The following is a 126,713-nucleotide window of genomic DNA, read 5'->3' as shown; positions in this document are numbered from 1 at the left end:
GTGTTGCTCCGGAGGGTGTTCTGATTAGCGTCAGTTTTTGTAAGTGAAGGTGCTGTTTTTATCTGGCGTAGTTGATTGTTTTATAAATCTTGGTGTCTAAGGAAATGGCACTGTTTGCGGTTTTTCATTAGAGATAATATGCATGTATATATAATGAAATGAGACAGGCTGGTTCTGGAGCTTTTTGCTTAATGTATGCTAATGTTGAATGAAGCTTTAAAAGCCAGTTTGGATAGAATTTTAAGAATAGGGTACACGTCCTTTTAATTAAACCATTTGTCAGAAATCATGTTTTGTCAATTCAAAGAAAGTATTCTACGTCACTGTATTTTTAAAGGCAGGAATTATTTTTATATTAAGTTAAAAATTAAGTCTGAAAGCTTAAAATAATGAGGCGTAAATCATTGGGTAATTAATGTATTTATGCATTTATTCATTCTGTAAACAATTGACTGTATGAAGTGCACTAAACCTGCCAATCAGGGAACCGGCTGGGAAGGAACTGTCTAATCAAGGAAATGTACTAAGTAGATCGTGCATATGGAATTCACCGCACAAATTAGAGGCACCATGCAGTTGTGGTAAAGAGTGAAGCCAGGCTGTCTGCTTACAAATCCTAGCTCTGCCTTTTACTATGGGATCACAGGCAAATTCTCACTGCTTCAGTCTCTTCATAAAGTAAAATTTGACTAACAGTAGTATCTGTTTCATAAAGTTGTTCCTTCAGTAAATAATTAGAGCCTAGAATGTGCTAGGCAGTGGTCTAGGCACTAGATTCAGTGAATAACGTAAAAATCCTATTGTCATAGAACAAAAATCCTACCATTACCTTCTGATAGGGGAAAGAAAAACAAATAACAAGCACAGTAAAGAAAGCGAGATGGAGAAAAAAGAGAATTATTCTTCTAGAGTTATGGTTAAAAGGAAGGGAAATGGGAGGTCAGGATAGAGAAAACAACATTGGAGGAAATATCAGTACTACAAGGAGTTGAAAAAGAGACCTGTGCTCTCCAAGGGGAAAGATTTCTAGATAGAATAGCAAGGGCAAAGGCCTTGAAATGGGAGCCTGAGAATGTGTGTGAGGAACAGCAAGGACACCACTATGGCTGGAGTAGAGAGCAAGTGTGAGAGTAGTAGAGATGAAATCATGTCAAGTTATTATAAAATGAGTTAACCAACGAAAAATTTAGAACAGTTGCCTGGCATAGTTATGTTCTCAGCAAGTATTAGTTACATCTTAGTTCCTTGGCAAATACAGTGATAGCAGTTTGGCAGTGTCAGATTTTTCACTAATAATGACAAACGTATCATGATTATCCCCATTTTGACCTGAGGGAAAGGGTCAAAGCTGTTTGCTGTTAAGTGCCATCTTTCTTCGAAATCTTGCATTTTAACTTGAGCAGTCACAAATTTTTCATCTGTTCCGTATTTATTTTAATGTAAAATAAGGTCTTTCTCAAAAAATCTTCACCAAAAATTGATGTAAATTTAGTAGGATATACCACTTGTGGTAGCTGTGAGAAGTATCTTTTGTCGGAGATACTTGCGTATCCTAATATGAGAAACAGAGCCATGTTTTAAGACACAAAAAGATGGGAAAGGAGGAGAAGGAGACGAAGCTGGGTCCAAATGACTCAAGGCTTTATTAACCTTGAGCTTGGACTCCATCCTGAATTCAGTGGTGATCTCTGGTTTTAAACTGGGGCCTAATCTAGTTAGGCTTGTGTTTTAGATTGATTACCCTGGTAGCTAGACAGGCTATGATTCTGAGGAGGATAAGACCAGAAGTAGGGAGAATATTTAATATACTGGAATCTTTCCAAAGGATAGCTGAGATAATTGAAGTGGAGAGCAAAAAGATGACAAGTTTGAGAAATATATATGAAGTGAAATAGGCAGGACTTAGTGACTGACTTCAAATGTGAAGAGTGAGGAGAGGGATGAAACTAGAAGGGATTCCAAGTTTCTAGGTTGGGTGATAGAGAAGATATAGAAACTGCTGAGGTAGTCAATATTAAGTATTCAGGTTGTATTTTATGTTCAATGAAATTTAGTATAGCTTATCATATAGTCTTGTACCATTTTCGTTAAATTTATTCCTGGGTATTATATAATTTTTGTTACTGTGAGTGGGTTCTCTTTTTCTCCTATAAATTTTTTATTTGTTATTGCTACTGTTAAAAGAGAAACTGACTTTTGGTATATCTTTTATCCAGCCTACTGACTAAAATTCCTCATTGATTCAGTTTTGCTTCCTCTCTTAGATTTTCTAGCTATATATCATCTGCAAATAATAATTTCATCCCTTCCAATATTTGTTCTTATACTTTATTTCATTAGTGTAATCTTTAAAGTATGGAATAATCATAATGATATTGAACATCGTAGTCTTATTACTTAATTGAATGGGAATGACCAGTATTTTAACACTTAGTATAATTTGTGCTATTGGCGTGAGATAAATATTCTTTAAAATGTTTTGGCGATTGCCCTTTATACCAGTTTTATTTAAAGATTTGCTGAAATGTCTGCTAAAAAAATTATTAAATGTTTATATATCTTATTTTTCCCTTTAAAATGATAATGCAGTGGATTATATTGATTTTATTTTTAGGATAATAATAGCTAACACATATTGAGCATTTGCCATGTGCCAAGCACTGTTCTAAGAACTTAACTGTTTAATCTTTATAGTGTCAGATGGAAAAAACTGAGAGCGAGGTGAAGTAAATTACCCAAGGTCACACAAGAAGTAGTAGCAAACCTTATATTTGCTATGCTTCAGATATTTTATTCAGGATTTTATATTTATGTTTGGGAGAATTTAAAATAAATTTTCTTTATTCACTCTTCTGGAATTTGGATTGTATGTTACTTTTGAAAAACGAATTGGAAATTTTCCATCCTTTTTTCTATGCTGTAGAATAATGAGAATCAAATAGAATCATTTGATCCTTGTAGATTATGTACAACTGGCCTATAAAATCAAGCTTGATAGCTTATTTAGTGGTAGATCTTTAGAAAATATTTGAATTTGTAATATGGTTATTGATCTGATGATTTTTTCTATCTTCTTGTGTTAGCTTTGGAAATAAAAATTTTTAGCATACCAACTATTTCTCTAAATTTGAAAATTTATTGATGTAAAGTTACATCAGTATACAATAATTCTCTTAATCTCTTCTTTGTAGATTTGAATTTCCATTTTCATTATAATATTATCTGTTTTCTTAGTGGGGCTTTCCAGGGGTTTGTCTATTTTATTCAGCTTTTCAAGAAGCAATTTTGGTTTTATTAATTTTTTTTTTTCTTCAGAATCACTAATTTTACTTTTATCTTGAAAAATTTCATCCATATAAATATATTTTTCTTTTATTTGTTCCTTTTATAATTTTTTAAAAGTTGAAAACTTAGTATATTTCCATACTATATTTTTTTATTAAAGATTATTCATGCCAGAAAAATTTAAAAAGACAGTAGCTAAAGTGAGCATCTGCATTGTAGTTAAAAAAAGTTTAATTATTTTAATCATTCTGGTAAATATTTTTTAAATGCTAATATTCATTTATCAAATATTCACTGAATGCTAGTTATTTTTCAAAGGTCTTAGAGTCTGTTGGGAAAGTAGCAAACCAGAATAAGTGCTTTTCAAGAGAAATAGAATGCTGTAGGAACACATAATATTTTCTTAAGGCAAAATATTAAGTATCCAATTCCTTCATCAAGGAGTGGCATGAAATCCCTCTTCTTTGTACATTTGTATTCCTGTCTGCTCTTTGTATTTGATGTAGGTATTTTTCCTAATTTATAGTTCAGGAAACACATTTAAGGGAGTTAAGCAAAATTTGCTTAGGAGCTTACAACTCAAGGGCTGGGAAGCTCCTTTATTTCTTCTGGGAAAACTTTAAAAGAGCATATCTTCAATGCTGAATAGTAAAATGGAATTTTTTAATGTCTCATTACCAGGTTTTAAGTCATATTAGATAAATCATACTGTATGATTCATGAACTGTATGTATCATGAACTGTATGTGTCATGAACTGTGTTTTTGATGAATGTGCAGAGTTTGTAGAATACTGAATATTGTACTAAGGGAATTGTATCAGAGGTGTGAACACAGAGCTGACTGTTAATTCATTTACCCACCATATATTTAATGCTAGCTTTCTATGTTCTGGGGGTACAGCAGTGAATCAAATAGACAAAAAATGTCTACCCAAGTAGATCTTTTATTTTAATGGGAGATATAGCAAAAAAAAAAAAGAGATATAAGTAAAATATATTAACGTTAGTAATAAGTGCAGTATAGGAAAAAACAGGGAAGGGGGATAGGAAATATCAGAGTCAGGATGGAGAACTGCAATTTTAGTTAGGGTGGAGTATTGATCAGTATTTGCTGCATAACAAATCACCTCAAAACTCAGTGGTTAAAACCATGAACATTTATTTCTTGGTCTGTGGGTTGAGTGCAGTTAGTCTGATCAAGGCATGACTTGGCTGGGTAGCTCTGCTTTAGCTGTTTTGTGGGGTAGGGGAGATATCTTGAGCTCAATTTCAGTTATGACAGGGTGTCTACTAGACATCTGGGAGCTATTGATTGGGCTGTTGAGTATATTATTTGTAGTTAAGGGAGAGGTCAAGGCCAGAGATAAAAGTTTAAAGCCTGGAGACTAAAGGATATAGGGTGAGTAGGATAGAAAAGACTGAACCCCAAAGTACTTAAGTATTTAGAGGTTGGAGAGATGTGAAGAACCAATAAAAAACACTGAGAAGTAGTTGCCGGAGGACAGGCGACCTATCTTGACCCCACGGTTGTCTGTAGGGATCCATTTTAGCTGCAGTATCTGGGCTGCTTTGACTTCTAAAAGAAGACTCTAGGTCAACAAAGAAGGAAGTCTTAATCTACATACAGGTTCACTCTACTTCTGCCTTCAGAGGCCTTGAACTATGCAGAAGGATGGGTGGCTTCATTCTTTAAATTAATATTGCTTGCTTAAAGTACGCCAGGTACTAGGCACTGGGGATGTAGCAGGGGATTTAGAAAAAGAAAAAAATTTTCCTGACTCTGGGAATTCCATGCTAGTGAGGGCATGAGGCCAAATCTAAAACTAAGAGCTTATTCAATAGGCATAAACAGCAGAACAGAAATTCCATTGGCCCAGGTTCCAAAGATTCAAGGCAAAGAAATAAGTGGTAGAAAATTGGCAGAGGTCTAGGCATGGGGTCATTTGGATACTGTGTCCCCACTATGGTTAAAACAATTCAAATATGTACTAATATTAAGTTGAGTTTACCCTTTATACAGAGCCAGGAAACAGTCTGCACAGTTAATGTCAACTCTGAATTTTCAGAAATGTTAACCTTCATCACAAAGCCAGAAAACCTAAATAAACCAAAATTATTCTCCCTTTGTAATTATTCTTCTTCCTGTTTTCTCTCCCAACTATCAAGTATTATGATTAAGCTAATTTGCCAAACCATGAAATTAACTTTCTTACTTTTCAGACAGTTCATGATTTTTTAATGTACATTTCACAGACTTCAACTCTAGATTAAGAATACTAGGTTTGGATAATTTGGGTAAATGTTTTATCCCGCATTTTCACATCTAATTTCGTATCCCCAAATCAGAAGTTTTCCTTTTAAAAAAGAAAGGTACTATCCATTGTTTCTGAATCTAATTTTACAGATAAGTAAAGATGAAAATGACATGCTTTTATTTTAAGTTAAGGTATGGTAATCATTTTTAATTATAACTAGTATTTGTTGAAAGCCTCCTTTGTGCAGAGCAGGGCCCTTTGCATATCTCATTTAAAAATTTCTAGTCTTTTAGGAAATAGATATTATCAAGTTCATGAAATGGGTATATATCTGTTTCCTGAATTAAAATGTGAAGTCATTTTCTGAGACAGGGCTGTCCAAAGTAGATTATGCACACCTGAGATTTGTGAAACTGACTGTTAGGGTGTGGGAACAAATATTAGAACTTTACTTTTTGCTTTTTTTTTTTTTGCGGTACACCGGCCCCTCACTGCTGTGGCCTCTCCCGTTGCGGAGCATAGGCTCCGGACGCGCAGGCTCAGCGGCCATGGCTCACGGGCCCAGCCGCTCCGCGGCATGTCGGATCTTCCCAGACCCGGGCACGAATGCGTGTCCCCTATACCGGCAGGCGGACTCTAAACCACTGTGCCACCAGGGAAGCCCCTTTTTGCTTATTTTAATCTCATTCTTTTTTATTTTATATTATAGTAGTACCTACAATAGCATGAATAGCATAAATGAATTGCTATTCATATATTTTCAGTGTATTCATATATCTTCAGAATTTACTGCTTTAGAAGTATGTGATCAAAAAAATTGGGGACTTCTCCAAAATCTTTAACCTTGACAGAGAATCAAGTTGGATTTGGGTAGGGTCATTGGTGGGAGAGTCAAGTACATATTGTATTCTCCATTCCATTCTTGATTATCATCTCCACGTGTCATGTCTTTACATTCTGTCTTGTTTCCTTTTTTTCCCATTATTGTCTAACAACTGTTATGACAACATAATATTTTTAAATTGCTGAAAATATTCCGCTTTTGGAGAATTTGCTTAGGGGTAACATATGGTCCTTCTAACAGTCCAAGCTACATTTTTGAACAGCATGGTTTTGGCAGTGCTATCTGTAAATAACCTGAAACTGATGGGTAGTTTAATAGTTGGAACTTTTTTTCGGGTAAATTCTAACCTGTGCATATTTTTGTAGGTACAATACATTCCATATATTTTTAACAAATTAATGTATATATTCTGTAGGTTTGCTTGTGTAAGTCCAGGAATAGTGACTGAATAGATCTGAAGAGAATCAAATACCTGCTTCAGACAAGATGCTAATTTTGGCAAGGATGTTGCCTATATTGGCAGATTTATAAATATGGGGCATTGGGTATGCATTGCAAGTTTCTTGCTTCCTGGTATAAACTGCCAGATAATGCTAACAATGATCTTTGCTAAATAGCAAGAGCTGAGATGGACAGTGAGTACCCTGATATTTTGGGGCAGAAAATATGTTTGGTTTCTGATAACTTTTGCAAAGATTTTCCAACCATTGTCTCTCAGTCCTGGAGTTTGCTTAAGCAAACTATGTATTTTTTCCTTGTGGGAAAATAGTGTTTTGGCCTCCCTTGCCTAGGTATGTTCATTTTGAGGCCTTGCCAAGAACCTAAACAAATACAAAATGGAAGAAATTAATGGAAAATTAGAAAATGAAATAATCAGTATATTTCGCCTATTCTTCACACAGCTGATAAACTAATGGTACAACCTCAACCTGTTATTCTTTGAGTTTAACCTGATGGCCCTAGCCCTTCTTGTTTACCTGCATCTATCTAACATGTGAGAAATAGACTTTGAGAGTGCTAGAGCCATAGAACACCTGCTTTACTCCTTTCAAAGCCATCGAGAATGGCTGTTGCTGCTTGGCTAGCAGATATAGTCAGATCAGTAATGGTTAAAAGTTTGGTTTTAAGGAACTCCCATCAAAATGTCTTGAGTTATTCCTAGAAAATGTCCTCTTCATATTTTTTTCAGCCTTGAACTGGTTACTGTACTTCTCATATGTAGCTAAAACATCTCACATCTCAACTTTAAGGAGTGTTTTGGAATTCTTTTGGTAAAATCTAGCAGAAGCGATAACTAGCATTATCAGGGTTTTCTTTATTAACAGACCCATGAACTTCTGGAGTACATTTAATTCAGTGCTGAAATAGTAAATTCAGCTTTTAAAATAGATTTTAAAATTTTACCAAGTTGCATGTTCAAGATTGTTTATTGCAACTTTGTTTATCATAGCAAAAAAAAGCAAACCCACAAACACACACAAACTGGATATGATGTATTTATCAATTGTGGTCTGGTAAAATGATAAATTTTTAACAACGGCATATTATGCAGTTTAAAGAATATGGCAGATGAATATGTGCTGATGTGAAAAATGCAAAGTGCTGAACATATGCAAACTAAGCTGCCATTTGTACCATATGGGATATATTTGAAAAAATTTTTTGTCCCAATTCTTAAAGTCTCATTATTACCATTCCTTTTTATACAATAGCTTTTCTCTAAGGTAGAGAATTGTAAGAAAAGTGAACTAATTTTGCCACAAATTTAAACAAAATTAAATCAAGATGATGATAGCAACACTTACCTAGTCCTTACTATGTGCCAGGTACTGTTCAATTACATGTTTTAAACATTTACTCTTCACAACAACCCTGTGAAGCATGGATAATCTTTATCCACATTTTTCAGATGAGGAAACTGAGATGTTAATTCCACACAAGGTTGCATGGCAAGTATGTGTCTTAGCTGACTTACATACCCTTGCAGACTGGCTCCAATGTCTCTGTGCTCTTAACTACCAATTCTATGCATCCTCTCAACTTACTTTTGACATTGATGGAAACTAAATGAGATACTTTGTCATTTTTCTTTCTTGTAGACAAATGATTTGTTGTGTTTATGTAATACATGATACCTAATAACAGGATGGTCCTATTTTTATTGCTGAAAACAATCTGTTATATGTTCTTTTAATTAACCTTTCATTTTAACTAGTTCATTTAGTTAGGTAGTTCTTAACAGTGGAGAATTTTGTGCCCTAGAGGACATTTGGCAGCATTTGGAGACATTTTTGCTTGTCACAGTGGGGCTGAGAGATGGGAGATAGTTGCTACTGTCATCTACTGGATAGCTAGGGATGTTGCTAAACATCCTAAAAATGCATAGGATAACTTTGCATAACCAAGATTTATCCAGCCCAAATGTCAATAGTGCCAAGAAACCCTGATTTATTTGGCATAAGGAAAGTTCTCAATAATTGGACTCCTGTCCTGAAAAATACCAAGTATATTATTTTGTTTTCAAGCTAGTAGCACTGAGAAAAGCAAACTTTATTTTTACTGTTTTTTACACTGATACTTTTCACTTTTCCCACCTGGCATTGTGTGATATGTAAGTGCCAGAGCTGACAAGAGTAGCAAATTCATGGGACCATGGAACATCACCCACACATTGAAATGTAATCTTGTTGGCCAATTAGAGCCTCTAACTTGGTCAGGTGACTTAAGATGATCATTTGAGTGGATTTAAAGGCAATGTACTTATATAATATACAGTTTAGGGAGGTGACAGGAGTGCTACAAGGTAAATGTTTAAATGAATGATTGAAAAATTGTAAACAAGAGCTGTGCCTACTTTGATGTGAATATGAACAGCTTTAAAAGTAGGGAAAGAAAAGCCTTTACAATTTAAAAAAAGCTTGTTATAATTTCATTAGGTAAGAGGAAAAGTGGTAACTGGAAGCTCAGAGGGAGCAGTAAGAAAGGTATTTTACTGTTTCAAGAAATGGATGGCAGTACCTTATTTTTCAACCAGTAAAACAGCCTGCAGATAAAATCATTTTGGTTGGTGGATAAAGGTGTGCTGTAAATTGACACTGAACTTTAACTTGCCCTGTGATCAACCAGCCAGAACCTGAATAGTTCCTGCGGAAGAGCTGTTTCTCAATTCCAGGAAGGCAGAGTAAATGTTAAGTTTCCTGCTGACAGGGAAAGTCTATTGAAATGAATACACCAGGGGAAACTGGATTCACCATTTCTCCCATGTTAACACTGATTTTAAAGGTTTCCTTCAGCCTCTTCTAGAATGGTAAGGGCTTCAGATTATTTCAGAAATACAGTGGTAACGATTCAGGCTGGCTGCTTCCTTTCTGTTGCTAGGCACTTACACCTTCATTCCCAGCAGAGGCTGTAAAGTGCTACTGCTGCCGCTGTTGCCGGTAGGGCTTGCCACACATATCAGCTCAGCTTCTGGGAAATGATGGGATTGATGATCCTCCTCTGGAAGACTTCATCACAGAGATTCACATCAGGTTGTATTTTAAAGCAGGCTGAAAAAGAAAGCCATTAGCCTTTCTTAACTCTTAATTCGGATCCAAATAGCTTCTGATTTATTGATTAATTAATTTTATATCCTTTTCTTTTTCAAGCTGAACACTGAATAGCTTAGTATAGGCCTTCCATCCTCTCTGCCTTGTTGCCAGAGGATTTTCCTCCTTTCTCTTCGGCCTCATTGTGATCTGTGCAAACAGCTACTAAATGAAGGAGAGCTTATTAGAAGGGGAATTATCCATGTCTGAGCTTTTAAATTCTCAAAATGAGAGGATTGTTTTGTCTGGAAAAGGCACACGTTTGTATGCTCTGGCTATGAAATAATGCCTGTTACTTTTTATTAAAATAACCAGGGAGGTTAAGGAAACCATAAAAGAAAAAGTTTGATCACAATCCTACAATTATCAAAGCTATGCCCTTTTCTATACAGCTTTATTATTTAGTGTGAAAGAATAACAAGGTTTGTCCAACCTCTCTCTGCTTCATTATGGGCTCTAGGTTGTATATTTCAACAGTATTTGAATAGAGAATGCAAATTTTAATAGGCATATGACTTTGTATACTGAGTTTTTAAAATAAGACTAAAAGTACAAAATAATGTACAGAACTAGATTCTGAATAGGTGAATTATATTCATACTGACAGCAAGAAGTGTTTTATTAGGGATGAGCAAGAAACTAAGAGGTGTTAGAAAGCTCCATTTTAAATGAGGGAATTTAGTGTGGGTCTGTGTGTGTGAATCTTTGCACTTGTGTTTTGATTAAGAAGTATCAGCTAACATTGAATTGTTGGAGAATTACCCTTGTTTCTCCAACCTTTCTGTGTAACTGAGAGCTGATGTGAGTCAAATACAGAAAATAGCTAGTATCATGATTAGGAATACTTGTTTTTCAAATGATCCCCTCAGAACTTCTTTTAGCCCTTAACACCAGGAACTGAGTTGTCCCCTCCCCATAAGTTTGTTAATGATAGGATACTCAACCCTAAAGGCTTAGGATGGTTCAGGTCCTACAGTTCTTTCTTCCCCTCTGTGTGTTTTTGGCTTTTTCTGACTTTTTGGGAGACTCGGCCTCATTTAAAACAATGTTCCTTTGAGTAAATACAATCTGAATTCTTAACAGGTGACTTACAAATGATCTTGTGGAATATAGTTTCTTGATTTAAGAATTACCTCTGCTGAATTGCCTTTTAGTAATGGGCCTCCAAAAGCTCTATCAATCTAATTTATGGGTGTATATTAATATGCTGTTAGAGAAACTGGCTACCCAGTTATTGAAATAAATAAGCAGTCTAGAGGCAACAAATGAGAAACTTTATCCAGTCTTGTGCTTGGCAGCAAGGCACTCTAGGTCTGTTTTATTTATGCTATTGCTGCCACTTTCTTTTCTTTTTTCTCATCATTTCTTTCTTTGCCCCAGAGCACCAAGCAATAGTTTTACCTACTTTCACTCTAACACTTCCTGGGCTTATGTACAGTGGGATCAGAAAGGGAAGTCAGTCTAACAGAGGGCAATGGAGTTTAGAGGCTTGAACTCTCAGCAAAAGAGATCAAATGGAACTAATTTTAGAAGAATTGGTCTTGGGGTAGTTAAATAGATAGCAATATAAATAAATAGATATGCTAATAATACACTATTCCTCTTTGTTTTCATTTATTTTGCCTCAGTATTTTTTTTTTCTTTCAGGAAATATCCACAACATCCATTGATATCTGAACTAGAAAATATGCAAGAGTTCTTTACATCCCACCTCTCTTATTAATGGAGATGGATAGATAATCATACAATTTTTGGAAAAAGTAGCTAAATGTTATTTTTAGACTAAAAGAAAATAAAACGATGAGTGCTATCAAGATTGTGTTAAAGAGAAACTTCTTATACCTCTGGGAAATACATTATTACAAACCATTTGGGAAGCCATTTAGCAATATGCACCTAGAGGCCTAAAATATTTGTGTCTTTTGACCTAGGAATTCTATTTCTGATAATTTACTGTAAGGAATTAATCATAAATATAGAAAAGCCTTCATAGGCAGTGTAGTTTATCACAATACTAATTTATAATGAAAAAAATGGGAAACAATCTTAATGTCCAACTGTAAGGAAATGGGCAAGGAAACCCTAGTCAACCAATTGTGATGTAGCCATTGAGAATGTTTACTAGGAGTATAAAATAACATGAAAGATGCTTTTGATATAGTGTTCAGTGGTGAAAAATGTAATGTTGAGTATTCCCTATTCGATATGATTACAAATTGGTAAGATATATCTATGCTTGGAAAATATTAAGTATATTAAAATATAGGTAGTGATTTATGTTTGGATGATGAAACTGTGATTTTTGTTTTATAGCAGTTTCAAAATTTTCTTTAATGATTATGTACTATTTAGATAGTGGGAAGAAAGAATGAAATCCTTCTACCTTCCCACTAAAAGTATTACTTTCCTTACAGCTTTAAACAGCAGTCGTAAAAGTCAGTCTGCAAGCTTTGGAGTAAGACTTGCAAGAGAATATTGTGCAGCATGGATTCTCTACCAGAAGAACTTTTTGTGAGGTAAGGGATGGGTTGACAAAAAACCAACTGCAGTTGTTGCATTTTGAAGACACGACATTGGTCTTTTTCACATAACTTTGGGAAGCTAGTTTGAATGAGATACCCTTATGTTTCAAGACAATGTAGCAATTCTGATTAGTGGGGGATGTAAACTGGGTAAAATCTAATTTTAGAAAATTTCTCTAAGGACCACACCCTGGTACATAGCTAAGAATTGAAAGATGTACCATAGTTTGCCACACCTGGGCCATTCTCAACAAAGTAATGTTTTATTTATCATTTAACAAGCACTTACATAGACTTACCAACATTAACTTATATAAACTTCATAACAGCTCAGTGAGGTGGATACTATTATTATTCCCATTTTATAGAAGGTAACTTAAGCGTAACATAGAAGACTACTGAGTGGTTCAACTGGGCGTAGGCTAAATGTCAATCTGTCCCCTCAAATTAGGGAAAGTTCAGCCTGCTTGTACCTCTCCCATATAATACTAAAGAGCAGGTTAGTATTGAAGATCTCCTTGCCACCTTTCACTGTCTCATATAATAAGCAATGTGTTGTTTTACAAGTATTTACTTACCTCCATTGTACTTAGGGAATAAAGACTAAGACAAAATGTGTGTACTGAGAGAGAATTATAATATAGTAGGAAGATATATAAAAAGTTATTTTATCTTTAGGCAAAATGCATGCCTAAGTGTTATAGTAGAAATGCTGTGGCTATATATAGAAAGGAACAATAATTATTGAGTGGGGTTCAGTGGGTTTCCACAAGGTGACATTCGAACTGAACTTTAAAGGATAAAGGTGGCTTTTGATGGGTGTAGAAACAGAGCAGATGGGAGGTCATTTGGCTGAGGAAACAGCAAGAAAAAGTATTTAAGATAAATTCTTGGGGAGCATTTTGACTCCTGGTAAGGAGTTTAGCTTTATTTTGTACAGAGCCATTGACATTTGAAGAAGAGAAATGAAATTTTACACTGTATTTTGGGAAGACTACCTCTGTTGATAGTGGGAAGGATGACAAGATATGACAATTGTAATAGCTCAGGAAGTAGTTAATGAAGGCTTGTATGATAGGAATAGTAAATAGTAAGAGAGGAAGGATTTACAGAACTAGAATCAACAGAATTCTTTGACTACTTAAATGTGAGAAAAGGGGCAAAAGAGTAGTAGAGTTGGTTTGAAAGTTTCTAATGACCAGAAGGAAATATGTAACATTAGCTAATATGAGGATCACAAAAGGAGACAGGTTTAATGTGTGTTGAGAAAGTAAGAGAGGACAGATAATGAGTTCAGCTTTGGACATGAGCCAGATTGAGGTGTCGCTAAGATATTCTTATGGAGATTGTCGAGTAGGTGGAAGGAAATGTGTAGCTGTAGCATCAAAGAATGATTAAGTCTGCAGAAATAGATTTGTGAATCATTAGAATGGGGCGCTATTTGAGTTCATGGAAGTTTGCTCATTTATTTGTTTTTATATTTATTCATTCAATAACTATTTGAGTGCCTACTTTATGTCAAATATTGGGCTAGAGACTTGAAGGTAAGGCAGTTCAATAAGAAGGACCTGAATCCTATCTAGGAATGTTTACTCATGGGCATAAATGAGATTAATTTAAGTAGAAAATGTACTAAGAAAAAAGAGGGCTAAAAATGGAACATTACTGTATACTATATATATTCAATATTTCAGGTATATTGTTATACCAAAATTTCAGCTTCTCCCAGCAGCAGAATAAAGTACACAGGTGGTAAAAGTAGCAGAATAGCAAAAGAAAAATACTAGTCTTGCACTTAGTTTTAGCTTTGCTGCTTTCTAGTGTATGACCTCTCTGGGCATTAATTTACCCATCTACAAAATAAAGTAGCCTGCCATATATGACCACTGATGTACCTTCCTGTTCTAATACATGGGGAGCATGGTTTGATAGTGTTAATGTAAGCAGTTCTATATTAAATATTATTAAAATAATAGATGAATAAGGTGAATGAAAGGAAGAGAGATAGCCAGTGGTACAAACTGAGAAGTGGACAGCTGAAGGGGCTAGGAGAAGAACCAATAGCAGCGAAGGATGTGGAGGTTTTCAAGGAGGGGTGGAGTATATGATGGATAATGTTAAGTAATGCAGAAAAGCTAGGTAGATTGAAGAGCTAAGACAAAGCTATTGTAGTAGCAGATACGATTTCATTAGCAACTTTTACTAGAGCAATTTCAGTGTTGGGGAGGCAGTACAGATGAATTAAGTTTTCATATCAAAATTTGTTATGGAACCTATGGAAAATATAGAAGCTCACGTTCCACACGTTTGATTAAGAAGCTCTGAAGTAGAGTTTGGACATCTGGATATTTCCAAAGCTTCACAGGTGATTTTAATATGCATCTGGGACTGAGAACTACTGGGTTAAGGAGTGAATTATCATGAAATGGAGTTAGCAAGTAGAGTATCCATTTTGAGTACCATTTGTACTCTTAAATATGGAGAAGCTTCAGAATACTGCTGCAGTATTTTTCATTCCTTGATAACACAGTTCCTTGTGTTCCTTTTTGTAGTGGGGCTTAGAAGTGTAGGAAAAAACAGTTAACAGGTTTCTCTTTACCATGACATTTTAAAGAGCACTGAGACTCATACTGTGAAATATTGTTTGTTTGAAACTTTCACTGTGTGGACAATACTGCATTGTTTATGTCTCAGTTTCCCCTGACAAAATCAGCACATAGTAAATGATAAATGATTGTCTGTCAAATGAGTACATAAATATGAAGTAAAATAGGATAATATTTACAAAGTACAATTCTGAATAAGTCAATCAATTGACATAAGTTTCTCACATCAGTTTATCTCTGCTAGTGTATAGGATTAAGAAAATTATATAAATCATATATGACCCTATGTTATGGTTCTTCTATTATGAATCCTGTGTCATGGTGCTGTATATAGGCAAAAGCAATTTTATAAATGAATTTTTCAATATAGTAAATAATACTGCATATGTTCACATTTCAAGCCCATGTCAAAAGCAAAACTTGTTATTCCTTTTTATAAAAATAGTTAATAATTTCTAAATATGATATTCTGCCTCAATTTAAAAAGCCATTTTGAAAAACTGAGCAATTGCAATGCCAGGAAACTGAAAAAAAAAAAGATCTCTGTAAGATAGATCCTTTCCAGACCTCAATTATTTTCATAAACACACACACACACACACACACACACACACACACACGTACACACACAAATCAAAACATCAACCTTTGCAACCTTTTTTTTCTTTACATTGAGAAACAGTGCTATAAAGTTATTTTTTCCCATTATTTTGGTCTATTGTGTGTTTGTTAAAGATGAAAAATTTTTTACATCAGCTTTGTATTCTCTCTGCCACTATCCAGTAAGGACATGGCATAATTTCTTTTCTTTAACTTGAGTTCCTAAAGAGATATGGCATCTACCACTATTACCAGTCTTTGGTACATATTATTTACACTTCTGAAACTTTCGGGCAAAAACTCGCATGTCAGATTCTTTACTATTACAGTTTAATTGTGTTCTTTGTAAGGAGATGCTCTGAATATAATGCTTTTTCATTTAAAATAGGGATCTTCCTGTGGAGGAGCAGGCTAAGGAGGAAACCAAGAATAAGGTAGAAAAATCAACGGATCAACTGGTAAGACACAATGTAGTCAGTTAACTAATGCCTTATGAGAATAGAATGCTAAATCTAATCAATTTAATTATCTGCTAAAAATTTTCCTACCTTAGTGGTCATCACTAAATCTTTCTTTGATAATTGATATTTGTGTCTCAAAGTTATCATTCTAAACACCAATCCTAACTGTTGGTTAAAATTAGTAGATAATTGAATTGACTTGCCCAGAAATCATTCTAAACACCAATCCTAACTGTTGGTTAAAATTAGTAGATAATTGAATTGACTTGCCCAGAAATCATTCTAAACACCAATTCTAACTGTTGGTTAAAATTAGTAGATAATTGAATTGACTTGCCCAGAAACATCCCACAATCAATTGTAAGAAATCTCTTATTTGTCTTTTGAAAGCAAAATTCAAACAAAGTGAACACTATACACATAGAAATAAAACATACACAGAGAATTTTATTTAGTAAGACATTTCATTGAGTTCTTTCTGAAGTTAATTCTCTTCTTGTTTTTATCATCTTTACTGTCAGAACCTTCAGTTCTAAATGAATAACTGAATTATACACTAATATAAAGCTTTTATTGCCAGTGACAATATACTTTATGGTAGATTAAAAAATACAGAGGGCTTCCCTGGTGGCGCAGTGGTTGAGAGTCCACCTGCCATTGCAGGGGACACGGGTTCGTGCCCTGGTCTGGGAGGATCCCACATGCCGCGGAGCGGCTGGACGCATGAGCCATGGCCGCTGAGCCTGCGCGTCCGGACGGGAGAGGCCGCAGCAGTGAGAGGCCTGCGTACCGAAAAAAAAAAATGCAGACACATGTTTGTGAATATCACATGTATTTATGTTTGGTGAAGGATGGATGAGAGGTATTTGTTAGGTTCTTGTTAGTGTAATTTTTACTTTCCACATAGTTTTATATAATGATTGATGTCCATTTGTTAATAAAGGTTATCCAGTAACTTAGGAGGAGAAAAATATATAAACGTAAAATAACCATAGTATTCACCTGCATGAGGTTATCACTGTAAAAAATTTTGCAGATGAAATACAATATGTTCAATATGTATACTTGGACCAGGGGATTGGATCCAGAAAAGCCATTTCTAGATACAGATTTCGGAATACAGAGGGAAAGGGGGTGGAAACTTTAACGTTAATTTGGCTTAGATGCTAAATCTATTTTGCAAAAATGGATTGAGCATCAAATATTTTGACAACTAACTTAAAAATTAAAATTGTATTTATAATAAGATTATTTAACAAACATGAAGCTTATAGTAGTTCCTGTTGAAAAAATTTTATTCATGCCATAATCTTACTTGTGTATCAATTTGGTAATTAGTGTTAGATGATTCTGCAATGACTTTTGATTACAGAATTGACCTTTAGTTTGAAATATATGAACTATTGACAATGGTCATTCTTTTTTTTTTTAACATCTTTATTGGAGTATAATTACTTTACTATGGTGTGTTAGTTTCTGCTATATAACAAAGTGAATCAGCTATACATATACATATATCCCCATATCTCTTCCCTTTTGTGTCTCCCTCCCATCCTCCCTATCCCACCCCTCTCAGAAAGCACCAAGCTGATCTCCCTGTGCTATGCAGCTGCTTCCCACTAGCTATCTATTTTACGTTTGGTAGTGTATATGTGTCCATGTCACTCTCTCACTTTGTCACAGCTTACCCTTCCCCCTCCCTGTGTCCTCAAGTCCATTCTCTACGTCTGCATCTTTATACCTGTCCTGCCCCTAAGGCCTTCAGAACCTTTTTTTTTTCTTTTAGATTCCATATATATGTGTTAGCATACGGTATTTGTTTTTTTCTTTCTGACTTACTTCACTCTGTATGACAGTCTCTAGGTCCATCCACCTCACTACAAATAACTCAGTTTCATTTATTTTTATGGCTGAGTAATATTCCATTGTATGTATGTTCCACATCTTCTTTATCCATTCATCTGTTGATGGACACTTAGGTTGTTTCCATGTCCTGGCTATTGTAAGTAGAGCTACAATGAACATTTTGGTACATGACTCTTTTTGTATTATGGTTTTCTCAGGGTATATACCCAGTAGTGGGATTGCTGGGTTGTATGGTAGTTCTATTTTTAGTTTTCTAAGGAAACTCCATACTGTTCTCCATAGTGGCTGTATCAATTTATATTCCCACCAACAGTGCGACAATGGTCATTCTTTATAAAGGTTTGTTTGGTTATTTTTTAGAAGCTTTTTTTTTTTAACTTTTTGAAAAATTTCAAACCTACAGAAAAGTTGCAAAACTACTACAATGAACACTTATATACTCTTTACTGAGATTTAGCAAACTGTTAACATTTCCTACATTTTTGGATGTAAATATAATGAAGTACCTTAAAATGTAAGATGTGTTTGTAGGCTGTTGTTGGGAATGAAGGAATCTCAATTTAAGACTCAAAACCAGAAGTGGAGAGGAGGAGGAAGAGGAAGAGTAGTAGTCCTGCTGTGGACGTTATTGGTTCCTAGTTACTTTCCTGGGTAGTTCCAGGTCTGTTAGAAACCAGGCAGTCACAGTTACCACACACCAGTGACTATTTTGCGTTTTCAGTGACTCTACATGGCCTCCGCAGTAATAACCTGTCTGTTCTCATATACAGAGGTCAGTGGCTACATATTCATATTCCCAAAGTTTCAGCAGGGTGTAAGGACTGTGGTATCTTGTTAAGGTTTGAAGGAAGGCCATCATCCATCTGTTCCAGGATCTTTATTCATTTCTATTGCCCATTCGTTCCTCACAATTAATGTTAATAGAAAATCCAGCAAGACTTGACTATATAGCTATCAGTTAACCATTAAATACAGCTTTATTAAGTCTGTAGGATCAGTTCCTGAAGTCCCAAGATTATTACTATTTATTCGGCTCTGATTGAATTGAGATTATATGTAGAATCATTATATTATACTAATTTATTTATAATTTAAAGTATTATAACTATTCATTTTCAAATTGCTGTGTTTAGTAGCTGAAACATTAGTCACGTAACATAAAAAGCACTGTTGGATATAGTTTTCATATTATTTTGTAGAATAATCTATTTAATATTTTAAACTTAGCATTTTTTATGCCTTAAATGGACCAATTCAGTACATGTTGTGTTTTTCTCAAGGGCAACCATTTTTTAAGGCTTCACTCACATTTAAGCCTAAAATCATTCATGTTTCCCATACCACCACCATAAAAAAAAGACATAATTATTCCCATCTTAGAATCTATGCTTTGTTTATAACTTTTAAATTCATGTATGATGGCCTTCCTTAGATTAAACCTTCTTGAGTTTTAGTCTTAAACTTTCAGCTATGTTGTAAGTTCCTTGAGAGCAGAGAGAATGTCTTATTCTTATTGTAGTCTGTCAGAGTGATCTACATATAGCATGTAAAGGAACTTTTTTTAAAAAAATACTTTAGCTGGTTTTAATATTAGAGTAAATTAGAACATAAATAATTGTGTAAATTTTTAATAATGTCTTCTAGGACAAACAGGAAAAGAACATACCTACTGATCTTGTCCCTGTTAACCTGCTATTAGAAGTGAAGAAGTTATTGAATGCAATTAATACTCTACCAAAAGGTGTGGTTCCTCACATCAAGAAGTTCTTACAAGAAGATTTTTCCTTCCAAACTATGCAGGTAAGATCATAATTTGATATTTGGAGCAGAAGTATAGGTCTGTGTATATGATACACTGTGTTCCTTTACTCTCACACTACTGCCATACTCACAGCACTTCTGACACTAGATGTGTGGGTTTAGTCCCACAACAGTCAATTTTCCAGCGTTACCTGGGTGTCCTACAAATCAATTCAATTCTGACACTGTCTACCTGGAGTTAGCATCTGACTCCACAAGTTAAGGGCCCAATCCAAGACTGCTCCCACTTCAGATGCCAATCACCAGTACTAGGTTGCCCCAGTACTTCTGACTGACTGGCTATACATTGGGGTTCCCATGACCCCTCATGAGTGCAGTAATTTGCCAGAACAACTCACGGAACTCAGGGAAACACGTTGACCAGTTTATTACATGATAAATGATATGATTGATAAAGGATACAGCTGAACAATCACAGGAAGATATACATAGGGCAAGGAAGGGTCTCAAGTGCAGGAGCTTCTCTTCTTTTGGAGTTGGGGTACACCACTCTCCTGGCATGTGCATGTGCAAACTGGAAGTTTTCCAAAGCCCATACTTTTAGAATTTTTATGGAGATTTCATCATGTAAGCATGATTAATTATTAATTCAGTTTCCAGCCTCTCTTCCCTCTTTGGGGTATGGTGCTGAAATTTCCAAGCTTCTAATCATGGCTTGGTCTTTCTGGTGACCAAGCCTCCATCCAGAAGCCCACTGAGAGTCACCTCACTAGAACAAAAGACACTCCTATCATCCAGGAAATTCCAAGGGTTTTAGGAGCTCTGTGTCTGGAACCAGAGTCAAAGACCAAATATTGGCAGGAACTGGGGACAGATCAATATATGTATTTCCTATTATTTTACAATGACTCTTTTCTTTTCTTTTCTTTTCTTTTCTTTTCTTTCTTTCATTCTTTCTTTCTTTTTTCCCTCCCTCCCTCCTTTCCTTCCTTCTTTTTCCTTCCTTTTCCTTCCTTCCTTCCTTCCTTCCTTTTTTCCTTTCTTTCCTTTCTTTCCTTTCTTTCTTTACCATAACGTGCCACTAAGGTCTTGACATCTCCATCTTATATCTTGTGAAGGGCTTTGGTTTCAGCTTTGACTCTAGACTTTTATTAATTAAATAAAGCTTATGCTAGCCTTTCAAGGATAATGATAGGAATGTGGGTTAGTAGCTTATAAGCTGTTGACTATAAGGTCTAGTGTTTATTCTAATAACTCACAACATGCCACTCTGGGAGAGGAAACTGCTTTCAGTTTTCCTAATTTGTAAAATACTGACAGATTTTTCAAAAATGTAAAATATAAAGAAAAATAATAAGACCTGGATTTTTTAATGAGATAAATATTTTAGAGAATATATTGTCAATTTGCATCTTAGAAATAGTTTTTCTAGATAATAAGTTGTGAAACTTTCAACACAAGATGGGTATCAGTTTGTAAATTAATGGAGTTTCCCAAAGTTAAAGAAAATGATCTTCTTTTTGTGACAATTAATTGGGGAGCGGAGACAGAACACCATAGGTGTCCTAAAAAGGCCACATTTACCTTTTCTGTGAAAGAATATATCATTAATTATTTCCATGAAACAAATTAATACTATTATAATTAAAAATATAAAAAACTCTAAAAATATCCAAAGACTTTATATACAGCTATAATCTTAAGTGAGGTAATTTACCACAAGTATGAATTCTGGTTTGAAATTGATGGAATAATGCCACTATTTCCCTCTTATCTTTTGGAAATCACCCAGAAACCACAATAAGAAATAGAAACCAGTAGCCTTTATATATATAAACAATACCAGTTAGAAGGTAAAAATGAAAGAAAAATATTTTTAATAGTAACAGAAAAGATAAAATACCTAGGAAAACACTTAAGAAATATACAAGATATAAACTAGTGTTTCTCACAGTTTTTCCTAAGCCACTTACGTGAGCCTATCTGACCCTCATACTAGTCCTAAAGAATCAAAATCTCTGGGGGGAGGTCTGGGAATGTGCATTTTAGTAAGTACCCCCACACACTGATTTTTTTACACTAAGTTTAGAAATCAATACTTTATATTAAACAATAAATAAAAATTTCTAAAACTCTATTAAAGGTAAGATACGAAGACCAGAATGGGAAGCAATACATGTAGGAAGACACAATGTGATAGAGAAGTCAATTTTCCTGAAATTAAAATTTACAAATATCATATAATTCCAATAAAAATAACAAAAGGTTTTTTTTGTTGTTTCTTTTTGTTTGTTTGTTTTTGTTTTTGTTACTAAAAGCTAGTTCTAAAGGGAAATTAAGGGAAGAATAGCCAGGAAAATTACGAAAGAGAAGTGTGGGAGAGAAGGGCTGGGAATTTGCCCACTTTGATATTAAAACTTACTATGGGGACTTCCCTGGTGGAGCAGTGGTTAAGAATCCACCTGCCAATGCAGGGGACACAGGTTTGAGCCCTGGTCTGGGAAGATCCCACATGCTGCGGAGCAGCTAAGCCTGTGCACCACAACTACTGAGCCTGTGCTCTAGAGCCCATAAGCCATGACTACTGAGCCCGCATGCTGCAACTACTGAAGCCTGCATGCCTAGAGCCCATGCTCCTCAACAAGAGAAGCCACCGCAATGAGAAGCCCATGAACCGCAACGAAGAGTAGCCCCCGCTCACCACAACTAGAGAAAGCCCTTGCGCAGCAACGAAGACCCAACGCAGCCAAAAATAAATAAATAAATGAATTTTTAAAAAAACTTACTATGAAGCTCTAATAATTAAGAGATTGTGTTACTTGCTCTTGGCTCTACAGACAAGTGTAGAAAATACAAGAGAAATTCCAGTAGTAGACCCAAATACATTCAGAAATGTTATGTGTAATAAAAGTTGGTAATACTAAAGGGGAAGTGGACCAATCAGCAATCCCAGTGGAAGATTTTAACATAGCTCTCTTAATAAGTAATAGAACTTGAACACAAAATTAGTAGAGCTGTAGCAAACTTGATGTAATTGACTTATATATGTGTAACAGTGACAAAATGTATATTCTTTTTAAATGCATATAACATTTACAAAAATTGACCATATACTAGTTCACAAAGCAAATCTCATCAAACTTCAAAACATCAGAACATGCAGAGCATGTTCTCTAACAACTGTACAATTAATTTAGAAATTAGTTACAGATAGATAAACTAGAAAACCATTGTTCCTAAGTTAAGATATATACGTCTAATCTAGTTAAACCAGAGATCAAAGAAGAAAGCACACTGGACATTAGATAAATTTTGGAACTGAATGAAAAACATACATCAGAATTTGTGTTATTAGATAAAAGTTGTGTTGCAAGGATTATTTATAGCTTGAAATGCATATAATAGAAAAAGAAGCAAGGTTGACCGTCAGTCATCTAAACATAAAATTCAAGAGGCTTAGGAAAGAACAGCAAATTAAAAAACAGGCGAAAAAAGAATAAAGATAGCTAAAACTAATGAAATAGAATAAAACAAACTAGAAAAGGTCAGTTAAACCAAAACTTGATTTTTTGAAAAGACCAATAAAATTGATAAATGCCTGGTAAGAATGTTCAAAAAAAAAGAAGGCAAAAAGAACCAAAATCATGAATGAACGTAAAAACATCAGTACAAATTCCATAGTTATCTATTTTGTCTGAAGGGGATTAAGAGATGCAGACCTACAGCTATGAGATAAATAAGTCAAGGGGATATAATATATACCTAGGGAACATAGTCAATAATATTATAAAAAGTTCATATAATGATGGATGTTAACTGGTTTTATTGCAGCGATCATTTCATGATGATGTCATAAGAAAAATGTCAAATCACTATGTTGTATACCTTGAAATATGTTAATTATAACTCAATAAAATTATTTTTAAATTCCATAGTCATCTAAAGGATAATACAGAATTCTGCTACTTGCAGTGGCTGCCTGGGTTGGTTTAGAGCAACCTTCTTTTGAGAAGAACTAGGAAAATAGGACAAAATCTTGCTTATTTGTGCTTTTCTTGCAGATCACTTAATTCAACTAGGGACTGAGATGACTCCAAGCTTTACTTCTGTTCTGTGAAGAAGAGTCTATTTGTGGTTTACCCTTTGTAGCAGATACTGTCAGTGCCCTGCCCATACCCCTTGGCCCCTTGAACTCTATCATTTCAGTATACTCTGGACAGTTTCCAGTTTTCATATATACATCTCTATACTTCAGGCCTTTCTTTTTTTTTTTTTTTTTTCTGGAACTGCAGAAGGCTGTAATTCTCATGGCAGTTTAGAGATCCTAAGGAATTAATACTCCCCCCTTACCTCAGAAAGCACTCAGTCAATAAACCTTGGGAATTATTACATAAATATCCCAGTTCTCTCTCCCCTTAAGTTGGATAATACTGAGGCTTAAATTTTTCAATGTTTTTCTGTTGTATTAACCCTAGTCATCCACTGTGGGTAACTAGCTTAATAACACACCTGTTAATTTAAAGCTTGCTTTCTCTTCCCTGATGCCCTTCTCCACTCCACTACCGTTGCTCTCTGCACCTCTCAAATAAACTACTTGCATACAAATCCTTGTGTTAGGGTCTGCTTCCAACTGGAACCAAAACAGACACTTTGACTCTAAGGGTAAATTTCTTCAGGGTCCCAACCAAAAGAATAAGGTGTTCACCAGAGCCCCTCTTCCTTGATAGGTCATACACTCCAATTTTCCCTGTAGCTCTGCAGCTTTGTGGAAAGCTCTGTCTAGCATTTCAGCCTCTCAGCCATAACTGAATACAGCAATTGCCTTAAGGAGATAAGTGGCTCCAAAAGTCAGTCTGCTGTCTCTGGGCCTTCCTCCTCTATTGCATGTTGGCCCCAGAGATTTTCAGTGCCTTGGTAGCTTTCCAAACAAAAAAAGTTTTTTTCTGTATTTTATCTAGCTTTTTTAGTTCTTGTTGAGAATATTGCTCTGAAACTACCTAAACTGTTTGGCAAAGGTGGAACTTCAGTGTTATGTTTTATATACCTATTCAAATTCAAGAGATATTGTTGAGTATATGGTTGGATACATGAGTCTGGAATTCAGGTGATAGTTCTGAGCTCGAAATATAAATTTGGAAAACTGTCAGTGTGTAGACGCTGTTTAAAAAGATGACAGTGGATTACTTTATCTAGGGAATGTGTGTTGATAGAGAAGAGGTTCATTAAATAAAGTGTTACAGAGACTGAAGTAAAGTATCTAGTTAGGCTAGGAGGAAAACGGGGAAGTATTGTATACTGGAAACCAAGTTAAGAAAGTGTAGATTAAATTTCCCACATAGATAATACATCATTAAACAAATAATGTAATTTAAGCCAAGCATTTATGGGTACAAGGCATTGGGGAATGGACACAAAGATAAGACATAGTTAATTCCTTTCATTTCATCTATGTAAATAAACTATGGTACATAATAAATCATATATTAACTTGGTTCAAATTAGATGACAGCATAAGATGGTTTGCCTTGGTGTTGGTATTTTTAAAGCCAGCATTCCTATTTACCAGAGATTCAGGGCTGGAATGAAGATTTTTAGCTATGTTAGAGAATAGAAGGTATGAGAATGAAGTGGGATTATGACTTTCCTCTGAAGTAGGAGTGGACATTGCCAACCCTTCAGCAAGCATAGGAGTGCTTTTTAGTATCTTGAGGAAGTAGTTACAAAGATGATTTGTTGAACTACTCAAAAACAAACAAATATGAGAACAATTTTATCTAGGTCATGTGGATTTTTTAAAAAGTCATCTTTATTCTCCAAATTTTCTACAATGAGCATGTATTATTTGTATAATAAAAATAAATGTTGATATTTGCTCTAACTTAAGGAAATTTTCAACCAAATTATTTTCCACAGAGAGAAGTTGCAGCCAACAGCCAAAATGGGGAGGAAATTGTTCCTGCTTTGACTTTACGTTTCTTAATAACACAACTGGAAGCAGCACTTAGGAACATTCAAGCTACTAATTATACTGTAAGTGTTTTCTTTTTGAAAGTTTGAAATAATGGAATTGGACAACATTTTTTCAATGAGAGAACAGTCAGTGTATGCTTATTTTAAGGTGTAGGCCAATTTGTATTTTCCTCATTTACCTCTAGAGAAAAGTATACATAGATTGATTTCTTTCACATGTCTTGTACTTTCTTATGACTGCTTCTCTTTAATGAGCCGATTCTAGTTTCCTTTCCTACCATAACATTGTTCATCTTAAATAGAGAAACTTGAACTTTCTAGAGTAAACTTGAACTTTCTGAAAGCCCTAAAAATGGGCTTTCCCAATTAGAAATGGAGAGTCATGAACTTTAAAAACGACTCCTTCCTTTCCCCCTAATTGATAATCAGCTCCTCTTTTTACTGATATTTCTGTTTTTTAAATTGAAGTATAGTTGATTTACAATTTTGTGTTAATTTCTGCTGTACAGCAAAGTGATTCAGGTATACATATATATACATTCTTTTTTATATTCTTTTCCATTACGGTTTATCTCAGGATATTGAATATGGTTCTTTGTGCTATACAGTAGGACCTTGTTGTTTATCCATTCTATATGTAATTCTACTTATATTTCTGTATTTGTAAAAATTGGAACTTCTGTCATCTATTATTGAGTAATCATGTGAGATAAAATTGACAAGACATACTTATATGTTCAAGGTCAAATGATACTTCAGAAATAGAGAAAAATCTGAGGAAAAGTAAACATTGCATCAAAAATAAGAACCAATAGTAAGGACATAAAAGGAAAAATCAGTCCTTTGAATAATTTGGATCAGTAAAATACACTAAGTTTTGCACACATGTAGAAGATGGATTAGAGCTATCTTCAAGAATGGACTACCCAGGCATCAAACAAAGTAGCCTAAGACACCACATCCCACATTATAATAGTATACAAAGAGATAGAAAAATCATCCTTTTTTAGGATTCTCAGGTCAGGTTCTAAGAGGTATATATACTACCCTAAAGGAATTCTAGATGGAGTCAAAAGAGGGAACAAAGAAAAGTAGTTTGCATCAACATGTAATCCCAAGAACTTCTGGGATGCTGCAGACTGCTATTTCTCCCAGTGACCAGGTTGCTAAGCAGTGAAATAAATCACTATAAACTCAGCATTAGCAAATGCTGATTGCTTAGCCTTCTCTACTTAGGCATTACTTCAAAGATGAGCCTTACACTAAGAATGGAAAAGTTTCCTCTGTTGTTGGCACTTGTGAGCAGAATCAGAATTGTCACAATCAGAGCAGCCTACTGCTATATCCAGATGTTTCTCTCTCTTCCTCAAGGCCACCGGGAGAGGCGAGGCGACCTTTTAGGAAGTGGCAGTAGGGTGGGGGTGGGGGACAGCTGCCAGTAACATCTCTATATACATTTAGTTCCAGTACCTGGGATACTCTCTGTTAATGGGGGGAAGGTAGGAAGGAAAGGGCAGGGCCTTTAGGTTAGAAATGTACCACTTGCATCTTTAAATTCTTTACATTCTACATCTAATGATAGCATTACCACAATTATGCATCTTATCTTGTTCTCAAATGCTCTTTTTGTTTAGAATTGTATGAGACAAGAACTTAGTTGTAGTTTTAATGAAGCTAGTTTTTTAAAAGTTACAAAATAATAGTTCACACCTATTAGTGTTTGCTATAAAGCAGACACTGTTCTAAGCACTTAGTAAGGATTAGTTTATTTAGTCTTCACAAGCAACCCATCTCATTATTCCCATTTTACAGATTAGAAACTAGGGCACGGAGGTTAACTAATTTGCTTAATTCGTCAAGTAGTAAGTAGTGGAGTCAAGATACAAACCCATGTAGTGTTGGCTTCAGAGCCTCTGCAGAGATAAGAAGTTTAAGATGGAAACCAATCAGATGTTACAGGGGAGTTTGTGTTTATAAACTCACTTGGCCCATTGATAATAAACATACATGTGTATTTCCACTGGAATTAGTTTGAAGCTAAACTCCTAACCCCAACCAGTTATAAATATATACCGTTGGCCATTATACTTTTAGTCAGTATAGGGCTTATGAAAAGAATGAACAATATTTTTCTCCAAAGACATTTAACTTATTTTTTTAACACCTTTATTGGGGTATAATTGCTTTACAATGGTGTGTTAGTTTCTGCTTTATAACAAAGTGAATCAGTTATACATATACATATGTTCCCATATCTCTTCCCTCTTGCATCTTCCTCCCTCCCACCCTCCCTATCCCACCCCTCCAGGCGGTCACAAAGCACCGAGCTGATATCCCTGTGCTATGCGGCTGCTTCCCACTAGCTATCTACCTTACGTTTGGTAGTGTATATATGTCCATGCCTCTCTCTCGCTTTGTCATAGCTCACCCTTCCCCCTCCCCATATCCTCAAGTTGTTCTCCAGTAGGTCTGTGTCTCTATTCCTGTCTTACCCCTAGGTTCTTCATGTCATTTTTTTTTCTTAAATTCCATATATATGTGTTAGCATACAGTATTTGTCTTTCTCTTTCTGACTTACTTCACTCTGTATGACAGACTCTAGGTCTATCCACCTCATTACAAATAGCTCAATTTCGTTTCTTTTTATGGCTGAGTAATATTCCATTGTATATATATGCCACATCTTCTTTATCAATTCATCCGATGATGGGCACTTAGGTTGTTTCCATCTCCTGGCTATTGTAAATAGAACTGCAATGAACATTTTGGTACATGACTCTTTGAATTACGGTTTTCTCAGGGTATGTGCCCAGTAGTGGGATTGCTGGGTCGTATGGTAGTTCTCTTTGTAGTTTTTTAAGGAACCTCCATACTGTTCTCCATAGTGGCTGTACCAATTCACATTCCCATCAGCAGTGCAGGAGTGTTCCCTTTTCTCCACACCCTCTCCAGCATTTACGGTTTCTAGATTTTTTGATGATGGCCATTCTGACGGGTGTGAGATGATATCTCATTGTTGTTTTGATTTGCATTTCCCTAATGATTAATGATGTTGAGCATTCTTTCATGTGTTTGTTGGCAGTCTGTATATCTTCTTTGGAGAAATGTCTATTTAGGTCTTCTGCTCATTTTTGGATTGGGTTGTTTGTTTTTTTGTTATTGAGCTGCATGAGCTGCTTGTAAATTTTGGAAATTAATCCTTTGTCAGTTGCTTCATTTGGGTTGTCTTTTGGTCTTGTTTATGGTTTCCTTTGCTGTGCAAAAGCTTTGAAGTTTCATTGGGTCCCATTTGTTTATTTTTGTTTTTATTTCCTTTTCTCTAGGAGGTGGGTCAAAAAGGATCTTGCTGTGATTTATATCATAGATTGTTCTGCCTATGTTTTCCTCTAAGAGTTTGATAGTTTCTGGCCTTATATTTAGGTCTTTAATCCATTTTGAGCTTGTTTTTGTGTATGGTGTTAGGGAGTAATCTAATCTCATACTTTTACATGTAGCTCTCCAGTTTTCCCAGCACCACTTATTGAAAAGGCTGTCCTTTCTCCACTGTACATTCCTGCCTCCTTTATCAAAGATAAGGTGACCATATGTGTGTGGATTCATCTCTGGGCTTTCTATCCTGTTCCATTGATCTATCTTTCTGTTTTTGTGCCAGTACCATACTGTCTTGATTACTGTAGCTTTATAGTATAGTCTGAAGTCAGGGAGCCTGATTCCTCCAGCTCCGTTTTTCGTTCTCAATATTGCTTTGGCTATTCGGGGTCTTTTGTGTTTCCATACAAATTGTGAAAATTTTTGTTCTAGTTCTGTGAAAAATGCCAGTGGTAGTTTGATAGGGATTGCATTGAATCTGTAGATTGCTTAGGGGAGTAGAGTCATTTTTACAATGTTGATTCTTCGAATCCAAGAACATGGTATATCTCTCCATCTATTTGTATCATCTTTAATTTCTTTCATCAGTGTCTTATAATTTTCTGCATACAGGTCTTTTGTCTCCTTAGGTAGGTTTATTCCTAGATATTTTATTCTTTTTGTTGCAATGGTAAATGGGAGTGTTTTCTTGATTTCACTTTTAGATTTTTCATCATTAGTGTATAGGAATGCAAAAGATTTCTGTGCATTAATTTTGTATCCTGCAACTTTACCAAATTCATTGATTAGCTCTAGTAGTTTTCTGGTAGTATCTTTAGAATTCACTATGTATACTATCATGTCATCTGCAAACAGTGACAGCTTTACTTCTTCTTTTCCGATTTGGATTCCTTTTATTTCCTTTTCTTCTCTGATTGCTGTGGTTAAAACTTCCAAAACTATATTGAATAAGAGTGGTGAGTGGGCAACCTTGTCTTGTTCCTGATCTTAGTGGAAATGCTTTCAGTTTTTCACCATTGAGGATAATGTTGGCTGTGGGTTTGTCATATGTGGTGGCCTTTATTATGTTGAGGAAAGTGCCATCTATACCTACTTTCTGAAGGGTTTTTATCATAAATGGTTGTTGAATTTTGTCAAAAGCTTTCTCTGCATCTATTGAGATGATCATATGGTTTTTCTCCTTCACTTTGTTAATATGGTTTATCACATTGATTCATTTGCGTATATTGAAGAATCCTTGCATTCCTGGAATAAACCCCATTTGATCATGGTGTATGATCCTTTTAATATGCTGTTGGATTCTGTTTGCTAGTATTTTGTTGAGGATTTTTGCATCTATGTTCATCAGTGATATTGGCCTGTACTTTTCTTTCTTTGTGACATCCTTGTCTGGTTTTGGTATCAAGGTGATGGTGGCCTCGTAGAATGAATTTGGGAGTGTTCCTCACTCTGCTATATTTTGGAAGAGTTTGAGAAGGATAGGTGTTAGCTCTTCTCTAAATGTTTGATAGAATTCGCCTGTGAAACCATCTGGTCCTAGGCTTTTGTTTGTTGGAAGATTTTTAATCACAGTTTCAATTTCAGTGCTTGTGATTGGTCTGTTCATATTTTCTGTTTCTTGCTGATTCAGTCTTGGCAGGTTGTGCATTTCTAAGAATTTGTCCATTTCTTCCAGGTTGTCCATTTTATTGGCATAGAGTTGCTTGTAGTAATCTCTCATGATCTTTTGTATTTCTGCAGTGTCAGTTGTTACTTCTCCTTTTTCATTTCTAATTCTATTGATTTGAGTCTTCTCCCTTTTTTTCTTGATGAGTCTGGCTAATGGTTTATCTATTTTGTTTATTTTCTCAAAGAACCATCTTTTAGTTTTTTTGATCTTTGCTATCATTTCCTTCATTTCTTTTTCATTTATTTCTGATCTGATTTTTATGATTTCTTTCCTTCTGCTAACTTTGGTTTTTTTTTTTGTTCTTCTTTGTCTGATTGCTTTAGGTGCAAGGTTAGGTTGTTTATTCGAGATGTTTCCTGTTTCTTAAGGTGGGCTTGTATTGCTATAAACTTCCCTCTTAGAACTGCTTTTGCTGCATCCCATAGGTTTTGTGTCGTCATGTCTCCATTGTCATTTGTTTCTAGGTATTTTTTTATTTCCTCTTTGATTTCTTCAGTGATCACTTCGTTATTAAGTAGTGTATTGTTTAACCTCCATGTGTTTGCATTTTTTACAGATCTTTTCCTGTAATTGGTATCTAGTCTTATGGCGTTGTGGTCGGAAAAGATACTTGATACAATTTCAGTTTTCTTAAATTTACCAAGGCTTGATTTGTGACCCAAGATATGATCTATCCTGGAGAATGTTCCATGAGCACTTGAGAAAAATGTGTATTCTGTTGTTTTTAGATGGAGTGTCCTATACATATCAATTAAGTCCATCTTGTTTAATGTATCATTTAAAGCTTGTGTTTCCTTATTTATTTTCATTTTGGATGATCTGTCCATTGGTGAAAGTGGGATGTTAAAGTCCCCTACTATGACTGTGTTACTGTCCATTTCCCCTTTTATGGCTGTTAGTATTTGCTTTGTGTATTGAGGTGCTTCTATGTTGGGTACATAAATATTTACTATTGTTATATCTTCTTCTTGGATTGATCCCCTGATCATTATGTCCTTCTTTGTCTCTTGTAATAGTCTTTATTTTAAAGTCTATTTTGTCTGATATGAGAATTGCGACTCCAGCTTTCTTTTGGTTTCCATTTGCATGGAATATGTTTTCCCATCCCCTTACTTTCAGTCTGTATGTGTCTCTAGGTCTGAAGTGGGTCCTTTGTAGACTGCATATATATGGGTATTGTTTTTGTATCCATTCAGCCAATCTGTGTCTTTTGGTGGGAGCATTTAGTCCATTTACATTTAAGGTAATTATCGATATGTATGTTTCTATTCCCATTTTCTAAATTGTTTTGAGTTCGTTATTGTAGGTCTTTTCCTTCTCTTGTGTTTCTTTCCTAGAGAAGTTCCTTTAGCATTTACTGTAAATCTGGTTTGGTGGTGCTGAACTCTCTCAGCTTTTGCTTGTCTGTAAATGTTTTAATTTCTCCATCAAATCTGAGTGAGATCCTTGCTGGGTAGAGTAATCTTGGTTGCAGGTTTTTCTCTTTCATCAGTTTCAGCATGTCCTGCCACTCCCTTCTGGCTTGTAGGGTTTCTGCTGAAAGATCAGCTGTTAACCTTATGGGGATTCCCTTGTGTGTTATTTGTTGTTTTTCCCTTGCTGCTTTTAATATGCTTTCTTTGTATTTAATTTTTGACAGTTTGATTAATATGTGTCTTGGTGTATTTCTCCTTGGATTTATCCTGTATGAGACTCTCTGTGCTTCCTAGACTTGATTAACTATTTCCTTTCCCATATTAGGGAAGTTTTCAACTATAATCTCTTCAAATATTTTCTCAGTCCTTTTTTTTTCTCTTCTTCTTCTGGAACCCCTATAATTTAAATGTTGGTGCGTTTAATGTTGTCCCAGAGGTCTCTGAGACTGTCCTCAGTTCTTTTCATTCTTTTTTCTTTATTCTGCTCTGCAGTAGTTATTTCCACTATTTTATCTTCCAGGTCACTTCTCTGTTCTTCTGCCTCAGTTATTCTGCTATTGATCCCATCTAGAGTATTTTTCATTGCATTTATTGTGTTGTTCATCATTGTTTGTTTCATCTTTAGTTCTTCTACATCCTTGTTAAATGTTTCTTGCATTTTGTCTATTCTTTTTCAAGATTTTGGATCATCTTTACTATCATTATTCTGAATTCTTTTTCAGGTAGACTGCCTATTTCCTCTTCATTTGTTAGGTCTGGTGTGTTTTTATCTTGCTCCTTCATCTGCTGTGTGTTTTTCTGTCTTCTCATTTTGCTTATCTTACTGTGTTTGGGGTCTCCTTTTTGCAGGCTGCAGGTTTATAGTTCCCGTTGTTTTTGATGTCTGTCCCCAGTGGCTAAGGTTGATTCAGTGGGTTGTGTAGGCTTCCTGGTGGAGGGGACTAGTGCCTGTGTTCTGGTGCATGCGGCTGGATCTTGTCTTCCTGGTGGGCAGGTCCACGTCTGGTGGTGTGTTTTGGGGTGTCTGGACATATTATGATTTTAGGCAGCCTCTCTGCTAATGGGTGGGGTTGCATTCCTGTTTTGCTAGTTGTTTGGCATAGGGTGTCCAGTACTGTAGCTTGTTGGTTGTTGAATGAAGCTGGGTGCTGATGTTGAGATGGGGATATCTGGGAGATTTTTGCCGTTTGATATTATGTGGAGCTGGGAGGTCTCTTGTTGACCAGTGTCCTGAAGTTGGCTTTCCCACCTCAGAGGCACAGCACTGACTCCTGGCTGCAGCACCAAGAGCCTTTCATCCACACAGCTCAGAATAAAAGGGAGAAAAAGTAGAGAGAAAGAATTAGTAGAAGTAGGAAGAAAGAAAGAAAGAAAGGGAGGGAGGGAGGAAGGAAGGAAGGAAGGAAGGAAAGAAGCAAGAAGAAAAGAAGGAAAGAAAGAAAGGAGGGAGGGAGGGATGGTGGGAGGAAGGAAGGAAGAAAGGAGGGAAGGAAGGAAAAAGAAAGAAAGAAGATAAAGTAAAAGATAACAAAGTTATTAAATTAAAAAATAATTATGAGGGCTTCCCAGGTGGCGCAGTGGTTGAGAGTCCACCTGCCGATGCAGGGGACACGGGTTCGTGCCCCGGTCGGGGAAGATCCCACATGCCGCGGAGCGGCTGGGCCCATGAGCCATGGCCGCTGAGCCTGCGCGTCCGGAGCCTCTGCTCCGCAGCCAGAGAGGCCACAACAGTGAGAGGCCCGCGTACCACAAAATATAATAATAATTATTATTAAGAGAAAAAAATATTTTAAAAAAATGGACTGATAGAACCTTAGGACAAATGGTGGAAGGAAAGCTATACAGACAAAATCTCACACAGAAGAATACACATACACACTCACAAAAAGAGGAAAAAGGAAAAAATCATAAATCTTGCTCTCAAAGTCCACCTCCTCAATTTGGGATGACTCGTTGTCTATTCATGTATTCCACAGATGCAGGGTACATCAAGTTGATTGTGGAGCTTTAATCCGCTGCTTCTGAGGCTGCTGGGAGAGATTTCCCTTTCTCTTCTTTGTTCTCACAGCTCCCAGGGGCTCAGCTTTGGATTTGGCCCTGCTTCTGCATGTAGGTCGCTGGAGAGCATCTGTTTTTTGCTCAGACAGAATGGGGTTAAAGGAGCCGCTGATTCGGGGGCTCTGGCTCACTCAGGCCGGGGGGAGAGAGGTGCACGGAGTGCGGGGCGAGCCTGCGGCGTCAGAGGCCAGCGTGACGTTGCACCAGCCTGAGGCCCGCCGTGCGTTCTCCCGGGAAGTTGTCCCTGGATCCCGGGAACCTGGCGGTGGCGGGCTGCACAGGCTCCCCAGAAGAGGGGTGTGGATAGTGACCTATGCTCGCACACAGGCCCCTTGGTGGCAGCAGCAGCAGTCTTAGCGTCTCATGCCCGTCTCTGGGGTCCACGCTTTTAGCCGCGGCTCGCGCCCGTCTCTGGGGTCCGTGCTTTTAGCTGCAGCTCGCGCCCGTCTCTGGAGTTCCTTTGAGCAGCACTCTTAATCCCCTCTCCTCGCGCACCAGGAAACAAAGAGGGAAGAAAAAGTCTCTTGCCTCTTCGGCAGCTCCAGACCTTTTCCCGGACTCCCTCCCGGTTAGCCGTGGTGCACTAACCCCTTCAGGCTGTGTTCACGCAGCCAACCCCAGTCCTCTCCTTGCGCTCCGACCAAAGCCCGAGCCTCAGCTCGCAACCCCGCCCGCCCCAGCGGGTGAGCAGACAAGCCTCTCAGGCTGGTGAGTGCCGGGCGGGAATCTCCACACTTTGCCCTCCGCACCCCTGTTGCTGTGCTCTCCTCTGCGGCCCCGAAGCTCCCCCCTTCGCCACCCGCAGTCTCCGCCCGCGAAGGGCATAGTGTGTGGAAACCTTTCCTCCTTCACAGCTCCCTCCCACTGGTGCATGTCTCATCCCTATTCTTTTGTCTCTGTTTTTTTCTTTTGCCCTGCCCAGGTGCGTGGGGAGTTTCTTGCCTTTTGGGAGGTCTGAGGTCACCTGCCAGCATTCAGTAGGTGTTCTGTAGGAGTTGTTCCACGTGTAGATGTATTTCTGGTGTATCTGTGGGGAGAAAGGTGATGTCCGCGTCTTACTCCTGCCATCTTCCCATTTAACTTTTTATTTTGAGATAATTTTAGATGCAGAGAAGTTGCAAAAATATAACTTTGTACAATAGAAAAGTACAGAGAGGTCCTGGTGTACCCTTCAGGCAGGTTCCCTCAGTAGTTACATCTTCATAACAATATATTATCAAAACCAGGAAGTTGACATTGGTACAGTGGGTGTTGTGTCAGGGGTCTCCAACTCCCGTGTTCAGAAGGACTCGTGGGACTCAGTATATAGTTGTACTCATGCTGAGATTTATTGCAATTATATAGTAAAGATATAAAGATACACACCCAGACTATAATGGTCAAAACATAACGTAGGCAGCGTCTAGTGGAATCCATCTTCAGGCTTCCTTATGTTTTCTCCCTTCCATGAGGGGTTACACAGAGTACATTCGTTCTTTCCCTCCTTTGCAACAAAAATGCAGCAGTGTGTGTCTGTGGTTGTGTGTGTGTGTGTCTGTGTGTGTGTGAGAGAGATATTTCTGCCCAGGGATGTCCATTAGAGAATCAGTGCTCAAGATTTTTATTGGGGGTTGGTCATGTAGGCACCCTCTGCCTAACATGTATCAAAATTTCAGATTCCCAGAAGAAACTTCCTGGTGCTCAGCATAAATCACATAGTTGGCACAAACAGTCTAGGAACAGTGAGACACCCCTGTCAGAGAACAGTGGGAACACTCTTGAAATCCAGATTTACAGATACCAGCCGAGGGTCAGCCTTGCAAGCAGACCTTTTAAGGATAACATTCTCAGGTCAGCTGTGATAAGTTTTTTTATGCACAGGTGTGTGTAGTTCTGTCCCATTTTATCACAAGTGTATATGTTTGTAACCGCTACTGGAATCAGGATAAAACTATTTCATCACCATGAAAATCTCTTATGCTACCCCTTTATAGTCATATGCACCCTTTACCCTCCTCACTTTCCCTAACCCCTAATCTATTCTCCATCTCTAATTTGTCATAGACCATTTTCAAATAAAGGAAATATTTGTGTTTTAATTTTTCATTAAATAAGTGATAAGCTTTGTGTTCATACTGTTATAACAAAACCCACATGTGGACAATAAAAGACTTTGATTTAAGAGATCGTTGTATTTTCTAAGCTGGATGGTAGTATTTGTTATTATTTAAAGTGTTCCTATACAAAAATATCATGAGAGAAAGAGAATTTTTTGGAAAGTTTTAGTATAACAAATCTTGATGGCATTTGCTTTCATTTTCTTTAATCAAACTCTAATGTTTTATTTTGAGATTACTGACTGTTTTCTGGGTCAAACTATTAAATACATCTAAAATGAATTCTCTGTAGTGATTATTAGATGACTGACAATATAATGATAATTTTAACTATTTTTAATAGTTATTAAATAGGCCTAGGATATTTAATTAAGCTTTCTACAGTAAAAAGTAGCATAGTCTAAATAATCAACTAAAGTATATTTTATCTTTTTAGGCACATCAGATTAATATTGGTTATTATTTGACATTACTATTTTTGTATGGAGTAGCAGTCACTGAAAGAGGAAAGAAAGAGGTATGTAGCATGTGTTATTTGCACATTATAAATCTCTTCACATACACTGACTTCATTTTAACAAATTAAAATGTTGATTTTTGACATTCTCTAAAAATTGAAACCACTCTGTGACTTTTCTGTCATATATTGAAAATGTAGAGTAATTATGCTAGAGACTATATTGTGAAACTAAAAATATTGGTAGGGGAAACTTAATGTTAGCTTATAACTTTATCTTTGAAATACTTATATAAAACAGAAAATTGTTTAGCTTCTTTCACTTATATAATACATTTTAATCCATTTTTTAGTGTAGTTTAATCTCTCTGGTCTTTATCTTATCCTCTTTGTAAAATGTGAGTTTTACCTCAAATTCTTTATCAAATAAAGTGAAGTGCAGAAGTAAAAATCTAGGAGGTAAGTAGGTGATTTCTAAGGGTCCTTACAAATTTAAATTCTCTTTTTCTTATTTTTAATGATTTCTCAATTGCTGCCTTGATATCTCTTTTACTTTTTGTATTCCTAAATTTGTACTCTCTACTTGGTTTCATAAATAAATAAATCTGACTTGTTAAATAGGTGAAGTAGAATTTATAAGCACCAAACTGAAAACATTTCCACTTTAAATAATTTCACATAATGCTAATTATTTAGTGTGATGTGCTAGAGAATATTTTAAAATGAGACCATGCAGCATGTTTTTTTCCCAGGGAGACCGGGGCTACTGTGCCTGTTTTAATAATGATAACTAAAATTTATTAGAACTGATTCTGTAGTTTACTTCTAAACCTATATTGCTTATGATCAAGGTTGTCATTCCTCAAAAGAGACTATATGTGTGGGCAAAAAGTCACTTATTTCCTATTTGAAAAACTAGGAAGATTTGTGCTCTAATTAGAATGAAAAATTAGGAAGAATTATAAAGAACTATGTTCCCATAGTCATCAGAAGAGCCCTTATTTTGGCTAGTAATATTTGTCAGTTTTAGATATAAATATTGTTGTTTTAATATTCACTTTGAAACACTGGTTAAAGATCTTTAGTTCTTTTGTAAATAACTAAAGCACTGAGTACATTATTTATGGGATTATATACAGAGATGTATTAGAGATATGAATAAATGACTGGATCAATATTAAAGCTGCCCTAACTTCTCCAGTTTGGGAAATAACTGTTTATTGTAAAAGGAAAATAATGACTTTTACATCAGCCAAACCTAGCTTTATGTTGCTATAGGATTGTATAGAAGCTGAGAATAAATTTCTGGTGATGAAGATGGTGATCCAAGAAAATGAAATTTGTGAAAACTTTATGTCTTTAGTTTATTTTGGACGTGGTTTACTTCGATGTGCTCAGAAAAGGTAAGGATTTTAATTAATGGGTAGATCCTGCCTATCAACTTTTAGCATTATGTAATGGGAATAAAGTTTGTACATACCAGGGATCATGACATTTGTGCTCTGCTGATTCTTTTCTCCATCACTGATTCTATAGATAATTTCTTTAATGTACTTGAGAATATTAAGTATCAAACTTAACAGGCCATGGCAATAAAAGGTGGTATAGCATAGGCATTAGGAACATAGGCTTTGGAGTCTGATAGGCCTGGGTGCAAATACATTTTCTACCACTTATCTAATATATGACTCTAGGAAATTTAATGTTGCTAAGCCTTATCTTTGGAACTAATAATAGTGCCCACCTCATAAAGTGATTAACAGTGCCCAGAACACAAAAATGCTATTCTTAATAGATAATTAATGGTTGTAGTTATTAATGTTATCACCACTTGGAATAGGTATTTAAGTTATAAATGAGCTTATAACTCATTGAAAGGGTCCAAATTCTGAGTCTGGAAGTATTGGGTATTACACACTTAGTGAAATTGTACAGGAGAATGTTTATGGATCATCTGTTCACTTCCCATATGTAGATCCTTAGCCATTTATAGCATCATTTATTCATTTTATTTGCTAAACATTTATCCTATTTTAGAGACTGCTTTAGGTGTTGGGGATAAAATGGTTTACAAAATAGATAGTTCCTGTCCTCATGTAACTGACAGTATAGTGAATGTTATAGACCTTAATCAAATAATCAGTTATATAAATAATCAATTATGAAATGTGATAAAGTGCTATGAAGGAAAACATAATGAAAAATTAGTCTTTATTGGAACCCCAGTGTCTTTCTGGGAATGAAAAGTCTCCTTGAGGAAATAATGTTTGGCTGGGATCTGAAGGGTGAATTAGGCAAAATGTACTTATGCAAATCCTTATGAAGGATTACTGCTGGGCCCAACCATTGAATCCCTAAAAGCATCACGTATATGGTAGTTCCTTGATTCTTTGTAAGGTTGATCTTCTATCCTCTGGCATGCCTGGTTTTTACTGTCCAGAAGATGTCCCACTTCCTGTTTGTTAGCATGATGTCATCAATGTAGTTGGCCAGTGTGATGTTTTGCAGAATGTCAGGATGATCAGAATCCCCTTAGTCTATATTGTGGAGAGAATTAACATAGCTCTAAGACAAGACAGAGAATCTGTACTGCTGTCCTTTCCTCAGATATGTGAACTACTGTTTATTTTCCTTATTGATGGGCATTGGAAAAAAATCAGTTTCCCAAATCATTAACACTAGAAAGCCCAGTCTTCTGGCAGCATCATTTACTTTCATCCCTAGCCTATAGAGAATAGCCACCACTGAGCTGCTCAAAGACACTGATGTCCTTCTCACTCTGTATTTCTTATTACATTAATGGATGGAATGTCTTCTGGGCCTTTCTAGGGAACACTGTCTAGTGATGGATTCTATGGTCTTATGCAGTAAGTCCATTCTAACATCTTTACCTCCCTGAGCTTTCTTTAAAACTCTGCCAAGAAATTTTCAACATTTCCACCTCAATTACTAGAGGCCATTGTGGTTTCTGAGCTTCAAGTAGCCTTCTCAGCAGCATGTTAGGACTCGCTTTGGGTGTCCTTGCTAGGAAAGTAAATGCTGAATTATGGAAGAGTTGCCCCATATCAATATATATTTCCCTGTCAAGCTATATATTTGACCATGGGTTCAGCACTCTTAAGATCCACTCCCAGACATGTTCCTGCCAGTACATAGTAGTCAAGTTCTACAATGCTTATGGTGAATAAGCTTTTTCTTCCTCTGTTTTCCCACTTAGGCTTTGCTTATACTTGATCCTAGATTTTTTTTTTTTTTGTCTGTAGGCAATGAGCAGATATAAGAGAGGATTTTGAGAAGGAAGAGTATCATCTTTTGAGACATGTACCTCAGATCATATTTTTGCATGGTCTACTTGTTCCCTATCAGAGTCCTGATAGTACAATAGTTCTTTTGAGGCTATGCTTTTGGTTTTTGCTGTTGTTCTACTCTTGTGATTAAATACTGGGCCTCATTTTCAGCATGGTCTGCCTTATGTTTAGAGTTGGTCAAGGTTTTTGAAACGTTACCAAAGTGGCCTTTTAACTTTCACGGAGTATCCTTAGTTGATAGTAGTAGTCCTGTTGAGGCTGTGTATTTGGTTTCTTTTGCAGTTTGTTCCACTTTGTGATTAAATCTGGGCCTGATTTTCAGCACAGATTATCTTTATGTCTGTAGGAGATGAGGGTCTCTTTAAATGGTACCCTCAGAGGCCTCTGTCTTTCATTGTGTCCAGAGTCAATAGTTGGATGACCTGTGCCATTTTCTTTCTTCAAGGCTTCCAAGACAGTAAAAAAAAAAAGCCAGCCAACTCTACAGTCCTTTTAATTACCATGACCCCCATAATGTTCAAGCTTGAGCTACTATATAATCTATTGCCTCCCCTTCCACATGTATTTCATCCCAATCTACCACAGGTGAGAGTCCTAGTGTTTGTATTTCTATAGCATGCCAGAGGTTATCACCATCCTACTTACCACCAAAAAAAAAAAAAAAAAAAAGAGTTGCTTGTTGTCTAATTGGTAAACTGTCTACTTACAGAGTCCTGTTCAAACGAACCCTATTTTAAAATGCCTTGCAGATATAATGCAGGACTGCTAGAATTTCATAAAAGCTTACAAGAAACAGGAGATACAGATGATCATTGGTTTGACATAGATCCTATGGAAGATGAAGATTTACCTACAACTTTTAAAGTAAGAAATTATTTAAGAATAATTCATCTGTGGCTAATCAGAATCATCTTTGATAAACTGCAGTTTATGTTAACTATGTCATTCTATAGCAAACACATTCTTTTGTTGGGCATTAGCTTTTTGTATGAGGAACAACCTTGATTCCATTATCTAGTGCAGAATGTTAGTATGATTCAACAAGTAGAGAAATGAGGTGGATGTGTTAGCATTTCCAAATAACAAGATTAAAAGCTGTACTAGTCTAGTACTTCACATGGCTACAGCTAAGTGTAATAGTTAACTTCTTTTTTCTAACTATATTTTTCATTATTTTGCTGTTGATTTAAATTTTAAAAGTACTAAATGCTTACATTAAAAAATGTAAAAATGCCAAAGATAAAAGTAAAATTCATCCATATATTTCTTCAAATGGAGAAACCATTGTTAGTATTTTCATTTATATCTTTCCATACACACATGTATAAACACTCTTTACCTTTTATTTTTAGTAAATTGGTGTGATGTTATACACATTGATTTATGGTATGAAAATATATGTTATTGTGAATTTCCCAGCAAGTAGATTATTATATAGTATAATTTTTTCATAGTCCATCTTAAACTGTGCTTTTAATTTGCTTAACCAATTCCCTGCTATTGAAGATTTAGTTTATCCTAAACATTCTAGTTTTTCACTATTATGGAAAGTGATCTTTTTGTATTTCTCACATCATTCCCTTAGTATAAATTTCTAAAGGTGGAATTGTGAAGTGTTTATACACTTGTACAGTTATTCGTGTATGTTTCCACATTTCCTCCCAGAAAGTGTGTAACCAGTTTATATTCTTAAGACAGACTATGAGAGTTTCCATTTTCCCACACCCTCTGGATATTTTTTACCTTTTGGGTAATTTTTACTCATCTGATAAGCCATGTTGGTCACTTTTTATTTGTTTAATATGAAAATAGCTACACTCGGCTTCTTTTGGTTAGCGTTTGAATGACATATCTTCTTCCAAACTTTTACTTTAAACCTTTCTGGATCCTTATATTTTAGCTGACTTTAAGGCCAAATGCATTCCTCAAAATAATACATATACAAAATAATACATATATTATTAGGTATATACATATGTATATACCTAATAATACAGCCTCAAAATACCTGGGACAAAAACTGGTAGAACTAAAAGGAGAAATAGAAGACTTCCCAGTCACAGTGGAATATTTTAATACCTCTCTCAGTAATCAATAGAATAAGTAGGTAGTCTTTGGTGTTGGTCAGGATAATCATATGACTTTTAACTTTGACCTAATAAAGTAGTAATTTTATAGATTTTGGAAAAATATTGAATTTCTGTGTTTACCTGGAGCAGCCCCTACCTGGTCTTGGTTGTTTTTCTTTTTTTCCTTCTCCTTTTAAAATATTTTTATTTCTTATCCAAACTTTCTTATTTTTATTTTATGCAAAGTAATACATGTATGCAGTTTTTCAAGTAATATTAAAAGGCTTAAAAATTAATGGTCTGTGGTTTATCATCTCTAATTGTAGTTCCTGACTATGGGTAACTTCTTCCAACCCTCTAGGCATTTTCCTTTGATATTTACCTGTATTTTGAAAAAGCTGTACTGCTATTTAAAAAATTTCTCCATCTTAGATGTTATCTTTTGACTTCCACTGTGGAAGAGGAGGGTTTAGTAGCTTCCTTATACATCTCCTTCACACAACACACTTCACTTCCCCATCCTACTAATAGTTATAAGTTTTTATTAAATTGGCGTTAGGGTTTCCCTTTACTCTATTCCTGGGAATACCCTCACCCATTTCCTTTGTAGATCCTCTATTTCTTGGATCTCAAGTTTTCCTCTTTCTAGGTATAATCCCTTGATTTGGTGGTGCAACTCATCCAGCAGCTTCCTGGAAAAGGGTACTTGCTTGGGAGATAAATTTTTTGAGATCTTTCAAGTCTCAAAATAATTTATTCTTTGTACACTTTATTTATATATTGCCTGGGCATAAAATTGTAGGTTGAAAATCATTTTCCTTAAATTTTTAAAATTGTGTTTCTGTTATCTTCTAACTTCCAACAGTAGTATTTTTGAGAAATTTGATGTTCTGATTATCAATCTTTTGTTATAACCTATTTTTTTTTCTGGGAATTTTTAGGATATTCTGTATATTCCTGGTGTTCTGAACTTAATGTTTTTTGGTTCTGGGACATTTTCTTTTTTTATTTATTTGATAATTTATTCTTCATTTTCTCTTTTCTCTTTGAAATGCCTTTTATTCAGATACTTGACATCCTGGACTGAATTTCTGGTTTTCTTATTTCTTTGCTAATTTTTATTTTTTGTCTTTTCTTTTTAAAATATTTATTTATTTATTTGGCTGTGCCTGGTCTTCCGTGGCATGTGGGATCTTTAGTTGCAGCATGTGGGATCTTTAGTTGCAGCATGTGGGATCTTTAGTTGCGGCATGTGGGATCTAGTTCCCAGACCAGGGATCGAACCAGGGCCCTCTGCATTGGGAGCACGGAGTCTTAACCACTGACCACCAGGGAAGTCCCTAATTTTTTGTCTTTTTGTTCTACTTCCTAGGATATTTTCTTAACTTCATCTTTTTTGCATAGAGCTAATATTCAGCCAGTATGCGCTAGTGCTATCATATTAGTTCTTTTTTTTTTTTTTGCGGTATGCGGGCCTCTTACCTCTGTGGCCTCTCCCGTTGTGGAGCACAGGCTCCGGACGCACAGGCTCAGCGGCCATGGCTCACGGGCCTAGCCGCTCCGCGGCATGTGGGATCTTCCCGGACTGGGGCACGAACCCATGTCCCCTGCATCGGCAGGCGGACTCTAAACCACTGCGCCACCAGGGAAGCCCCATATTAGTTCTTATAATGTTAAAATATTTCCATACTGCTTGGAAAATAGTGGCTGCTTCAAAAATAGTTGGGTAACCAGCCACCATTCCAGATGCCCTGGACTCTCCTCCAGCCCTCTCTCTCCATACTTCTTAAGTTAAAATCCAATAGCTAAAGGTTTAATGTCCAGGAGAGCAGAATGCTTCCATGATCGTGCTCTGGCTCTAGGCCAGCATGTTCTTAATCTGTTATAAGCGGTGCCTATGCCTGTCAGCCCACCAAAAGTCCTACTTCCCAAACACTGTGATTAGTTTTTCTTTAAGAAAACTTAGAGGGCTGGCCTTTACCCCTTTATCTGGCACTGAGGAGTTTCAGATGAGTACCACCAGAGGCCTGCCCTGCCCCAGTTGCTCCTATCCTCATGTGTCTCCTTAAATGAACTCACCCTGTTGGGGGGAAGATTGTACTCCTAGAGTTGCTGGCACCCTAGCAGGAGAGTGTCCCTTCATATTGTTATTATTTTCAGCATTACCCTTGTTTCTATCCTTCTATTGAATTTTTTATTTCAATGATTATTTCAGCTATCATCTACCAAGAGTTTTCTTGTTGTTATGAATGTTACTTTTTTTAAAAAAAAATAATATCCTGTCCTTTTTTCATGAATTTTAGAGGTAAGTGTTAAAGGTAATGTTAGCTAGATCATGTAAGGCTTTATAAACCAAGTAAGGAGCTCAGACTGTATCTTGAGGGTCATGTGAAACCCCTCAAAACTTTTAAACAGTGGGGTGTTATAATCAAATTATAGTAAAATATGACTTATAGAATTTAGGACTTTGAAGAGTTTCTGTATTTATGGTAAGGGAGGAGTTCAGAAAGTAAAAAAATATTAATAAAATAGTTACCAATTGTAGTTAGTGTTCTAAAGAAAAACAAGGGACTGGGACAGAAAATAGAGAACACACAGACATACACTTGTATACCTGCATATATCCATATTTGTCTATATGTATATATGCATAAATGTGTATGTATATCTATGTGTAGTGGTTAGGAAAGGCCTATCTGGGAGGTGATATTTAAGTTGGAAGCAGAAGGTTGAGAATGGAACTAGCTCTGTAAAGAGTTGGGTAAGAGCATTCTAGGTAAACAGAATTCAATGTGGAAAAGGCCCTCAGGCCTTGAAGAGCAAATTTGAATATAAAATCGTGAATTTTATAGTGAGTGAGGCTAGAGATGAATGTGAAGAGATGGACCAGAGATGGCTAGGTGTACGGGGTTCAGATTCTGCAGGTTCTGCAGGACCTTGCAGTCAGTCTTGGTAAGGGTTCTGGATTTTGTTTTAGGTAGCGGGAAGCCATTGAAGAGTTTTAAGCAAGGAACTGACAATGATCTTTTGTTATTTTGCACAGAGTGTTTTGAACACAGTAGGCAAGGAAGAGGCAGACCAGTTAGGCAGTTGTCATAGTCAGTAATGTAGGTGAGACATAGAGTGGTAGCAATGGAGAGAGAATTAGAAAAATTTGCAGTATATTCTGGGAGAAGACTCAACAGTACTTGCTAACATATTGCATGTACAGGGTGATGGAATAATTATACGATGGATGACTTCAAGACTACTCGCTTGAACCTAAATAGATTGTGGTAGATGAAATTGATCTAAGTCCCATGCGGACTAAGTATTAACCTGCTAAGTTCACTGCTGTATCCTTAACACCCCTTAACATTCATAACAACCGGGCCATAACAGGCACTCAGTAAATATTTATTGAATGAGTGAATATCAGTGACTGAGGCAGAAGATGAGGAGTAAGGAACAAGGAACAGATTTTGGTAGGAGACTCAACAGATCAATATTGAACTATTAAGTGTCAGATTTGTGAAACCACAGTAGTTATATACCTACTATGAGTCCTATCCCTTTGTTTTCAGCATCTCCATTTGACTGTTGGTTATCCTCACAGGATATACTACTTTCATATTGATAGGTCATTGAACGCTGCTTCTTTATTTCTCTCTTGATACTTAAAATTTTCTAGTCAACTTGGTCAAAACATTTTTATTCCTCATAAAATTCTGAATGCCATTAAACAAATGTTATGAATGATGACTTGATTTGTAAAACAGTCTGTAGAGGTTTATTTTATCATGTCTCATACCGTCAATATATATGGGTATGTCTCTCTGAGGGACACTATTAAGGACCTGTATAACTTAGACTTGATAACGTGTTTCACACGTTAACTAGCATTTTAAAATACGGAAATTGCATTCCAAGTTGTAACTCTGAACACTGGAAACATACTTCTGTACCCTGCCTCTGCCCCTTCTGGCTGAGCAGCCTGTTGCACCACTACAGTAGTTCCACTGCCAACCTGGTGTCTTGGGGTCCAGTTCTAGCCAGGACTTTCTTGGGTTTCCAATGATTTGTTGTCTCTCTGTATTTATATCAGAGCAAGTAATTCTTGTTAGGAACATGCTAGGTGTTATGAGTTAGAATGAAGAGTAGACATATAGCTTTGAACATAGACTTTTGTCCTTTCTCCATGTTTGTATTCAATAAGAAGTGTAGTATTTCTTATTTAGGGCCTTTCTATGTATTGTTTACTTTGAATGAGGGAAATAGGTTCTATAACTATTTTAAAAATATATATACAACACCTTCAAAAAAGGATATGAAATGGACATATAACTTAAGGTAAGATAAGTGTTGTAGTCTTTTTATTACTGATTCATGAGATTTATTTTTATTTTAAAAATTTAGGACCTTCTTAACAATTTCATCAAGACAACTGAGGGTAATATAATGAAGCAGACCATTTGCAGTTATCTAGATTGTGAGCGATCTTGTGAAGCTGACATTTTAAAGAACACCAATTATAAGGTACTGTAATTACCAATTAACTGAGTATTTTAAAAATGTGATTGTAAAGTTAAACTTAGATAAAAATTATTATATTATCATGCATCAAAATATTGTTTAAAAAGTACTTAGTTTAATTACAGTGATAATGCAGTTGAGAAGTTGTTTGAATGTCTCAGAGGTTAGATTCACTGTGATCAGGAAATATTTATATCCTTTGAGCCAGTAAAAGAATGAATTGGCTTTGCTAGGGTTTTTGTATATTCACAAGTTTCTGAAGTTATAATAAATACTATTTTAATCATATAATGGAAATTATCTAAAATATTCTTTATAGTTAGAAATGTTACAGGTTGAGAATATTAGCATTTTACTAAGGAGAAAGGTTGTCACTCCTCAAGAATTATGTTACTAAGTAAGGATCATTATTTCTTCTATGGGCCTTGGGTGGGACACACACACACACATAACCAGCCTTGATTTGAAGAAATTCAACAATCAAAGTACTTCAAGTCTAGTTCTCCCTGGATCTATCAGAATAAGACTGTGGAAAATCACAAGATAGGCTGAGATATGATCATCAGTGTAAATCTGACTGCTTCTACAAGACTGGAAATCTGAGTTGAAAAGCATGATGTATAGAGCAAATGGCGTAGATGGGAAGGAGGAGAAAGCCAAGATCTATTCATTAGGGTAAGATGGGTATTGGGAAGTGTAGGCCTGGTGAAGTGCAGTGCTCAGGGCAGGTCAGGGTCAGTCCTGGTTTTGGTGACATGGTGATATGTTCCTGTGGTTTCCCAGGGAGGAATCAGGGTTCCAGTCAAATGGGTAGCATGTAGCAGCAGGAAGTCTTGGTCACAAAATTTAGATTTTTGTCATCTAAGCAGTGTACCTATTTAAAGGAAGCAGGACTGTGGTTCCCAGGGAGGGCACACTAGGAAAGACAAGAAATCTATACCTTGGGATAATGCAGTAGCTCAGGAGCCATTTCTCACTAAGATAGCAATCTAAGGTCTGGTGATTGGTGACAAAGAAGTTTTGGGGAATAATGGTATGGAATTGGGGCTGAAAGACAAGAGAAATGTAAAAGTTGAGGTGAAGTGGGGCAGACAGCATGTTCATCTACAAAGATCACTCACCGAGTTTCTGATATTTTGTTGTATACAACATGAGGAAAATATTATATTAACTTATTCAAATTATTGCCTATTTTTTGTCTTTAGTGATATAAAAATGACTTGTATAGTTCTTTGATTACCAGTGATCTGTTGATAAATTTTCAATGCCATCTAAAGCTCATCTAGTTATAGAATAATTTAAAAAATGACTTAAGGTGGTATTTTCTATATCTACATGGATTATTATTTCTTAACAGCAGCTTTTATTCTTTTCCAGGGATTTTTTCAGTTAATGTGCAGTAAAAGCTGTTGTGTTTACTTCCATAAAATTTGTTGGAAAAAGTTCAAGAATTTAAAATATCCAGGTGAAAATGATCAGGTATTATATTTGTTCTTCCTTAAAAACTTTACTACAGCATATCCTCCTCTACTCTTTCCTATATTTTCCCTCTTTCCTCTTCATTTCTTCCTGATCACATTCTTCCTCCTCTTTTTTTCTCCCTTCATTTTTTTTTTCCTATTCTCTCTGATGCTTTTCTCCTCACTATTTGTTCATCATCACCATTTATTAAACAGGTCTTTGTAGGAAATACTCTGCTTTGCTTATTGATTTGCTTATTGATTTCTATTAATTTGTTCTCTTCCCTTTAGAGGTTTATACCCTTAAGAATAGAAATATTGTTACGTATATTCACATAAAGGACATAAATAGAATCACTTAATAAAAAGAAAGGACAACTATATAATTTTAAGGATAGTTTCTATTTTAAGGGTAGAGAACAGTGATAAATTTATAGTCTTCAGAACTATCCTTGTAGTATTGGGAATTCCCTGGCAGTCCAGTGGTTAGGGCTTGGCGCTTTCACTGCCGGGGCTGGCATTAGATCCCTGGTCAGGGAACTAAGATCCCTCAAGCCATGCAGCACAGCCAAAAAAACAAACAAAACAGCAAAAAACAAGACAAAACAAAACAACCCCAAATATATTTGTATTATTTATATTTGCCTAAAGTCATATAACTAAATTGAATTCTTTGCCGCTAAAATTAAAGTAGAAATCGAAAGCCCAATTCTATATTAATTAGTCTTTAATGAGGTAATGGCCATAAGTTGGGTCTATAATGTTTGGTTCTAGAGTGTTTACATTGTGCAAAAAGCAGAAAACACTTATAAAGGAATTGTGGTGGAATAGAAAGAGCACTGTATATGAAGTTGAGAGTTCCGAGTTCAAGTCCAGATTGAGCCACTTACTAGTTTTCTTTGCACTAGGCTGAAACTCACTTTTCTAAGCCATATAGTGAGGATAGTAATACCTACTTTATAAGTTTGTTATGAGGATTAACAGGTAAAACAGATAAACTTGCATTGTACATTGTAAAAATCATTATATAAAGCATTATTATTCACTTTTTAAGCAGTGTGTAAATACTTTTCACTTTCTTTGATTATTAGGGCAATCCATTTTGCTCAACTTTAGAAAGAGATGTAAAAGAAAACTAAGTAACTTAACCAGAGGGAATAACAAGGTCAGAATCAGAAAAAGGACTCAAATTCGTTTTCCCTGGAATCCTCATATATCTAACAGAAATTCAGTATTCCTTTTTGCACTTACATAATTAGTATATTTTACTTGAAGTTGCTTTTATTGGGGGCAGAAAATACATTTTAGTTTGTAATATAACTATTTGAAGATTTTGAAGTAGAAATGATGAGAGAGAAAAGAGTAGTCATAAATTTTAAATAGGAAATCCATTGGTATAAGAAATGGACTATCTTTGAACAGGTAACTCTCAAATGTTTATTCACATTTTTTTTTACTGTCTAGCAACATCTGCTTCTAACTTTATTTAAATATAATCAGTCTTGCACATCAGCAGGTTTTTTCTATTTTTATTGTTTGTATTATTTTTTTCTATTGATAACTTATTGGGTTTTTTTCTATTGATAACTTTAGAGTTTTAGTGGGAAAAAATGTTTGAAGGAAGGATGTACAGGTGACATGGTAAGGATGCTGCAATGTGAGGTACCTGGAATTGTCAAAATTTTGGTGAGTATCTTTCTCTTATTTTTTTGCTTTCCTTCACTGGAATGATGTTTTTGACTTCAAACAGATTTGGGAATTGTAGTAATAGTATTCTAGCCATATTCTCTTTGATGGGACTAAGCTCTCTAACCTTTTTATTGCATTGATTTCTCCAAACTAGTATTTAAGTGGTACTTAAGAATAAGAAAATTTTAAAAATAAAGACACACACACATACACACACAGGAACAGGAACAGACAAAGCAGGCCATGGCTGTAGCAATGAGGAAAGTCTTTATCATGAACAAAGGATGATAATCTAATTCTGTTCTACCTATGGTTAAAAATAATTGTAGATTTTCTGAACCCTTTTTTAGTCTCTAAGTATCTTCCTATAAAAATATCTATAGAACATCTCATAGAGTTGCTGCTACATAAAATGCACTTAAATGGTATCCATTTTATTTTTTTAATTAATGAAATATCTTGTTGAATTTTCAGTTAATTAGTAAACAGACCAAAATTATAAATAGGAATATATATTTTTTTTAATGTTTAGTATGGTCTTCTTGTATTTTAGATTTGACATTTAAATCCTATAGTGATATAAAGTAGAACTAGTTTTTAAGACCAACTCTAGTTTGTTATTTGATTAAGATTGTTTATAGCTTGTTTCTTCTGTTTTATTTGTTTTATATTCACTATAGCTTCATTCTCATTGTTTTCTTTCAAATATTAAGGCTAAGAAGTAATATTAAAGAATTTTGAAAATTGAACTACTTTAGGGCTATTTTTTTTTCATCACTTGCAGTTTGAAGTTGTGAGAAAGGATGAGTATATAACCATTGAAAATTTAGGAGCAAGGTAAGCTTGAAATTAAATATTCTTTTTTTTGAGCATGTATGTATTTTTCATTTGCTTCTTTCTTCTGTGTTTTCTGTTACTTTCTGGAGCTCCATTAAACTTAAAGACAGTATCAGTTGTGTGAAAAAATTGTATTTAATTGACATTTGTCTACCCCTTTGCCCCCCACTTTGTAGACTTTTAAATTCTAAAGCAGGAAAATAGAAATGTGAATACTTTTCCCTTAAGTATGAAAAGAATCCTTTCCTGAAAACCAAACGTATTTTTCTTAAAGTTATTTAAATTAGATTGTTATGATATAAAAACTTTCTCCTAGCTTTCAAAACTCATTCAAGCCTCCAGGCTTGTCTGACAATTAGAATCATCCTGTTTCTTAGATGAGAAAGCTTTATTGCAGAGGAATATATAATATAAGTTGGGAATTCATAGAGGTGTAGACTGTTGCTATTGAAATTAGAAATTTCAATATAAAACTTATCCTAATCCATTGATTCTCTTTTCTTCTGTTTAAAATGTCTACCATTTTTTAATCTACCAATGTTATTACATTGATATCTAAGTTTTCCCTATGAGCTAATGAAACCCAAATCTTTATCTCTGCTGTAGATCTCACTCTTAAAAATCTAGGTCTGTCTACCTGCATGCTAAAAATTTCCATTTTTATTTTTCAAAAAGATCTATAGTTAAGTATGCCCACAACTAGACTCACAATATTTCTTCCCAGTTACAGTTGCTCTGTAACTTTTTTTAGGTCCAATAAATTCAACTCCTTAAATATATCGTACATGCCTCCTTGCTTCTGTCCCTGTGCTTCCACTAAGCTAAAGTTATTTATTTAATTTTTTTTAACATCTTTATCGGAGCATAATTGCTTTACAGTGTTGTTAGTTGCTGCTGTATAACAAAGTGAATCAGCTATATGTATGCATATATCCCCATATCTCCTCCCTCTTTTATTTGGAATTCGGAAACAGCTTCTAAACCCGTCTTTTTGTCTCCAGTCTTACCTTTCTTCAGTCTGACTGTTCAAGTCTATTGAACAGTCTGTTCAGCCATCAAAATCACTTTTCTAAAAAAAAATGGAAATATTTCACTTCTCTGCTTGAAAATCTTTCAGAGGCTTCTCATTGCTCTCAATTAAGTTCAGGCTCGTTAGCTTGGCTCTTTAGTCACCTTGGTCCCTGGCTGTACTCACTAGTGTCATCTCTTGTCATTCTTTTTTTTACTATATATACACCAACTATGCTGAGCTTCTTTTAGTTCTTAAGTGTGCCATCTGTTTTACCTCTAGGACTTGCCTAGAATATGCCACTCCTTTGGCTTTGCCTGGTTAAAACTTCCAGAAAGTAATTTTTACTTTGCATTAGGTGTTCAATCACATATTCCCTGCACTTCTCCTATTAAAACATTTACTAAGTTCTGTTACATTTTCTAGGCTCTCTTCTCCATTTGACTATAGCCTCCTTGAGGGCAAGAACTTTAACTTGCTTACTGCTATATTCCCAGTACATAACCTAATGCCTGGCATATAGCTGGTACCCAATAAATACATGACAGATGTAGAGATTCTAACTTCCATTATTCTACAATGAGTATGTTACTTTTGTTTGACAGGCAATTAACTTATTTGGAGATGAACTGCAAACGTGTTTTCCTTGGTTGGTGGTTCCAGTCTCAATTCAGAACTTTAGCTGAGCTACTTTGAGTCTGTTCCACACATATGGTTCAGCAGTCAGTCAGAGATGTGGCCGGAAAAAATTGGGGGATCTCTTCTCTGACTTTCCTTTCTGGGATTCCCCCACACTCTTCAGCAGCCAGGGTTCCATAGCTTCAATTTTCTGGTTCCTTCAGCCAAGGAAACCTTTGTTTTCTACCATGGTATACTTAGCCTCAGGCTCAAAGCTCTAAAATTGGTGAACTTAATTTCATACATTCTTCTCTTCTCCCCAAGCATATACACCCTACAGCAGAGTTGGTTTGTTTCTCTGCTCTCTGTGCCTTCAAGGAGTTGCTTTTTGTAATTTGCCTAAGTTTTATAGTTATTTTCTGTCGGAAAACCCTCTGCTAATTGGACCTTATTACCAAAAGTGGAAGAGCTACCTCATGAGGTTTTGTGAATGAATGACAAAAAAGTTTGGTTGTTTTTTAACATTAAAATGCTTTATTGTTATTAAAATATGCATAAATAAAAGCTCACAAAATATAAATGCAGAGTTTAAAAATGAATTATGAAGCAGACAGTCTTGTGGCTCCACCCATATAGAATTTTGTCAGCACCCCAGAAGCACTCACTGTTCCCCTCTCCCCTAGCTCATCCGCTTCCTAGGTAACTGTCATCCTGACCTTCACAGTAATCATCTCCTTGCTTTCTTGATAAATGTACTAATTATAAATGCATTTCTAAACACTGAATTTTTTTATAGGTCAGTTTTTTAGGCTATAGCTCATATACAGTAAAGTTCACTTTTTAAAAATATACATTTTAAATGATTTTATTTTTATACAGCTGAGTAACCACTACCATGATCAAGAGTATTTCCATCATCTCAAGTTTCTCTAAAATCTCTTACGTAGTCATTCCCCCCTCCGACTTCCAAACCGTGGTAACCACTGATACGATTTCCGTTTTGATTAATATTGCTTTTTTCTGACTATCCTCTAGTAGGAAAGCCTTTTGCATCTGGATATTTTTTAACTTAGCATAATGCTTTTGAAATTCATCCTTGTTATTGCATGTATCAGTAGTTCATTTTTGTTTGTTGTTGAGTAGTCTTCCTTTGTATAGATGTACCATAACTTATTTATTCATTTAACAGTTGATGACATTTGAGTTGTTTCTGGTTTTAGGCTGTTATAAATAAAGCTGCTATAAATATTCATGTGTTACTCTTTGTATAGATATATGCTTTCATTTCTCTTGGATAAATTCCTAGGAGCAGGATTGCTGAGTCATATGGTATGTGTTTAATGTTATAAGAAACTGCCAAACTGTTTTCAAAGTAGCTGTACATTTTGTCATTCTCACCAGCATAAGAGAATTCTAGTTCCTCTGCATTTTCTCCAGCACTTGATATTATCAATTTTAAACATTTCAGCCATGTTAAAAGATGTGTAATGGTATCTTATTGTGGTTTTAATTTGCATTCGCTTAAATTTTCCAAACTATTTTTTAATTTTAGATCCTTTGCTATTACATGATAAATCTTAGAAAAACACCTTATAAATTTCTCCAGACTTCTTGCTGAGATTTTGATTGCATTGAATTTGTAGATCAATTTGGGGATGATTTACATCTTAACAATATTGAGACTTCCCATCCGTGAAGATGGTGTATAATTAATTTCACTTAATTGAGTCTTCTTTGATGCCTCTCAGGAATGTTTTGTAGTCTTCTGTGTATATAGTCTTATTTGTACAATCTTATAAATATTTTGTTAGATTATCCATGTATATTTGACTTTTTATGTTATTGCAAATGATAATTTTAAAATTTCAATTTCTAGTTATTTGTGTTATACAGAATTGATTTGTGTCAATCTTGTATCCTGTGACTTGATAATTAATAATTTTAATATCATTTATAGATTCTTTGAGGTTTTCTACCAAAGATCATGTCATCTATACATAAAGACAACTTTATTTCTTTTTTTGCAATCTATATGCTTTTTATTTATTTTCCCTTACTTATTGCATGGTCTAGGTCCTCTAGTACAATGTTGGATACACTTGTGAGAGCAGACATCTTTGCCTTTTCTAGATCTTAGGAAGAAGTCTTCAGTTTTTCACCATTTAGTATGCTGTTAGCTGTAGAATTTTTACAGATACCCTTTTTTAGGCTGAAGATAATTCTTTTTTCATCCTACTTCTCTGAAAATTTTTATCATGAATGGATAGTGAACTAATGCTTTTCTGCATGCATTGAGATGATCATATGGTTTTCTTCTTCTTTAATCTGTTAATATGTTGAATTACATCAATTTATTTTCAGATGTTGAATCAACTTTGCTTTCCAAGAATAAATAGCAATTGAACATAATCTATTTATTTTTTCATACTGCTGCTGGTCTTTTAATTTCTAGCTTTATTGAGCTATAACTAGCATATAACATTGTGTAGGTTTAAAGTGTACAACATGATGATTTTATATATATGTATATATGAAACAGTTACCACCATAAGTTTAGTTAACACATCCATCACCTCACAGATTTTTTGTGTGATGGGAACTTTTTTTTTTTTTTTTTGCGGTACGTGGGCCTCTCACTGTTGTGGCCTCTCCCGTTGCGGAGCACAGGCTCCAGACGCGCAGGCTCAGCGGCCATGGCTTACGGGCCCAGCCACTCCATGACATGTGGGATCTTCTTGGACCGGGGCACAAACCCATGTCCCCTGAATCGGACTCTCAACCACTGCACCACCAGGGAAGCCCCAACAGGAACTTTTAAGATCTACTTTCTTAACAACTTACAAGTATACAATATAGCATTATTAACTGTAGTCACATGCTGTACTTTGGACCCCTGGTTTGTACCTTTTGACCCCTTTACCCATTTCCCACGCCCCACCCCCACCCCTGGCAACCACCAGTCTACTCTGTGTTTCTGAGTTCAGGGTTTTTTAGCTCTCACATATAAATGAGATCATACAGTATTTGTCTTTTTCTGTTTGGCTTATTTCACTTAGCATAATGCCTTCCAAGTTCATCCATGTTACCACATATGGCAGGATTTCCTTTTTATGGCTGAAAAGTATTCCATGGTATATATATATGCCACATTTTCTTTATTCATCCATTAACAGACACTTAATTCGTTTTCCATGTTTTGGCTATTGTAAATAATGCTTCAGTGAACATGGGGGTGTAGGTATCTCTTTGAGACAGAAATTGTATTTCCTTTGGACATATAATATATATCCAGAAGTGGGATTGCTGGATCAATTCTATTTTTAATTTTTTGAGGAACTTCTATACTGTTTCCCCTAGTGGCTCTATCGACAGGTGTGAGGTAATATCTCATTGTAGTTTTGATTTGCACTTTTCTGATGATTGGTGATGTTGAGCATCTTTTCCTGTACATGTTGGCCATTTTATATCTTCTTTGGAAAAATGTTTATTCAGGTTCTTTGCCTTTTTTAATTGGATTATTTATTTATTTGCTGTTGAATTGTATGGCTTACTTATATATTTTAGATATTAACCCCTAATCAGATGTATGATTTGCAGATATTTTCTCCTGTTCTGTAGGTTGCCTTTTCATTTTGTTGACTGTTTCTTTCACTGTGCAGAAGCTTTTTAGTTTGATGTAGTCCCACTTATTTATTTTTGCATGTGCTTTTGATATCAAATTAAAAAAATCATTGCCAAGACTGATTTCAAGGCAATGTTGCTTTTCTCTCTACTTTCAAAGGTCTCTCTTTGTCTTTTACTTTTGTCAGTTTAATTATAATAGATTTCAATGTAGTCTTTTTCAGGCTCAACCCATTTGTGGTCCTTTGAGCCTTGTGAATCTGGATGTCCATTTCTCACCTTAAGTTTGGGAAAGGGACATTATTTCTTTAAATACTTTTTCCATCCCTTTCTCTTTCTCTTCTCCTTCTGGGATTACCATACTAGTATATTGTTTCTCTTATTGTTGTCCCATACATCCCGTAATCTTTCTTTACTCATTTCATTCTTTGTTCTTTTTCCACCTCTGATTGGGTAATTTCAAATTATCTGTCTTTGAGTTGACTGATTCTTTCTTTTGCTTGAGCAAGTCTGTTGTTGAAGCTCTCTATTGTATTTTTCAGTTCAGTCAGTGTATTCTTCAACTTTAGGACTTCTGAGTTTTTTTTTCTTTATGGTTTCTATTTCTTTGTTGACCTTTTAATTTTGTTCATGCATTGTCTTCCTAATTTCAGTTAGTTGTTTGTGTGTTCTTGTAGTTCACTGAACTTCTTTAATAGGATTATTCTGAATTCTTTGCACTGTCTATAGATCTCCATTTCTTTAGGGTCACTTATTGGAAGTTTATTAGTTTCTTGTGGTGGCATCATATTACCTGATTCTTCATGATCTTTGTATACTTGCATTGGTATCTGCACACTGGAGTACATGGTCTCCACTTGCAGAGTTTACAGGTTTGTTTTGGCAGGGAAGGACCTTCACCAATCAGCTGGTGGCATCTACAGGTAAATAGAACTTCCCATAGGGTTTTCTACTTCTGTGAAGCCACAGTCTGTGCTCTGAGGTTGGTGGTGGGGTGCTGTTGGGTGGGGCTGGGCTGGGTTCCATGTTCACTCGGGGTTGCTAGGTGGGCTCCCAGGTCAAGTTGGGCTGATGGCTATGTTGTGGTCAGGTGGCATTGCTAGCTGTGTTCTGTAATCACCTCTGGTTGGGCACATTCTCAGTCTTTGCCCTGACTGGGTGTTGTCACCAGTTGGATTCTGTGATTGGGCAGGGTTGCAGGCCATGCTCTGCAATTGTTCCTGGTCAGGTGGGGCTTCAAGGTGTGCTTCCTGAGCGGATGGAAACAGTGGCTGGATTCTACATTCAGGTGGGGCCACAGGCCAGGCTTCATGGTCAGATGAGATGTTAGGCTGTACTTTGCAATCAGGCAGGGCCACAGGCTGTGCCCCAAATTTGGGCAGGACCACAGGATGGACTTTACAATCAGATAGGTTGTTTGTTGTGCTCTGCTCTTGGGTGAGGCATGGCCTTCAGCTGTACCCCACATTTTGGTGGGGCATAAAATGTCAGGGTTTCTGTCTGGATTCCTTGGCGTAATGGGACCAGAGACTGTCCTCTGATGTTGGGCAGGTTACTGGCTGGGCTCCCTGCTTGAGTGATTACATAGGTAGCATTCAGCAGGGCTGTATCTGGGCTCTGTTGCTGCATTAGGTGTTAGGCTGGGTTCTGCAACTGGAAAGTACCTTAGGTTGGGCTCTGAGGCTACTCAGGGTCACTGTTCTGGCTTCCTGATTATCCAGGGCCAGAGGCTATGCTCAATAGTTAGGTATGGCAACTGGCTTGACTCCCTGCCCAGGCGGGCTGTAGGATGTGCTTCGTGGTTGCTAGGTATATGTGGGCATGCTTCCCAGAGGGGTGAGAGCTCAAATTTGCTCCCTTGTCTGAGTGGGCCATAGTATGTGCTCTGTACCGACTGGCCATCTATAGCCATATTTCCCAGAGAAGTGGGACTGGAGACTATGCTTAAGAGTTAGAGGGCTTCCCTGGTGGTGCAGTGGTTGAGAGTCTGCCTGACGATGCAGGGGACATGGGTTCGTGCCCCGGTCCGCGAAGATCCCACATGCCGCGGAGTGGCTGGGCCCATGAGCCATGGCTGCTGAGCCTGCGCTCCACAACGGGAGAGGCCACAACAGTGAGAGGCCCGCGTACCGCAAAAAAAAAAAAAAAAAAAAAAAAAAGAATTTGGCAGAAGTGCGAAATTTGCTCCTTTGCCCATGCAAGCTGTAGGATGTGCTCCATGATTGGTATGGCTGAACTGTTTCCCGCAGTGCTTTTATCAATTTACACTCCCACTTTCAGTGTAGGAGAATTCCTTTTACTCAGTATCTTTGCCAGTACTTTATATTTTTAGAGTTTAAAGTGTTTTCAATGTAGTAGCTGATTAGCAGTGTTATGCTGGTGCTGGACATAAAATCAGTTAACAACAACCACCACCAAACCAACATCTCTGTCCCTTTTTTTTTTTGTATTGTTTTCTGTGTTAGAGTTCATTTCAAAGCCAAGCTACAATTTTTTTATCTGTTTCATAGCAGCATTTATTTAGTGTTTAGTCTGTTTAATAAATTTTGCTACTTTTTCCCTCAATTTTTTTCTAATTATTTGTATTGATGCTATGCCAGTTTCTTTCTTTCTCTTTTAATCACTAGTCATTAAATGAGTTGAGTTTTCTTGGAATAGTTATTGGTAAGAAAATACTGTGGTGGAGGAGGGTCTGGGAGGAGTTCCAGATTTGCTGCCTTTTTACAGTGCAAAGATTTCTTTTTTCCTACTACCAAATAGTCTTCTTGCAAATAAGCTAGTCATGTGATTCTTTTTGTATGAAATCTAGCGATTCTACTTGCCTCTGAATTCTAATGAAAGTGGCAATGTAGGGTTGTTACTGTTAGTGTTTTTTATTTGTTCATTTATTTTTCTCCTTTGCTTTTAAGTTATTTCCAGAAGGAGGAGAAGAAAATGCTCACTGACTTAGCCATGCTGATACTAGAAATCTTGACTGACTTTTTTAACCTAATTTTTTTTCCATTTGCAGTTATAAAAAGTTGATGTCTCTGAAAATAGATGATAGCGATATAAGACCGAAGATCAGTTTAAAATTTGGTACAAAAGGTATATTTTACTTTCATATGTCTCCTGTTGAAAACTGTTAAAAATTTTGACTTGCTCTGTAAAGTATCATGCCATTAACAACCGTGTGTTTCTTTGAGTTTGTCATTCACTGGGCTTGGGTTTACACTAACAAACATCACTTGGTGTAGGCTGGAATTCATGGACAGAAAGATTAGCAGGTGTATGGGTATCACATTACCTTGCATCTATAGAGAGGTTTGCTGGGTTTGGTGCATAGCTGTGACTACACAGATTGAGCTTCAGCTGATGTTCCCTACCAACTCCTCACTTGTTGCATTCCCTGTTAAAAGGGTGAAATGGAAAGAATGAACATTTGGGGCTCAAGGCCAAGTAGTCTAAACTTAGGTGCCAGTTCTTTAGGAGTGTGCTAGGAAATGCCAGCTGCTCAGCACTTGGAGAGCTTAAGGGTTCCTGGACCCATGGAAGAGTAGTCTGGTGGCACTCCTTCTTGCTAGGGAGAATGGATGTCCCTGATCCTAGCCAGCTTCTTATTTGGCAGCCCAGAGAAAGCTCCTTGAGTCATTTGCTTTGTAACCTTGTTTGCCTCCACAGTTTATGTCAAGTATATCAAACAAGAATATTACTTCAAAAATCTTTTGAAACACAGAATCATGAAGGATAAAATAATAAAATTGTGCTTTATAATAAACACATATTTTATTAGTTTAAAAAATATACCATCATATACCAAATTCTTATTACTTTCTAATTCACCTCAGTCTACTTTCCTCTTTGGGAAGTGCTACTAAACCAGAAAAATATCAAATAGTTCAGTCTCATGCCTTATTCCATTTCATTGATGAAATACCTACTTAATCATTAATTTATTTTTTGAAAGGATAAGAAAAAGAGGTTCATAAGATCAGTGTGTCTCAAACTTTAATATATATTTGAATCATCTGTGATTTTGTTAAAATGTCGGTGCCAATTCAGTATCTCTGTGGTGAGACCTGAGATTCTGTATTTCTAGCAGGCTCCCATGTGGCTGCTGCTGCTGCTGGCCAGTGGACTGTACTTTGAGAAGCAAGGCATTAAAACACTTTATGTTTCTTGCTATAGTTCTGCATTGTCTAATACAGTAGTCACTAGCCATATGTGGCTGTTTAAATTTAAACTCATTAAAATTAGATAAAGTTTCAAACTCAGTTCCTTTGTCAGACAAGCAGCATTTCCACTGTTCAGTGGCTAGTGGACAGTGAAAATCTAAAATATTTTCATCACAAAAAGTTTTACTGGACAATGCTGATTAAGACAAAATATAATTGCCTAAGTAAAGTATAACTAAACACTGGCAGTTACCATTCTTGACAGTCCTCAGAACTTTCAAAGGCTTAATACTTTTATGCCACTTGGTGGCCAAAGCTCATTTATTTGAACAAAACCCTGGATGGTTGAAAGCCTTCAATAGTGATTAGTTTTTGTGATTACTTTTGCTTGGAACATACTGTTTTTGTTTTGACTTTTTGACAGCTAGACAGATAGCAGCATGCCTACTGAGCATTGGCTGTGACAAAGTACTGTACTGTACTTCATTCTTTTGGAATAGTGCCTGTCCTACAGGAGCTTAGGATGTAATGCAAGAAATCACACAGAAAAAGAGCATTAATGTGGAATCTTTTGACTTCTCAAAATTCATTTTCAGATGAAATGCCTATCTTCAAACTTGATTATAATTATTTCTATCATCTGCTTCATATAATTATTGTTTCTGGTACTGACATTGTTCGGCAAATATTTGATGAGGCTATGCCACCCCCTCTTTTGAAAAAAGAGCTTCTTATACACAAGAATGTATTGGAACCCTACTACAACCATCTTTGGACCAATCACCCTTTGGGTGGAGCATGGCATCTGCTTTATCCCCCAAACAAGGAGCTGCCACAGTCCAAACAGTTTGACTTATACCTCCTATTAGCTCTCATAAAACATTTGAATGTGTTCCCTGCACCCAAAAAAGGCTGGAATATGGAACCACCATCTTCTGATCTCTCTAAGTCTGCAGACATCCTGAGGCTGTGCAAATACAGGGATATCCTCCTTAGTGAGATTTTGATGAATGGTCTCACTGAGTCACAATTCAATTCAATTTGGAAAAAAGTTTCAGATATTCTTCTGCGCCTCGGGATGAAGCAAGAAGATATTGACAAAGTGAAGGAGAATCCCATTGAGAATATCTCCCTTGATTACCATCAGCTGTCCATCTACCTAGGCATACCAGTACCAGAAATCATTCAGAGGATGTTGTCCTGCTATCAACAAGGTACAAAATAATTATTTACTTAAGCCAGTAAACTTTCACTGAGTGTCTGCTATGTGCCAGGTAGAGTGCTAAGGGTAGGAGATTCAGTGAGCTCACATTCTTGAGAGAATATCCTCATCAAGAAGCCAATAGAAATTACAGTGCTAGAGATGTTTCCAGAATACCATGGGAAATTCTAGCCTAAGAGAATCCAAAAAGGCTTTCTGGAGATAGAATATCTAAGGAGTTGTTAAATGACATGTAAAAGTTAGCCAAGTGAAGAAGATGGAGAAGGATGTTTCAGAAGGAAACAAGAGCAAAGGTATAGAAACATAAAAATATATTATAGTACAAGGAACTAAAAAGTTTGGCAATACTGAGATTAAAGTAGGGGAGAGTTCATTAGAATACATTCAAGAGGATTTCTCTTGCCATGTTGAGGAATTTGTGTTTTCAAAAAGGAATTGTTGAATATTTTTAAGTAGAGGAGTTTTATCACTTGTACAAAATTAAGGATGCCTAAAACCATGAAATACAGGTACTGAGTATTACAAGAATGCTCTTTTAGACACCATGAGTGTATGTTTCTCCTTTCTATCAGAACCTTGACTTTTGTTTAAAAGTTTGGTCATAGGTAATTTTAAAAATCAGATAACATTTATGCAAGGTCTAAGGTTGTCTAAGGTTGGTGGTGGCCATTCCCAAACATTATTTGTTGTTATGGGGAAGACTTCAGACCTCCTCCCCACATTCCAGGATAGCTTCTCAGCTGTCATGGTGGAAAGTGGAGTTGAAGCCATGTCAGCATCACTGAAACCCTTGCTGTGTTATTCTAGGTGAATTTTCCTGGTCCCAAATTATTAGTCATACTACCTGGTGAGCAACTGATGATCACAGTGATGCTATTTAAATGTATAACTTTCCAAGCTTCTAGTAATTGTTGACCTGGTCCAGATTTTCTTCAGCTATAATTGCTAGGCCCCAATCCCACTCCTTTTGCTAAGGCTCTGGGATTCCATTGTGTTTTCCTACTTAACCTTCAAGAAAGCTTTCTTTGAACATAAAAGAAGAGAATGCTGAGTTTGATGCTATAAGAAAGTCAAGCAAGCACCCTTGACTTGTAAATTGGCTTATAAATTAGAGGCTTTTCTTTTTTACATTTACTCTATTAAGATTTTGAATGACAAAAACTTATGAGAATAATAATATTTGGGAAAGTGAGTTGAGCAATAAATTCAAGGTATTTCAAACAGTTTTCACTCTGAAAGTCTGATGAGCTTATTGCTCAAGTCCCTTTAATAGAGGCTTTCCTGGTATCTTATATGTCTTCCCTAGTAGTTACTACAGTTTGGTTTTCATTTGTGTATCTGATTATTTGATTAATATCCATTGTCCCCACTAAATCTCTATGACGGTTATCTTTTTCCTCACCATTCAAACTCTAGAGCCTAACACAGCCTGATATATCATAGGTGCTTAATAAATATTAATGGGCAAGGAGAGAGAATGCTCATCAAGATTTTGCTAAAAAAAAGGATCAAACTTTCAATGGAGGTTTGCTTCATAATTGACTATTACTTCATGACCTTAGACTGTAAACTGTAAAAATTTGCTTCTTGATTTAAAGTGCTTGTGTTCTAGGCATTATCTATTATGAACTATCTTTTTTTTAAACCTTTCTTTCTCTAAACATGGGTTTATAACCTTTATGTTATAATCTAATTAAGCCTTGTTTAAACTGGATTCATGAGTGAAGTTGGTTATTTTTAGTTATAATATTTATTGGTGCAGTGTAAAAAATCTTCTGTTTTTTCTTAGTCTCAGTCTGATATTTGTTAGTTATATTACATTTGCAATTATATATCTAAATTTTTTCTTTATGTATCATAGGAATTGCTCTACAGTCAATAACAGGCAGTCAACGTAAGTATGTTTAAAAACCAAATGCCTAAGTGACCTTTCAACCCAGGATAGCTAAGGGGCACCTATAGATTTTTACTCGGTCAGATAAACTGTATGATAAACTGTAATTGTTTAAGATCGGAAAATTTTATGGTCAGATTACTACTGGTCAGCTGAATCTAGTATGAGCCTTTATTCAGCCTTTGTCTTAGTGCACATGCCCTAGGGTTTACCCTAACAAAGTATTTTAACTTTTGACACACAGGGCACTTCAACAGGCAAAAATGCCTACCTGCTTGCTCTACCTGCTCATATATGCTACTGTTTAGCTTATGTAACTTTTATCTGGTTAACTATCCATTGTTAACCTATATACTTTTCTGCCAGGTGGTGAGTTGCTAATTTTTTTATTTCCATTTATATACTGTTGGGTTTTTTAAAATGGAATTCAAATTTTGCAATTAAAATTATACTTAAGAAAGTAACACCATGGGTTTTGTTTGGAGTAAAATTATACTTAAGAAAGTAACACCATGGGTTTTGTTTGGAGTAAAATTATACTTAAGAAAGTAACACAATGGGTTTTGTTTGGACCATCTGTGACCAGTCACATGAAGTCCACAAGTTTAGGTATTGAATCTCTGGAGCAGTGTCAAGGATCATGGTATCAAAGAAATCACATAATTGGGGACTGATACCCTTTAATAACCTTTGATTATAAAAAAGAAGAAAAAAGGGAAAAAATACATCTAGCTTTTCCTTCTCCTTATGTTTCAGACTTATGCCCTAAAATAATACTAGTTGCAATATTTAATAAGGTCAATGTCAGGATACTCAAAAACTTAGTATTTAGAATTGACTTAAGTCTGCTATCTATAGTCTGCTTAAGATAACAGTCAAGTATCTTAGCATTTAAGTTTATATTGATTGGTTTCAGGCTAGTATATGTACCTGTTATTTGGTCATTGATAAATGGGCATTTTATTTTCATTTAGCATTTGAACAGAGTAAGATGTCTTCTATTTCTGGGGTGGTGTTATGGGGGGAGTAAATATATTTAAAATAGTGATAAGAGGCTAAAATTATATGCATCCAGACTTTGAGTGTTTTGGTTTTAATATTTAGGTATTGAAATAGAAGAGTTACAAAATGAAGAAGAAGAACTAAGTCCGCCTCTTATGGAGTACAATATAAATGTGAAATCAATCCCTGAAATACAGTTAGCAGAAATGAATAAAGATGGGGCATCGATACCCAGTGAATCTTCAACAGAATCTATTAAAGATCTCCAGGAAGTATAACTGCTCATTAATATTTGAATTAGAAGAACTTAAGGCTTTTAGCTTGTTGCATGTGCTATTCTTAAAGCCTCCCAGACAATCTTAGTTTATATTTATCAAAGTGTTTACACAGAGCTTGAATTGGAATGGTTCTTTCCCCAATACTTTCTTCCATTATCTTTCCTGCCTTAGCCATATATTTTGGCAGCATTTATTGAACATTTATTATGTGCCTGGCACATGTTTCTTCATCCTGAGTGGTAGAATGGATGTGGGAGGTTAACAGAAAGTAGAAGAAAGCATAGTGGGGAATAGAAGGAGAGAGAAAGGAAGAGAAAACAGGGATATTTCAATGCTATTTACACAGAGGTAGAATTAAAACCATCCAGGATGTATTTCTTTACAGATAAGTGGTAACAGATATTATGTAGTCACTAAATTCTTCCTAGGCTTAATTTTTCATCTAATGGACCTGAATATGTTGATTTTTTTTAAGGTGCCTTCCTCCTCTGTTAGTCATGCATGCACGTGTGCAAGTGAGGACCTCTGAGCTCTTTTCAGTAGCCTACTTATTGACATTATATATTGTTCCTTTATACATCACTGATTTCTCAAGCAGAAAACTGAGATTAAAATTAAGATGAAAATAATTTTCCATAGAATCTAGAAGGAAAGTGTGATCTATATTAGAAGATAAAAGATCCCAGTGGTTAGAGGAAATACATTTTGTAAAGTAATCCATTGTGCAGTTTGAATTGCATATTAAATAAATGATTTATTTCTTATCTATCAGGTTAAGAGTAAACCAAAGAAAAAGAAAAAGACCAAGAATAAAAAGGTAAGAGGCTATATTAGTGTTATAATAGAGGAATGTCTGATTATGAACACTTAGGTTTAATACATTGTTTTACTATTAGTTAGAACTTAAAATTAGTCCAAGTAGACATGTAGCACAAATGACTTATAAATGTTCATAGCTTATTGAATATATGATTATAGAGAAGTCTATGTATGTTAGATTCTGAAAATGATTTAAACTTACAGTATGCCCTACTTTACTTCCCTAAATCATAATATATACATTTAAATATATAAGTAGAGAAACTGAATTAGTCACTTGGAAATTTTACTAATTTCTGTGTACAACTCTCATTTTAAAAAATGCCTACTCTTTTTTTTTTTACATCTTTATTGGAGTATAATGGCTTTACAATGGTGTGTTAGTTTCTGCTTTATAACAAAGTGAATCAGTTATACATATACATATATTCCCATATCTCTTCCCTCTTGCATCTCCCTCCCTCCCACCCTCCCTATTCCACCCCTGTAGGTGGTCACAAAGCACCGAGCTGATCTCCCTGTGCTATGCGGCTGCTTCCCACTAGCTATCTATTTTACGTTTGGTAGTGTATATATGTCCATGCCACTCTCTCACTTTGTCACAGCTTACCCTTCCCCCTCCCCATATCCTCAAGTCCATTCTCTAGTAGGTCTGTGTCTTTATTCCTGTCTTACCCCTAGGTTCTTCATGACATTTTTTTTTCTGAAATTCCATATATATGTGTTAGCATATGGTATTTGTCTTTGTCTTTCTGACTTACTTCACTCTGTGTGACAGACTGTAGGTCCATCCACCTCATTACAAATAGCTCAATTTCGTTTCTTTTTATGGCTGAGTAATATTCCATTGTATATATGTGCCACATCTCCTTTATCCATTCATCCGATGATGGACACTTAGGTTGCCTACTCTGTTTTAAACACAGCTTCTTTTCATATTTTTACAGATAAGTTCAGAAGCATTTTTCAAAACCTAAGAAATCTTGGTTTTCTCCTTTGTGTCTAAGACTCTTCCAACAATGCAGTAATGTACAAAAATGATACAAATCCAAGAAGCTTCTTTATGCCTCTTCCTGTTATTTGAGAGTTGTAAAATGAACAAGTTATGATCTGTAGCACAGTTTTAGCAAGAAGTCTCTTAATAGCTTGAAAAATTACAAGAGAAAGTCAAGAGTATTTTTTTATTGGCTTAATTCTTTAAAGTTAATACTTTATTATTTTAGAGCAGTTTTTTTGGTTTAGAGCAAAATTATGGGGAAGATACAGAGATTTCCCATATACCTCCTGCCCCCACACATGCACAGCCTCTTCAACCAACATTCCCCAGCAGAGTGGTACATTGGTTACAATTGAGGGACCTAAATTGATATATCATAATTATCCAAAGTCCATACTTTACATTTTGGTTCACTCTTGTTGTTGTACATTCCTATGGATTTGGACTCAAGATAATTTTTTTATTAAGCATATAGCTAACTGCTATGCTATGTAAACTTTACTGTGAAAAATGTTATTTTCTGGCTTGAAACATATATTTAAAGTCTAGATTATATTATAAACTGAGAATATTTGCCCAACTACAATCTGATAAGTTCATGTTATTAGTCATTTGGAAGTATACACAAACTTTAGTCATAAATGAAATTTTACACAAATGAAAGTAAATTTACAAAATACTTACTGAGGTACAGAACAAAATAAAGATTATTTTATACTCTGATCAGTAAAATATCAATAAATTTTCATATTTATCAAAAGTTATTTTGAAAATTAATTTTTTAAAATAAATTTTGTTTTTAAAAGACATGAGTACGAATATTTTTTCTTACTTTTAGACCATTCATATATAATAAAACACAACCTGATTCATTAGTTTAGCTGCTATTTTTTATTTTTGCCAAAGCATTGGTAAGTCCCAGGTCTAATACTGCATAAGGCTGACCAAGTAAATCTACAGCTATTAGACCACAAATCTAAGCTCCAAGTGTTACATGTGTCTCTTCCTTACTTCCAAAAGATTAAAATATGTTAATACTTGGATTCTCAATTTTAGCTAAATGGAAAGCCCCACTTCTATGTCAAATTGAAATTAAACAGGGAATAAACATAAGCAGAAATAATGTAAATGCTACTTAAAATTTATACACTAGTAATATTAAAAATTTCTTATTAAAGTCAGCAACTATCTAGGAATTTTTTGTTTTCTTTAAACATCCTAAGTTTACTTCCAATTTATTTTATTAAAAAAATTGAGATACTTTGAAAACAAACTAATTTTATCAAGATAAAATTTCAGCATCAGAAGAGAGATCTTGTATCTTATATCTTTTATCGACATTTGAAGTATAAACCTAAAAAGTGCTTAAAATTTTTCATATGACTATTTCGTATACAATAGTCCTCCTAGTCATATACTCAATTACTGTTATAGAAGCAAATAATTGTCTAGTATAATGTAAGCAACCAATTATAAAAAGCTGAGTCAATCAAATTCTCTTATCAAGAGTTCTCCTCACGAAAACTTCTAGCATATAGAAGTTTGTGTTATACAGAGTGACTATAAAGTCCTTATGTGTGAAATTATGTCCTCTCTTAATTATTTGATTTTCAGCATGTCTACCTAATAATAGTTGAGGTCCTAAAAACACCTATCAGGGATTCTCTGGATGAAGATGACGAAAAAGTAAAATTTGTGTAGCAACTAGAGGGGACAATAAGATAACTTCTGCCTCTTCTAACTAGTATGTATAGAAGTATAAATAACTCTTTTGAGAGTTCATTAGTTCTTTCTTCCCAATTCCATTCCCTACACAGAGGGACTGAGGGTTAGGAATAGAAAAGGAAGGTAAAGCAGATAGCAGAAGTATAGAATGCTTTGTGATTGAAGCCTTGGGGAAAAAAGAAATATGGCAGGAAATAAATCAGGCTTTTCAAAGTGGATGTCACCTGTAAAGGGAAGTTGCTGAGATGCATGTAAGACAGTCATGAAGTTGTCCTGGAAAGAGCTTAAAAGGAGTTTTAGAAATACAGGTATCTCACGCTTTTCGAAATTCACTTTACGCCACTTCGTTTTTTATGAAAGACCTGCATTAGTATCTGTTTGTGCTAACCAAAAGAAATCTGAAGAGGATTTTTGCTTATACAAAAAAAAGGTACAGACTAACCTCATTTTATTGCACTTTGCTTTATTGCACTTTGCAGATACTGTATTTTTTACAAATTGAAGGTTTGTGGCAACCCTGCATCAAGCAAGTCTATTGGCACCATTTTCCCAACAGCATTGACTCACTTTGTGTTTCTGTGTTGCATTTTGGTAATTCTCACATTTCAAACTTTTTCATTATTATTATTTTATTATGGTGATCTGTGATCTTTTTTTTTAGGTATAGTTGATTTACAATATTATATTAGTTTTGAGTATACAATGTAGTGATTCAAAATTTTTATTGATTATACTCCATTCAAAGTTATTATAAAATATTGGCTATATTCCCTCTGCTGTACAATATATCCTCTTAGTTTATTTATTTTATACATAGTATACCCCTATAATGTCCCTCCCCACTTCCCTCTCCCCATTGGTAACCGCTAGTTTGTCTTCTATATCTTTGAGTCTGTTTCTGTTTTGTTATATTTATTCATTTGTTTTATTTTTTAGATTCCAAATATAAGTGATACCATATAGCATTTGTCTTTCTCTGTCTGACTTATTTCACTAATCATAATACTCTCTAGGTCCATCCATGTTGTTGCAAATGGTAAAATTTCATTCTTTTTTATGGCTGAGTAGTATTCCATTGTGTATATATACCATATTTTCTTTACCCATTCATCTGTTGATGGACGCTTAGGTTGCTTCCATATCTTGGCTAGCATAAATAATGCTTATGAACATTGTGGTGCATGTATCTTTTCAAATTAGTGTCTTTATTTTCTTTGGCTGTACACTCAGGAGTGGAATTGCTGGATCATGTGGTAGTTGTATTTTTGGTTTCTTGAGGAACCTCCGTACTGTTTTCCATAGTGGCTGCACCAATTTCCATTCCTACCAAAGGTGTACAGTGTTCCTTTTCTCCACATCCTTGCTGACATTTGTTATTTGTGGTCTTTTTGATTATAGCCATTTTGACACATGTGAGGTGATATCTCATTGTGGTTTTTTTTTTTGTTTTTTTTTGCGGTACGCGGACCTCTCACTGTTGTGGCCTCTCCCGTTGCAAAGCACAGGCTCCGGACGTGCAGGCTTAGCGGCCATGGCTCACGGGCCCAGCCGCTCCACGACATGTGGGATCTTCCCAGACCAGGTCACAAACCCATGTCCCCTGCATCGGCAGGTGGACTCTCAACCACTGCGCCACCAGGGAAGCCCCTCATTGTGGTTTTGATTTGCATTTCTCTGATGATTTGCAATGTTGAGCATCTTTTCATGTGCCTGTTGGCCATCTATATGTCTTCTGAAGAAAAGTGTCTATTCAGGTCTTCTGTTCATTATTTAATCAGGTTGTTTGGGTTTGTTTTTTTTTAATATTGAATTGTATGAGCTGTCTGTTTTGGATATTAAACTGGTTTTGGTCATATCATTTGCAAATATTTTCTCCCATTCAGTAGGTTATCTTTTCATTTTGTTGATGGTTTCCTTTGCTGTGCAAAAGCTTTTAAATTTAATTAGGTCCCATTTGTTAATTTTTGCTTTTCTTCCCTTTGCCTTAGGAGACAGATCCAAAAAATATATTGCTACAATTTTTGTCAAAGATGCTCTGCCTATGTGTTTTTCTAGGGGTTTTATAGTTTCTGGTCCTAAATTTAATTCTTTAATCCATTTTGAATTTATTTTTGTATATGGCATGAGAAAATGTTCTAATTTCAGTCTTTTACATGTAGTTGTTCAGCTGTTCCAGCACTACTTATTGAAGAGAATGTCTTTTCCCCATTGCATATTCTTGCCTCCTTTGTCATAGATTACTTGACCATAAGTGTGTGGGTTTATTCCTGGGTGGCTCTCTATTCTATTCCTTTGATCCATGTGTCTGTTTCTGTGCCAGTACGATACTGTTTTGATTACTGTAGCTTTGTAGTACAGTCTGAAGTCAGGGAGCATGATACCTCCAGCAATGTTTTTCTTTCTCAGGATTGCTTTGGCTATTCAGGGTCTTTGAATTTTCATACAAATTTTAGAATTATTTGTTTTAGTTCTGTGAAAAATGCCATTGGTATTTTGATAGGGATTGCATTGAATCTGTGAATTGCTTTGGGTAGTATGGTCATTTTAACAATATTAATTCTTCCAATCTGTGAACATGGTATATCTACCCATCACTTTGTGTTATCTTCAATTTCTTTCATCAGTATCTTTAGTTTTCCAAGTACAGGCCTTTTACCTCCATGTATTTATTCCTAGGTATTTCATTCTTTTTGATGCAATGGTAAATGGGATTGTTTTCTCAATTTCTCTCTCTGATATTTGTTAGTGTAGAGAAATGCAACGGATTTCTGTATATTAATTCTGTATCCTGTGACTTTACTGAATTCATTGATGAGCTCTAGTAGTTTTCTAGTGGTGTTTTTAGGGTTTTCTATGTATAATATCATGTCATCTGCAAACAGGAACAGTTTTACTACCTCCCTTCCAATTTGGATTATTTTTCTTTCTTTTTCTTGTCTGTGGCTAGGACTTCCAAAACTGTGTTGAATAGAACTAGCAAGAGTGGGCATCATTGTCTTGTTCCTGATGCTTTCAGCTTTTCACCATTGAGTATGATGTTAGCTGTGGACTTATCATATATGGCCTTTATTTTGTTGAGGTATATTCCCTCTGTACCTATTTTGTGGAGAAATTTTATCATAAATGGATGTTGAGTTTTGTCAAAAGCTTTCTCTACATCTATTGGGATGATCATATGATTTTTATTCTTCAGTTTATTAATGTGGTATATCACATTGATTGATTTGTGGATAGTGAACCATCTTTGCATCCCTGAGATAAATCCCACTTGAAGTGATCAGTGATCTTTGGTATTACTATTGTAATTTTTATATTTTGGGTTGCCACAAACCATGCCCATTACAAGATGGCCACCTTAAAAGATAAATGTGTGTATTCTGACTGCTCCACCGACCAGCTGTTCCCTCATCTCTCTCCCTCTCCTTGGGTTTTCTTATTCCCTGAGATGCAACAATATTGAAAAAGATCAATTAATAACCCTACAAAGGCCTCTAAGTGTTCAAATGAAGGGAAGAGTTGCAGGTCTCTCACTTTGAATCAAGAGCTAGAAATGATTAACCTTAGAGAGGAAGTTATGTTGAAAGCTGGGATAGGCCAAAAGCTAGGCCTGTTGTGCCAAACAGTTAGCCAAGTTGTGAATGCAAAGGAAAAGTTCTTGAAGTAAATTAAAGAGCTACTCCAGTGAACACAGGAATGGTAAGGAAGTGAAACAGCCTTATTGCTGATAAGGAGAAAATTTCAGTATTCTGGATAGAAGATTAAACCAGCCACAACATTGCCTTCAACCAAAGCCTAATCTAGAAAAAGGCCATAACTCTCTTCAATTCTGTAAAGGCTGAGAGAGGTGAGGAAGCTGCAGAAGAAACGTTTGAAGCCAGCAGAGGTTGGTTCATGATGTTTAAGGAAAGAAGCTATCTCCATAACTTCAGAGTACAAGGTGAAGCAACAAGCACTGATGCAGAAGCTGCAGCAAGTTATCCAGAAGATCTAGCTAAGATAATTAATGAAGGTGACTATACTAAACAACAGATTTTTCAATGTAGACAAAACAGCCTTCTATTGGAAGAAGATGCCATCTAGGGCTTTCATAGATGAAGAGGAGAAGTAATACCTGGCTTCAAAACTCCAACACACAGGCTGACTCTCTTGTTAGGGAATAATGCAGCTAGTGATTTTAAGTTGAAGCCAGTGCTCATTTGCCATTCTGAAAATCCTAGGGTCCTTAAGAATTATGCTAAATCAAATCTGTCTGTACTCCTGAAATAGAACAACAATGCCTGGATGACAGCACATCTGTTTACAACATGATTTACTAAATATATTAAGCCTACTGTTGAGACCTACTGCTCAGAAAGAAAGATTTCTGGATGTCGGTTCAAGATGGTGGACCACAAGCACGTGTGCTCACTCCCTCTTTCAAGAACACCAGAATTACAACTAACTGCTGAACAATCATTGACAGGAAGAACTAGAACTCACCAAAAAAGATACCCCACATCCAAAGACAAAGGAGAAGCTGCAATGAGACAGTAGGAAGGGTGCAATCACAATAAAATCAAATCACATAACCGCTGGGTAGGTGACTCACAAACTGGAGAACAATTATACCACAGAAGTCCACCCACTGGAATGAAGGTTCCGAGCGCCACGTCAGGCTTCCCAACCTGGGGGTCTGGCAATGGGAGGAGGAATTTGCAGAGAACCAGACTTTGAAGGCTAGCGGGATTTGACTGCAGGATTTTGACAGGACTAGGGGAAACAGAGACTCCACTCTTGGAGGGCACACACAAAGTAGTGCATGCATAAGGACCCAGGGGGCAGGAGCAGTGACCCCATAGGAGGCTGAACCAGACCTACCTGCTGTTGGAGGGACTCCTGCAGAGGCAGGGGATGGCTGTGGCTCACCACAGAGACAAGAACACTGGCAGAAGAAGTTCTGGAAAGTACTCCTTGGCGTGAGCCCTCCTGGAGTCCACCATTAGCCCCACCAAAGAGCCTGTAGCCTCCAGTGCTGCGTTGCCTCAGGCCAAACAACCAACAGGGAGGGAATTCAGCCCCACCCAGCAGCAGACAGGCAGATTAAAGTTTTACTGAGCTCAGCCCACCACAGCAACACCCAGCTCTACCCACCACCAATCCCTCCCATCAGGAAGCTTGCACAAGCCTCTTAGATAGCCACATCCACCAGAGGGCAGACAGCAGAAGCAAGAAGAACTACAATCCTGCATCCTGTGGGACAAAAACCACATTGACAGAAAGACAGACAAAATGAAAAGTCAGAGGACTATGTACCAGATGAAGGAACAAGATAAAACCCCAGAAAAACAATTAAATGAAATGGAGATAGGCAACCTGCCAGAAAAAGAATTCACAATAATGATAGTTGAAGATGATCGAGGAACTCGGAAAAAGAACGGAGGCAAAAATTGAGAAGATGCAAGAAATATTTAACAAAGACCTACAAGAATTAACAAAAATATACCTAGAAGAATTAAAGAACAAACAGACATGAACAATATAATAACTGAAATCAAAAAAATACACTAGAACGAATCAGTAGCAGAATAACGGAGGCAGAAGAACAGATAAGTGACCTAGAAGACAGAATGGAGGAATTCACTGCCACAGAAGAGAATAAAGAAAAATGAATGAAAAGAAATGAAGACAGCCTAAGAGACCTCTGGGACAACATTAAACCCATCAACATTTGCATTATAGGGGTCCCAGAAGGAGAAGAGAGAGAGAAAGGACCTGAGAAAATATTTGAAGAGATTATAGTCAAAAACTTCCCTAACATGGGAAACAAAATAGCCACCCAAGTCCAGGAAACGCAGAGAGTCCCACGCAGGATAAACCCAAGGAGAAACATGCTGAGACACATAGTAATCAGATTGACAAAAATTAAAGACAAAGAAAAATTATTAAAGGCAACAAGGGAAAAACGACAAATAACATACAAGGGAACTCCCATAAGGTTAACAGCTGATTTCTCAGCAGAAACTACAAGCCAGAAGGGAATGGCACGATATATTTAATGTGATGAAAGGGAAGAAGCTGCAACCAAGATTACTCTGTTCAGCAGGGATCTCATTTAGATTTGACAGAGAAATCAACAGCTTCACAGACAAGCAAAAGCTAAGAGAATTCAGCACCACCAAACCAGCTCTACAACAAATGCTAAAGGAACTTCTCTAAGTGGGAGACACAAGAGAAGAAAAAGACCTACAAAAACAAACCCAAAACAATTAGGAAAGTGGTAATAGGAACATGCATATAGATAATTACCTTAAGCTTGAATGGATTAAATGCTCCAACCAAAAGACAGGCTCGCTGAATGGATACAAAAACAAGACCCATATATGTGCTGTCTACAAGAGACCCACTTCAGACCTAGGACACATACAGACTGAAGGTGAGGGGATGGAAAAAGATATTCCATGCAAATGGAAATCAAAAGAAAGCTGGAGTAGCAATACTTGAATCAGATAAAATAGACTTTAAAATAAAGAATGTTATAAGAGACAAAGAAGGAAGGACACTACATAATGATCAAGGGATCAATCCAAGAAGAATATATAAGAATTATAAATATATATGCACCCAACATTGGAGCACCTCAATACATAAGGCAAATACTAACAGCTATAAAAGGGGAAATCAACAGTAACACAATAATAGTGGGGGACTTTAACACCTCACACCAATGGACAGATCATCCAGACAGAAAAATAACAAGGAAACACAAGCTTTAAATGATACAATAGACCAGATAGATTTAATTGATATTTATAGGACATTCCATCCAAAAATAGCAGATTACGCTTTCTTCACAAGTGCACATGAACATACTCCAGGATAGATCACATTTTGGGTAACAAATCAAGCCTTGGTAAATTTAAGAAAATTGAAATCATATCAAAGCATCTTTTCTAACCACAACACTATGAGATTAGAAATAAATTACAGGTAGAAAAGCACAAGCACATGAAGGCTAAACAATCCGTTAATAAATAACCAAGAGATCACTGAAGAAATCAAGGAGGAAATTCAAAAATACCTAAAAACAAATGACAATGAAAATACGATGGCCCAAAACCTCTGGGATAAAGCAAAAGCACTTCTAAGAGGGAAGTTTATAGCAATACAGTTCTACCTCAAGAAACAAGAAAAATCTCAAGTAAACAACCTAACCTTACACCTAAAGCAATTAGAGAAAGAAGAACCAAACAATCCCAAAGTTAGCAGAAGGAAAGAAATCGTAAAGATCATATCAGAAATAAATGAAAAAGAAATGATGGAAATGATAGCAAAGATCAAAACTAAAAGCTGCTTCTTTGAGAAGATAAACACAATTGATAAGCCATTAGCTAGACTCATCAAGAAAAAAAGGAAGACTTAAATAAACAGAATTAGAAATGAAAAAGGAGAAGTAACAATGGACACTGCAGAAATACAAAGCATCATGAGAGAATACTACAAGCAACTATATGCCACCAAAATGGACAACCTGGAAGAAATGGACAAATTCTTAGAAAAGCACAACCTTCCGAGACTGAACCAGGAAGAAATACAAAATATAAACAGACCAATCACAAGCACTGAAATTGAAACTGTGATTAAAAATCTTCCAACAAACAAAAGCCCAGGACCAGATGGCTTCACAGGCCAATTCTATCAAACATTTAGAGAAGAGCTAACACCTGTCCTTCTCAAACTCTTCCAAAATATAGCAGAGGGAGGAACACTCCCAAACTCATTCTATGAGGCCACCATCACCCTGATACCAAACCAGATAAAGATGTCACAAAGAAAGAAAACTACAGGCCAATATCACTGATGAACACAGACACAAAAATCCTCAACAAAATACGAGCAAACAGAGACCAGCAGCTCATTAAAAGTTTCATACACCATAATCAAGTGGGGTTTATCCCAGGAAAGCAAGAATTCTCAATATTCTCAAATCAATCAATGTGATACACCATATTAACAAATTGAAGGATAAAAACCATATGATCATCTCAAGAGATGTAGAAAAAGCTTTTGACAAAATTTAACATCCACTTATGATAAAAACCCTGCAGAAAGTAGGCATAAAGGGAACTTACCTCAACATAATAAAGGCCATATATGACAAACCCACAGCCAACATCACAGCCAACCCATAGCCACAGTTCTCAATGGTGAAAAACTGAAACCATTTCCACTAAAATCAGGAACAAGACAAGGTTGCCACTCTCACCAGTATTATTCAACATAGTTTTGGAAATTTTAGCCACAGCAATCGGAGATAAAAAATAAAAGGAAGCCAAATCGGAAAAGAAGAAGTAAAGTTGTCACTATTTGCAGATGACATGATACTATACATACAGAATCCTAAAGATGTCACCAGAAAACTGTTAATCAATGAATTTGGTAACGTAGCAGGATACAAAATTAATGCACAGAAATCTCTTGTACTCCTATACGCTAATGATGAAAAATCTGAAAGAGAAATTAAGGAAACACTCCCGTTTACCATTGCAACAAAAAGAATAAAATACCTAGGAATAAACCTACCTAAGGAGACAAAAGAACTGTATGCAGAAAACTATAAGACACTGATGAAAGAAATTAAAGATGATACCAACAGATGGAGAGATACACCATATCCTTGGATTAGAAGAATCAACATTGTGAAAATGACTATACTACCCAAAGCAATCTACAGATTCAATGCACTCCCTATCAATCACCCAGTGGCATTTTTCACAGAACTAGAACAAAAAAATCTTAAAATTTGTATGGAAACACAAAACACCCGAAATAGCCAAAGCAATCTTAAGAAAGAAAAATGGAGCTGGAGGAATCAGGCTCCCTGACTTCAGACTATACTACAAAGCTATAGTAATCAAGACAGTATGGTACTGACACAAAAACAGAAATATAGATCAATGGAACAGGATAGAAAGCCCAGAGATAAACCCACACACATATGGTCACCTTATCTTTGATAAAGGAGGCAAGAATATACAATGGAGAAAAGACAGCCTCTTCAATAAGTGGTGCTGGGAAAACTGGACAGCTACATGTAAAAGAATGAAATTAGAACACTTCCTAACACTATACACAAAAATAAACTCAAAATGGATTAAAGACCTAAATGTAAGGCCAGACACTATAAAACTCTTAGAGGAAAACATAGGCAGAACACTGTATGACATAAATCACAGCAAGATCCTTTTTTGACCCACCTCCTAGAGAAATGGAAATTAAAATAAACAAATGGGACCTAATAAAACTTAGCTTTTGCACAGCAATGGAAACCATAAACAGGATAACCCTCAGAATGGGAGAAAATATTTGCCAATGAATCCAGAGACAAAGGATTAATCTCTTAAATATATAAACAGCTCACGTAGCTCAATATTAAAAAAAAAAAATCCAAAAATGGTCAGAGGACCTAAATAGACATTTCTCCAAAGAAGACCTACAGATGGTCAAGAAGCACATGAAAAGCTGCTCAACATCAATAGTTATTAGAGAAATGCAAATCAAAACTACAATGAGGTATCACCTCACACCAGTTATAATGGGCATCATCAGAAAATCTACAAACAACAAATGCTGGAGAGGGTGTGGAGAAAAGGGAACCCTCTTGCACTGTTGGTGGGAATGTAAATTGATACAGCCACTATGGAGAACAGTATGGAGGTTCCTTAAAAAACTAAAAATGGAATTACCATATAACCCAGCAATCCCACTACTGGGCATATACCCTGAGAAAACCATAATTCAGAAAGACACATGCACCCCAGTGTTCATTGCAGCACTATTTACAATAGCCAGGACATGGAAGCAACCTGAATGCCCATCGACAGATGAATGGATAAAGAAGATGTGGTACATATATACAATGGAATATTACTCAGCCATAAAAAGGAACAAAGTTGGGTCATTTGTAGAGATGTGGATGGACCTAGAGAGTGTTATACAGAGTGAAGTAAGTCAAAAAGAGAAAAACAAATATTGTATATTAGGGCATATATGTGGAATCTAGAAAGGTGGTGCAGATGAACCGTTTTGCAAGGCAGAAATAGAGACACAAATGTAGAGAACAAACGTATGGATACCTGAAGGGGGAAAGTAGGCAGTGGGTGGTGGTGAGATGAATTGGGAGATTGGGATTGACATATATACACTAATACATATAAAATAGATAACTAATAAGAACCTACTGTATAAAAAATAAATAAAATAAATTCAAAAAATAAAATAAAACAAAATAAAAGACAAAGATTTCTTTCAAAATATTACTGCTCATTGACAATGTACCTGGTCACTGAGGAACTCTGATGGAAATGTACAGTGAGATTAATGTTGTTTTCATGCCTGCTAACACAGCATCTGTTCTGCCGCCTGTGGATGAAGGAGTCACTTGGACTTTCTAGTCTTATTATTTAAGAAATACATTTTGTGAGGCTGCAGTTACCATAGGTAGTGAGTCCACTGATGGATTTGGGCAAAGTCAATTGAAAACATTCTGGAAAGGATTCACCTTTCTAGATGCCATTAAAAATATTCATAATTCATGGGAAGAGGTCAAAATATCAACATTAACAGGAGTTTGGAAGAAGTTGATTCCAGCCCTAATGGATGAAACTGAAAGATTTAAGATTTCAGTAGAGGAAATAATTGCAGATGTGAAAATAGCAAGAGAACTGGAAATAGAAGTGGAGCCTGAAGATGTGACTGAATTGCTGCAATCTCATGATAAAACTTTAATGGATAAGGAGCTGCTTCTTATAGATGAGCAAAGAAAGTAGTTTCTTGAGATGGAATCTACTCCTGGTGACAGTGCTGTAACAACTGTTGAAATGACAACAAAGGATTAAAATATGACAGAAACTTAGTTGGTAAAGCAGGGGCAGGGTTTGAGAGAATTGACTCCAATTTTGAAAGAAGTTCTACTGTGGGTAAAATGCTGTCAAACAGAGAAATCATTCATAAAAGGAAGAGGCAATTAATGCGACAAACTTCACTGTTGTCGTATTTTAAGAAATTGCCACAGCCATTGCAACTTTCAGCAACCATCACCCTGATTAGTCAGCAGCCATCAACATCAAGGCAAGACCATGTACCAAAGAAAAGACTACAGTTTGCTGAGGGCTTAGATGACGGTTAGCATTTTTTAGCAATAAAGTATTTTTAAATTAAGGTGTACACATTTTTTAAGACATAAGGCTATATTGCACACTTAATAGCCTGCAATGTAGTATAAACATATATGAACTGGGAAACCAAAAAATTCATGTGACTTGCTTTATTGCAATATTCACCTTATTGGGGTTGTCTGGAACTGAACCTTCATTACCTCTAAGGTATGCCTGTAGTTGCGTCTTCACTTTATGCCATTTCAGTTTATGAAAGGTTCCAAAGGAATGCTCTACTTTGGGATAGTGGGGGAACCTATACTTAATTATACTAGATATGTTCATTATGAACAATCAAAGGTCTTTTCAACTTAGTTATTCAAGTACACTAGAACCAAGGCAGGAGTTGATAATTCTAAATTGTAAAATCAAATTGGCACTGGACATTGAACAGACAATGAAATGCAAAAATCTTCTTAGTATACAGACAATAAAACAAATTAGTAAGTATATCATGGAATCTGTGGGGAAAGAGGCCTGAAGTTTCTTGTAAACAAGGTGGTAGTAGAAATTAATACTGTAATTTATATGACAGTAATTGATACTCAATAGAAAGGTGATATATGAGTAATTAATACTCTTTAGTATGTTAACTGTCATTGATATTACCTTTATTTAATAGGTTGCCTTTATAGTTTTATTTTTAATGAAAATAAAATATAGGGCTGTTTAATATTTCCTCCTAATTCTGATCTCCCTAACACTTTTTCCCTATAAGATTCTTAATATATCAATCTGCTTTCTCTTTACATGTAGACTTTCAAGAACTCTTGTAATTAGTATTGGATTCTGTAAATGAAAATCACATACACAATTGCAATATCTGTCCCAAGATATTGCAATAGATACAAACTCTGCCACAACACTCACTTCCAATATCTGAATCAGTGATTTTCAAGTTGTGTTTCATGACTCAGTGGTAGATTATAAAATCAATTTGGTGTGTCACAACTATCATTTTAAAAAAAGAAACTGAATTAGTATGAATAAAAAAAATTTCAGAGTTCATCACTCATTGTCTTAGTTCGGGCTGCTATAGCAAACTACCATAAAATGGGTGGCAAAAACAACATTTCTCACAGTTCTGGAGGCTGGGAAATTCAAGATCAAGGTGCCAGCAGATTCAGTGTCTGGTGAAGGCTGTCTTCTTAATTTGCAGACAGCTACCTTTTCATTGTATCATCACACGTTGGAGAAAGTGATCAAGCATGCACGAGCAAGCAAGCTAGCTCTCTGGTCTCTTCTCATAAGGATGCTAATCCCATCATGAGGACTCCACATCCTCTAAACCTAATTACCTCCCAATGGCCATACCTCCAGTTACCATCACACTGGGGGTTAGGGTTTCAACCTAAGAATTTTGGAGGCACACAAACATGCAGTCCATAACACACATAATATGAGTAAGGTTTATTTCATGGGACTTATATTTCAGTTTTATGCTTATGTATAAAAATATATATGTAAGTACATTTGAGTTATAACGTAAATTATATTTCTTATTTTGGTTGTGGTCAAAAAGCTTGAGAAATGCTGACCTAAATGCAGTTAGGTCACTGTGCTGTATCAACATAGTTGATACATAATACTAATTCTTGATGTTATTTTTCAGAATAAGGAATCTAAAGAAGAGCAAGTGTAAGTATTAGTTTATTTAATTTTTAAATGTGTCTTAGTACTGTCAAAGTGTGCTTTGCCAGAATGACACAGCCTTGCTTTAGAACGTGTTCTCACTAAGAGAAGAATAGACAGTTTTTTTGTCTTAATAAGTTGTCAGGTTTTTTTAACTGAAATTGACAAAAAGTTAAATTATCATTTATTTTGGAAGAATAGAATCTCTTGCCATTTTCCTATCAATGTATGGCTACTCAAGAGTCATCCAATGCTAACTGCTTTCTTCAAGGACTAAATTTGGTTCCAGTATAAAATCCTTTAAAATATAGTCTAGATTGTAGTTAGCCAAATATAGACTAAGTTAAACTTAACCTTAAAGGCAGATTATTGTTTGTCCCAGTGACCCCTTTTATAAAAGAGTTTGGTTTGGTTTGGTTTGTTTAATTAACCTGAAATGTTTGTTTGGTTTTTTTTAACCCCAGTTGTTAACGGTGAATTTTGAACCTTTACTGGAAACCTTTTAATGTCTAAAGAACATTGAGAGCTATATTCTACAACCATATGATTAATGACAGTGTAGTAGAGGAAGGAAGTGGGGGAGACATTCCATAAAGAGATCATTATACCCACCAAAGAGTTGTTAACTGAAAATTAGTTACTTTAGAGAACTCTCTGTGAGGACATAATTAAGATAACTTTAAAATGGTAACAAGAACATATTTTGGTAACTTTAAAGCCATCGATTTTAGTTGATATTTTCTCATTGATTAATGGACATGATCCAGTCGGTAAGTTAATAGTTCATCATCCAAGATGGGTTTTCACTTTCTTTGTCAACAAGTTGAGCCACTAATGCAATAGGTTTTTTTGTTTGTTTGTTTGTTTTTGCGGTACGCGGGCCTATCACTGTTGTGGCCTCTCCTGTTGCGGAGCACAGGCTCCGGACACGCAGGCTCAGTGGGCATGGCTCACGGGCCCAGCCGCTCCATGGCATGTGGGATCTTCCCAGACAGGGGCACAAACCTGTGTCCCCTGAATCAGCAGGCGGACTCTCAACCACTGCGCCACTAGGGAAGCCTTTTTTTTTTTTCTCTAGAGCAGCTTATTAGTTATCCATTTTATACATATTAGTGTATTTATGTCAATCCCAATCTCCCAATTCATCCCACCACCCCTCCCACCACTTTCCCCCCTTGGTGTCCATACATTTGTTCTCTGCATCTGTGTCTCAATTTCTGCCCTGCAAACCGGTTCATCTGTACCATTTTTCTACGTTCCACATATATGTGTTTATACATGATATTTGTTTTTCTAACTTACTTCACTCTGTATGACAGTCTCTAGGTCCATCCACATCTCTACAAATGATCCAATTTCATTCCTTTTTTATGGCTAAGTAATGTTCCATTGTGTATATGTACCACATCTTCTTTATTCATTTATCTGTCAATGGGCATTTAGGTTGCTTCCATATCCTGGCTATTGTAAATAGTGCTGCAATGAACATTGGGGTGCATGTGTCTTTTTGAATTATGGTTTTATCTGGGTGTATGCCTAGTAGTGGGATTGCTGGGTCATATGGTAATTCTATTTCTGGTTTTTTAAGGAACCTCCATATTGTTCTCCATAGTGGCTGTATCAATTTACATTCCCACCAACAGTGCAAGAGGGCTCCCTTTTCTCTACAACCCTCCAGCATTTGTTGTTTGTAGATTTTCTGATGATGCCCATTCTAACTGGTGTGAGGTGATAACCTCATTGTAGTTTTGATTTGCACTTCTCTAATAATTAGTGATGTTGAGCAGCTTTTCATGTGCTTCCTGGCCATCTGTATGTCTTCTTTGGAGAAATGCCTATTTAGGTCTTCTGCCCATTTTTGGATTGGGTTGTTTTTTTAATATTGAGCTGCATGAGCTGTTTATATATTTTGGAGATTAATCCTTTGTCTGTTGATTCGTTTGCAACTATTTTCTCCCATTCTGAGGGTTGTCTTTTCGTCTTGTTTGTAGTTTCCTTTGCTGTGCAAAATCTTTTAAGTTTCATTAGGTCCCATTGGTTTATTTTTGGTTTTATTTCCATTACTCTAGGAGGTGGATCAAAAAAGATCTTGCTGTAATTTATGTCAAAGAGTGTTCTTCCTACATTTTCCACTAAGAGTCTTAAAGTGTCCTGTCTTACATTTAGGTCTGTAATCCATTTTGAGTTTATTTTTGTGTATGGTGTTAGGGAGTGATCTAATTTCATTCTTTTACATGTAGCTGTCCAGTTTTCCCAGCACCACTTATTGAGGAGACTGTCTTTTCTCCATTGTATATCCTTGCCTCCCTTGTCATAGATTAGTTGACCATAAGTGCATGGGTTTATCTCTGGGCTTTCTATCCTATTCCATTGATCTATATTTCTGTTTTTGTGCCAGTACCGTATTGTCTTGATTACTGTAGCTTTGTAGTATAGTCTGAAATTTGGGAGCCTGATTCCTCCAGCTCCGTTTTTTTTCCCTCAAGACTGCTTTGGCTATTAGGGGTCTTTTGTGACTCCATACAACTTTTAAGATGTTTTGTTCTAGGTCTGTGAAAAATGCCATTGGTAATTTGATAGGGATTGCACTGAATGTGTAGACTGCTTTGGGTAGTAGAGTCGTTTTCACAATGTTTATTCTTCTAATCCAAGAACATGGTATATCTCTCCATCTCTTGGTATCTTTAATTTCTTTCATCAGTGTCTTATAGTTTTCTGCATACAGGTCTTTTGTCTCCCTAGGTAGGTTTATTCCTAGGTATTTTATCCTTTTTGTTGCAATGGTAAATGGGAGTGTTTCCTTAATTTCTCTTTCAGGTTTTTCATCATTAGTGTATAGGAATGTAAGAGATTTCTGTGCATAAATTTTGTATCCTGCAACTTTGCCAAATTCATTGATTAGCTCTAGTAGTTTTCTGGTGACATCTTTAGGATTCTTTATGTATAGTATCATATCATCTGCAAACAGTGACAGTTTTACTTCTTTTCAAATTTGTATTCCTTTTATTTCTTTTTCTACTCTGATTGAAGTGCCTAGGAATTCCAAAACTATGTTGAATAATAGTGTGAGAGTGGACATCCTTGTCTTGTTCCTGATCTTAGAGGAAATACTTTCCGTTTTTCACCATGGAGAATTATGTTTGCTCTGGGTTTGTTGTATATGGCCTTTATTATGTTGAGGTAGGTTCCCTCTATGCCGACTTTCTGGAGAGTTTTTATCACAAATGGGTGTTGAATTTTGTCAAAAGCTTTTTCTGCATTTGTTGAGATGATCATATGGTTTGTCTTCTTCAATTTGTTAATATGGTGTATCATATTAATTGATTTGCTTATATTGAAGAATCCTTGCATCCCTGCGATAAATCTCACTTGATCATGGTGTATGATCCTTCACATGTGTGTGTTTTTTCATGTCTAGATACCCTAAAAATAACTTACTAAAGAATGAAACAATATTATCAGTCATTTTGCTCATTTTGGCTTACAGCATAGAGCCAAACCTGGATGATCATCAAATCATGCAGCGAGCTTTGTTTTTAAATGAGAATTTTCAAAGACACACAAAAGTAAAGAGAATAATATATCTACATTTGTATGTATACCTATCATCCTGATTCAACAGTTATCACTGTTTTTCCATATTTGCTTCATTTTTCCCTTAACATTTTGTTCTTTTTTGAATGTTTTCTGTCCCAAACATATAATTTTACCTCTACATGATTCAGTTTGCATCTCTTTAATAAGAGATGAATATTTTTCTATATTATTGTAATGCTATTATCATACTTTAAAAATTTAGGAATAATCTTTTGGAGCTTTTCAAAACTACAGATTTATATTTTTACAGTGTTGGGGTGTCAGAAAAATGTAATTTTTAAACAGCTTTTTAAGCAATATGGAAAACTGATTGGGTTTTCGAACTGTGGTCTACACAAGCAGTTTATTTCATTGAACTTTCCAAAATATTTGAGTAAGTCTAGAATACTTCAATGATACCTAATGACTGTTTTATAGTGTTTTACAAGTTATTCTACAAGCGTTAGATATCATTATTTTTCTAGGTCTCAGTGGCCTAAAATAAGTACTGATGCATCCTGGAGTTATCTATTTTCTTTCTAATAACAAAATAAAAATAATTTTCTTTCACTTATAAAATTAAGTAATACATATCATGCTATAAGTAAAAGTTCTATTTCTTGTTATTCAATGAGATTAGGAAGGAAATTCATAGCTACTAAATAGTGGGCCAACTTGAAAGGATAGTAGCATGCATTTAAATTTTAGACATAGGTATAAAAATGAGTTAATTGTCATTGTACATGTAATATTTTCATTGTTTTCTCAGTGGTTCCTAGTTACTTTAATTCATTATCACTACAGTTTTTTTTTAAAGTCCTGTTACAAAGGAAACCTCCATTTTAATCTACTTTATATTGCTGTTTGCAGCCCTTTATTTAAATGTACATGGGACCTAAGCACTGAAGTTGATTAAACCAACCTACTTGTCAAGAATGATGTGATGATTAAATAATATAGCAGATGTAGACATGCTTGTCAATATTTCCCAAAGTATTGTTTCTCAAAGTAACTGATGTTAATAGTTATAATTTGAAAAGTGAACTCCATATTCTGATAGTTCTTAAAAACACTACTATGAACAGAATAGGTACCTCAGTTGAGTGCTATCTGAAATATGCTAAAATTCATTGTGAATCTTCAAAAGAAATACACAGTATGACCGCTCTCCAAACTTTGACTGTGAGCCCTTCTGATCTGAGCATCTCATGAGACCAGTACAATATTAATTTGGGAAATAATGGCTTAGATGAAAAGCACTATACAATTATAAAAGATCACATTGATTATGTCACCACTATAGTCCAAATATGATAGGTAAGGAAGAGCAATTGAAGAAGGAACAAGCAAATCTATACTCAATCAGTGGATTTATGAAAGATGATGCAAGTGATGTTCAAGAAGATTCTGCAACTGAAGACAAGTTCTATAGCCTGGATGAACTGCATATTCTAGACATGATAGAGCAGGTAAGCCTGATTTGAGAGGATACAGCCCTGCCTTCCTTCTTCCAGAACAATTGTTAACCATTTTTTCCCCATGACTCTTTGAACAGCATGTTAACCTAGTGATTTATGTTGTATTTCTGAGGAAAAAGAAAAAACAGGAAAGGAGGGACAGAGGGATGGCTGACATAAAAAAGAACCCTAGGAACTGGAAACTTTTCACTTTAGTCCTCAGACCATTTCCTGGTTTTAAGTATTGGGCAGAGTTGATTACAAATGCATTCCTTATAAAGAGTTTTCAAATACCACAAGGAAGAAAAAAATACCCTGGCATAATCCCATTGGATTAAATTTCATGAGAAAAATAGTTTTATAAAACAAATCTACTTTCATTTTTCAAAAAGTTAAACCTTTTTGTTACCATGAAATATCTACAAAAAATATTAACAAACAACAATTTTTTGGTTCCTTTCCTGGTGGTAGTCAGTGCTGGGAATGACATACTTATATATGAAGGTGCGTATGAACATGATTTTAGTGCTCAGTAGAGCACTTAATGAGACAAAACGTATAGAAAGCTTTTTTTTAAAAAAAAAAAATCACTTGCTTAACCTACCCATGAGAATTCTGTACTGAGGTAATATATGATATCCTGTTCCATGGTTTAAGTATAATAATATATAATATATAGTAATGTTGATATCTAAGGATACAGTTAGTACAAACAATTTCCTGGCTGATAGTACATTAGTATAATTGTCATGCCTTTTTGTCTCCTTTCTAATTAAAATATATACATATATTTTAACTGAAATGACATATTCTAAGCTTTGGATGTCACACTAAAGTTTAAATGTGGGGCCTTTGGTTTTCATTCAACAGCTATAAGAACTCAAAAAATAGAATGAAAATGTCACACAGCTTTTGAAAAATGTTTATTCATTCATTTATTCAAAAAACACTTAGCACTTACTTTGTGTCAAGAGCTATGCTAAGACATGGTCCCTGTGATCACAGTGTTTATAATCCAGTGGAGAAGTTGAACATTAACCTAAGGTGATAATTACTAAGGTAAGAATTAAGTAGTTTAGCAGTTAAGATTGCCTGAGTTTAGAATTCTGGCTCCTTCACTTACTGTGTGACCTTGGGCAAGTTACTCAGTTTTATCATCTCTAAAGTAGTAGTGAGTGCCTACCTCATATGGTTCTTATGACAATAAAAGCATTACAAAAAATGCTTTAAAAATGGTAAGCATACAGATAACATTATTCAGTAGTAGCAGCAGTAGACAAGTAACTATGGTATTGTTTAGTGAATGCTGTAATTGGAGAGAGGTAGGTTTATTTAAATTAATCAGAGAAGTGGTATTTGCATTGAAACCTATAATGCATAAGTATGAGTTAGACAGCAACTTAAATCCCCTTTAAATAACAATAATAGTAGTGTTTTTCATTTAAATTTCTATAATATTAGTGCTTTTTTAAAGAGGAAAATAAAGCATGAATATTCCATTTGCTCAATAGGGCGCAACCAACAAGGAAACTACAGAATATGGAGAAACTGAGAAGCAAAAGCTTGCTCGACAACGGCAGTTTTGTAAATTGCACTATCAGTGTGAAGTAAGTATTTTTGCCATTATATCTGAGACAAGTTAGAGGTACTTCAAATGTTCAATTTAATGGTATATATTTTTAAAGAGCCCAGTTTTTTCTTTAAATTTCTGGTGGCTTGAACAGAATTAACTGAAATAATATTTTTCATTGATCAGGATTTCAAAAGACAATTGAAAACAGTGACTTTTCGGTGGCAAGAAAACCAAATGCAGATTAAAAAGAAAGATAAAATCATCTCATCTCTTAACCAACAAGTGGCTTTTGGAATCAATAAGGTGTCCAAGTAAGTGCAAATCTGTTGATAGAAGAAAATTCTGGGTTTGCTCCATAATGAACAGTATCCTTTAAAAGATAATCCCTATGTAGCCACTAGGTGGCATTGTGACTGCACATTAGGAACTGCCAACCACAGGGCTGCAATTGCTTAAAAACCCACTATATTTTGCCTTGCCAGCTGGATTGAGAAATAAGCAGCTGCTCGCTCTAAATATCAAGCTTTTCATGTATTGGCTGAATAAGTGTGAAGATAATAGAATTACATGAGAATGATAATTAGCTTTCAGGTCATGACTCTAATTTGTAAAAATGTGACTAATGATTGGCTGTTTCTTCATAGCATATGGTAAGTACATTCCTCAAAGACATCACTGACTCACTTTCATACCTTTTAATGTTGGTTTCTGAGAGTATTTGTGTTCTAAACGCAAGAGATTGGAAACAAATCAAATTCCCGGAGAATCTTTTCACCCCATCAATCTCATTTCTCTTACAACCTCAAGTATTAAAAATGCCTGAGACTAAAAATTCTGATTTAATAAGGAAAAACGAGTATCCTGCTCCATTCTGTTTATACTAACGACTGCCTCGGACCATTTTGAAGGGAAATAGTAATATAATTTGTGACACATTATTTTAATAAACAGTAATACCACAAAATACTAGTCATCCATGATTCTAATTTGAAATCCACTGCAGTTAATAGACTGCTAGACTGTCTGCTAATAGGGAAAATAGACAGATTCTAGGGAATATCTTAGTTTAAGGAGTCCAAGATGTCAATAGTTAAATTGGAGAAATATTAGGCAGAGATTTTGGTCTTAAATTTTCTCCCACATAACATTTCATCCAACATGAACAGGTTTTTAGGAAGAACAGGATGCCATAGCTCTGGCAACATGGTATCAGTTGCAAACACTTTCAGTTTTGTGGACCTAAAATAGCTTGGACAAATTAAACTGACTGAAATCACTTAAGAACCCACACTTCAGGATTCAAAATTTTGTCTTTTAGCCTGAAAGACAATGACCGATCCATAAATATGTTATATAGTATCAGAGACCAGAAAAGTAATGCCATCCATGCAGATGACCTGTCTCTCTCCTTTGCTATCTGAGATATCTCTCTTCAACTCTAATACCTTACCCAGACTCCCTTGTATGCTTGAGACTACAAACAGACCACTTTAGGGAATGCATATGTCTTCACACAAGGAACATTCAGTGCTGAACACTCACCAAACTTTTATCAAGTTCCCACAGTATGCGAAGAATTATGTAAGGCACATGTAAAGGATACCAAGACATATCAGACATTAACTGTGAGCTAGTGGAAAGTATAGATTAATATGAGAGGATTAAAATTACATATAACAGAGGGACCTCCAGTTCCACCAAAATGTAGTAGCTCTGTTACTTGCAAGTCTTCCTTCTTACAACTTAAACACCCTGGATAGAGCACAACAAACATCGGAAGACTCTGAAAGGCAGAAGGAAGCAGACTGTCTAGAAACCTTGGAACTTGAAAGAATGATGTGACAGTGATTTTTTAAAAATTGCCTCCCATGTATCCTAGACAGGGCACTGCAGAAACCTCCAACATGCAACTGTCAGTAAGCACAGGGTAGGAGGCCACTAAAGTGACAAGAAAAGTCTGTTCCCTTTAGCCAGAGGATCAGGGAAAGGAAGATATAATAACATGAAATCTTTTTGGCACTACCCACCTACTCCAGCCAAACACCACTAGACCCACACCACCCCTTGGACACAGGTACTGCACTCTGACAAAAGATGGCAGAAATCAGATTCCCTTGCTGGGGTAGCAATACTGAGCAGGTAGCTAATCTTCCATTCCTCACCAAGTGGAAGCAAGGGGTGCTCCAGTTTCTCTGCCAGGATAGCATCAATATGGTCCAGCTGCGAGCTAAGCCTCTACCTCTACCTAGCATCAACAAGACTTAACAAAGTGATCCAAGGTGGGACTAGTCAATACTAGGTTTTATTCCTACTCTCATGGGGAGCTGAATCTCCACCCTGGGGCCAGGTGGTACTCCATTTCCCCTGCTTTCCCCAGCTGGTGCCAGAGGCACCCAACAGGGAGTTCCTGCCTCTCTCTACTGTACAGCAGCAAAGCAGTGTGAGTCAGCCCTTCTACACTTCACTTGAAGTAAGAAAAGATAAATACCAGTAGACTATGTATGCATATTGTAATACCTAGTGCAACCACTAAGAAAGCTGCATAAAGAGATATACTCAAAAACACTATAAATAAACTAAGATGGAATCCTAAAACATGTTCAGGTAACCCACAAGAAAATAAGAAAAGAGAAACAGAGGAAACAAACAGAAAACAAATAATAAAATGGCAGACTTAAGCCCTAACATATCAATAATTACCTTAAGTATAAATGGTCTAAATATATCAATTAAAAGACAGAGACTGGAAGAATAAATTTTAAAAACAAAACAAAAAGAAGTGTGATCCAACAATATGCTGTTTTTAGGAAATACATTTCAGTTTCAACAACATAAGTAGGTTGAAAATAAAAGGATGGTAAAATATATACCATGTAAACATTAATCAAAAAATAAGGAGTGGCTATATTAATATCAGATAAAATGGACTTCAGAGCAAAGAAAGCTGGAGACAAAGAGGGACATTACATAATGATAAAAGGATCAGTCCACTGGGAAGACATAAGAACCTAAAGGTGTACATACCAAACAACAGAGCCTCAAAATATATGAAGCAAAACAGACAGAACGGAAAGAAGAAATAGAAGACCTCTACAACACCATCAAGCAACAGGATCTGATTGATATTTATAGAACACTTCACCAGACAATAACAGAATACATATGCTTTCAAGTACCCACAGGAAATATACCAAGATAAACCATATTCTGGGCCATAAAACAAACCTCAGCAAATTTAAAAGAATTGAAATCATGAAAAGCATGTCTCAGATCACAGTGGAAACAAACTAGAAATCACTAACAGAAATATAACAGGAAAATCTGCAAACACGTGGAGACTACACAATATACTTCTAATTAATTCATGAGTCAAAGAAGAGGTCTCAAGGGAAATAAAAATATGTTGAATTGAATTAATATGAAAATACAATATGTCAAAGTTTGTGGGACACAGCTAAAGCAGTTCTGAGATTTATAGCACTAAATGTGCGCATTAGAAAAGGGGAGAAGTCTCAAATGTATAATACAATACAAGCTCCCACCTCAAGAACCCAGAAGAAGAAAAGCAGAATGACCCAAAACAAGCAGAAGGATGGAAATAATAAAGATTGGAAATATTGAAATTGGAAACAAAAAGCAGTAGAGAAAATCCATGAAACAAAGAGCTGGTTTCTTTGAAAATATCCATGCAACTGACAAACCTCTAGCAAACCTGACAAAAAAAGAGAAGACACAAGTTACCACCCTCAGGAATGAAATGGTGATATCACTACAGACCATGCCGACATCAGAGAATTGTGCTGAGTGAAAAAACCCAATCCCCAAAGCTTATATACTATATTATTCCATTTTTGTAACATTCTTGAAATGACAACATTTCAAATAGTTCAAAAATGACAGTGATAAAAATGAAAAATAGATTAGTGGTCCCAAGGTTTTAAGGAGGAGATGGAAGAGGGAGGGAAGTGACTGTGGCTATAAAAGGGCAAAATAAAGCGCCCTTGTGGTGATAAAATTGTTCACTATCTTTAACTGTATCACTGACAACATCCTGGGTTATTATACTGTCGTTTTGCAAGATGTTGCATTGGGGGAATGTGGATAAAGGGTACATGGGATCTGTCTGTATCATTTCTTACACCTGCATGTGAATCTATGTTTATCTGAAAAGCTTAACTTTTTGAAAAAGTGCATATAAATAACTGTCAAATGGAGCTGTATTTAATAGGGATATTGTGGGGTAAAAAGAGTACTTTTGATGTTGAGATAAGGAATAACTTCATTGAAGACATAGTGTTTTACCTAAGCTAGGTAATACATAGGGTGAGATGGGAGAAAAGACAGAGGGCATTCAGACCAGAGAGGAAAGCATGAATGTTGCATGTATTCTCATATAAGCTTTTGAGCCTTTCTTTGTTTAATTCACCTGGTCATGTCCCAAGAGCATGTGACAAAAATATAAATATTCTTTCATTGTAAAATGTTGATTTCTTTCAGCTTAGAACATCTTGTTTATTTGGAAGCAAAAACATCTTTTTTCTTTGGCCTAATTCAATGCCAATACTACAGTAAATGTTTGGTCAATATGTTGATGATAATTGCAGTGTTAATAAAGAAGACATACAAAAATGACATATTTTGCACAAATTACAATACTTAATAAATGTTAAGAAACTGCTGTCCATAAAATTTATATAGTAAACTTCATAGCCAGCCAGAGTAAGCTTGAGAACTTTAGATATTTTAGTGAACAAAATCTAATCCCACCCTGTCATGGTTTTCCTGAGAAAAATAGGACTAACTAGTTATGACTACCTGAACATATATAGCTGGTTCATGTATGAGCAGGATGATAGGAACTATGCCTACCTTATCCTCTGTTACTTAAGAATCCAGGTCTTCTGAATTCCCAATCAGCTTTGTCAGCTCTTATCGCCCACTCTAAAGTAGAGCTGGGTAAAATAATGAAGTAATGGCAGTATACATGGGAAGGAAAGATGTCAGTCTTAGAAATCTTACAACTTACTTTGCAATTCTCTCTACATACTCCTGTAGAGTATACAGAAACAAAGCTTGTATTTCTTATTCTTTACTCAAGAACATGATCTCTTTTGTATCTAAAGAGACCTGTTTTCTTTTCTTTGCATTTATCAGTCCAATACAACATTCATTGTAAGTCTCTACAGCTTCCAAGAAGCTTAAATGTAAGTAGGTGGTCTCTGAAATCTAGTGGTGAGCAATCCAGCCAACATGTAACGTCACTGTTTTAAGTCTTTATCATTCCATAGTTTATATAAACCAAAACTCGTATGTATCCCAAGTGTCTGAACATATCAGAGACTTAAAGAGAAATGTGCTTTTGCTATAAATCTCTTCATATTGAAGCAGATTAACAGGTGGTAAAGAAAAATGCAGCACAAGGGAGGAACATCAAAAATGGTATGTGAATATATGTCAACCCCAAAAGTATTACTTTGCATTTCTTTTAATAGTTTTTGGCATGTCGGTTATTAAGCTAATCATGGGTTATGTTTTCTGATGTATACAAAATTTTTACCCAATCTTCTGTTGATTAGGTCATGTGAGTGACTCCCGTTATAATTTATAGTTTTGGGTTTTTTTTTAAATAAATTTATTTATTTATTTATTTTGGGGTGTGTTGTGTCTTCGTTTCTGTGCGAGGGCTTTCTCTAGTTGCGGCGAGTGGGGGCCACTCACTGTCGCAGCCTCTCTTGTTGCAGAGCACAGGCTCCAGACACACAGGCTCAGTAGTTGTGGCTCACGGGCCTAGTTGCTCCGTGGCATCTGGGATCTTCCCAGACCAGGGCTTGAACCTGTGTCCCCTGCATTGGCAGGCAGATTCTCAACCACTGTGCCACCAGGGAAGCCCCATAATGTATAGTTTTAATTAAAATTCTTATTTGTACACAGCCTCATTGCTTCTGTATTTAAGATCTGATTTCTTTCAGAACTTAAGTCTTTAATAGTTTGCATGACTTGATATACTATCTCTTTAAGGAATTTGAAGTTCTCAATCCCACCATAGGCCTAGAACATCACAAGATGCCATCTCTGTTTTCTAGTGAGTAAACTAAAGAACAAAGACCTAAAGTCATTTTTCTGAGTCATTGAGCTGGGGATACGATATAACTCTTCAGTTTGGCTTTCTAATTTTCAGGGTTAGAACTTAGTTCTTTCTTTGTAAAGTCAGTAAATCGGACATCAGACGTAAGAAAGATAAATCTTAGAAGAATAAGGTAGAGGAGTCCAGTTATTTTCAGGCTCAAGATTTATGGCCCAAAATGGACATACTTAGTCTCTCTCCTCAGCTACAAGTAGGGTTGTTCTGACTGTTAATGATAAATAACTTCTAACATTTTATGGCGTTCTTTCTTCTTTTCTTAGATTGCAGCGTCAGAGCCATGCTAAAGATAATGAAATCAAGAACCTTAAAGAGCAACTTTCTATGAAAAGGTAACAAACAGCTGTTGCTTTGGTTGAGTGCACCCTCTCTGAAACTGTGGATTCCACTCAGCATATTCTGGCTAAGGTAGCCATATAACTTGTCATCCAAACTAGGGCACCTTTGAGCATGATACTGAGCAGTATTAATAATTACACTGGGACAACAGATAAAAGCTGGAAATGTCCTAGGCAAATAGGGAGGAATGTTCACCTTGCCTCTGGCCCTGGGAAACTGCTGAGAGTGATTAAATCAGCAGTTCACCTTGCCTCTGGCCCTGGGAAACTGCTGAGAGTGATTAAATCAGCAAAGTTGTGGTGCCACAACAAACTACTGTCAGGAACTAGGGCTTATGAATTCTTTTTTCTTTACTGTAATCAATACTACTAGGTGTGACTGATTCATGAAACTGGGTAAGTCTTGTTCTGATTTACATATTTTTTATAATAGCTGTTTTGAGATCTAATTCACATAGAATAAAATTCACCCTGTTAAAGCATACTATTCCTTGGTTTGTAGTACATGTACAGAGGTGTACAACCATCATCACTATCTAATTCCAGAACATTTTTCTCACCCTAAAAAGAAACCCTGGGTCCATTAGAAGTCACTCCCCATTCTTTTGTCCCCCAGCTTCTGGGAACCACTAGTCTATTTTTTTGTCTCTGTGGATTTACTTATTCTGGACATGTCATATAAAAGGAATCATATAATAATATGTGGCCTCTTTTGACTAACTTCTTTCACTTAACATAATGTTTTCAAGGTTCATCGTGTTTTAGCATGTATCAGTACTCATTCCTTTTTATGGACAAATAATATTCCATTGTATGGATATACCACACTTTGCTTACCTTTTCATCAGTTGATGGACATTTGGTTTGTGTCCAGTTTTTGGCTGTTATGAATAAAGCTGGTATGAACATTTGTCTACAAATTTTTGTGTGGACATATGTTTTCAATTCTCTTGGGTATATACCTAAGAGTAGAATTGCTGAGACATGCAGTAAACTCTGTTTTAACTTTTGGAGGAACTGCCAAACTGTTTTCCAAGTGACTGCACCATTTTATAATCCCAGCAGGAATGGATGAGTGTTCCAGTTATCCACATTCTCACCAAGACTTATTATTTTATCTGTCTTTAGTTCACCCATTGTAGTGTTTGTAAAGTGGTATGTCTTTTTGGTTTTGATTTGCATTTTCCTAATAATTATTTTGAGTATCTTTTCATGTGCTCATTGGCTATTTGTGTATCTACTTGGAGAAATGTCCATTTACTTCCTTTGACTATTTTTAATATTGGGTTGTTTCTCTTTTAACTATTGAGATTTAAGAGTTTTTTGTATATTCTGGATACAAGTTCCTTGTCAGATACATGATTTTCGAATATATTCTTCCATTCTGTGGGTTGTCTTTTCACTTCCTTGATCATGTCCTTAGAAGCACAGTTGATTTTGATGAAGTCCAATTTATCTATTTTTTCTCTCGTAGGCAAGTTTTTCACAGTATTCAGTGGCATCGTAATTCCTTTTTGTTGACTCCTTGAATATTTTATAACTTTTTCCCTCAAAATAATCTGGCCTTATTGATATTAACAACATATTGTCTTATCAGGCTTCTCATCAATGTTTGTCAGGTACTCAAGCATCCAGCTGTTTCTAATAATAAAACATTGAGGAAAGCCTTTGTGAAAGTCCTTATTACAAAAATGTTATACGTCCAATTAATTGCTTTCATTAGAAACATAATTTGGTTTGTATGCTCTAGTATTCTGGTGCTCAAGTGTAGGAAGCTGAAATGGAATAGGAAAAAGAGAAACCTCATCGGTAGCCATTTTCCATAATGTCCTTCATAAATAATATCCTTATCATCATCTCCTTCTCTCCTTCTCAAGCTATGGGAATTGTTTTCATTCTAAGGTACTGAATGTGAGCACTGAGATAAACAGTAAAATATTTTAATATGGTGACTTAGCTTTATGACAGGGATAATAAAAACTTTTGTGGTTGCTATTGTTAGGACACAAAAAGGCTTGTAGAAACTTTATTTTATGTAAAATTTATTAATAATAATAGCTAACATTTATTTAGTAATTAGTATGTGTCAAACACAAAGTGCTTTATGTATATTATCTGAATGAATTTTCACAACAACTATTTGAGGTAAGTAATATAATTTTTCCATTTTTATATGTGAGGAAACTGAGGTATAGAGAAGTAACTTGCCCATGGTTTCACATTTAATAAGTTGTGGAGGTCAGATTCATCTTCAGAAAACTTGATTTCAGAACCAAGGTTTAAATGACAACTTTAAACCCTCCACATTCATGATAGTAAAGGGTAACAGTAAGAGTTAAGTAATGTCTTCTGTTGCTTTTATATGCTGTATACTTTCTAGGAAATCATTTCCTATTCATTGAATAGCTTGTATCTGTCTGTCTCCTGAATAAGGTTGAAAAGTCTGTCCTTGCTGCAGTGTTACTGACTCTTTATCATATATTTCAGATCTCAGTGGGAAATGGAGAAGCATAATCTGGAAAGCACAATTAAAACATACTTAAACAAACTGAATGCAGAAACTAGCAGAGCTTTAACAGCTGAGGTAAAAGAAAAGAAAGAGGGAGAGAGAGATGGGGTTGAGGAGTGAAGTTTTACTTGTGTACTGGTATACTAAAGAATTTTTAAAATATTGTTTTTTGAATAAACAGAATTAAGACATCTGAGGACCAGCCAGAAAAACACAGCTCAAACTCTTGTGCTTTTTTGACTTGTTGGCATTTTGTATATTTTTACTTGAAATTGATGATCTTACGTTGTTTTCCCCCAAATGACTCCAAGAAATTGTTTTGCTTCAGTATGTATAGCAAATATAGACATCTTAGAAAATTCTCATTAATCCAGGAGACTAAGCCAAACTTCTAAGAATAACATTTCACTGCTGCCGTAATATCTCCTTTCTTTGCTATTTAACTACATAGATCTTCCAAAACCACATACACACCATACATTCCAGTGTTGGAAACCAACTTACCTCTTCCCCCAGAAAGGCATTCAGTTTCTTCTAAGTTATTTTAGAACACCACAGCTAGGATCTCTCAAAAGAAATGTGATTGTATGTATGTATGTAATTTTTATTTATAGATAACCAAACTTGATATACAATAAAATTCAAATTTTGGAGCACTCGTTGACATTAAAAGCATTACAAACCTTCTCACCTTTGTCATGGTAAGGTCTATTTTTTAGCAGAGTACTCTGGAATCCAGAGCTCAACAATCAAGGGGTGATATCTGCACCAAAAATCCCTGGACAGTGAAGTATTGGAGTATTAAATTTAACCAGAAAAATAAAAAAGCTCAGATTACCTTAAGAGTTCAACTTTGTAGACTTTGTTTTTCACTGCTTTTAATCAGAAAGTTCCTTTCTACTTCCATTATTAATTTTAGAAACACTTAATGCTGTCTAAGAGTATAATGAGCTATTTTCAGCGAATATTGAGTGATCAATAGGAAAAAACAGAGGCCAAATGACCATGCATCAATAATAGTTGGAAGGGATTCCCACTGCTGGAGAGACATCAGCCTAGATGACCTCCAAGGCCCACTTGGACAGCATAGTCCTGTAGGGTCTGATTGTTTTCTTACTCCTTCATCAATTAAAAAAAAAATCAAATAGCAGGACTTCTTTTGAGTGTTCTTAAACACACTTGCTGCATAATAGAGTTATCTGAGAGCTTTTAAAAACGCCTTTTCGGGGCTTCCCTGGTGGTGCAGTGGTTAAGAATCCACCTGCCAATGCAGGAGATATGGGTTCAAGCCCTGGTCCAGGAAGATCCTGCATGCCCCAGAGCAACTAAGCTCATGTGTCACAACTACTGAGCCTGCACTCTAGATCCCGTGAGCCATAACTACTGAGCTCACGTGCCACAACTACTGAAGCCCATACTCCTAGAACCCGTGCTCCACAACAAGAAAAGCCACCGCAGTGAGAAGCCCGCGCACCGCAACGAAGAGTAGCCCCCACTTGCAGCAACTAGAGAAAGCCTGCGCATAGCAACGAAGACCCAACGCAGCCAAAAGTAAATAAATGTTTATTTTAAAAAAATCAATGACATAAAAAGAAAAAGATATTCAGAAATTTAAAAGAAAAACCGTTTCCCAGGTTACACCTACTATCAATTAAATTAGAATCTCTGAAACCAAGACATCATTTTTTTAAGTTTCTGAGATGATTCCAGTGCATATGCAAGTTTAAAAACTAATGTTCTAAAATGTTTCCCAACCCAGTAACTTTTGAATAAAAATATGAGAATTTCAGAATTGATCAAAGAGCTTTAAAATGTGTTATGGGCAGGAAAGAAGCTCAGGTGTTGTTGGAAGAGATTGAAAAAAAATAACTTTAAATTTACTTGAAATGTTTGAGGAAAGAATGTGTTCATTTACAAGGACATCTTTAACTTCTTTCTCTTTCTCTCAAAAATCTGTAGGTATATTTCTTACAGTGTCGTAGAGATTTTGGTTTGCTTCATCTAGAGCAGACTGAAAAGGAATGCCTCAGTCAGCTTGCCAGGGCGACTCACATGGCAGCAAGGTAACCTCTCCCTCTTCCTTAATGTGTCTTGGTCTCTGAGGTACTCACAGGTGGCTCCAAGGTTGAACGTAATCTGTGATGTGTTTTACATATATGACTTCAGAGTCTTTGGAGTGAAGAAGCCATTGTTTTTTTAAACCTCAAATGTCATTTAGTCACTTTGAGCTTTTACTTTGTTGCTCCTGCTGTGGCACTGAGTCTACTAAGTGCAGTAGTAGCTGATGGCAGATTTTTCCCTTCCTCTACAATGAAACAGATCAAAAGTCTCAGTCAGAGACATGCATGAAGACCAGATATTTACAAAACAAGGTGGATTCTAATTGGAAAACTTTTTTCTAATTCTTTTCTCTCTTAACGCTTTATTTTAAATACCTTTGGAAAAATACATTGAGGGAAAAATCAGTATAACACCTAAAACCGTGTTAAAGGCAGTTTCCTGCTGTGCTACAAATGAGTGGTTTTCAAATTTTAGGTAGGTTGCATGGGATTCTTCAGTTTATAATTTTATGGGGTACACCTTTGAACTTAAGGAATTAATTAGATTAAAATCTCTGGGACCAAGGCATCACTACTTTTAATGATTATTATTTTAATATGATCATCATTATTCTTCAATTCTAAAGAATCAGAATCTCTGATGTTTAACAAGATTCCCAGGAGACACTGATGTGCATTCATGTCAGGGAAGCACTGTTATAAGTGATCAGTCTGTCTTTGCTTGCTACAGGGAGAAAGGATGCTCTATAAATTAGAATATTATCAAGCTTCTTTGTATGAGATGATCTCAGTGATAACTTGTTATGCTCTTTTGTGCCAGGTGATACTGGGGTGGGGATGTTATAACAGGTAGAGCCTTTTGAAAGGCCACGTGAAATCTCTCTTCTTGAGATGCCAGACCGTAAGCACCTCAAAGCTGTTTTACTTAAGTCGTTTGATGGGCATGGTGGGCAGAGCTGCTGTGTTTGTGCAGTTTAGCGTATCATAGAGACAACAATCTAATTCATCCTCACAGAAGAGGTATTTCCTTCTAACTTTCCTTTCTGTAGGGAATATCTTTTTCTAATTTGCAAAAGAGCCTGATAGGCCAACCGTGGCCCTGTGATGTCAGGGTTAATGTGAAGGTAGTCCAAACCCTGCTTTCAGGATGTCAACAGCTTTGAGAATGCTCCTGCATTGGATGGCTAGGGCAGTTTCCCTGTGTGGCCTCCTTTGCCTCCCTTCCTCAATGGAGGATTCCTATACAAAGGAATGTCTTTGTTTACTACGCTTTTTAAAAATTTTTGATAACAAGCCCTTCCATACAATTTTCTGCCCATTTGAGGTAATTGGTGATAGAGGTAATTTTGTTGTTGTTTTACTTTATCTATATACATGGTAGAGAACATAATAGAAATTTTTGGAAATCTAAGTGGCATATAAAAAGAAAGAACTTTCTCTTGTGTCTCCATTTCTATACCAGCAACCTAAAATCACTTCAATTAAAGGCTGCAGTAGACAGTTGGAATGCCATTGTGACAGATGTTAGAAACAAGATTGCATTCCTCAGGGTAAGTCATGAAGTATTTAGAGTAAATTGACTGAATGGTGTAGGTGGTATATACTTAAAGGAAACATCTAACATTAAAAACAATTACTAGAGAAATTTAAGGAAGAACATGTTTTTTCATTGCAGTTATTAAAATTTATGCCTTTTTGAGGTTTGAGACTGATTACTTCCATTGTAGTTGGCTGTAGATAACACCCTAGGCTCTTACTTGTGGTCTTCTAGGTCCTTAGTCTAGTAAATGGTAAACTCAAAAATTGTGCTTCACACAATTTTCCTAGAATTCCAAAGCTAACTCTGCTCCAGTCAGAAATAAGTGTCTTAACTTGATCTGAGTAATTATGTGTTTACAGAATTAAAAGGAAGATCAAGCAGATCTGTATTAGTTTTCAATCTTAACTTTTTATGTAATTACTCCCTAATGCAAAATAATAAATTCTTAATTATTCATGTAATAGAATTAGGACTGTGCTAACAGTAATCTAAAGAGGTAACACACTGAATACTTGTCTAGCTTTGTCCTTGGTGGTCTTCCCTGTTTCTTTCCCAGACTCGTTCATACTCAGTCTTTAGTGATGCTTAGCATATTTATTGGATTTATTCAAAGTTCTGGCCTCAAAAGAGATGCCCCTTGTTCTCTGTCATTGTTTTCTTCTAAGAACGTGTCCTATATATGGAAGTTCCTAAATGTTTGAAGACTTTCTCTTCCAGGTCTTGTGGTTTGTTTACAAAATAACATATAAAGCAAAATGGGGACAATGCCAAAAATGTTCAAAGTATGTTTTTAAGCTTCAAGGATAGGAGTCTTACCTTTGGCAAAATCTAAGAAGAAAAAACAAAGGTATATGTGGAACTGGAGACAGCTACAGGTATAACTTTTAAGATTTAAAAAAATGTGGACATTCAAAAGTTTTCCCTAAAACTTCCCCTCCAGTTTTTTTTTTTTTTTTTTTTTTTTTGCGGTACGCGGGCCTCTCACTGCTGTGGCCTCTCCCGTTGCAGAGCACAGGCTCCGGACGCGCAGGCTCACGGGCCCAGCTGCTCCACGGCATGTGGGATCCTCCCGGACTGGGGCATGAACCCACGTCCCCTGCATCGGCAGGCGGACTCTCAACCACTGTGCCACCAGGGAAGCCCCCCGTTTTTAAAATGAACATTTGCAAGTAGTTCAACTCTTTGTTACAAATACTTTTTCCCCCATATTTTTCAGCAAGTAGATTATTTACATCTTCTTGATCTTTAGACTCTGTTTACTTTATATAAGTGGTTCCCATTTGGGGGCTAAAAATTATTGAAGCACTGAGGAATTATCACAGAGATCTGTGAATTATATGTCTCTGTATCTTGTCGATCAATAGATACTTCTAAAAATACAGCTATTCACATTTGTGGATAGTGGTATATAGAGTTGTTTTTATGTCAGAAATTCTTTTTATATTATTTCTGGCATAATAGATTGGAAATCACTCATCTATGTTGTACTATTCAAAACTACATCAAGTACTTCCATATGCTATTTCTTTGAAGTTGATTTTGCTGTAAAATATTGTTTCTCCTACTAGACACAGTACAATGAACAAATTAACAAGGTGAAGCAAGGGTTTGCCTTGAGTACCTTGCCTCCAATCCAGCTTCCTCCACCACCACCCAGTCCTGAGATACTGGTAAGAAATACAGTTGACTCTTGAACAACGCAGGTGTTGGGAGTGCCAACCCCCCACCCCCACCCCATGCAGTCAGAAATCTGGGTACTGCTCTCTCTGCTTCACAAACGGAATTGATAAATGATTACCCAAGAGCAGGAAGCTGAAACAGTTTGGATAGAATCAGGACTCAAACCCTAGTTTTTTGATTCCACGTATTGTGATTTCTAATCAAATGCAAACTTTCTCCACATTTAGTTAATTTAAAGATCTGTAACATGAAAATACAGGGATTATATTTATTGAAAAAAATCGGTGTATAAGTGGACCCACACAACTCAGACCTGTGTTGTTCAAGGGTCAACTGTATAACATTTTGAAAAATCACCATCTTCATCTTGATAAAATGGTAACAGCTTTAAAACACTCAATATGATTATGTCTGTGTGTTCAAAGTGGAAAGGGTACATGTAGTGCGTATCATTTGTAATTATGTCCATTCCTGCTGTATCATCTACAGATGATATGACTAGTTGGCTGACTCAGCTGAGGCAAGAGGTAGGTTGTATCACTGGATTTTAGTAATGCGTTTGATATCTAAAGAGGTAATATATGCTCATTCATCCTGTCAATCACACTTACATTATGAGAGAAAACCGATGAATGCCTAGAATTCCCAATGCCCTCACGTTACTGCTAGATGACTAAAACATCTCAGCATAATACCCTAGCATGCTGGACTTCACACCCCCCCACCCACTTCCACTTTAGACTCTGTTTTCCTTAACTTTTATCTTCTACCTTTAACAGTAAGGACAGCTTTTATTTATTACCCTTCCCTGCTTACTGTGAGGGATAAATGGGTCTACATCAGACAAACTAATCTCTATGCTATACTGTTTATGTTAGCCTTCTGGGAAACATAGCCCCTTAACCCAATAAACTCATACAGCTTTCCAAAAGACCTTTTAGAACAGAACCACTAGATAATAACCTTTATTATGATAATGGATCTGAGGGTAAGAAAGGTGTGATATATTTAGGGGTAGATCACTTTTGACATTAGCATTTCTGCTTATAGTAGAACTTAGAAAATGTTTTTTCTACAAATACTAGTTGAGTATATCAAAGAACTTAAAAATTATGTGAATTGTGTGGAGTTACACTGTTTCAAAAGCAGAATTCAGAGCTGAAAGCATTATGATATTCACCATGGGCTTTAGTTTAGAATGACAGTATTGGCTTTTATATTTTTGGTTAATTCAGGTTTTATAGGAGCATTATATTATGCATATTATTATTCTAGGCTTTGAACACACCATCATACCCAACTCTCCTGATAAGGAATGTGTTGCGTAGATGACAGAAATCCCAGATTCCCTGTAGTTCTATGGGAAGTAACACATATTCTTGGTAGGATTTCTAGAAATCTGTTGCCTCTGCCTGTATTCAAACTACTGCCTATAGGTTGTAGTTAAACTCTCCCATGACTCTAAATATAAAATGGCTCTACAGACTCGGACGCTAGAAACAGAGATGTTCTTTGGAGTTTTCTGGAACCAGACTGGAATAATCTATGTGACACTAGTGACACTATAACTGAAAAACATAATCAAACCTTGACCTCTACATCCTCATCCCTTCAGAGACTTGCTTATGGCTGATGTGGCTACCCAGGTTTAGTCAAGGGAAAGAACCCACTGGCAGTTAGGCTCAATGGAATTTATAAGCATCCCTTGCTAACACTTGAGAGGTACATGTGTATCTTTTGTGCTTCCTAACCAGAGTCACTGCTGTGCTTGATCAAAGCTGACAGTTGTGTTAAAGTACAAGCATCAGTGACCACTGAGAATTAGTAGAACAGTTTGAGAGCACAGATGCTAGAAATGTAACCATTCTTTTTGCAATAAATTGAGGTGGTATTATACAATGGAAATACATTAGAGGTCTGGGTTCAGGTCCTAACTCTGTGAAGAACTGTGTTGGTTTTGGGAAACTCAGCTGTCCCAGACTTGGTTTTCCTATCTACAAATCAGGAAACTGTACTAGATGATCTGATCACTAAAGTATTTCTTTCTGAGATTGTATTGTAAAGAATGGTTACCAGGTTTTAAATATATATAGTAGTCTAACCTGAGAAGTCTGGAATAATGGGTATTGTTCCCAGTTTAACCCAGTATTTTTATGTGTTTCATTATGTTTTGATTTTTGTAGCCTGGCTGTCTAATCCTAAAAGTAGTGTTAGGTAATTGTTGTCCTCAAAAAGAGCAGGACTACTAACTCAGTACCCATCATTCATTATTTGAGGACTTTATATTATGAAAACTTTGAAACATGCATAAAAACAGAATGATGAACCTCTGTGAACCCAAGAGCCAACTTCAACATCATTATCAACATTTTGTCAGTCTTGTGCCATGTCATCCCCTTCTTCCTCCCCACTGGAACATTTTAAAGTAAACCCTACATCTCATCCATTTATACTTTAGTATGCATTCAAAAAAGATGAAGACTCTTATTCTTGAGATTTTTCTTGTTTCTTGAGGTAGGATTGTATTGCTGTAAACTTCCCTCTTAGAACTGCTCTTGCTTCATCCCATAGGTTTTGGGTCATCGTGTTTTCATTGTCAGTTGTTTCTGGGTATTTTTGATTTCTTCAGTGATCTCTTGCTTATTCAGTAGTGTATTGCTTAGCCTCCATGAGTTTGTATTTTTTACAGTTTATTTTTCCTGTAATTGATATCTAGTTTCATAGTGTTGTGGTTGGAAAAGATACTTGATATGATTTCAGTTTTCTAAGATTTACCAAGGCTTGATTTGTGACCCAAGATATGATCTATCCTGGAGAATGTTCCATGAGCACTTGAGAAGAAAGTGTATTCTGTTGTTTTTGGATGGAATGTCTTATAAATATCAATTAAGTCCTTCTTGTCTAATGTATCATTTAAACTTTGTGTTTCCTTATTTATTTTCATTTTGGATGATCTGTCCATTAGTGGAAGTGGGGTGTTAAAGTCCCCTACTATGATTGTGTTACTGTCGATTTCCCCTTTTATGGCTGTTAGCATTTGCCTTATGTATTGAGGTGCTCCTATGTTGGGTGCATAAATATTTATAACTGTTATATCTTCTTCTTGGATTGAACCCTTGATCATTATGTAGTGTCCTTCTTTGTCTCTTGTACTGTCTTTATTTTAAAGTCTATTTTGTCTGATATGAGAATTGCTACTCCAGCTTTCTTTTGATTTCCATTTGCATGGAATATCTTTTTCCATCCCCTCACTTTCAGTCTGTATGTGTCCCTAGGTCTGAAGTGGGTCTCTTGTAGACAGCATATATAAGGGTCTTGTTTTTGTATCCATTCAGCCAATCTGTGTCTTTTGGTGGGAGCATTTAGTCCAATTACATTTAAGGTAATTATCGATATGTATGTTCCTATTCCCATTTTCTAAATTGTTTTGGGTTCGTTATTATAGGTCTTTTCCTTCTCTTGTGTTTCTTGTCTAGAGAAGTTCCGTTAGCATTTGTTGTAAAGCTGGTTTGGTGGTGCTGAATTCTCTTAACTTTTGTTTTTTTGGTTTTTTTGAATTCTCTTAACTTTTGCTTGTCTGTAAAGGTTTTAATTTCTCCATCAAATCTGAATGAGATCCTCTCTGGGTAATCTTTTTTTTTTTTCGGTACGCGGGCCTCTCACTGTTGTGGCCTCTCCCGTTGTGGAGCACAGGCTCTGGACGCGCAGGCTCAGCGGCCATGGCTCACGGGCCCAGCCACTCTGCAGCATGTGGGATCTTCCCGGACCAGGGCACGAACCCGTGTCCCCTGCATCGGCAGGCGGACTCTCAACCACTGCGCCACCAGGGAAGACTTGGGTAGAGTAATCTTGGTTGTAGGTTTTTCCGTTTCATCACTTAAATATGTCCCGCCACTCCCTTCTGGCTTGCAGATTTTCTGCTGAAATATCAGCTGTTAACCTTATGGGGATTCCCTTATATGTTAATGGTGCTTTTCCCTTGCTGCTTTTAATATTTTTTCTTTGTATTTAATTTTTGATAGATTGATTAATATGTGCCTTGGTGAGTTTCTCCTTGGATTTATCCTGTATGGGACTCTCTGCGCTTCCTGGACTTGATTGACTATTTCCTTTCCCATGTTAGGGAAGTTTTCAACTATAATCTCTTCACATATTCTCTCAGACCTTTCTTTTTCTCTTCTTCTTCTGGGACCCCTATAATTTGAAAGTTGTGCATTTAATGTTGTTCCTGAGGTCTCTGAGACTGTCCTCAATTCTTTTCATTCTTTTTTCTTTATTCTGCTCTGCGGTAGTTATTTCCACTATTTTATCTTCCAGGTCACTTATCCGTTCTTCTGCCTCAGTTATTCTGCTATTGATTCCTTCTAGAGAGTTTTTAATTTCATTTATTGTACTGTTCATCATTGTCTGTTTGCTCTTTAGTTCTTCTAGGTCCTTGTTAAACATTTCTTGTATTTTCTCCATTCTATTTCCAAGATTTGGATCATCTTTATTATCGTTACTTAGAATTCGTTTTCAGGTAGACTGCCTATTTCCTCTGCATTTATTTGGTCTAGTGGGTTTTTACCTTGCTTCTTCTGCTGCATATTTCTCTGTCTTCTCATTTTGTTTAACTTACTGTGTTTGGGGTCTCCTTTTTGCAGGCTGCAGGTTCGTAGTTCCTCTTGTTTTTGGTGTCTGCCCCCAGTGGGTGAGGTTGATTCAGTGGCTTTTGTAGGCTTCCTTGTGGAGGGGACTGGTGCCTGTGTTCTGGTGGGTGGGGCTGGATCTTGTCTTTCTGGTGGGCAGGGCCGCCTCCGGTGGTGTGTTTTGGGGTGTCTGTGAACTTAGTATGATTTTAGGCAGCGTCTCTACTAATGGGTGGGGTTGTGTTCCTGTCTTGCTAGTTGTTTGGCATGGGACATCCAGCACTGGGGCTTGCTGGCGGTTGGGTGGAGCTGGGTCTTAGCGTTGATATGGAGATCTCTGGGAGAGCTCTCGTCAATTGATATTACATGGGGCTGGGAGGTCTCTGGTGGTCCAATGTCCTGACCTCGGCTCTCCCACCTCAGAGGCTCAGGCCTGACACGGGCCGGAGCACCAAGACCCTGTCAGCCACACGGTGAACTCAGTGACTTCCTTAGTATAAAGCTGCTGCTGACCTTTGTGATCATAAAACTCAATCCTTAATCTTGTTCCCTACCCTCAGATTTATGCCTCAGGACTCTTACTCTTATTGGCTATATAATCACACCACCATTTTGCATCTAAGAAAATTATAATTTTTAATGTCTAATATTGAAATTTATATTTCCCCAATTGTCTCAGAAATGTCTTTTTCTTAACTAGATTGACAGTACTTCCAATGTGGTTATAATTACCATTACTTTAAAAACCCTTATTTTTAAAAAAACAATCCAAACAAGGTTTATACTTTTCATTTGGCTGGTTATTTTTCTTTAAAATATAACAGCTACCTATCTCCCTCCCTTTTATTCATATCATTTATCTGTTAAAAAACTAACTTCCTACATTATTGATGTAACTGATTACATCCTTGTGATGCCACTATACATATTCTTCTATTTCCTATAACCTGATCATTAGATCTAGAGGGTTAGTTACAATCAGGTTCAGTGTTTTTGGCAAGAGTACTTTATAGGTGATGATGTATACACACATTAGAAGACACACAATGTCTCTCATTTAGCGATGTTAAGAATCACATGTCATCCTTATCTCTCCATTATAAAGTTCCCCATTAACTTTCACCCTGCTGGTTTCAGTATTGTTACTTAAGAGCTATCTCGATGCTCATTTTTTAAATTCAACAAATAGGGGAATTTCTGCTTTATGCCAGTGCTAGACCTGGCACATAGTAGATGCTCCATAAACCTGTCCTCTTTTGTTGTCCAGCCAATAAGGTATCCATCCCATTGGTAGATGCTAAGAAGGCTAGCTTTCTACAACCCCCTGGGAAGTTCAGTAACATTCACAGGCATGTCTGCAAGTCACTGTAGGAGGGTTTATTCCCTTGGCCCACCCCACTTCAGCTTTCCACTGCCCTTGGAACTAAACATAAGGTCAGAACTCAACCAGGTGGTACAAGGTCCCTTCAATACATAATAGCAAAAGTAATATTTTCTATAGACAACTTTGGTTCTTTAGCAGAATTTCTGACTGTCAGTATTGTTTATCAGCATGGACAGTACTCATTGAGGAGCTCCTTTCCATAGTCCTATATTATTCCATTTGTCAGAGAACTTTAAAGATCACCTAACCCAACCCTCTTACTTTATAGATTAATGACTTGGTATCCAAGATTACCCAGCTAGGTGGAGAGAAAGGACTAGAACCCAGTTGTCTTCTGTGTCCATGCTCTTTAGTATATTTCACTGCCCTTTGCTTTTTCAAATATTCATATACTTAACTAACGTTATGACAACATTGTTTCTAATATGCTTTGTATCTAGATTTCAAATCAGCTACCCCCCCAAAAAAAATTGCTCTATGAGTTTAGATTATTGACTATGTAAATATATAAATATGTGGGGGTTTTGTTTTTATTTTCTATCTTTTCTATTTTAGATACAGCAGTTCTTGGGAAGACCCGTTGTGAAAGAATCTTTCTTTAGACCTGTACTCACTGTTCCTCAAATGCCTGCCGTTTGTTCTGGAGTCATCTCTGCAACTGGTCAACCTAGACCCCCACTGGTACAGATCCCTTCTTGGTGGACTATACATTAACTAGCTTGTTGTCACTTACAGTGGACTTCCAGAATGAATGTCTTCTCTTTGTTCATATACTTGATAAGTAATGATGAAGGTGATGGTGGTAGTGATGATCATGATGATGATTGAATGAATAGTTCCATGTGAGGCACTGCATTAAATGCATTATATATATTATTTAACTATTTCATTAAGTGATTATAACTTAGTGTTTAGATACAAAGATAAATATAATATTATAGTAGAGAATTCTTATAGTTTTGCTTCTATAACAGGCACTAATGCAGGGTAGATTGATATTTTTAATAGATAATTTATATTTAGCATGATTGTTAGCTTCTTTGCTTTTCAGCCTACCAACGTCACAACATTATACCGCAAAGCTAAAGAAAAATTTTATATACACACACACATATATGTGTGTATAGTAGGACATTGTTTATCTATAAACAGGTAATATAAATATCACCTTGCAACATATTATACTATAAAGTTATAAATCTTTCTAGCCACAAAGAGCCATATAAGCTGTATCCAAACCTGAAGAAGCAACAGAGAAATTTAAAATGATTAGGATTATTAGTTGTAATCTTGGTCAAGGTAAACTTTTTATTACAAGAAAAATCTTCTCCCAGATGATTGATGTTTAATATAATTAAAGAAAAAATTCTCTAATCTTGACTTTCCCATAACTACATTCTAGTCAGTTGGGGTTTATTTTGTACCTATGTATTGCTGACAGCTTCCCTTTGAAACATATAGTCAAATGGACTTACTCATTTGTGTAGAGGCTGCCTCTCTATGAATAAATATGTATCTAGGCCTTAACATATTTACTAAGTACCACATCTTCTTTATCACCATGATATTACAGTGTTGCTCAGGTGGTTTGCTCCTGCACCATTCTGTAAGGAACTATAAATAAAATTTTATTGAAAACATTAAAGTACCTCAACCTTCTAATAAGATTACTTCCTGATTCCTCTGAAAAAGCTTGACACTGAGGCAAACCCAGATTTCTGGTGATATTCTGCTCTTTCTCTGACTTACTAGGCTTTGTGTGAGTATTTTCAGTGGCTGTTAGTAATTTTTCATAAGTAATAACCTTATATTTGAAAATAATCTGTAGTCTTAGGTAAAGGATGCATGTTTATAATTATCCTAGTAATCAGATAAGCACTTCAAAAATATTCAGTTACTGATATTAATTAGAAACTTGATGGTTCTAAGAAGGAACCATCATAAAATATGAGGAAAACTTTGTTTGATGGTTTCATGGCTCAAAGTTGTCGCTACTACTTCCATACGACCTTTGTAACATTCATGACACTGGGCAGATATTCTAGTAGTATGCTCATGTTTATTTAGTTGTTTGAAAATTAAACTTCATTATTTTTCTAATTATAAAAGTAGTATATGTTAATTATAAAAAGGCAAATAATGTAGAAATACATAAAGCATATACAAAGTATATAATAATTATATAAAGTAGAAAGCAAAATTACCCTGCTGTTGAATCCTAGAAAATAATCACTGTTTACAGATTATTCTGTATCTTACAGACCTTTTTCTGTGCATACACATTTTAAAAATGTTTTACTATAAAATGAGTTCTACCATAAATGCTGTGCCGTAGACTTTTTTTAGAAAATGAGACATACATTGTGGACATCTCATATGCTCAGACATACAAATCTATTTTTAAGGACTTGATTAGATATGCTACAATTTATTGACTTATTCCCCTGTTAACAAACTTTAGGTTGCTTTCAGAAATGCACACTCTGTATGTATTTCTGTATATGTTTGCAATTACTGAGACTAGCATGTGCTATTTTTAAAATAAAGGTAAACATATACAAACAGTTAGAAATATGGTGCTGTAAGGAAAAAAAATTCTAAAAAGGGAACATGTATGTCAGTATTCCTCTTCATTCTACCCATTTTCTGAGGTATGGAAATGTAATGTTGGCATGGAACCTTGCTTCCTAATAATTGAAGCTGATGGGTTGTAACTCTGTGCTCCTTACAGATGACTAGCATAGCCTGGACGGTGCCAGTGCCTGTGGGAGAAGCTGTGCCTCCCAGTGCAGGTCTGGGAAGTGATCCCCCCATGATGAATTGGGAGAAGATTACAGACAGGCTGAAAACTGCCTTTCCACAACAGACCAGGTACCTCAGTCTCTTTTAGTGTTGAGTACAGATCATACTCTATAGTTTCCACAGCCATAATTATGCCAATGAAATGTTTCAGAGAAATATAACACCCCACACACACACACACACAAAGTACAAGTATTTCCTAACCATGGCCTTGGTAGGGAAAATGAAATTTATTAAGAAGAGACAGTTTTCAGTATAAATGCTAAACCTCTTCCCTAAAATTATTAGTTTAAAGTCATGAGAGAGTAAACTTTTAAATTTAGGTTTGCTCATTTACTGAAAGTACAACCAGTTGTAAACCTACCCAATTTTATGCCACTAGCGGCAATAATGACCTTAATAACCTATTTCCAAAGTGAATTTTAAGTTAATTGTATGCCATATAAGCCCAAACATAATCAGGTTTTACTTTCCTATTTCCTTAATTTTATTGAGGGTTCTTGTAATTTCTTTGTTAGCGGACAAAGAAAGGGGACATAGTTAAGTGCAAGAAATCATTATTTTAGTGTGCTTTTCACAGTTCTGACTTCAGCAGAAAGCTATTTAATTCTACTCCTCCAGAAATGAAGTGTCTTTTATCTTTAATCTTGTATCAAATGAAATAATTCTAGTTTTCACCAGCATTTTCATTTGAAGACCAATGCTTTTATTTAACATATGTACCGTTATGTTTCAGGATTAGATTATGGTTTTATAAATATAATAGTGAATAGAAAATGAAAATAGAACTGTAATATAGTTGTTATAAATATATCTAGAAAATAAATAGTAAATCAAAGGTAGTTTTATAAGGCTGGTGAGATGACATTTCATTTGAGAAAGAAAAATACTTTTATCATCCTACCCTATCCTACCAAAAATGTATATGCAGGCTTTGGGTCAATGGCTATGGGAATGGAAAAAGAACATATCAGTTAAAATATTCCTAGGTTTCTTTATCACATAATTAATGTGTCTTTCAGTCTTTGCTTTCATTTTCTCTTAAATCTTTGTTTTCTGTTTCTGAATTTTACAAAAGTAGAACTATTAACAATGACAGAAAGAGACTGATAGTAACATAGTTAAAAAGGAATATTTTAGTCTTTTTTTTTTTTTACATCTTTATTAGAGTATAATTGCTTTACAGTGTTGTGTTAGTTGCTGCTGTACAACAAAGTGAATCAGCTATATATATATATACACACACACACATGTCTCCATATCCCTTCCCTCTTGAGCCTCCCTCCCACCCTCCCTATCCCACCCCTCTAGGTCATCACAGAGCATTGAGCTGATCTCCCTGTGCTATGCAGCTGCTTCCCACTAACTATCTGTTTTACATTTGGTAGTGTATATATGTTAATGCCACTCTCTCACTACATTCCAGCTTCCCCTTCCCCCGCTGTGTCCTCAAGTCCGTTCTCTACATCTGTGTCTTTGTTCCTGCCCTGCCACTAGGTTCATCAGTACCGTTTTTATAAATTCCATATATATGCCTTAGCATATGGTATTTGTTTTTCTCTTTCTAACTTACTTCACTCTGTATGACAACTCCAGGTCCATCCACCTCATTACAAATAACTCAATTTTGTTCCTTTTTATGACTGAGTAATATTCCATTGTATATATGTGCCACATCTTCTTTATCCATTCATCTGTTGATGGACATTTAGGTTACTTCCATGTCTTGGCTATTGTAAATAGTGCTGCAGTGAACATTGTGCTACATGTATCTTTTTGAATTATGGTTTTCTCGGGTATATACCCAGTAGTGGGGTTGCTGGGTCATATGGTAGTTCTATTTTTAGTTTTTTAAGGAACCTCCACACTGTTCTCCATAGTGGCTCTATCAATTTACATTTCCACCAGCAGTGCAGGAGGGTTCCCTTTTCTCCACACCCTCTCCAGCATTTGTTGTTTCTAGATTTTTTGATGATGGCCATTCTGACTGGAGTGAGGTGATACCTCATTGTGTTTTGTTTTGTTTTTTTTAATTTATTTTTGGCTGCATTGGGTCTTCATTGCTGCGCGTGGGCTTTCTCTAGTTGCAGCGAGCGGGGGCTACTCTTAATTGTGGCGTGCGGGCTTCTCATTGCAGTGACTTCTCTTAGTGCAAAGCACGGGCTCTAGGCGTGTGGGCTTCAGTAGTTGTGGCTCGTGGGCTCTAGAGCACAGGTTCAGTAGTTGTGGTGCACGGGCTTAGTTGGTCTGTGGCATGTGGGATTTTTCCGGACCAGGGCTCGAACCTGTGTCCCCTGCATTGGCAGGTGGATTCTTAAGCACTGAGCCACCAGGGAAGCCCCCCTCATTGTGGTTTTGATTTGCATTTCTCTAATGATTAGTGACGTTGAGCATCTTTTCATGTGTTTGTTGGCAATCTGTATGTCTTCTTTGGAGAAATGCCTGTTTACGTCCTCCACTCATTTTTGGATTGGGTTGTTTGTTTTTTTTGATATTGAGCTGCATGAGCTGCTTGTATATTTTGGAGATTAATCCTTTGTCAGTTGCTTCATTTGCAAATATTTTCTCCCATTCTGAGGGTTGTCTTTTCGTCTTATTTATGGTTTCCTTTGCTGTGTAAAAGCTTTTAAGTTTTATTAGGTCACATTTGTTTATTTTTGGTTTTATTTCCATTATTCTAGGAGATGGGTCAAGAAGGATCTTGCTGTGATTTATGTCATAGAGAATATTTTAGTCTTGAGTGAGAGAGCATTGAGAGATATGATATAATGAGCTTAGTACATAAATAAGTAGATAACAAACTTAATTTTCACACAGTGAGCTTTTAAAAACAGTTAAAATCTCTTTTTGGAAAGAAAATAAATACTAAACTTTATTACTCACAAACACATTAAGTATCATTAATCAATACATTAGGAGTTTTCATTTTGGTTTAAAATAAATGCAGATGGACCTGTGATCACTTTTTTAGATCAGAAATCTAAAAGGTCACATCTGTATGCTACATATCAATCCTGTGATAGGATTTCATAGCTCCTTTGGAGGGCGCATCCTCAAGGCAGTAGGAAAATCACCAGTGCTCTTTCCTTGATCTCTTCCAGAAAGGAGCTTACAGATTTCTTACGGAAATTGAAGGATACTCATGGGAAGTCCTTATCTAGACTGACATTTGATGAAATTGTTCACAAGATTTCCCAATTTATTGACCCCAAGAGATCTCAGGTAAAAAAAAAGAAAAAAAGAAAAGACAACTTTATCTCCTGGCCCTTATCTTTAGTAGTTAGCCATATTAATTATCTCCATTACATGATCAGGAAATCAGTCTATAGTCATATTAAATCATCTATTAACAACAAACAATTCAGCTTGACAAATGGCATGGGAAACACCACCTGATCATTCTAGAATAAAACTGACCCTCTTGAAATTTACTCTAGGTTATTTTGAATGGCTCTAAAAGGAGACATTTTTTCTAATTTTCTGCAAAGACTTGTTTTAATTGAAAGAGCACCTAGAGTTATTTTTGGTTTTACCTGGTTCTTAGTATATAAGTAATATTGCCAACATTTATTTCAAGATTTCTCATTAACCTTTACCCTTTTGCTAATTCTCACGGTAGCCTATTCTATGGTATTTATCAGTTCTTCCTGTTTTAGTTCAATTCTAAAAAAAATAATAAGTATAATATTCTAATTTTCAGAGTCAAGGAAAATCCGTGCCAAATGGTAATAGTGCTTCACCCAGCCATACTCCTCCACCTCAGGCTAATGCTGCCCAGCCCTCAAAACCAGCCCGGAGGCCCCTCGGTTCACAAGGTCCTGCCACGTGGGAAGGAGCCAATAATTTGGTGAGACTGAGACTTGATTCTGAATACATTTAAGGTTAGAGGAGAGAAATGAGCTGAATTTAACCTTATGTGTATTCTCCCTAGGATGATGAGGAAGAGGAAGAGGAACCTTGTGTGATCTGTCATGAGAATCTCTCTCCAGAAAACCTCTCAGTTTTGCCCTGTGCGCACAAATTCCACTCTCAGGTGAACTTATCTTTTTAATATTTTGCCATTAATCAATTAAGTGAAATTCATACTGCATTCCTTGAAATTGTATACATGTATCATCCACTACTGTGTCATGAATTTCACTGGATATAACTCTGGGCTTTTGGGTACTGCACGGAAGCATTTATATGTTTTCCCATACCTAGCCATGGATTGCATTGTGTTTTCTCAGATCTAGATACACCTAGCAGGAGAAGGGGACAATGATGAGATTTAATGGGACAGAGTGGCAGTTCCTTTGAACAGAACGGGAAGGAATGTTGATTGACTTGGCAGTTGGCAGTTTAGCAGCAGTGCCACTTCACCTTGGCTTGTTATAAATAGTGTCCTTTGTCCACACCTAATGATAGCCAACTGCTGTTATAACGCATAAGACTTAACAGTCTGTCCAGGCTCCTGTATTTGCTTTTGAAGATGCTGATGCCTGAGTGTTGATGTTATAAAAATGGGAGGCTGGCATATCTTTTGTTAATTGGCATTTATATAGATTATTGGCATTTATATAGATTAACTTCTGGTGGTGTTGCTGTGCAAGTGCTATTGATATACAATTTATGATCCAAGTCTTCTGATGCAGAGGTGTAATTTGACACAGGAAAAGATCATCTTACACAAGAAAGGCTTCTCAGGGAAGTGAACAATAAGCCAGCTCATTCAAGCCGTATCTGTAAAACATCATTTCAAAGATATGTGATACCTGGTACAGAATTATGTTTTGTATCTGCTTGGATAAGAAGAGATATACACAGAATGGCTAATCCCAAAAGACCTCCAGGATAGATACTTAGCCATCTGTTTTTCCCATTTGAAGTTTTAAAAGTCCTAAAGATCCATTTAGAAAATAAATGTTTCACAAAACTTATTTTATTCTTTGCCATTGCTCATTGAATAGAAAGCAGGTAATTCATTCAGGTTACTCTCTAAAGTTAATGGGCCTCACATCTATTGCCTATTCTTAATCCTCTCTCATCTGACTTGGGTCTCCATTATTCATTCATGTAAAAATGATTTGTTTTTGGAGAGTCAGTATTCAAGCAAATAATATATAGTTCATAGCCAAAGAGTACTACCATTATGACCAAAGAAAGAGCAATCTGAAAAGTATATCCATTATCTAGGGATTTTAACTTCAGAACACCATAAGCACTTGATACAAGGTATTTGTGACATTTGTATGTTTAGGTATGACTTTTTCTAGATTATAAATTAGAATAATATATAATAAACTAGAGAAAAATGTAATAGGTTTCCTCAGTCTCCTTATTAGGAAGAACTAGTCTTCCTGAAGATTGGGGTTGGGGGGAAGGATCTTAATAGAATAAACTGGCTGAAAGGTGTTCTTCTGTTACCAACTATATTGCTCAGCAAATCACAGACAAAGTTCCATGATTGCAGAAGTTTTCATGGCAATCCACCAAATAAGGCTCTGAGATCCACTGGAAGATATGTTGGTTGGCAACGCTGATGTATGGAGTAACAGCTGCCTCTGCTAGGCTAAATCTGAGAGACTGACATGAATCTTTTTGCTCCTTAGTGCATTAGACCTTGGTTGATGCAACAGGGGACGTGCCCAACCTGCAGACTCCACGTTTTGCTACCAGAAGAATTTCCTGATCACCCCAGCCAGCACTTGCCCAAGATCTGATACAACGGGGTGACTATGCAAGGGAAGTTCAATTTTCAGACTGCAGCATTTAGTTTTGCCTTTTATTTGGGCTGATGATAGTGTGAGTGATGTGAAGCAGTACGCTCTTCAGTATTATGCAAAATAAGCTAGCTAAACTCATCAAAGCTGCAGCCAAAGAGGAGAGGACAAATCTTCAGGACTGTGAACTGAATTGAACAGGTTTAAAGAAGATAGAATTTTAAAAGTTACATTATATTTGCCCTTAACTTAGCAGGTATTTTCTTCCAACATAAAGATGATTACTGTTAGCATGTATACTAGGATGTCTTTTTTTGTCCTTATTCCACTCATCCTTTACTTTCTGCCAAATATACTAAACTTTAATTTCATGAAATAAATGACAAGAGTAGGAAAATTCCACAGATTTTAGTGTTCCTTTTAACTTTTAAAATTGATTATAAAAATATATATTATTTATTTACATTTTATCTCTATCTTCCCTATTCTTTTCTGTTCTCTAAAATACATACCTATGAATAGATTATGAGCTACTTGAGGGTGGGGTCCAAACAGTGGTGTTTTCGAGCTGGCTTATACTGGTTTATGAGAAACAACTGTTAGTTTCAGGAATTTTGTGAGCCAGTTATTCAAATTGTTGGTAGCTTGAAATCTGCCATAGTGGGAGTATTTTACACCACAGAAATTGGTAAATGCTGTAAGAAAGGGCTTACTTTCCCCTCAAGAGCTGGTTATTAAACATTTACCAGTATACCTCTGGGACCATGTCTGATGATTCTTACTGTTCTCAATGTCTTTCACAGTAGGTACAGCATAAATAGTCCCCAGAATTAGAAATCAGGAAGCAGTAAGTAAAGTTACTGTGCAAATTAAGTCATTTGCTCAGTTGAATAACTTTGGTCATTTATGTAAACATGCTCTTTGGACCCTAATCGTTTATACTTTGGAGAGATTTTTTTTCTGCCTTAAAAGTTTCTAATTTCACTTTCTCATGCTGGGGGGTTACTGTTTGTGTATAGTTGCTTCTTATGACAGAGTTGACACCCACTGAGCTAAAGCTGCACATCTAAAGCTTGTCACTGAGAACTTTCATTCTTAGAGGTCAAAAACCTATTTTGAAATTAGTACTGTGTAAATTCTATAAGTGTTGTACATGTCTCTAGCTACAAAATTAAAAGAATTCAGTGACCCTGTAAGAAAAATGTTACACGGTTCATATTATTTTCCATAAATTAATGAAATTCATACTGTGAATAAGTGTTTCCTGACTCAGCAACTATTTTACCTGTATATTTCAGTGTAAATATATCTTGAATTTACTTTAAATCTCTATTTAAAATTATTATTTCTATAATTGTATGCTAAATGTTTTCTTCTCTAATGAGAATAGACTGGAAAATGTGGAGGAAAATACCCCAAATGAAGGCAGTCATCTAGACATGTAAAGTGCCAAGAATGTCTTAGAATTGCACAATTCAGAACTTAAAGGGCCCTTAATAATTATCTTGTCTAACACCTCAAGGTCATGGTCATATAGCAAATTACCTTGTAAAACAAATATTTTTCAGTGTATGTTTACAACTGTAATTTCACTTTCATGTGGGAAAGAATAAATGTTTCTTAATTGAATAACTATTTTATCTGTGTATATTACTTTAACTGTGTCCTAAAGCTACTTGAAATCTCTATTTCAAACATCTATTTCTGTTTCATTGTGCTTTAACATTTTCTTCTGTTGTGAGAAAGGATGGGAAAATATCCAAAAGAAGGAAGGCAGTCATCTAGACTTGTAAAATACCAAGTATGCCTTAGAATCATAGTCAGAGCTTATAGGGTCCTTAATGATCCTCTGATCTATTCCCTCATTTTACAGGAACATCTTGCCCTAGGTCATGTGGCTAAATAGTGGCTGAGCCAGTCCTAATACTTGAGAGTCCTGATACTCAGTAAGTCACATGCTTCCTCCACAAATTCAGGCTGCTAGGCTGTAATGCTGCTGAACTGCTGTTCTTGGCTCCAAGGAAGGGGCCAGAAGACTTAACAGGCTAGCTGATATATAGTGAGAGTACAGTAGGACCATGCTCTTGAAAGTCATATCCAATTCTGCAGATGCTGAAGGTAATGGGATTTTTTTTCTTTTTGAAGTATAATATAACAATAAAGACAACTGTAGTGGCCATTCTTCTATAAACAGTGATCACTGTCATGCCTGTGGCTGCTAAAGGATCCAGAACACCATACTGCACAGAAATTCAGTGAGGGAAGTAGCAATATTTACATCAAAAACAATCTGTAAGCATCCTGTAATATCACTGCAGCTGCCGTCAGATAATACGTCTTGTAATGTTTTCCTTCATATTTATTGTCCATGTGTATAATAATAATATTTTCCAACTTTTATGGGACACTTTCCTTGATCAAATATTACTTTATTTGATCCACTAATAACTTTAACGTGGATACTCTGCTTTTTATTTTACAGATGATGAAACTGAAGCTCAAATAAGAGGGAAATAATTTGTCTGAGGTCATAGCTATGAAGTGGCATTCTGGGATTTGAATGCAGATCTTTTGTGCCTTAGCTGGTTTTCTCTTTCAGTACGTTATTGCTGCATCCCAATTTCAGATTGAATGTACACAAAATATTATTTTAAATAATATTCTTCAAGATAAGAAAATGAAATGAATGGTAAACCTACTGATTGTTTTGGACTACGAACATGGTATTGAGTATATAATAAAATATATAATAATGATACAACATGGTAAGAAAAGTTTGACTTTTCCCTCAGATGTCTTGGTTTGCTTGGGATGGTTCCAGTTAATGCCCATTCTCTTGACATATTATATTATTAATAGTGCTCCCTTTTACTCTCAACAGTGTCCTAATATGGATGATGAATTATATTTCATGGTTAATTTTTTTTACAAGATTCAAAATTTAGCAAAACTCCTCTGCATTTATAAAATGCTCCTGGAATACCTTATCATGTAGCCTGTCAGGTAAGAATCATCCATACACATAGCCTCTCAGGTAGGAAATCATTCACACACAGATATGATATCAAAACCAGCAATCATGAGAAAAGGAGAGTACAAATGCAGGGTATTGGAAATGCATTTGAAATTAAGAGAACGGCAACTTAGAACAATTATATATATATATACACACACACACACACACACACACATATATACACACACACACTGCTATATCAAAACCTCATTGTAGCTGCAAACCAAAAATCTACAATAGATACACACACAAAAAAGAAAAAGCAATCCAAACACAACACTAAAGATAGTCATCAAATCATAAGAGAAGAGAACAAAAGAGGAAGGAAATTTTAAAAACCTACAAAAACAAATCCAAAACAACAAGATGGCAATAAGAACATACATGTTGGTAATTACCTTAAATGTAAATGGATTAAATGTTCCAACCAAAAAACACAGACTGACTGAATAGATACAAAAACAAGAACCGTATATATGCTTACTACAAGAGACCCACTTCAGATCTAGGGACACATACAGACTGAAAGTGAAGGGATAGTAAAAGCTATTCCATGCAAATGGAAATCCAAAGAAAGCTGGACTAGCAATACTCATATCAGACAAAATAGATTTTAAAATAAAGACTGTTACAAGAGACAAAGAAGGACACTACATAATGATCAAGGGTTCAATCCAAGAGGAAGATATAACAATTGTAAATATATATGCACCCAACATAGGAACACCTCAATATATAAGGCAAATGCTAACAGCCATAAAATGAGAAATCAACACAAAATAATAGTGAGGGACTTTTAACACCCTACTTTCATCAATGAACAGATCATCCAGACATAAAATCAATAAGGAAACACAGGCCTTAAATGACACATTAGACCAGATGGACTTAACTGATATTTATAGAGCATTCCATCCAAAAGCAACAGAATACAAATTCTTCTCAAGTGCACATGGAACATTCTCCAGGATTGATCACAAAATGAGCCTCAGTAAATTTAAGAAAATTGTAATCATATCAAGCATCTTTTTCAACCACAACACTGTGAGATTAGAAATCAACTACAAGAAAAAACTGTAAAAAACGCAAACATGGGGGCTAAACAATATGTTATTAAACAACCAATGGATCACTGAAGAAATCAAAGAGGAAATCGAAAAATACCTAGAGACAAAGGACAACAAAAACACAGTGATCCAAAACCTATGGAATGCAGCAAAAGCAGTTCTAAGAGAGAAGTTTATAGCAATACAATCTTACCTCAGGAAACAAGAAAAACCTCAAACAACCTAACCTTACACCTAAAGCAACTAGAGAAAGAAGAACAAACAAAACCCAAAGTTAGTAGAAGGAAAGAAATCATAATGATCTGAGCAGAAATAAATGAAATAGAAACAAAGAAAACAATAGCAAAGATCAATAAAACTAAAAGCTGGTTCTTTGAAAAGATAAACAAAATTGATAAACCTTTAGCCAGACTCATCAAGAAAATATGGGAGAGGGCTCAAATCAATAACATTAGAAACAAAAAAGGAGAATTTACAACTGACACCACAGAATTACAAAGGATCATAAGAGACTACTACAAGCTGCTATATGCCAATAAAAGGGACAAACTAGAAGAAATGGACAAATTCTTAGAAAGGTACAACCTCCCAAGACTGAGCCAGGAAGAAATAGAAAATATAAACAGACCAAACATAAGTACTGAAATTGAAACTGTGATTTAAAAACTTACAACAAACAAAAGTCCAGGATCAGATGGCTTCACAGGCGAATTCTGTCAAATATTTAGAGAAGAGTTAACACCTAGCCTTCTAAAACTATTCCAAAAAATTGCAGTGGAAGGAGCACTCCCAAATTAATTCTATGAGGCCACCATCACACTGATACCAAAACCAGACAAAGATAGCACAAAAAAGAAAATTATAGGCCAATATCAGTGATGAACATAGATACAAAAATCCTCAACAAAATACTAGCAAACAGAATCCAACAACACATTAAAAGGACCATACACCATGATCAAGTGGGATTTATCCCAGGAATGCAAGGATTCTTCAGTATATGCAAATCAAATGGTGTGATACACCACATTAACAAACTGAAGAATAAAAACCATATGATCATTTCCATAGATGCAGAAAAACTTTTGACAAAGTTCAACACCCATTTATGATAAAAACTCTCCAGAAAGTGGGCATAGAGGGAACTTACCTCAACATAATAAAGGCCATATATGACAAAGCCACAGCTAACATCATTCTCAATGGTGAAAAGCTGAAAATATTTCCTCTAAGATTGTAAATAAAACAAGGATGTCCACTCTCACCTGTTTTTTGTTTGTTTGTTTTTATTCAGCATAGTTTTGGGAGTCCTAGCCACAGCAATCAGAGAAGAAAAAGAAATAAAAGGAATCCAGATTGGAAAAGAAGTAAAATTATCACTGTTTGCAGATGGCATGATACTATACACAGAAAATCCTGAAGATGCTACCAGAAAACTACTAGAGCTCATCAATGAATCTGGTAAAGTTGCAGGATACAAAATTAATATACAGAAATCTCTTGCATTTCTATACACTAGCAATGAAAAATCAGAAAGAAATTAAGGAAACAATCCCATTTACCATCACATCAAAAAGAATAAAATACCAAGGAATAAACCTACCTAAGGAGGCAAAAGACGTGTACTCTGAAAACTATGAGATGATTATGAAAGAAATTGAAGATGACACAAACGGATGGAAAGATATACCATGTTCTTGGATTGGAAAATCGATATTGTCAAAATGATTATACTACCCAAGGCAATCTACAGATTCAATGCAATCCCTATTAAGTTACCAATGGCATTTTTCAAAGAACTAGAGCAAAAAAAATTTTAATTTGTATGGAAACACAAAAGCCCTCTAATAGCCAAAGCAATCCTGAGAAAGAAAAATGGAGCTGGAGGAATCAGGCTACCTGACTTCAGACTATACCAGAAAGCTACAGTAATCAAAACAATATGGTACTGGCACAAAAAAAGAAATATAGATCAATGGAATGGGATAGAATCCCAGAAATAATCCCACACACCTATGGTGAATTAACTTAGGATAAAAGGTGGCAAGAGTATACAATGAAGAAAAGACAGTCTCTTCAATAAGTGGTGCTGGGAAAATTGGACAGCTATATGTAAAAGAATGAAACTACAACATTCTCTAACACCATACACAAAAATAAACTCAAAATGGATTAAAGACCTACATGTAAGACCAGATATTGTAAAACACTTAGAGGGAAACATAGGCAAAACACTCTGACATAAATTGCAGCAGGATATTTTTGGATCCACCACCTAGAGTAATGAAAATAAAGACAAAAATAAATGGGACCTAATTAAAGTCAAAAGCTTTTGCACAGCAGAGGAAACCATAAACAAAATGAAAAGACAACCCACAGAATGGGAGAAAATATTTGCAAATGAAGTGACTGACAAGGGATTAATCTCCAAAATATACAAAAAGCTCATGCAGCTCAATATCGAAAAACAAACAACCCAATCAAATAATGGGCAGAAGATCTAAATAGACATTTATCTGAAGAAGACATACAGATGGCCAAAAAGCACATGAAGAAATGCTCAACATCGCTAATAGAGAAATCAAAACTGCAATGAGGTATCACCTCACACCAGTCAGAATAGCCATCATCAAGTGTCTACAAACAATAAATGCTGGAGGGGGTGTGGAGAAAAGGGAACCTTCCTACACTGTTGCTGGGAATGCAAATTGGTACAACCATTTATAGAGAACAGTGTGGAGCTTTCTTAAAAAATTAAAAATAGAACTACCATGTGATCCAGCAATCCCACTCTTGGGCATATATCCAGAGAAAACCATAATTCAAAAAGAGACATGCACTCCAATATTCATTTACTTAGCCATTAAAAAAGAATGAAATAATGCCATTTGCAGCAACATGGTTGGACCTAGAGATTATCATACCAGGTAAAGTCAGACAGAGAAAGACAAATATATGATATCACTTAGATGTGGAATCTAAAAAAGTGATACAAATGAATTTATTTATAAAACAGAAACAGACTGAGAGACTTCAAAAACAAACTTATGATTACCAAAGAGGAAGGGGGAGGAGGGATAAACTAGGAGTTTGGGATTAACATATACACACTACTATATATAAAATAAATAATCAACAAGGATTTACTGTATAACACAGGGAACTCTACTCAGTAATCTGTAATTACGTACATGGGAAAACAATCTGAAAAAGAATGGATATACATATATGTATAATTGAATCACTTTGCTGTATACCTGAAACTAATACAACATTTTAAGTCAAATATAATATAAAATAAAAATTAAATTAACAAAAAAAGAATGATCAGGAACTAACAAAAAAATAAAACAACAAAATTTTAAAAATCTCCTCTGCATTTATAAAATGCTTCTGGAATACTTCATCACATAGCCTCTCATGTAAGAATTCTAGGACTGCAGTAGCTGAGGAATATCTGGTTTATAGCCAGATAAAAATAACAAAGGAATATTAAGTTATTATAAAACTATATGGTTTCTGATTTTCTTGAGTAGGCAGTTTTTAGAGCTAATGGACTATTGATCTTAAATATGAATCCTGGCCATGTCACATTTACACGGTGTGTTCATAAAACTGCATATTCCAAGAGGCCACCTGGGAATCTGTTTGGAATGAGTACCCAGTTGTTCTGAATCACACAAAATAATAAAAACCATTGGTGTAGAAAAAAGTGGCTTTTTCAGGCAGATCTAGATTTGAACTTTTGAATTCCATCTGGCATGTTGTTTGATCATAAACAAATTAAAAAAATTTTTTTTCAACCAAATCCTCTGTAAAATGGGGGAAAGACTACTTGTCTGACAGAGTTATTGTTGGTAAATATCTGTATTAGTCTTTGTTCTCAAAGTAATAAGCCTTCCATTAGTCACTCAATCTGTTTGAATTTACTCCTTGATGAAAAATTCTTAAAAGTTTTTTTTTAATCTTCAACTATCCTTATTAAAATGAAGGGAGGAAAGAATAGAACCATTAGTCCCACTTCCAGTTTTACATGGCCCCATAATGTTGAGTAGTAAATCTATTGCATAAAATACCACATCTCCCTAACATTTGATTGATCCACTTGAACTACATAAACTTTAATAATCCTTAATACTGCCTAGCAAGATTGGTAACTGACAATGATCTAGAAGACTGAAAGTTTTGAAGGTATGTAGGGAAGATTTCATCTCCATTTGGGAGATGAGAATACTAAGTGTGTAATAAACATTATAACAGTAATTTTAAAATTGTAAATATCACTCAATTCCCTGCTCTAATAAATCTACTGTTATTGAACTTTAATTCTTTCTATTCCTGATACACATGCAAATGGCTACTGAGGTACAACTGTAGCATCAGTGCAGTTTCTTAATATTTTTGTCATTTGTCATAGTAAGAAAAATCCTTTCTGGGGTAACTGCCTGAAATTATAAAAAGAAAACGTATTACTATCAAGCCAATTGAAGGGAAAATGGTATAGTAAAAATAATAGTTGATTAAGCCAGAAGGCAAGAAAGAAACAAAAGAGAAACAAAGCACAAAAGACAAATATGAAAACATAGAAATATAATAGATTTAAATGGCAAATATATTAGTAGTTATATTACATAACAGTGACTGAAATTTTCTACATGAAAGACAAGGATTGCAAGCTCAGATATAAAAAATAAATGAAAGGAATAAATAAAAACAACAATGATTTTTTTGTATTGAAGGGAAACACCTTAAAGGTAAGAATACAGAAATGTTGAAATTAAAAGTATGTAAAAAGTAATATGCAAACACAGCCAAATAAACTTGGGTATAGCTACATTAATATCAGATCAAACAGACATGAAGGCAAAAATTATTACTAGGGTTACTGAGAGAGACAATGATAAAGGACTCATTTCAAGGGAGATATTTACAAAAATCCTCAATTTGGGGATATTTTATAACAAAGCCTTTGTAAAACTGAAATAAGTAAAAGGAGAAAGAGATGAATCCATAATCATTGTGGGATATTTCATATACCTGTCTCAATAAGTGATGGAACAAGCAGACCTTGACATTGATAGAACACTGCTTTCAGCAACTGCAGATTACATGTTCTTTTCAGCTACATTTGGAAGGCTGACCAAAGCAGACCATATGCTGTGCCACAAAGCAATTGTCAACAACTTTCAAAGGGTTGGAATAACACATGGTATATCCTCTGACCATAGAATTAAACTAGAAATCAATATCAAAAGTAAACATAAGGACTTCCAGTTTCTAGTCCAACATGTGAAGACCTTGGAATTCATCACTCCCAACCGGATAATAAGAAAAAAGCTGAACAAACTGAAAATCAACAACTCTTCTTGAATCTGTCAAAGAATTGAAGTCAAAGGGCAAATAGCTGCTCTGAAAATGGGGGGAGGAGAATACAGAGAATCACAGCTTACTGGGAATAGAAGACTCTGCTGGGGCCAGTAACTAGTAAAAACACTTAAAAGGCGACTGACTAATTGTTGGAGACTGAGTGTGGACTAGCTTCAGAATAAGCTCCCTGCACTCAGCCTAAAGGAAGGCCTCACTCCAGTTTTGTGAGTTTTACCTCTAAGAGCCCCACCAGGTTGTCTGTGTGAAGATAAGAGAAAAATCCCCATGTGCCTCTTAATTAAGACACAAAAAGGTCTAACCATGAAAGAGTGGATTAATAATCTATATTTCATGACAGGTTCCTTTAAAAACTACATATAGAATTACCATATGACCCAGCAATCCCAATAGTGGGCATATACCCTGAGAAAACCAAAATTCAAAAAGAGTCATGTACCAAAATGTTCATTGCAGCTCTATTTACAATAGCCCGGAGATGGAAACAACCTAAGTGCCCATCATCGGATGAATGGATAAAGAAGATGTGGCACATATATACAATGGAATATTACTCAGCCTTAAAAAGAAATGAAATTGAGCTATTTGTAATGAGATGGATAGACCTAGAGTCTGTCACACAGAGTGAAGTAAGTGAGAAAGAAAAAGACAAATACCATATGCTAACACATATATATGGAATTTAAGGGAAAAAAATGTCATGAAGAACGTAGGGGTAAGACAGGAATAAAGATGCAGACCTACTGGAGAACGGACTTGAGGATATGGGGAGGGGGAAGGGTGAGCTTTGACAGGGCGAGAAAGAGTCATGGACATATACACACTAACAAACGTAGTAAGGTAGATAGCTAGTGGGAAGCAGCCGCATGGCACAGGGATATTAGCTCGGTGCTTTGTGACAGCCTGGAGGGGTGGGATAGGGAGAGTGGGAGGGAGGGAGATGCAAGAGGGAAGACATATGGGAACATACGTATATGTATAACTGATTCACTTT

At 35.8% G+C, this 126,713-nt stretch overlaps 1 protein-coding gene across 1 annotated transcript; it reads left to right on the top strand.

The window, feature by feature from the left end:
• Positions 1 to 12,456: 12,456 nt before the first annotated feature.
• On the top strand, positions 12,457 to 116,251 carry DZIP3 (DAZ interacting zinc finger protein 3). The gene is made up of 31 exons (XM_065876109.1): positions 12,457 to 12,488; positions 16,089 to 16,158; positions 19,672 to 19,827; positions 25,702 to 25,818; positions 36,802 to 36,882; positions 38,101 to 38,225; positions 40,880 to 40,994; positions 46,595 to 46,714; positions 48,089 to 48,190; positions 49,765 to 49,857; positions 50,645 to 50,697; positions 58,956 to 59,032; positions 60,696 to 61,313; positions 63,183 to 63,215; positions 64,320 to 64,489; positions 65,268 to 65,312; positions 80,841 to 80,866; positions 85,740 to 85,905; positions 87,405 to 87,500; positions 87,650 to 87,777; positions 93,872 to 93,940; positions 96,434 to 96,530; positions 98,415 to 98,518; positions 99,978 to 100,065; positions 101,624 to 101,725; positions 108,303 to 108,428; positions 110,479 to 110,618; positions 113,651 to 113,771; positions 114,250 to 114,396; positions 114,481 to 114,582; positions 116,141 to 116,251. The coding sequence occupies exons 1-31, from the start codon at positions 12,457 to 12,459 to the stop codon at positions 116,249 to 116,251; spliced, it is 3,630 nt and encodes a 1,209-aa protein (XP_065732181.1).
• The last annotated feature ends 10,462 nt before the right edge of the window (positions 116,252 to 126,713 follow it).

The sequence above is a fragment of the Phocoena phocoena genome, chromosome 4 (assembly GCF_963924675.1).
Source record: "Phocoena phocoena chromosome 4, mPhoPho1.1, whole genome shotgun sequence".
NCBI classification, from domain to species: Eukaryota; Metazoa; Chordata; class Mammalia; order Artiodactyla; family Phocoenidae; genus Phocoena; species Phocoena phocoena.
Note: the sequence above shows the minus strand (reverse complement) of the source record. Positions and strands in the feature narration are given on the sequence as shown.

Bases quoted from the DNA above. Each gene is read 5' to 3' on its own strand.
- DZIP3 (XM_065876109.1), top strand. From the start codon at position 12,457: ATGGATTCTCTACCAGAAGAACTTTTTGTGAG. The intron at 63,216-64,319 runs GTAAGTATGTTT...TTTAATATTTAG, and splicing joins GTCAATAACAGGCAGTCAAC to GTATTGAAATAGAAGAGTTA. The intron at 85,906-87,404 runs GTAAGCCTGATT...TTTGCTCAATAG, and splicing joins TTCTAGACATGATAGAGCAG to GGCGCAACCAACAAGGAAAC.